General features: G+C 37.6%; 8 protein-coding genes and 1 long non-coding RNA gene across 11 annotated transcripts in view; 5 read left to right on the plus strand and 4 right to left on the minus strand.

The window, feature by feature from the left end:
• Positions 1–786, minus strand: part of LOC134822929 (activating molecule in BECN1-regulated autophagy protein 1A-like) — a 9339-nt gene extending 8553 nt beyond the window's left edge. Inside the window, exons 1-3 of the mRNA XM_063834206.1 lie at positions 616–786; positions 336–437; positions 1–139 (exon numbers count right to left, since the gene is read on the minus strand). The exon at positions 1–139 is cut by the window's left edge and continues 60 nt beyond it. Of these exons, the coding sequence (XP_063690276.1) occupies positions 1–139; positions 336–437; positions 616–740 (366 nt within the window). The 5' untranslated portion in view covers positions 741–786. The remainder of the gene's footprint in view (positions 140–335; positions 438–615) is intronic.
• A 21977-nt stretch (positions 787–22763) lies between these two features.
• LOC134822681 (inositol polyphosphate-5-phosphatase A-like) lies at positions 22764–70259 on the minus strand. 2 transcript variants are annotated; one of them, XM_063833874.1, is made up of 14 exons: positions 69510–70259; positions 68823–69216; positions 44903–44980; positions 37600–37742; positions 36253–36340; positions 35832–35927; positions 32179–32250; positions 28399–28451; positions 27859–27919; positions 27613–27668; positions 27138–27228; positions 26667–26831; positions 25982–26267; positions 22764–25848 (listed from the first exon to the last, which is right to left on the minus strand). In XM_063833874.1, the coding sequence occupies exons 3-14, from the start codon at positions 44957–44959 to the stop codon at positions 25736–25738; spliced, it is 1281 nt and encodes a 426-aa protein (XP_063689944.1). In that variant the 5' UTR covers positions 44960–44980; positions 68823–69216; positions 69510–70259; the 3' UTR covers positions 22764–25735. The 2 variants fall into 2 exon arrangements, with proteins under 2 accessions (XP_063689944.1, XP_063689943.1); XM_063833873.1 differs by lacking the exons at positions 68823–69216; positions 69510–70259 and having other exon boundaries at positions 44903–44991.
• A 5814-nt stretch (positions 70260–76073) lies between these two features.
• Positions 76074–76504, minus strand: LOC134822685 (uncharacterized). Its single transcript, XR_010161216.1, has 3 exons — positions 76386–76504; positions 76272–76330; positions 76074–76152 (listed from the first exon to the last, which is right to left on the minus strand). It is a non-coding gene; the product is annotated as an uncharacterized LOC134822685 (long non-coding RNA).
• Position 76505: 1 nt separating this feature from the next.
• LOC134822683 (origin recognition complex subunit 4-like) lies at positions 76506–78543 on the plus strand. The gene is made up of 2 exons (XM_063833875.1): positions 76506–77731; positions 78024–78543. Exons 1-2 carry the CDS (start codon positions 76724–76726, stop codon positions 78264–78266), a joined length of 1251 nt encoding a protein of 416 aa, XP_063689945.1. The 5' UTR covers positions 76506–76723; the 3' UTR covers positions 78267–78543.
• A 321-nt stretch (positions 78544–78864) lies between these two features.
• LOC134822684 (tyrosine-protein phosphatase non-receptor type 1-like) lies at positions 78865–80467 on the plus strand. Its single transcript, XM_063833876.1, has 2 exons — positions 78865–79233; positions 79388–80467. Exons 1-2 carry the CDS (start codon positions 78964–78966, stop codon positions 80027–80029), a joined length of 912 nt encoding a protein of 303 aa, XP_063689946.1. The 5' UTR covers positions 78865–78963; the 3' UTR covers positions 80030–80467.
• A 121-nt stretch (positions 80468–80588) lies between these two features.
• Positions 80589–97218, plus strand: LOC134823376 (histone deacetylase 1-like). The gene is made up of 13 exons (XM_063834828.1): positions 80589–80773; positions 80953–81029; positions 81703–81818; positions 82605–82743; positions 82989–83164; positions 83367–83534; positions 83643–83783; positions 83925–84033; positions 84326–84456; positions 84703–84821; positions 84953–85006; positions 85132–85183; positions 96310–97218. Exons 1-13 carry the CDS (start codon positions 80615–80617, stop codon positions 96324–96326), a joined length of 1458 nt encoding a protein of 485 aa, XP_063690898.1. The 5' UTR covers positions 80589–80614; the 3' UTR covers positions 96327–97218.
• A 69-nt stretch (positions 97219–97287) lies between these two features.
• Positions 97288–101578, plus strand: LOC134823378 (BTB/POZ domain-containing protein KCTD4-like). Of its 2 annotated transcripts, XM_063834832.1 has the most exons (7): positions 97288–97508; positions 99597–99636; positions 99773–99893; positions 100101–100280; positions 100442–100604; positions 100782–100923; positions 101079–101578. In XM_063834832.1, exons 2-7 carry the CDS (start codon positions 99601–99603, stop codon positions 101223–101225), a joined length of 789 nt encoding a protein of 262 aa, XP_063690902.1. In that variant the 5' UTR covers positions 97288–97508; positions 99597–99600; the 3' UTR covers positions 101226–101578. The 2 variants fall into 2 exon arrangements, with proteins under 2 accessions (XP_063690902.1, XP_063690900.1); XM_063834830.1 differs by lacking the exon at positions 97288–97508 and having other exon boundaries at positions 97616–99636.
• Positions 98200–99147, minus strand: LOC134823265 (uncharacterized). The gene is made up of 4 exons (XM_063834664.1): positions 99141–99147; positions 98856–99005; positions 98726–98761; positions 98200–98564 (listed from the first exon to the last, which is right to left on the minus strand). Exons 1-4 carry the CDS (start codon positions 99145–99147, stop codon positions 98200–98202), a joined length of 558 nt encoding a protein of 185 aa, XP_063690734.1.
• Positions 101579–113192: 11614 nt separating the features above from the next.
• On the plus strand, positions 113193–120382 carry LOC134822698 (uncharacterized). Its single transcript, XM_063833894.1, has 12 exons — positions 113193–113413; positions 113645–113779; positions 114324–114746; positions 114959–115148; positions 115303–115421; positions 115630–115785; positions 116000–116145; positions 116360–116580; positions 118808–118947; positions 119065–119207; positions 119468–119661; positions 119902–120382. The coding sequence occupies exons 1-12, from the start codon at positions 113203–113205 to the stop codon at positions 120302–120304; spliced, it is 2481 nt and encodes an 826-aa protein (XP_063689964.1). The 5' UTR covers positions 113193–113202; the 3' UTR covers positions 120305–120382.
• Positions 120383–121896: the final 1514 nt, after the last annotated feature.

Here is a 121896-nt window from a genome sequence, read left to right on the forward strand (position 1 = left end):
GGACTGTAAGTTCCAAAGGAAGACCTGACCTGCCAAACACCCACTAGCTAGGATGTACCGGTTTTTGGGGTGGAACTGCAGGCTTATTGGAGATCTGACATGACCCCGCAACGTGTGGGTCAGACCAAACGGCTCGTAGCTGGTAAAATATTATTTTGTAAACAAATAGCAGTAAATGAAGCATTTAAATTGCTTGGATGCAAAGATGATATCTACATGATGCTATACAGAACAAATTCACTTTAGGAATAGCTAATGATTATTTTAGATTCATTTCTAACAAAATGTTGTTAAATACTTTATAACCAATATTCATGATATAATTGAAAACTCACAATAGTACTCTGATAGTATGGTCTGCATGAGTTGATGCTACTAATGTTCCGTCATGGGAGAAAGCAACAGCAAACACTGACTTAGTTTGGATATCGTGTAGCCTGAGGAGGATCAGCATTATATGCCAGTATAAAATATAGATAGACATCAAAAATATACATAGGCATCAAAAAATTCATGGGGGAAAAACAAAACGAATCTATTTTTTGATGATTTCTAGACAACACAAAGTTGATAATCCAGAACCGAAACGGCATTGAGATTGCAATGAAAACTTACTTCACTGATGTGTAAGATGATTTCTTGAGGGTGAAAAATTTGTCCTCAACAAGACCACCAATAAGTTTATGTTCTTTTGGTGTAAACTTTCCGTTGAGTTGTCGATTATAAATAGCTTTTATCATGACACTAGTCCGGTGTTTTGAGGTTAACTGTTAATTGACTTGATCTATTTGGTGTTTCGGGTTAAAAACTTATTATTGATAACCTTACGAATAAGGTTATCAATAAAAGGTTATTTGATTAAAGGTCAGAGTGTTATAAACTATAAAGTATACATAATGTTTGGGGATCAGCTTTTGGGTGAGCTTCAATTATAGGTCAAACAGCAAGGTTGTACAATGGTACAAGGTTGTAGCAATGCCATTCATAGTCAGAAAAAAATACAAAACAACAGGGTCTCCATTGTCACAAGACTGTCCCCTTGCTACCAAAAGAATTGTACAGTAAAACCACGATTTACCTTACATTTTGGAAAAGGAACACAATACAGTAAATCGAGCTTTTAATTCATGGGTCCCAGTTGGATAACATTGTTTCTTTCTGCACAGTACTAGTTCTCAATGAGGCGTAATCATTGTCAAGCACCCAATTAAAGAGTATTATCATATAATATAGTCTGACAAGCTTGCTAGACATCAGGGTCCTGTTTCACGGTATCAGGTGATAATAAGCTACAGAACCTGTTCCCAAATATTTTGGGGAAAGGGGAGAGGTATAGCAAATCAGGGTTTTAATGTAGTTCTACAAAGATTAAATGACCTTTTTAACAATTTTTAACTTGTTGTACTGAAAATTGCTATTTTCACCATTTTCTGTCAACTTTGGAGTCCCGTTGTGATCCAAGTTCATTTTGAAATCTTTTGAAACTTTGCATGCTATCAAAATATATATAAAACACCAACATGCACAAATTTACGGAAAGGTGAGAATTTTTCTCATTCGTGATTTCGAACAAATTTTGCTTTTCCACGACAGTTAAATGGCATTATATTTGAATTTAATGCCAACTTGAATGAGTATAAAGTTCATTTACAATTGTAATATATTAAGAAGAACTACCCGAAGGCAGTTGTACTCGGCAATAAAGATTCAATGAACATCAGCTAATTGGACACTAACTACCAACTATCCCGAAATACTATCCGAAAGCAACCCAAAGAGATTTTTACAGCATGTGATTGATGCAATTAATCGAAACTTATTACAATTCGTAAGCCGTGAATGAATGGGAGAAGTGAGCGACCGATTTCATTCTCTGTATCATTTTGCATTTGCAGGACGCGGACGGTTATTCAAATTAATATCATTTCCTTTTGTTTGTGAAAGACTGAGAGACACTGGCCTGGCAGCCGTCCACTCTACCCATGATAATGGTCAAATTGTCTATCGTTAGTTCAACATTATTACTTGATTAAACAGTATACATCTTTATATTACCGAAATTTTGAATGTAGCCCTATCCTTGAAAATGAAATAGTAACAATATGTCCAGTGTCCACATTGAAAATATTAGTTTAACTATACATTAAATATAGTCCGAATTTAGAAACTATAGAGTAATAAAACTCGATAAAGTTGAGCACAAATAACAAAATTAAAATGGTAGATCAGAGCATATTCCATAACTAATAGATTGCGAACATGCAGCTCATGCGGAGCAGGGTTCTTTGATCCGAACTTACGACTTTCACTTCATGTTTGGTTCAATTTCACGACTTTGGGAAACTTAAAGGAGCCGTAATTCTCCGTTAAACTACAGTTTATAGTGTTTGCAGTTTGATTCATCAGTTGGGTTGTAATTTAAAAGCTAATGTGACAAGGAGTGGAGCTGATCGCGTCACTCAATGTCACCTGAAGATCAGTTAAACGACTGGGAAGCTAAAAAGTATATGATCCTCATGCGATAGATCCTTGTGTTTGGCTTGTACTAGCCCTAATTGGGTACTTCGTCATCAGTCATGCATTAAGATACCCAGAAAACATTGCTGGCTGGCGGGCTAGCTGGAGGTGCTCTTTTTTACAGCCGGTTTGAGCTCGAGCGCGACATTAAGTACACTGGTTGCACGCCTGACGCAATTCATCAAATCAGAGCACAGGAATCTGCAAAGTTAAAGTTGCAAACTTTTATTTTATTCGGCCCAAAATAAGACTTTTCCGGATAACTCAAAATTTACGTTTTTCCAAATTGTGCTCCTGAGTCCTGGGGAGCTAACTTTAAATTTACAAAACGAACATTTTGCAAAAAACCGGAAGTCTCTATCTCTTTTACTTTCGGAGATAGGCCCCAGCCAGTAAGGTTTCCTGTGAGTATTATACTTTCTATTTTTGCTGTGAACAGCTGGTTTAATACGATGTGCTGGTTTAATAAGATGTGTCGTTTTCTCTCAATTGTTCCCATCAAGTATTCATTCACAAATAATCAATGATTTATTGTACGTTACGTTTGATTGATGTAATAAACCTAACGATGCAAGACACAATGTGACATAACGCTGAATAACGAATTATTTCACATCTCAATGGGGTTACTCAGTGGACAGTGTGTGAGTGGTAAGCCCGAGATTTTATACGCTAAGTATAAAAAAGGCGATAAAAAACGCTTTAATTTTATTTGTATATTACTGGTAACAGTAACACACTAATTATATACCTTTATCTTAATATCCACGAGACACAGTGCAAACGTTCCCTCATGAGCACAAGTCAGCTCCTATAGCTCTGAAAATTATACAAATTATACAAATTATGTAGACAATAGAACAGTTACTGTTTAATTATATACAAATTATAACTGGTAGTGAGGAGAATTAATCTTTGGAACAAATCCAGAACAGCTATAATCTAAGAAAAACGAGAAGATGTCAGTGACGTTGCCTGTAGAGCCAGGGAATGTTCATCTTCATAATTTTATGATAACCGAATTGAACTACGATAGAACTATAGAAGACAGTATAAAGTACCATCTAATTATATAACTGCAATATTAATGTTAAATTATAATTCAACATTATAATATTGCAGTTAGGGGTCGTTCACGGTCAGGCCATGATTACGTAATATTGCTGTCAGGAGGGGGGGGGGGGGGGGGGGGTTGGGTCTTAATTACAGTTGATTACGGAAGGGGGGAGGGGGGTAAAAATTGCTAAAATATTGATTACGTAATATGTGAACGAACCCTTATATAATTAAATGGTACTTTATACTGTCTTCTATAGTTCTATCTGGATTTGTTCTAAAGATTAGTCCTCACTACCAGTTCTATAGAACCATGGTAGCAAGGGCCGAGGACTAATCTATAGGCCAAATCCAGAAAAGCTGTAAGTATAGTCTAGGAACAGCAACACTTAACTGTAACGGGATTCAGTTGTCGTTTAGTCAAAGCAAGGTGATCATAGAAAGTGGCGTAACGTTGCACGCCCCTACCCCCTGGGCCCTGGCAGTGGTTGTTGATATATACCCCTGCCCTTATATTGAATTTATATATCTGATATTTACTGATATTGATACTTTAATTGAAGATTGACTATTCCAAGATATTTTATGATATACCTTACAAGACATATTTATGTGGATCATAATTAGCGGGGATCAAAATTATGGGGGAACGAAAATATGGGGATTTTTTTCAGAAATTCAGTAATTCAGTACGAAATTTCAGAAATTCAGTACAAAAATATGGGGATTTTTTCCCATTTTTTCCAAAAATCCCTGAATTTTGTACCATATAATAAATATATCTCGTAAGGTATTATGTATTCGTTATTTTATCTAACCAATGTTCACTTACAAGTAATAGTCTCCTGCTATTACATGATGAGATGTTTAGTGGTATGATGTGGAATGGTGGATAGCTGACAACTGCAACGCATCTTGAGTACAATGGACAAATGTCAACAGAGCTACGTCTAAGTTGGTACAGCTACTGCAGAGTGACATGGTTGGTGACTTTTGAGTTGTTGATTGAACAGTGGGACTCACTACCAAGGTTTTAGTTGTTAAACTATGTATGTTTTAGCAATTGGACTGAAGTGTTAGATCGGTGTGCATAAGAACACTGGTTAAATAGAGACAATTTTAGGATATTTTCTGTTAATGCTCGTAGATAGAGTAACATCAGTCTGTAATGATCGTGGTAATCCAGATAATGAGAGATCTGGTGGTGTAACACTTTGGTTAGACATTTATGATAGTGTAGAGGTAGTCTGCGGGAATAGTCAATAGGTATAATCGATCTGATGATTTGTATTGTTATCATTATATTTATCTTTACATGATGTTACAATAATATTGTGTTCATGTTTGAATGAATGTGTATAAGTTTTTCGATCCATGATAATTGATTAAAGTGGTTGTTTAATGAACCTGAACTCACCCAATTTAACACTGGCCACACTTTTGAGTGTTTAGTGATACAGATAAAGAGCAAATTTACTATACCAACTCTGGTAAATTATCTTAAGCTTAAATTATAATTATCATCAGTTCTTCAATCTATAGTTTACTCTATCAAAATGGTTTAGGTTACTACTACTACTGCCCACACCTCAAGTAATTATTTCTCTGGAATGACTATCATAATACGGCTAGTCATTGTCATTTTTATTGTTATTCGAATCGTAGGCACGAAAGAATGAGCTAGAACGTGTTGAAATATTACTGTATATTTCAATTTTATCATGCTTAATATGAAACAACTTTTAAAATTATGAGCGATGTACGTAAACTGAAACGTTTTGATGAACAATATTAAGGAAGATGAAGACTACAAAAGAATTTGAGAATATAATAAAAGTGTTAAGATTTGATGTTGGCAGATTGAGAGTTAGTCAAAAAGTTTTTGTTTTGGAGCCCTGACACTGCAAATCCAATGGGGCACGTAAGCGGACGCCCTGTGACGCTGACGAGACTGGAGACATCTCCTTATGGCCAGGAAACCTTCTCATTCTCGACATTTTCATTTCTCGACTCTGCCTGAATGTTTCTGTTTTATCTAACACTCCTGATCCTGTCCTACTCCGTGGAGCAGTCCTCGGCTCACGGTACCGCCACTGCTCTGAGCTTTGGCAACGATTTCCAGAGCTACATGATGCTGCAACTGGACATGGAACCGGTAAAGGAAGCCATTTCGGTCTGTTCATGGATCAACAAGAAAACAGCTGATAATGTTCATGATGCCTGGTTCACGTACAATGCACCTTCCAGGAATTATGAGATCTTAATTTCAGGCAGGATAAGGGGTTATGCTTACATGAACAAGAATGATATAGTTAACAGCCAGGCCGTTCCTTCAAATGAATGGCACCACGTCTGCATTACATGGGGCTATGAAACTAAGACCAGGGTACTATATTTTGATGGTGAGGCAATAGCACAGGAAGCATCTGGTGACGTAAAACTGACTGTGGGAGGAACAATCGCTATAGGACAGTACCACAAGACAGCAACAATGGAGGCTTCATTCAACAACCATCCATTTGGAGGTGAACTCCTAAAGCTGAATGTCTACAAAAGGCAACTGGAAGCTGGGGAAGTAGAAGAGATGTTCTCCTCAGGGATGTGCTCTGACTTTGAGGATTCTCTTATAGCAGATACTTTCCTGCGGTGGGAGACCATCCTATATGCTACTGAGAAGTACGGAACAATCACTGAAGTGCCGATTTCATGCCATTCAGTGGTGATCACTAAAATTTGCTCTACTTCACAGACTTTTATAATAAGGTTAGAAATGGTAATATTGTTGAAGTGCGTGACTAAAAAACTCAAAAATAACTCATAAACTGAAATTGATAATTCGATAAAGTAAAGTATTTAAGTATAATTTATGACATCACATCATCACACATGTCTACAAAATATCATAGCACTATGTGAAAAAATATATAATAAATATTTCCCCACCAACATTAATTATTTATCAAATACAATATTTAAAAAATGTTAATTATCAAAAACATTACCCTATTTTAAAAACTTCTTGTCATACGTTGTATGGTCAGGACGATAGTGAAACGACCGTGGGGGTCGCAACGTGATACAAAAAACTTCCCAGTGGAATAAAGATTTATAAAACGCTTCTTTGCCACATAAGGATGGAACCAAAGATAATTGTTATGTTTCTCTTTGACATAACTGGCCCCTTCAATTCTTACTAAAACTTCATTAGAAACATTCCAAAAAAAGCAATCATTTGTAATACTTTTAGCATATCTTTCGAAAGTGGAAAATTTTTAGCTGCCGGTATTCTAACTTACTAATCTTTTTGACACTTGCGACGATGATAAACCATTTTAAACATAAAACTGCGTTATAAATTACTGGTGAGGAGCACTACCCGAAGGCATTACTCGGCACTAACGCCTTAAAATCTTTAATTACAATCAAATATAAATATATGCACACAATGTATAAAGTATTAATAATGTATAAAATATGATTATGCTATTAGCAAATTTAAATAGTATTATTAAGAATTTTAAATAACTCTTATCTCTTGACATAAATTTAGAACAGCGACACAGGGTCTGAAGAATGCGCGGTGATATTTTTATCTTTTAAAAGTTGTAAATGACAGTGAAATTGCGCGGTGTCGATAGCATTGTAAAAAATGCTCGAAGATAGTCATATTTTGTTATGAGGTTAAAGTTTTGTTGCTCGTTATTATGATCAACGTATGTTGTACCAAATTATTTAAATTTCTAAAAGTACGAAATTTGAGTTGTCCCAGTCCTTGTCATCCGGTTTATGTGCTTGTGCAGTAAGCACATGCTTGTTGACTGTAGACTTGAATGAATTTAGGAATTTGTCTTGTAGGCAAGTGGTGACATATTTTATGTCCTTGTTAATAATGTTGACTGTTTGGTTATATAACTTAGGCCCAATGTAAGAAATGCTCTTGTCTGAATTACATAAACGGTTAAATGGTACTGCAAAGAACTCAGGTTCTCTTCTAGGTGCGTTTAAGTTTGAAACAGTGAACATTCTTATAATATTTGGTGGTGCAGTGTTAGAATAAACTTTGTGCATTAAGCATAATATACATTTAGCTATCACGTTCGGTAAAGCTAATACTTCTAGTTTATTGAAAATTTCCTTTGTGTGTGAAGGTGTGCTATTCAGATCTTTGTCATAAAAATAGCGGTGGTATTGGTTATCTGCAGCGCGAATGCCCTTTTTCTGGGCCGAGAAGACTCTTTTAACGGAGTTTAGCGATCTTGTTCCCCAAACTGTGCAGCAGTAGTACAAGCGAGACTGAACAAAGCTGTTGTATATCAACTTGAGTGCTTTGTTAGGTACTGAGCCTTTGAGTTTGTAGAGAATACCCGCATTTCTAGATACTTTAGTGGCTAAATGTCTAATGTGGTGGGCCCAATTTAGCTTAGTATCAATGATCACGCCAAGAAACTTTTCGTGATAACTTTGCTTTAGTCGCTCACCTCCCATGTAGATTTCTATATCCTTAGTTTTCTTATTTGTAAAGATCATATATTTAGTTTTGCTAGCATTTAATTTAAGCCCGTTATTAGTAGCCCAATCAATTATCAAAGTCAGAATCTCATTCACCAATGCATTAAGTTGTTCAAATGTATCTGTACTTATTATTAGGTTTGCGTCGTCAGCGAAATAAATATGTTTAGCTAAATTACTAATCTGAGGAAGGTCGTTGATGTAGATTATGAACAGAATTGGTCCGAGAATGGAGCCCTGTGGTACTCCGTAGTTAAGTTTGAGGTGAGAGGACTTGCAGTTGTTGACGCTCACGTATTGCTCTCTATCGGTTAGATATGAGTGAAACCAAGATAAAGCCAACCCCCGAACTCCATAGTGCTCAAGTTTTCTCAGAAGAATACTGCTGTCAACCATGTCAAAGGCCTTGCTGTAGTCCAATAGAAGCAGTGCTGTGACCTGCTTTTTTTCTAGTGCCCTGTGAATATGGTTTTGGGCTTCTAGTAAAGCATGTTCGCAGCTGTGCCCAGCCCGAAATCCGTATTGAGAGTCAAATAGGATTTTCTCTGTCTTTAAGTGATCTAATAGTCGCGCTTGCATAATTTTTTCAAAGATTTTTGAGAAACATGAGAGTAGTGAGATAGGTCGATAGTTTGAAACTTCAGCACGTGACCCACCTTTGTGAAGTGGAACAACTTTGGCGATTTTCAATTTATGCGGAAACTTCCCCTGATGTAGAGACGCAGAGACTAGGCAGCTAAGCACTGGTGCAAGTATATTGCTCACTTTTTTCAGGGGAAGTATACTCATATCAGAAGTCGACTTAATCTTCAAACCCTTAACTATTTCAATTATTTCTGATGCGGACGAATCTTCTAGATTCATGCTCCGCTGGCATTTGCTATCTTGAGTTTCTGTTACGATAGTCCTGCCCTCAGAGCATACGAGTCCATTTTCTCTCTTAAGAGTCTCAGCTATATTGCAGAAATAGTCATTGAAGCTATTCGCAATTTGCTGAGAATCTGTTATCTCGCTCCCATTATAGTTAATTTTGTTTATCTTAATTTTGCCTTTTTTCTTTCTGTTTAACAAGTTATTAACCATTTGCCATTGTTTTCTGCTGTCGCTAGAATATTTTGTAAAGTACGCGTTGTAATATTTGCTTTTGGCCTTATCCACGTGTTTATTCACAAATTTCTTCATTTTCTTGTACCTAATATCATTTTCAGTGGTCGGGTTTGTGACAAAATCTTCATAAAATTTATTTTTGCGATCACATGCGCACCGTAACCATTCTTGGATCCACGGCTTTGTGTTTTTACGGCGGCCTGGTTTACTCTTTTTTGCCTTAATTGGGAAATTTCGGTCGTATAGTTCACTATATTTTTTATCGAAAGCCTCAAATTTTTCATCTACAGAATCATAGTTATTAACCAAGTTCCAGTCTACCGCAGAAAGGTGAAGTACCTAATCAAGGGGGGTACCTAAATTCGTAAATTGTAACGTTTCGTATCCCAGGTTGTGAAGGATGACATTCTGAAGAAGATGAAGGACCAATTCGAAGTTCTCGAAGAATTTCTGGGCCACAAAATAGGCGACCCTCTCATCCACCATCTCAGAGATCACCACTAAACGAACAGTACAGCTAGAGGGGAATAATGTTTCGGAACTTTTTGTCTTAAAGCAACAGACAAGAATAGTTCCTTGACATTGAAACGTTGAATATCCATTGTTTCTCGGGCAAAAATTGTGAATTTCGGGAACTTTTATTTTTCAGCATGATTTTTAGCAAATAGTCTGAATTATTTTTCGGGAAACTTGATGGAAAATCCGCAAAATCTATGGGTCAACTACTGAAACTGTATTGTATACTATCTTAATCATTATCAGTCTTATGATCATCATCAGTCTTATGAGTCTCAGAAATTTGTTTTTGTTGGTTACAATTCTGTCCGTCCAATTTCCTATCTGCTTGTCCTTTTCTTTTTTCTTTATCAGTTGTGATACTCTAGTAGCAGGGTGTAGTTGAGTGTGCACTTCGATGTCCACGATTTCTGACAACACAGGGTTGTTTGTTAGGTCATCCTAAACCAAAATCGTTTAGGTGCGCAATTTGTATCGCTAGAGACAACCCTACAGGGCAAATTTTCTAAATTACCCTCAGTCGCATATACGGGATTTTTGTATTTCGGCTCCTAAAGGTCATAGCGACTTCATTTTTAGCGTAAAATTACCACAATGTCCACATTTATATACAACTTATTAATCAATGTATGGTCTAAAATTGTTTGTTTCCGAGATATCTGCAAAAAACTAATTTTAAGCTCAGGCGTAGGCACAAATTTCATCAAATTTGTATCTCAGCTTCTGAAAGTCTTAGAGGCTCAAATTTGGCTTAAAATGACCGCAATGCACATGTTTATATTGACACTATAAAGGTCATAAAGGCCCAAAATGCTTACTTTTGGACAAAATCCAGAAAAACTGATTTTCACTGGGGCGAATGAAAAAAATCTACTCTAGAAGCTAATTGAAATCGAGTATGCAGTTTGGTGTCTACAACGTTTCTAGAAACCAGATCCTTTTAAGGTCATTCTGGATCAGAATTGATGAGGTACGCAATTTCTATCAGTAGTTCCAAACCTAGGGGGGAAATTTCTAAATTACCCTCAGGCGCAAATATATAACTTTTGTATCTCGGCTTCTGAACGTTGTAGGGGCCTCTCTTTTAACTCAAACTAACTGCAAAGGCCACATTTACATACAAGCTATAAAGCAACATAGGGTTTAGTGCTTAGTTTTGGAAATATTCATTAAAAACTGTTTTAACTTTCGTGCATCCTAAAATAGTAACATCAAACATGTACTTAATTTTGGTATCCCAGGCTAAAAAAGTCTTACAGACACTTTACTTGCAGCACAGCAAAAAATAAAACAAATATCTAATAAAACAAATATTTATTTTTACGGCACAATCAAACAATATCAATAATAAATAAATCAGGGGAGGTTTGAAGAGGTTTCAAGTGCCGAAGTGCTTATCTTTAGGATTTGAGAGTGACCTGTGCTTGAAACCCCCTCAACCATCCACTACGTCAGTCGTCAATATACTTGTTATACAAATATAGAAAAATATAATAATCTAAAATTACTTATTGGTTTAGTTTGGTGACATAGGAGAGCCCAGTTGAGTTTTAGTTTAGGTTTAGGTTTTAAATCATAGTTTAAAAGGTTAGCCATGTTTCATGGCAGAGAGAGATATCATGTGTGCAGAGCCGTTCAGCATGAAGTTCAGCATGAACACATTCAGATAATATTTATGCAACACAAGTTTCAGAAGCTCCTTCCAGCTATCTTGTCTTATCCCCAAATGTATATAATATCTAATCATCTCTCTGGTTACTTCAAACTACTTCAATCCCCAAATTTATACATTAACATCTAACTATCTCGTTATAGCTACCACAAGTTGGGCTCTCTCCAGTACTGTTTGACTATTATGGCTAATCAACTTCAATCCCACCTCATGAAGTAATATCTACTTTTAGTTACCTTTAATTCTGCTACCTCTATGCCATGCCTATTCTACCCAGCTACCACCAACACGTTATAGTTGTAGCTCTTTCTAGCAACCTCTGAATGCTACCTCCTGCTCTATACAGGTACCATCAGTGGGCAGAAACCACCAATTCCAGCTCTTTTCACGTACTTCGGCTAAATCTATTTAGCTACTACTGCAAGGTTGCCTGGCCCCTCCAACTTCTGTTCTTTCTACTTTCTAGCAAACTTAACTTAAGCTACCTCTTGCTTTTTATAGCACCACCAGCAACAATTTATTCTGGCTCTTTCCGGCTGACTGAGCTGCATTCAACAATTTTCAGCTCATTAAGGTAGAGGAAACCTGCTATTTCTAGCAATCTCTGAATGCTACTTCCTGCTCTATCTAGCTCCCACCAACACCCACTAATTGTTGTTGAGCTACCACTAGCACCCTCAAATTCTAGCTGGAGCCTGGAGGTAGCCTAAATTAGATAAAAACAGATAGAATTTGAGAGTGATCAACCAACTGAATAAGGAAGGATGTAGCCCGAAGTAGCTAGAAGAAGCTAAAATTTGTGGGTACCGTTTGCTAGTGTTAGCTGGATACAGCAGAAAGTAGTCTGAGGTTGCTGGAATTAGTGCTAGAATTTGCAGGTTCTGGTGATAGCTGAACAGAGTAGGAGTAAGTCTGAGGTTGCTGGATAGGGCTAGAATTTACAGGTGCTAATAGTAGCATAACAACAACTATTGGATGTTGGTGGGAGCTAGATAGAGCAGGAAGTAGCATTCAGAGATTGCTACAAAGAGCTAGAGTGGAGATTCAGTTAAACAAAAATTCAGTTAAACAAAAATTCAATTTTATGCCATTTATTACAGAGTAAACAAGTTTACAATAAATCAATTTGATATTTAAAGGAATCCTAATTCAATGTGTAGTATGGTTGTCACTCTTTAAATAGATTAGATATAGGTTGACGGGGCAAAGGAGTGTTCGTGCTGTTCGCTATTGCTCACACCAAACGGCAACCTAGTAAAATTTTTGTATGGACACCGGTCTCCATCACGATACAAAATTAGGATTGTAGAATTTATTGTATAACTTTTAGTGCAGTGGAGGAAGCGGTGTGGTGCATTAATAGAGTGACAGCCTACTGATTTAGAGTTGTTTTTACGTGAGCATAATGGGTATATTTTTGGACCTAAAGGCTTTACTATGGCAACTTTAAAATTGGTTCTTTTAATCATTTATTAAATATCACTTAAAAATATATAAATCTGGAATCTGTTCACACTGTGAACCAGTCCTATAAAAATAAAATAAAAACCTCTTAAATCAAATATTTAAAACGTCTCAATAATGGAAATAGTCATACAATTAAGAAATTTACCAAATTCTTAATATCTACCTTAAGAGAAAAATACCTACCTAAGTCAATGTCTACCTGTAATACACTAAATATTAGGTTAAATACATAGGTGGTGGAGTCAGCACACATTTACCAAAATCAAAAATTTTTTAATAGGAGGAACCTGTGGGCCGAGAAGTGAGAACACTGGATTACATTTGTTGAAGGGGATTGTTTTCAAATGACAGCTGCATTATGTCATAATCGCTTGAAGTCCATGCTGAATCATTATAAGCATGTTGCAGCTTTAGAAGTGCCTTTTTCAGGCGACTTTTAGCAAGGCTAATCTTGTAGGAGTAGTCAAAAAGCTTAAGTTTAGGTGCAATTGTGCTCCAGATTTTTGTGGATCTTGATATGAAGTCATTAGATGGGAGTTGTGAAATGAGAGTGGTTAGAATGGAGTGGAGCAGAATTGAAGGAAACTAGAAGTAGATTCTACTACATGATGAGGTTGGATTGGAGTTGATTAGCTATAATAGCCAAACAGTACTGGAGAGAGCACAACTTATGTTAAGACCGGAATCCGGGCTTAATCCCGATCCCTAATCCCGGTCCCGGTCTTAATACCGGTCACGGCACTTTTTCCAGTCCCAGTCTCGGCCAAAAAAGTGGTCCCGGTCGAGCCTTGGCTTTAACGAGATGGAAGCAACAAGAGAGATCGTCAGATGTATAAATTTGGGGATAAGACAAGATAGCTGGAAGGAGCTTCTGAAACTGAATTGTGTTGCATAAATATTGATTGAAATAAATTTTCGTGCACATACAGAATGAATGGTTAATAATTTAATAAATATGTAGACCAAGCTCTGTGCACGGGATGCTTCCTGGAAGAATCCAGTTCTTTTAGCGGGGCACCCTACCTAAAGCCAAATTGAGATATAATAACCATATTCCTAGAGAAATAATCAGAAATCGAATACCAATCAAATAATATGATATATATGAGTAGTAACCATATTTACTATGCAAAATGCCCCAACCACATAGTGTAAATTTATATAGAGTTCAAATTCCATATCATCATTAAACCTCAATACCTAGTCAATATAATAGCCCAAGCAAAATGAAATAACTTCTTATATACCTTACTGTCATACTACAAATTAATTAAACATTTGAAATCTGTTGACCAGAGAATAAATTTCTAAGCCTAATGCAAGTGAAATAATTTAGATGCAATAATGAATGCCTAATGTGAGTATCATTTGTCAATGTCCTTGTAAAAAAGTCTGTACAAGAGATATGAGTAACTAATATAGAAGAAAAAACAGGAAGTTGTCGTCTGTTGTAAAATAAATAAAATATCTAGAATATAAATTAGAATATAAAATAACATTCAGTCAATGTGTCGTCAATAAACTGTACAATTATCAAATGTTAAAACTGGGTGATACAGTCACCAAAAAAAAATAATAAGTATGATAAGTTAATAAATTAAATGTGGTCTATAAAACTACCACTAAGTATAATAGGTCAATAAATTAAAAGTGGTTTATAAAACTACCACTGTGGGAACCCCTTCTCCAGTTAAAACATGTCAGTCATGTGCAAAATCAATCAGAATGGTAAGGTGGTAAAAAAGGGAATATCTTTTCGATACATCAATTATGTATGCCTCAGATTTAAAAGAATTAGAAGTTACTTAGTTATCGGCGACTATGATTGCAGTGTAAAATTTGTCATATGAATTGTCGACGGTATAATTAGGGTCTGTTGTTATAGATGATAGTAGCTGTTTCTTATACGAATCACTAAAGCTTTTAACATCGGGCAGATTTCGTAGATCTGTTGGAACATTATTCCAACATTTTGCCCCCAAGTATTGAAAGTTTTTATGTGATGTTGATCTATTGACATAAAGGTTGCAGCTTTCGCCGCTCCTACTACCTCCTGATATGTAACTAAATTTGTTCATAAAGTTTGTAGGACAATTGTCATGGATGATTCTAAACATATAATTTGACAGATGGAGTTGTCGTCTAAGATGGAGTGGTAACCATTTCATGTCTCTATAAACATTAAGGCTGCTCTCTGTTTTTGGAACGTTGAGAGCTATTTTGGCTACCTTTTTGTACAGAGTGTCAAGTTCAGCAAGTTTTGTCTTGCCAGCTCTACAATAGATCGTGTCTAAATAATCGAATTGTGGCAACATGAGTGCATTGGCAAACATTTTCCTATATTTAATGGGTAGCAGTGCTTTACTTCTATACATGGCACCAATTCTCTTCATGACCTTCCTAATAATATAATCTACATGGCTTTTGAAGTTTAATTTACTATCTAGAATGAGGCCAAGATATTTTGTCTCTTTGCACTCCTTGATTGTGAAAGTTACCTCATTACACTCAATGGTTATTTCATCATGTTGGTCAACAGAATCAAACAATAGGAATTCAGTCTTCTTTTCATTGAGTGATAATTTATTAACACTGAGCCATTTAAAGATTGTCATAAGTTCTATTTTCATGTTTATAAATGTGCTTCTGCAGGTTTGATCAAAGAATAGTGCACCATCATCTGCAAATAGAAAGGGCTTAGATAGGTTACAGGCATAAATGATGTCATTTATGAAGATACTAAATAATATAGGCCCAATGATGCTTCCTTGTGGTACACCACTCAGAACTTCTAAAAATGAGCTTAGATTGCCATTGATCCTAGTGCATTGATATCTACAAGATAAGAAGTTCTTAAACCAGGTTAAAGCAATGCCACCAATTCCATAATATGCCAATTTTTGAAGCAATATTTCATGATTCACTGTGTCAAAGGCCTTCTTAAGATCAAGAAAGATGATTCCTGGTTTATAAGACTTAGATTTACTCATATATATTTCGTCCATCAGATCGTACATCAGATAAGTTGTGGAGTGATTTTTCCGAAAGCCATATTGATGCCGGATGAAAAGTTTGTTCTCTTCCATGTAATCAGTGAGTTGCTTGCCGACAAAGTATTCTATAAGTTTTCCTACAAGTGGAAGGATGGATATTGGCCTGTAATTATTAGGATCATCTTTCATTCCTGCCTTATGGATGGGAGTTACTCTAGCTTTTTTACAAAGGGTTGGTACAACACCTGTGTTAAGGCTCAGATTGACAATGTGGGTCAGTGGCTCAACTATGTGTGGTACAGCTTGCTTAAGTAAAAATAGAGGCACATTGTCATATGAGGCCTTGTCATTCTTGAGCGTTTCGACATACATTAGGATATCAGTTTCATTTATTTCTTGGAATCTATCAAATGAGATATTAGAAGTTCTAGGAGGTAAAAAATCAGTAAAACTAACTCTTTCAATATTGGGGGCCTGATTTTGTAATCTTGATCCAACATTTGCAAAATGAAAGTTAAATAGCTCAGGATCATTCTCATTGATAGTTTGACAATTAGTTGTACCAGGGGTCATATTTGATGCCAGTTTGATAGTTTTCCATATCCCTTTCTGATCATTCTTGGCACTTTTAACTTGTAGATCATCGATTACATTAGCCTTTTTGCAGGTTTTAGCTAATTTATTTCTAATATTTCTCTGAATCTTGTAGCAATCCCAGGCCTCATTACACTTTATACATTTGCTACATGTACCACATTTATTGCAATTTCCATTGTCTCTCTTATCCTTCTTTTTACGGAATTTCTTTAGAAGAAAATGTGTATGATTAATGGCATATAAAAGTTCAGTAGAAGGTTTATGTATGAACTTTTCATGCCTTTCTATGGTCTTGCAAGGGAAGAAGGTTGCATATGCCTGTTCAATATGATGACAAAGGCCAGCTGTGATAGCTTCAACATCTGTACTTTCCAATAGTGGACTGTAATCAGAACAGGTGTCTAGATAGTCTAAGAATTGTTTAACATTACGTTTACAATGATTTCTAATTTCAACCTTCTCAAATTTAGGAGCTATAGGTACTTTACAATCTATCTCACACATAATAGCTTGATGATCTCCAATACGTTCATCAAGAACAGAAGATTGGACAAAATCTGCATAACAGTTAGTGAATATTACATCAATAGTAGTCTGGGTAACATTGTCTCCACGTTTAGCAACTCTAGTTATCCCTTGAATGGTTTGAACTAGATTGTAACATCTCAAGGTCATATCTAATTTTTTGTACTGGGTGGATGAGATATTATTCTGGTCAATGTTTATATCCCCAATCCAGATAACCTTTTTCCCATTCAATTTTTTCATGCAAAAATGAATGTATTCAATAAAGTTATCAACACTGCAATAATTTCCAGAGCGATAGAAGCAGCAAACATTGATCTTGCTATTCTTAAGCTTCACCCATAATGCTTCAATGTTATCAAGCTTACTATCCATAACTAATTCTGTGTAAGCTAGTTTTTTGTTTATCATTAAGCCACAACCACCCCTAGAACTTTTTGGCCTGTCGCATCGCATAAGGTTGAAGGAGGAAGGAATATTTATGGTGTCTGTGTCAATAGTATCATTAAGATTCATCTCATTTAGGGAAAGTATGTCTAATTTATGATCTCTAATAAGTTGGGAAAGTTCATTACTTTTAGCTAAATTGAGAAGCCCTCCTTGAATGTTACAATGACCAATGCAGAGGTTGTGAAATATTATCTGAATGTGTTCATGCTGAACAGTTTGCTGTGCTGCAAGTAAAGTGTCTGTAAGACTTTTTTAGCCCGGGATACCAAAATTAAGTACATGTTTGATGTTACTATTTTAGGATGCACGAAAGTTAAAACAGTTTTTAATGAATATCTCCAAAACTAAGCACTAAACCCTATGTTGCTTTATATCTTGTATGTAAATGTGGCCTTTGCAGTTAGTTTGAGCTAAAAGAGAGGCCCCTACAACGTTCAGAAGCCGAGATACAAAAGTTATATATTTGCGCCTGAGGGTAATTTAGAAATTCCCCCCTAGGGTTGCATTGGAACTACTGATAGAAATTGTGTACCTTATCAATTCTGATCCAGAATGACCATACAAAGGACCTGGTTTCTAGAAGAGTTGTAGACACCAAACTGCATACTCGATTTCAATTAGCTTCTAGAGTAGATTTTTCACTCGCTCCAGTGAAAATCAGTTTTTATGGATTTTGTCCAAAAGTAAGCATTTTGGGCCTTTATGACCTTTATAGTGTCAATACAAACATGTGCATTGCGGTCAATTTAAGCCAAATTTTGAGCCTCTAAGACTTTCAGAAGCTGAGATACAAATTTGATGAAATTTGTGCCTACGCCTGAGCTTAAAATTAGTTTTTTGCAGATATCTCGGAAACAAACAATTTTAGACCATACATTGATTAATAAGTTGTATATAAATGCGGACATTGCAGTAATTTTAAGCTAAAAATGAAGTCTCTATGACCTTCAGCAGCCGAAATACGAAAATCCCGTATATGCGACTGAGGGTAATTTAGAAAATTTGCCATGTAGGGTTGTCTCTAGCGATACAAATTGCGCACCTAAACGATTTTGGTTTAGGATGACCTAACAAACAACCCTTTGTTGTCAGAAATCGTGGACATCGAATTGCACACTCAACTACACACTGCTACTAGAGTATGACGGAATTGTAATGAACAAAATCCTTATAATTATTTATGATATGTTTGATTTCTTGTTAATGTTTGTCATTCAAATTTGGTAGACGGCCCCAACGTTAATGTGGCTCTTGCTATGTGTTGGTTCAGCCGAATTAATTATTATATAATCAAGTTTATTTTTCTCGTTAGTTGTCATCCGGCCAAACATTAAGCAACTTATATTGCAGTACCATTTATCATTTAGTATATCAAAATATGTCATTGTAATTTTGCATGGCTTAAATGTAACGCTTGATTTATATATATATAATGATTAATTGAATTTTCAAATAAAAATACTGGACATGAGATGACGAAGTATCTTAAGCAGCACTTTTAATTATACCTCCACTTAGAACTTGATTAGTCACGAACAATAGAATCATTATAAATCATTACAATAAAACATCTTGATCAATAAATGCCTAGCAGCACCAGACAGCGGCCGTGTACCTTTTTCGACTCCACGGAGTCCCTGATGGACTTTTGTTAATAATTTGACCGCAACCTTTCTTTCTCGAAACATAAATCCTACTGTACTTCATTACAGTATTAAGATAATATAAAGCAAATCATGTGAATATTTGTATCACGTTGCGACCCCCACGGTCGTTTTCACTATGTGACGATACAGGGGGAGCCGCGCACTTCGTGCGCGGCGGGTCATACAACGTATGACAAGTGAATATATGACTACGAAATAGATCTATAGATTTGTCCATAATATTTAATACCGTATTGATGGTTTTGAATTTTGTATATTGAATTTTAATGTGAAGCGTTTACTCTTCCCCCTCGGCAATTAATTAGAAAGTTAGATGAATGACAATAATTGCCAAATGACGTAGTAGATATAAATGTTCAATATTGTAGAGTGATTTCAAGAGTAGTGGTCCACAGGGGTCCGAAAAAGCCGTACAGGCACTTGGGTCCTTATCCTTGTCACTAGTCCCAATTGGATTCACTTAACACAAAACATGAACGTTTACAATTTAGACGTACACATTGGCACGATATTTATTAGAAAGCAAACAGTATAAAATAATACGTGCGTGCGCGGCTTGAGCCGCGCCGCATAACAATTTATGCGTTTAGGGGCTGGAGTACGCTTACCTGAGGACCCCAGGCTTTAATGTTGTTAAACAACAACCGAATAGAGGTTAGGCGGAATGACAGGCTGAGCGCGGCCCAGTAAGAGTACGCGTGTTTACTGATTAATGAAATGTTGCATTGTAAATATTTAAAGTTGACGATATATTATATGATTTAATAGTAAATTTTTCAAAGCTGGCTTTGGACTTCGGTAAAATTATAACTTATTTATTTAAAAGAAAAAACCACGAATAGTTTTAAATTTACATAGTCGTATAACTATAATCAAGTTAATCCTGTTTTCAAGAATGCGCGGCTTTGGCGGCCAGTTATTGACTTGTACATAAAATTGAATTTTAAATAGAAATGTGAATGTATTAAAATTTAAAACTTTCAAAACGGAGGCTTATAAATATTATTATATTATGATTGTAAAATAAAGGATAAAATTTTAAATTTGTTTCACTAATGCATTAAAAATTAGAAATGTATGTGTTTCATTTTGTTATTCACAGTATACGATCAATTAAATAACCAATCAAGTAAGGGGTCGTTCACATGTTACGTAATCAGCCGAGGGGATGAGGTTTCCAAAAAGAGGGGGTTTGTAGCGCGATGCATTACTTGGCCGCGCCGCGCATCTTCTCGCAACCACCTTCCGCCGCGCAAACTATCATTTTTACTTCGCGTCGAACAGATCGTTGTTGCTTTGCTCTATCCAGAGCCCTTGCGCTTGCAGTAGCGCGCGCCCGCCTCACGACTTGACTTGTGAAACAAGCGCGCCCACAGTGGCGCGAAAGCACATGGTTAGGTGAATTGTTGCTCTAACCAGAGCCCTCTCGCTTGCAGTATCGCGCGACCGCCGTACGCGTAGACACAGTAGTACGCATAGACACATGGCTATGTGAAAGATCGTTGCTTTGTTAATTCACAGAGCAACGATCTGGAAGGGTTAAGTAAAACAAAATTTAAGTAAAACAAAATATAAATTTTATTGCCGTTACAATGAATACCCAGGAAACCTTACCGTTAGAGGCCTAACTTCGGAAGTAAAAGAGATAGAAACGTTTGGTTTTCAACAAAATGTCCGTCTCGTAAAACTAAAGTAGGCTCCCCAGGAGCCAAATTCAAAACAATGCAAATGTAGATTTTGAATTATCGCGAAAAGTCATATTTTAGGCCTTATAAAACTGCGCAGCTTTAACTTTGCAGATTTTTGTTCTCTGATTGGCTGAATCGTTTCACGTGGTACGCGGTACAATTGCATTCTTGGAATAATTGAAGCGTGCAAATGCAATGAACTAACGAGCGCGCGCGGAGTTCAACAAGCTTTGAAAAGGCGATCATTCTGTAGTAATATCGCTAGCCGGTAAGGTCTGCTGGGTAATGATATTATAATAAATATAAGTAGACATCCGATAATAAACTTGTTAGACGTCCAGTACAACCCAAGCTGTCGGCCGACTAACAAAATAAAAAAGCTAGTATGTTCAGTATTGTTCATAGTTTCTCAAATGAGCATACTTAGACAACGGTGAACGGAAATAGCTTTAATTCTGTGTCATCTTAGAAACTTTACATCATTTTTGAGATACAAAAATAAATATACATCAATTTACATCGTCAATCAATAGATCGGCGAAATGCACCACTGGCATGGGCGGGCGGCCTCGCCTTACCTGGTGACCTCTGGCTATCATGTTCATAAACATAGAGATTAGGCGGAATGACAGGCTGAGCGCGGCCCAGTAAGCCTCGCCGAGCTGCGAAGGATTGACATCGTGAATCAAATCTTTTACTAAAATGACTACGCTAGTGTAATTTTGGTACTATAGCTGATAGCATTAGCTATGTGTAAAACTGATTATAGAAGGGGGAGGGGTTGTCGCGCTCACTAAATCGCTCGCCCAAACTTTTCTCATTTAACTGTTAATGCGCATTTTCGCATTGGATAAATCGCAAAATTAAGTAAAACAAAATTAAGTAAAACAAAATTTAAATTTTATTGCCATATTACAATGAATAATAATATCATAATAAATATACTTAAACTTAAACATCTGATAATAAACTCATGAATATTGGATATGCTTACGAAATGTAAAATAATTAGCTGTCAGGCGGTTTTATTCATTATGTTTATGATCATAATAGCCTGATGTCCCCAGGTATAGTAGTAAGGCCACGCTCATGATTAGCAAAAGATTGAAATCGTAAATCAAACGTCAAATAAGCGCAAAATAAATTGTTAGTTGTCAGTGTCCATTTAATTGTTAAAGGGTGATACTCGTAAAATAGTTGTTTCAAATATTAGGACCGCGTCGACGAGTCCAACTCAGCGCGGGTCTTGGTAGGTTATAAACATACACCATACAATTGACAATGTCCATTGTCAATAGCAAATAGACTAAGCCGGAATGACAGGCTGAGCGCGGCCCAGTAAGCGCTACTTTGAAGCTTTTGTGCCTAAAATTTCGAAAAGAAATAAAAGCTGCGTGCGCTACTTCGAAGAAAGTTAGACTAGTATTATCAATTATCTGTCAAAGAATAAATAAATTATAAAACTAATTTATACATATCAAATTGTATGTGTTTCCGGTGGAAATATAGCGCGCGCTTATATTTAATACGTTATATTTTTGCGTTTTGACAACTTCTGTTGTAGGCTTATAAACTATTATTATCAAGACATGCGTAGAGTTGGACTTGGACGGTATTGGAACAACTTCTTTACGAGTATCACCCGTGGTAATTAACAACTTTTGGTACCAATTGGTTTATGGTTTATACTTTATAATTATATCCTCCAGATCCAGTCTAGTCTTAACCTTAAATTTAATTGCATTGGAAATGTGGACATAACTCACAGTAGCTCTGATACGTCGGATTAGAACCTGTAAGACAGGCCTCCAGCTCGCCATTTTTGAGATTGAAGCAAATCGAGGATTTCAAAGTGTGCAGGATCAAGGATTTTCAGGTTGACAAAACACCAGTGGAAAATATTTTCGTAGGCTTTTCCATTTCCAATGTGTACTGACATGTAAATAATTTTGAAACTGATTATTTGAACAATTCTAATAGTGACAATGAAAACACCAGATTTTAAACTTATACTTATAAACTAAATATCATTATTACGAGTCGAATGCACATATCATATATCAGTAGTATGATACTTGTTTCAGACACGGGTCACCAAGCTTCCGGTCAAAATTAAAAGATAAACAACCAAAATGACATGGCATACAATTACAATTGTCCAGAAAACATCAGACTTAATAAAAGAATGCACCTTTTGTTCGCCAAGTAACCTTTAATACTATCATCACGTTCTAATTGCCAGACTATATATTCGGAGATACCTAGAAACAAATATTATAAACAGCCCAAGTACATTACATATACATAATATTATCTCGACTACATTGTAATTCATTCCATACTCTACCAATAAACTCACTTGCTATAATGAGTGGTAATCTAAATATAATTCCTCATATTACTAAATATTTGCTAGAATATTCTATAATAAAACCTGAAGAGTTGACCAATTCGCTTTCAAGAGATTAAGATAAATTTAATTTTGAGCCAGAGAATAATTATTGTGGATCATCCAATTAAAATTTTCACATGATATACACAAATTAACGAATTCGGATCGTTTTCTCGTAAACTTTGTGACTTTTAACATAAATTCTGGATCAAATTTCATTCAAATATTCCACAATTAACTTAAAAAGATATTGAAATGGATGGAATCTAAGGCAAAAGTTAATGCCTATTAAGGTGATAACCTAAACGAAGCCAGTTGATAACATACTAATGAACGCAAGATATTTTAAACAATTTACATGATGCGACATAGTTATAACATAGTTACTTAAATATCGTTGTTCACACAAATCAAATATACAAAAAAGTAGTCCAAAATTTCATATAACTCTCAAATGTTAACAACACAAATAGTATAATTAATAACAGAAAATTGCGGGCACAGGGTCAACGTTTTGATAAATATAGTTTCATTGTTTTAATAGCGCTTCAAGAAAGTACCAACTGCAATGCTGGCGGGCACAGTCCAAGTTTTATACTAAGATGTTAGCTATCTAGGGTTTCCAAAAACATTACCGAATGAAATGTTTTCTTGATGTGTAGTGTAGTAGTAAGATTCAAAATCACGGATTTTCAAGTGGATAGACATTTTGAAATTTTTGAGAGAATGTATCATATTGTGCTTAAAGATAAACGGTTTGACTCCTGTGCTACAACACTGATGCCAAGGCAACAAAAAGAGTTATACTCAAAGATAACCATATATGGTAGCAAGCGGGACCATATTTGGTATCAGGCATGCCGCATGACCATATTTGGAAAGAAACGCTGCGCTCATCTGGCATCATCAGAGTTGCATAATATATGAAGACTTCAGTTTCTATAATACAAATACAATAACTATTACAACACTTACTATCAAATCTCACTACTCAGACTAGATAAAACCTCAGAATACTCGAATAAAACTACAATTGTTATAATTACATAATTATAATTATACAACTTTAATCGCATAATTATATAATTATAATTATACAACTATATAAATTTATACTGTCTATTAACGTCGTTTGAAAACCTCCAATATAATATATCAACTATGTAATATGTTTCAAATCGTATCCGACTAATTTTGCACTCAGTATAAGAAAAGGTCAATACATCATATCGATGTTATTGATTGCGAAAGCTCAGGTAATAACAAAGACCTTTAAGTTTCAGATCAATAATTTAGACCATAAATTCCCATGGGACAGAAATTAACAATAGACAATTTCATTTTTAAATCGATTAAATGAATACTTTTAGCAATAAGAGTATCTGCTAATAAACTTCAAATCCCTTGACCAAATCATCTTTTTGGTTTATTGGCGTTAATCATGAAATTTTTCAAACAGATATAATATCTTAACGCAGTGAACGTATAAGCAATAAAAATTAAATTTTCAGTGATACCTCAGTCAGCTAAAGCTAAAACAAATGCAGATCAAAAAACACGTGACGTGAATGATAACCCCGTTTGAAGCGAACAAGTGACGATCACAAAAATTGACACAGTATGCCACATAAAGGCGTTCAGAACGAATTGTCCAAATACTTTCCAATACGACAGTATTAAGATAAAATTTGTCCGACTCCCTCAGCCTTAGATGCTCAATATTAACGCACTTTTAGACTGTGCTATAGTACAAACGTACAACATAATTCTCGTTCCGATAAAGCACCAAGGTCAAGGTTTGTATTCCAACATTGCTGGGGGTCGCGTCATTTTGCCATTGATGGCGGAGATATATCTCGTCATTTTCGCCACGAATGGCGAAAAGATTGCTAAATTTTGTCATATCTATATACATTTTCACCTTTAGGGGTCGTTCACATATTACGTAATCGTTTTTTCGTTTTGACCGATTTTTACACATAATTATTATTTTAAAATACGCCCCCTCCTTCCCTCTCAGTGATTACGTAATATGTGAATGAACCCTAAACGGCAAATATGGCTACTTAATTTTTGTATTTATTGCCAAAAATGTCGAAAAAAAACTGCAGAATTATCTCTTTCACCACCCCCATTGCTGTTATCTAGTTGGAGTCGGACCCTGTTTAAAATAAATCGATTGCCCACATTAAAATGATTCCCACATATTTGTGCTAAACGTTGCCACATAATCGAGATGCATACCCGAGGAACATGAACAGTTAATTAACTTATTTTAATATATCCGGAGAGGGGTGGGCAATTCTAACTTATCATATTTAGAAACCTTACTTCAAATAAACAGCTGTCAGACGTTTTTCTACAATCAGTATAAAAATAGACAAATCCGAACTTAATTTCCCTTAAAAATCGAAAATATTCTCACTTTTAACTTCATCAACAGTTATTTGTGAAATATATTATAGATACGACCGTCATTAGAGCATTATAATGGGTGCAGTCGCAAACATTAAAAATTCCAAGATCCCAGGCCTAGGCTTGGTCAGGCCTGCAACCCAGGAAACCATGCTTTGTAAGTGCTAATTTTCCATGGCACTGGTTTCACTCATGGCACTGTCTATGTTCTGGTGCACTTGTTGAAAGGAGTTCTGTAAATCGTCTAAGATTGATGAGGATGTGCCGTTCTGGGGTTCTGAACAAAAATATCAAGATTTAGTATTGAAGATTACCGTATAAGATTTTTTAGTAACATGATATATTCAAATACACTGCAGAATTACTGAAACTGTAAATTAAGTGGAGAATGATCGCAGTCAGCATTTTACCTTCCTCATTGATCCTGAGAGTAAAGACCAGGAATACAGGCTTGTGGTCCCCCACACACCCATCCGGTGACAAACTGTTGTAAACCGGCTCAACAGGCGAGTCTTTAACCGCCTTCATCCCAGCTGGGGACGCAAATATTCGGTCACACCACGAGGGACATCGTGTTCCCAGGAACTGGTTTCCACAAGATAGGTCCTCACTGTAAGGGTAGCTGGGAGGGAAACGGACCGGCAGCTCGTGCAGATCCCCCACAAATGTGTGGTACTCGTGGTCAAACTTTCGGAACTGAGAGTAATACGTGATTCAGAGATATTCAAACGAGGGCAGATAAGCTCATGCTACTACCATATATCCATATATCGTCATCAGCGCTTCTACTACTACCATATATGGTCATCAGAACCGTGTTTCGCCTCCCCAGTGTAGCCATGTGATCAATATTATCTGGTCTTATTTTACATACTAACATTGGAGGATAGGAATAGCTTCATATCAAGTTATGTTATGAAATAACTAGCTGGTGTATTAAGTTGAAAACTAGCGGCCGCCCAAGAAAAAACAAACCTAATCGTTATTAATAAAGTAAAAAGACAGGCTAGAAAAACTACAAACTTTAAAAAAAATATACCAATCCATCGAAATATATTTTAAAATCTGTCATAAGTATTGGATGATGGTACAAACCTCTTTAGCTGCCTTCATGGTAAATCGTCCCATATCGTAGTAATCAAACTTTTTGACCTCAAGCTTCAGAATGGTTTGCCGATCCATGGCTCTGAGGAAATCTATAGTTTTGAGATCGCCGCTGTCAGTGAACGTTTGCGATTGCGTGGTTCCGCCGCATAAATACTGAGTAGAGATATTGTTTGTTAGGATTACTGATTACTGAATGGGTACATTCAAGCATAAGCACTGCAACGGATGTAATTAAAGCTAAACAACATAAAGAGTAGCGTAGGAGATAAAAAGTGGTTTGGGACAGGCGGGAAGGTTTGACATAGCTTGGTTTAAGGTTAAGTGTGGAATATTTGGAGTTTTGTATTAAGGTTTGGGTTTATTGTTGAGGGTTGAATTAGGATACGAGTAAGCTTTGACTTGTGATGGGGTTATCTTGGGAATTTTATTTTTAATTACAATAAGGATTTTGTCACAAACCTCAATAACATCCTTCGTATTGAGCCTAAAGTTGAAGTCCCCGAACATATACATGGGGTTCTTGTGCAGGTCAGGATAGTCCGTCTTCAGCCTGGAAGGATATGATTTAAGCTTTAAAACCGACTAGAACGGGCTCATTTACAGGGCTTGTCATTTTATTGGGATATATGTTGACATATTTCTAGTCACATCACAGTTAAACCCCTGCAATACCCAGCATATTCCTACATTTTTCCTTTCACCGCGGAGCATGCTATTTCGGGTGTGGACGCCAGTATCTGATGTGAACATGTTGTGTATTCCTATGTATCCGAGGTCACACTTGAAGTGTGACCTGATAAGCTCATCACCCTTTATAGAAATGTCCAATATTTTGTGGCCAATCAATAAGTTCTCTCGCAATGTAATGAAAGCTAGTATCCCAAAATCAATATTTATTAACTATAATTCTCAGAATTGACAAGTAGTATCTTACTTGTTGAGAACATATTTTAAAGCATTCCGCCGCTTTTCAGAGTAAAATTCAGGAGACTGAAAATATAGGCGTTAAAAAGCGGAATCAGACAACCAAATTCACAGTGTGCATTGACAGGGCCAATTATGGAGGCGGAAAAGTGACGCGCATTGCTGAACAGTGCAGCTGTGTAGGAATGATCAATTAGTGGAATCACGAAAATAGAAGTTAAAAAACCGGGAGCGATGGTTATAAATGAATACTCACATCTTTGGCGGTGAAATTGCTTGCATCGTGAAATAAGTGGATGTTCAATAGATCGATCGGTCTGAAAAGATAATTATTTCTTTAAATTCATGAAGATGATCGCACAAGTCCCCGTGCGCGCGTTTTCTAAATGCCGAGCAGAGCATTCGAATCAGTAGTTTTGATAATACGTTAAACATGTCGCGCGTTACATTCAACGATGCGATGATGCGGCCTAAATAATATCGTATTGTGTCGCGTTTCTTAGGTACACAAAGATAAATGTTAAAGCATGTGTACCGCTTACATTATGTCTATACACGGATTAAAACAGCCAAAAACTAGGATCACAGAAATCCTTGCAGTAAGACAAAAGGAAAGCTAAGGAAATAACGCTGGAGATAAAAATAGAACGCGCCAATATTGACATTATGTTTTTAAATATTGAGCAGATGCCAGATCAGAGAGGGGATCAGAGAGGGGATCAGAGAGGGGATCAGAGAGGGGATCAGGGAGCTAGGGAGGGAAAGGTAGGAGGGAGGCCGAGGTGGAGGAACTCACTTGCTTCCAATGAGATATCGGCTATGTAAGTATCCTTTCCTGGAGTATCGTTCCTGAAATAAATCTAGAATTACAAGTTGTAAGACATTATTATTGTAACTAAATTATTAAAACAATTGTTCCACTTTATTAACTACTGTAACTCACCATTACTGCAGAATACCGATAGTTTTACAGTGCGACGGGCCGCATTGCTGACAATCAAACATCAAACAACGACCAATGATTTTGACATCATAATTTAGTAAATTTACTCCTACTGCTTTTTATAGATTTAAGTTAAAAGTTAACGAGTGGTCGCATCTTTGTAACAGTCAAAGAAGTATAAAATAACCCGACATATCTATATCTAAAACGACGTGCGATTGATTGACAATGTTATGTCACGTTCAGTAACTAAAAGTACCCAAGAATTTCATGGTTTGTATAAATAAGTCGCCAAAAATATGCATACAATCGTCTTGATCATATTCAGACTTAAACCCTGTAAATAAATACTACTTTATCGTTACTATTTACAACAGGCATGGCACAGGCTATAATTATAGAATATTGGAAGTTCTACATTCGTTTGATTGCTTTGACAGCTTTATACAGATTCATAGACAGAGCATTGACCTTGCAACAGCAATTTGACTGAATCAATGTACTGTCAGCGCGGCGGCAATGTACGACTATTTAATATGATTGAATACAATATAATGTTTGAATATATGTAAATTTGCATTTTCGTACTTGATCGATAATCTTTGTCAAACCATTACAATGTTATACTCTAATTAGGCTAAATGCTGCGGTGTAAGGGATAATTGAAATAATACCCTATTTTATCCATCTTAATTGCAAAGTCAGGAAATTATTGAAGTGCGAACTCGGGGGCTCATTTTATTGTAGTAGCCTTAGAGGGAAGAGGTAAAAATTATTTTCTATCGTCTTTTGGGAATCGTAGGAACTAAAATAGCAGGAAATCGTGTAGTGGTGAAAGCCCTAATATTTGGGATTGATAGGCCAATGTCGATACCACCCAACCCTTGCCGCCCCCCCCCCCCCCCCCCCTCTTCTCCAATCCTTGTGGCCTTCTAACAAACTAGCAGAAACCCGTCTAAACCTAAAGTAGTGACAAGAGACAACGATAACTATTTATCTTGACACCACTTGGGTGTCCAAAGTTCGGTACCTTTAATTTCTTCATACTGGTCAAAAGGCCGTATTCGACCCAGTCAAAAGTCAAAAAAGTTTCAATGGTATATCTCTCACGCTTTTCGCGGAAAGTCGTGTTAAAGATGATGACGTAGTGTCAGTGAAATGGCAACGTCCGACAATGGCGTTTCTCTTGTCGCTAATATACTATATATATCGTTTCGCTTTTATTATATAGTAAGATATTCAGGAGGTCATTACATCGGACAAAATCAAATCATTTTAATGATATATCTCAGTGTTTAATAACGATTTGAAGACACAGCCATGTTCGGAGATGACCTTCAAAGAATTGCCCCACATATTTGTCGTCAAAATACGCTAGATTTTGATTGAATTCTGTGAAATTTGCGATTTTTACCGCTCGTATGACGTCAAAGTGCAATTAGTTGCCAAGCAACGACACCCCTGTTGTCAAGTCAAATTGTGTTCATATATATAATGATATATATTGGTGGTTTTACGAGGTCAGGTAATTTGAAGTCTCGAACACATTGGGAACACAGCTTGTTCTCTCAGCCAGGTCTTCACTAATAAATCAATATAATAGAGTAACAAATTTACTGATATGGCCAGGTCAGTAAGTTGAGACTTGTGGTTATGGTGAGTGGTTATGGTGAAATCAGTTTGATTTCCAGTGTTCTTGATTGTTCTAGAAGTCCAGCCCAAAGTTCAGTACAAGCTGGTAATTTGCAGGCGTTATGTGGAGTGAGCTATGTGCCCATCTTTGGAGAACCCGGTGGATGTCCTTGCTGTACGGCAGTGTTAAACAAGGAACTGAAACCGAGGGGTTCCGTTCAGGCCCTTTACACTTTGTTTCTGTCTGGTTCTAATGTACCGTCACAATAGTGACTTTAATATATAATATCATATCTACACTTGACCACACTTCTCTCAAAAGTTTGCCAACTTGGCTCCCACCACTTCAGAACAGAGACAAACGATTGATGTTTGTCTTTAGTGTAAGCCTGAATCGGCTGCCAAGTAAACAATAGCTGATGAGTTGATCTATGTACACCGAGGCCAGAGGGCCGGGGGGGGGGGGGGGGGGGTTAACAAACCAACACCCATTTTACAGACTAAAGGCCTGCATTTCTGTATCAGAGACAGAAAGGCTGAATTTGGGACATGAAATGTTTCCTAGTGAGAGAATTTACCTAAGAATTGAGATCATGAAGTACAAGTCACTCACAAACTCCCTAGCTGTCCTTCATAACTGTACCTAAAAGTCAGTCCTTTTCTAGTCGAATCATAGAGTCCCCGTAATTAACTTAGGAACTCCTAGCTTGGAACAAAAAAAACGTTCAGAATCAGGAAATATTTTTGTTGAGAAACACTGCACATCAATTGTTGAGCAATCAGAGCAAACGTATTATACCTTAGATTACACTTTAGATGGTTCATCTTAAGTTCATAAAAAGAATTTAATCATTATCATTGACTAAATATCCAGTACCACGGCAGTAGTTGCGTGGGAAATCTTGTCTTATATACCGACAGTGCCGTGCGAGATACCGACACTCGACAGTGCCGTGCGAGATACCGACAGTGCCGTGTGAGATACCGACAGTGCCGTGCGAGATACCGACAGTGCCGTGTGAGATACCGACAGTGCCGTGCGAGATACCGACAGAGCCGTGTGAGATACCGACAGTGCCGTGTGAGATACCGACAGTGCCGTACGAGATACCGACAGTGCCGTGTGAGATACCGACAGTGCCGTGCGAGATACCGACAGTGCCGTGTGAGATACCGACAGTGCCGTGTGAGATACCGACAGTGCCGTGCGAGATATGTAAGAAATTTCAGAAATTTCTGCCCAGAATTTTAATTGAATTACATTATGAAACGCTCTGTATAACATCTCTCAAACAGGAGTAAACACGGTCGTGTGTAAATAGCCCACGTGATCAGAGACACCTTAAACTACACGTAATTGCCAGGTTACCATGGTAATACGTACACTATCCAGACGTATTTTAACGTATTTTAATACGTGTCTGCAGAAAACTTTGCTGATTTGGGGAGTAGAGCTTAAAACTTCTTAAATTGTGACAATGGAATGCTTGTTACAATTACAAGCGTCAGTTCCGTGACATGTTTAATTTTTCTGTGTTAAGCACGTAACTCAAACATAGCCAAGTGAACCGAATCTGTTTACGGTTTTAACTCAAACATGTTACTTTTTGTTCGTCTAATTTGTGATTTGCGCTTGAATAATGCGAGGATGATAAAATGTGTTAAAGAGCCGCTAACGGAGACGACTGGTTAGTACGCCAGGCAAGCTCACATTATATCATTATTTTACAAAAAATTACTTTGTCAGCCACGAGCTTGCACATTGTGCAAGTGCATTATTTTGGTGTACAGACTATTGTACAGACTACTGCACAGACTCTTGCACAGACTCGCGACAAGATATCTAGGAAATATCTAATGAACCAAATATGAAGACGCAAAAAAGGTTTATAAAATTCAAACATCATAATGTATATAATAGATCGTTACCCAGCAAGGAAAATGAAAGTGAAAGTGAACTTAGCTTAGGGAAGTAGAAAGTGAAAGTGAAAGTGAACTTACCTCAGGAAAGTAGGACTTAGGATATTTTATCCTCAGTAAGCAGGTACTCTCTCTAAAATCTTGAAAAAACACCTGAAATGGAAGTCATATCATTCATTTAGTTGTCACATCAATTAAAGTCTCAGAAATACTGTTCTTTAGGAATAACATCTCACTTTACAAGAATATAACATAATAAACTTCCCGTCCAAAAGAGGACTTAAAGCTTTAAAGATATATTATCATAGCATTGTATTACAATGCAATATATTTGTAGTGTACAAGATAATTATGATTAAGCGTTTTGTTTGATACTAAGTACACGGTACAGCCTATAATTATGACAATAGTTCCTTGAAAGGCTTGTGTTGGCGTAACGCCAACATTTTAAATCACATAATAATAATATTTAAATGTTAAACAACAATTAAAAACAAAGAGAAATCATTGAAGTATGACTGTCAAATGACCTCTACTCTAACATCTGATTAGCTAAACGTGATCACATGACTTTTACCCAGCTTCTGATTGGCTAAGAGAGAGTCTGCACGTACTTATATATATATATATATAAGGCCCCGTGACACCCTGGACATTGCGCTTTGGCGCAAAAAAGATGCCTGCTTAAGCTCAAAAGATGCATTTCTACGCTAAAATTTCTTAAAAAACCCGAGTCGTGAACGTGCATCTTTCGATTCTTTACTCGCATCTTTTGGAGTTAGTCTTAACGCCAAAAGATGCGCTTTAAACCGAAAGCTAGAATCGTAATTCGTGTCGTTAACTCAAAAAGATGCGGTTTAAGAAATATTTTGAAAATTTTAAAACGCGTCGCTAAATCGCATCTTTTGGAGTTAAGCTTAACGCCAAAAGATGCGGTTTTACAAATATTTTGAAAATTTTATAATGCGTCGCTAAAACGCATCTTTTTGAGTTAAGCTTAACTCTGAAAGATGCGATTTAAGGGGAGTTTATCTTGATTAAAAACGCCACTAAAAAGTTAAAACTGAAATCTTACCTGACAACACAGATTATAATAGTACCATTTTAACTCTCGTGCAAGTTTACTCCTCTACTGCACTGATTTTTATTGAACTTCCAATGTTCCAAGAACTGTCCAGAAGATAAATCAGTCAAAAGCAAATGCCTAAATAGCTAAATTACAAACCTCATCCACGCCCCCGAATGAATTGTAGCAACATATAGTCTAGTCGGGAGTTTTCCATATCAGCACAGTAGTGTACACTACCCAATTGTATTTGTACACTGTACAGACAGTTCTAATTAAATGCAGAAGAGTTGTTCCCACTTCCCAATTACAATCATGACCAACTCGAAATTGAGGATTGTATGCGGTACTAATTTCTGTAAAATAAGCACGGTTCATGTCTTGCAAAAATATAGTCATCAAAATTTTTGTCCACACAACACAGCAGTGGCGTGCATCCTAGAGCGCCAGCATTGAAGCCGACGATCGCATGTTCAACTCTGCGTACTGGCATGTTAATTTTTTGCTCAGATCACTCTGAGCAAAATCATTTTTCATGATAAATATAACATAAACAAAACTGACATGGGCCTTGCTAGATAACTCGAGCAGTGGTAATTTGCCGATGAATTTTAGCAAGCTAGTGAATAAGTAGATAGTGTATTAAAGATAAAAAGATAGCATAGTGATACTTACTAATAGGAAGGGATCAAGTAAAGGTAAATAGTCTCTCAATCATATCTAATACAACTAGCACGTTTCCTTGATTTTTGTAGGGGATTTGTAGGGGATTTGACCCCTGTAGGGGATTTATGTTCCGGGGTATTTGTAACAGGTTTAGGGGTTTAAATAGTTAGTTCCTGTCCCAACCCATCAGAAAAAATCAAGTTTTGACCTCCCAACCCACTCAGGCCAATCCCAGGGGCCACGCCCATCCCAAAATAGCTGAAATCCAGGTCAAATCAAGTTTTAAAATGTTTACCCCTGTAGGGGATTTATGTTCCGGGGTATTTGTAACAGGTTTAGGGGTTTAAATAGTTAGTTCCTGTCCCAAACCATCAGAAAAATCAAGTTTCAACCCCCCAACCCACTCAGGCCACTCCCAGGGGCCACGCCCATCCCAAAATAGCTGAAATCCAGGTTAAATCAAGATTACTATCTTTGTATCTTTAATACACTATCTACTTATTCACTAGCTTGCTAAAATTCATCGGCAAATTACCGCTGCTCGAGTTACCTAGCAAGGCCCATGTCAGTTTTGTTTATGTTATATTTATCATGAAAAATGATTTTGCTCAGAGTGATCTGAGCAAAAAAATTAACTTGTCAGCACGCAGAGTTGAACATGCGATCGTCGGCTTCAATGCTGGCGCTCTAGGATGCACGCCACTGCTGTGTTATGTGGACAAAAATTTTGATGAGTATATTTTTGCAAGACATGAACCGTGCTTATTTTACAGAAATTAGTACCGCATACAATCCTCAATTTCGAGTTGGTCATGATTGTAATTGGGAAGTGGGAACAACTCTTCTGCATTTAATTAGAACTGTCTGTACAGTGTACAAATACAATTGGGTAAAGACGAAATTCACGACTAGCTAAAAAGGACTATCTGAAAATTGAATCCGGAAAATCACTTGCCAGTTACAAAGAGGCTAGGCTTCGATTAGATAACCGATTCCAGTAATCAGTATCAGTAACCAGTGCAGACTGCAGAAGAAAAGAAGATATTTATCGCACTCCACTCTTTCTGCTGTTCTTACTGTGTTTCATCTCTGTTTCAGTGTCATTAACCGCTGCTGGTTCTATCCTGAATGCTTGTTAAACCGGGGACCTGTATAAATATATAAGTTACAGTTATTTTTTAAAGTTACAAATATCAGCTGATTTGCAAAATGCAGCAATTCAAGAATTCGGAAGAAGAATTTTGAAATTTCGCGCGAAAGTATTTCCCAAATCGCATCTTTTGGGGTTAAGGTTAACTCAAAAAGATGCCATTTGAAAACGCATTTTAAGATTTTACGACTTTATCCGTCAAACGGCATCTTTTGGCGTTAAGCTTAGCGCCAAAAGATGCAATTTGGGGATAAATCTCGATTATTTCAAGTCAAAATTATTTGACACGACGTCAAATCGCATCTTTTGGAGTTAAGCTTAACGCCAAAAGATGCGAATTACGAAAAAATGTCCATGCTGTCACGGGGCCTTATATATAACCTACATTTGCACCTCCACCAGCTCTCTTGTTCAATTGACCTAGCCAACGCCCCTCTTTATATACAGCTCCAGTAATAATAACGTTAGTCGTTGTACACTACGTATATTATTATAGTGCAGATCTAATGTATTAGCCGCTTTATTATTAGCTGATGCTTAGATTGTGCTCAGGCTCAATGTTTTATATACGGTGAGGGATGAGTTTAATTGAGCTTTAAATAAGGGTTGTTTTACATGGAGCACATTCTCTATGAGGTGTAGAGTAAAAATCTATAGAATTACTATAATAAGACTTTAATAAGCTATGCCTAATATATATCTATATATATGAATAATACAAATCCGATATATAGTAATCGTTCATTTATTTAGTGCGCTTATAAGCTTATTGACAACAGTCTTCCAACCGCGGTGAACAACCCCTAAAATGTGCAACAAGTAATCTTACAGAAGGTAAATGAAAATACTTACTTGTCGGTCAGTAACAGGGCTATATGCTCGGTCAACAAAATCCCAACTATGTATCGTTGGTAGAGAATTGTGGAACATGTACAATGTTCCCAGTGCCTGAAATCAAAAAATATCACTAAAGCAATGTTCACACTCCACAGGGATTAAAGGTTATGGAAAGTAGCAATAGCTACATTTCAGCTACATTCTACAATTGAGTTGTGCGATCAGAATTATACATCACGGCATTTTACTTCACAATATTGGACATAAAATGTAACCCTAACTCGTAGCGCGACACAAATTTTGGGACTGTACTTGTACTTTATACATTGTACATGACATAAAATATAAATTATGTTGTCAGTTCTACATACTGTAAACTTCAACTATACAATGCACGTGATTCATCGTACACGCATATTAACTGTCAAGGAATTACCGTGAAGAGAGATATATCATCACTATCATTGTCCAGATGTATTCTCCCTCTGTCAAAGTTCTCCAATACTTTCAGCGCCAGAAACTTCCTGAAACAACCCATCCGTAAGTGAAAGTGAAAGGTGTAACTCTGTGAAGATTCGTTACCATGAGATGAAATATGTGCTGATGAGATCGTATCCGTTATTCCCCAGAGACTTGCAGGTGATTATATGATGTGTTGCGTCACCTTGAGTACCGTGCTTTGAAACAGTTTTAAGTTTCACGTAAACAATGCCACATACTTTATACTAGTACTCAGCAGTGAAAGTGAATGTGAAGTATTTATGATACTATATAAAGAATAACATTAACATATAAGTGAAACAACTATTGTACCTGTTGTAGTTAACCATATATAATAAATAATTAACATTGGAAGTGAAAGTGAAACAGCCAGGGCACTATAAATAGAAGCCCGTCAATACACTTTTATGTTAATTCCACATTTATCTCAGGATTGTACTAATTATTTATCTACACGGTACACTTGTACAGAGAACAAGGACCAAGTAGGCACTTATTCAAATTTAGAGGCTGGTAAATTAGTCCCAGTTATTGTGCGTACTGTGGACGCTGGAGTATAATAGTGGGGTATAATGTGGGGTATTATACGATAGGGGATGCAAGCTGTAGAACGTAAGATGTAAGATGCAAAGTGTTAGATGAAAGAAGTATGATGTAAGAAAAAAAGAGAAGTAATATGATGTAAGAGATCATATAGTGCAAGATGTTAGCTGTAATGAAATAAATAACATAAGGTTGTAGCAGCCGGTGTGACTACTATCAGTGTGATACAGTGTAACATTAATTGTAGACCGTACAGTGTTTTCAAATGTCATTACAATAAACACCCAGCCCGACTTGGTGTGCTGTGAATGTTTGCTACACACTCATAAAGTGCACTATTTCAACGCCTCCAACTCCAAATTCCACAACTAGTTGGTGTGTGTGTGTGTGTGTGTGTGTGTGTGTGTGTGTGTGTGTGTGTGTGTGTTGTGTGTGTGTGTGTGTGTGTGTGTGTGTGTGTGTGTGTGTGTGTGTGTGTGTGTGTGTGTGTGTGTGTGTGTGTGTGTGTGTGTGTGTGTGTGTGTGTGTGTGTGTGTGTGTGTGTGTGTGTAAAACGTTTAACTCAGCAAAGATTAAGGAATGTCGACTTATAATAAATAAATATAACCAAAATTAAAAGCACAAAAAATTTTACAGATCTATGTCATAATGTAGTAATGACATATTTTGTTTCTTGAGAATGCGTCGAAAATTGAATTAGAAACTTACGAAGTTACGAAAAGCAAAAGTAGAAACTTACTCGACGAAAGACTCCAAGAGAGGATGGGAGACGTTAAAGTCCTTGCCCCCAACCTCCTGACAGTGAATACAGACTATCTTCGGCTTGTACTTGCTGACCACTGATGTTATGGAGGCTAGCCATGCTTCGATCATCTCATGACCCTGCGGGGACATGTTGTTAGTGAAAGTGAAAGAGAAACTGTCAACTCACTAAATAAACAATCCCACATTTCAGTCACATTACTCGATTCTCAAAAGTCATGATTATCGCTTTTTTATTGTGGCAATTCTTAAAGTGGAAACTGGAAATGTTATTATTTATCCATGCTATTTTTATTAATAATATTAATTCATATCAATATCATTATTCCGGTTTCTACTTTTTTCGAATCTCATATTCCTGGATTTTGAAATTCTGTACCTTTAATGTTTGTATCAACGTATATTAATAGTTTCTTGTAACTTTAAATTTTGAACATACAAAGTTATTAAATCACGGTTAAACTTGGCAGTTAAAGTTAATCATTATCTTTTGTAGGATAATAGATAACATTATTAATTGTTGAAGCGTGTACGTAAACGATATTAATTGCACCACCATTAATTATCAATATATTATCGATAAATATTCGTTCTATTTGAATCTTATGCAATTGTATTCACAGTTTTCAGGGTCGTGTGTGACAAAGAATGCCACAACGCGATATTAATGAGCTTATCAAAGTAATCACTCAATTAATTGCATTATATCTGACGTGATTAAATCCCGTTCCGGTCACGTGCCGTCAAAAGATTAACTAAAAGTTACACAATTCTCCAGAGTGCAATCCCAGAGCTAGAGGTTATTACATTATCAACATGAAACACTTAAACCTTTATTGCATTAAAGGTCACGTGTCCCGGGAAATGCTGCGTTATTGGCTGTTGTACTGAGGGCCCCGAGACATTAATGAACGAGTTATTGCATTATTTCGTTATTAAGTTAGTGCACTTTAACAGACACTTACCGGTGTGTAATATATAATTGAGCCGGGCTCAAAGGCTTGGTTTTATTAGCTGACGCGTGGGAATGCAGATTGCAGATATGTAAAGCACACACAAGAATGTATATTATGTGATGCAATTTAGCGATCTGGCATTCTTTTCAAAACAGATAATACGACGTGAATAAATTGTTGCGTTCACTATTGAAGGGAAATGATAACCTATGACCGATCTTACAATGTACTGGTTTTTTAAGCGTGACTTGAATACTAATCAATCTAAGACTCAAGTACTGAAGATCAAACTATAATGTCCATTTTGATAATATAAAGAAGCTCAGTGTATCAATTAATTGCTTCTTCCACTTAATCACTGTGGCATTAATACCATTCTTATTTCAAACCAATCTGTCGGCCCTATCCGCAGCGATAAGTTTACCAGGCCCTATCTCATAGCTCTATTTACAGTTCCTCACAGTGAAACGTTTAACCAGGCCCCGTTTACCCAGCCCCACTCTAACTCCAGGATCATTAGAGCACACACTGTTCACAGAAAGAGAGAGAGCTGTAATAGAGAGATACACTAAACACAGTTTAATGACAATGGTTGCAGGAAGTGAGGCTGGGTGTGAAACAAGAATCTCTCTCTCTCTCTCTCTCTCTCTCTCTCTCTCTCTCTCTCTATCTCTTTCTCTCTCTCTCTCTCTCTCTCTCTCTCTCTCTCTCTCTCTCTCTCTCTCTCTCTCTCTCTCTCTCTCTCTCTCTCTCTCTCTCTCTCTCTCTCTCTCTCTCTCTCTCTCTCTCTCTCTCTCTCTCTCTCTCTCTCTCTCTCTCTCTCTCTCTCTCTCTCTCTCTCTCTCACTCCGCATCTAGTGAGAGAGTTAATGAGGGTAATGATCCACACACACTCTCGCTCACACTTTAACGGATGTATAAACACGCTCTCTCTCTCTCTCTCTCTCTCTCTCTCTCTCTCTCTCTCTCTCTCTCTCTCTCTCTCTCTCTCTCTCTCTCTCTCATCTCTCTCTCTCTCTCTCTCTCTCTCTCTCTCTCTCTCTCTCTCTCTCTCTCTCTCTCTCTCTCTCTCTCTCTCTCTCTCTCTCTCTCTCTCTCTCTCTCTCTCTCTCTCTCTCTCTCTCTCTCTCTCACTCCGCATCTAGTGAGAGAGTTAATGAGGGTAATGATCCACACACACTCTCGCTCACACTTTAACGGATGTATAAACACGCTCTTCTTCCACAGCATTATAGACACATTTACACGGGCGAGAGTTTGTGACGTCAGAGATCCAGGCGGTCCAGGGAATTATTGGGAGCCTGCTGTGGTTGTTTGGATCTGGGTTTACATTACAATTTTAATGGAAACACGGACTTTAAAGTGGGGGTTTGATTTGAAATTGTAATTGAAAAGTAATCAGATATGCGAAGTAAGTTCACAAGTTAATCAAGAGCTAAAAAACGTTACTTGTTGTTATGTAGCTATGATTGTTTGAGGTGAGATATTAAGGAGGGAACTTATTGTATTAGGTCCAGAGTCAGGGTAAATGTGGCAAGGTGCTTGATTCACATGTAGTTCCACAGTGATGGATAGGGAAAAGGAGTGTTCCCGGTTATTGGGATGTCTTTTAGAACTTTTTAATGTGTATATCTTTTTTTGTAAGTGTATCTTAGTTTATATTATGTGCTGTATATTCCAAGCCATCCTGACTTTAACTGAAAGACCAGTTTCTGTCAGACTATACCACAGCCATGAAAATATGGCCACTAAATGTCGACCTTTTAGAGAAATTCTATCGAAATTTCGAGCTTTTAGCAGCCAGCTTTTCGCGGCCGTGCTAGAATCTGACTCCCGACACACGCAAGACTTGACCACACTCAAGCCTCCAAACAGGCTTGAATTCCTCGAGACGATCACAGAAATCACACAGGTCACAAAGATCACATCAGCAGTCTTTAACTCTGCCAGGCACACGTTTATCTCTCAAGCAATAGTCACCTGTTAAGTTCACCTGTCTGTCCAGACAGACGGAGTTACTGTGACTAAATCAAGCCTAATTCCTCCCGCTAAACCCACAGTATTACACTATTACTGCAATTGATCCATCACATTTCTTGGAAGTACAACTTCCTGTCAGACAAACAGCCAGCCATCACTTATTAGTTAATATACAGCTATTATGAGGTTTTGTTCAGCATTATTTCAGTTTCCATATGTTTCCGTTCCAGTTAAACCTTACACTTCTCTTCACCTCCCTCCTGCCATGCAACCTCCTTACATTTGCTGACCCTACCGAAGTTAGAGGCGCCACTAAGCTTGCAATAACTAAACGGCTACACCCAGTCCAAGATCCACAGTTGGTTGTACACAGTTAGTCTTTGTAAGCCACATTCCATAGAACCGGCAGCTTCTCTCCATAACAAAGCCGAGTGTTTTGCAGTACGTGAAACGCTGGATCTGCTCCATGTTCAACACCCCAGCTGTAATAACCTCCCATATACCCTAGCTAGAGAGAGAGAGAGAGAGAGAGAGAGAGAGAGAGAGAGAGAGAGAGAGAGAGAGAGAGAGAGAGAGAGAGAGAGAGAGAGAGAGAGAGAGAGAGAGAGAGAGAGAGAGAGAGAGATAGAGAGATAGAGATAGAGAGATGGAGAGATAGAGAGAGATAGAGAGAGAGAGAGAGAGAGAGAGAGAGAGAGATATATATATAGAGAGAGAGAGAGAGAGAGAGAGAGAGAGAGAGAGAGAGAGAGAGAGAGAGAGAGAGAGAGAGAGAGAGAGAGAGAGAGAGAGAGAGAGAGAGAGAGAGAGAGAGAGAGAGAGAGAGAGAGAGAGAGAGAGAGAGAGAGAGAGAGAGAGAGAGAGAGAGAGTGAGCGAGAGAGAGAGTGAGCAAGAGAGAGAGAGTGAGCGAGAGAGAGAGAGAGAGAGAGAGAGAGAGAGCACTGAGCAGGCAATCTCTTTTGTGGGTATCAGGCATGTAAAACAAAGGGGAAATGAATCCTAGCTCAGTCTGTGTAATTAGATGATGATCAGAGTAATTCGGTGCACACACGTATTCTACACACGTGCAGTTGCAGTTGAATTATTGAATACCACACATCTTACATACCTGCCGTTACTGTTAAATTACACGTATTTTACAAATTTGCTGATACTTTTAAGTTTCATGTATTTTACACACTGTGTCGTCAGATTACACGTATTTTACACACGTGCTCCTAATAAATGGTACGTATTTTATACATGTGTTTATGTACTATATACGTGTGTAGTTACACTAAATTGTGACTACCAGTTATTCTGTGTTAGTCATGTGGCTAAACAAACAAATAAACAATTTTATGATAACAAAGTGCTCTTTCAAATATTTGAAAAGCAAAATGGTGGTAAATTAATCCCAATCCCACATCTCTTTTCGTCAATCACAAAACCCAATACATGTAACAATGGAGATTTGTTATTTTAACATAGTCTATACTAAGTAAGATCGGTTAGTATTCAATAAAATTCCCACATTTTAAAACCCGGCACTAATCTTACACTTTTCTTTTTCTTCTTTTTCCTCCCCTGAACAACAGATCTTAGTATTACAACTCGACACGTTACAACCCATTATACGGTACACACCACATTTTACAGTTCATCTCTTGCAATTTCATGAGGCTCTCACACATTTAACATTTTAACTGGTGCTCTGTATTTTAGACATTGTACAGGAGTGTCAGTGCACTGCGACAAACTTCACTTCACACTTTCACAGTGCTTCACTGATTTATTCTGCGCAGTGATTTACTGCACAGTCAACAGTGACTTACTGCACAGTGATTTACTGCACAGTCAACAGTGACTTACTGCACAGTGATTTACTGCACAGTGCTTCACTGCACAGTGCTTCAATGATTTGCCCTGCACAGTACTAAATTGTATTGTATAATATCACACATTTGCCGTGAAAGGAATCTGAATAAACATCTCATGAAGTGGAAAACAATCACACAAAAAAGTGTGATTTAATTTTCGGTCATCTCAACCACCAGCTTTAATATGTCTACTATACACTACATTGTATTGTCACCCCATAGTCTGTTATACATATATTACATCCCATACCACATTACAGTATTACACTATACTCGACACCACTCTGTACACCATAACATTGCTTTAAATAATGCAGAGAGAGAAAGAGAGAGAGAGAGAGAGAGAGAGAGAGAGAGAGAGAGAGAGAGAGAGAGAGAGAGAGAGAGAGAGAGAGAGAGAGAGAGAGAGAGAGAGAGAGAGAGAGAGAGAGAGAGAGAGAGAGAGAGAGAGAGAGAGAGAGAGAGAGAGAGAGAGAGAGAGAGAGAGAGAGAGAGAGAGAGAGAGAGAGAGAGAGAGAGAGAGAGAGAGAGAGAGAGAGAGAGAGAGAGAGAGAGAGAGAGAGAGAGAGAGAGAGAGAGAGAGAGAGAGAGAGAGAGAGAGAGAGAGAGAGAGAGAGAATGAGAGAATGAGAGAGAGAGAGAGAGAGAGAGAGAGAGAGAGAGAGAGAGAGAGAGAGAGAGAGAGAGAGAGAGAGAGAGAGAGAGTGTGTACAATATCCCCCACATAAACTGGAGTAGAAAGACTAATGTCTTATGAATTTCATTAACAGGTTTACGTTATAAAGTGGGCCCATTGTCGAGGGGGAAGGTGTGGTCCCTCTCTCTCTCCCTCCCTCATATGGTACACGCAGTCTAACCCTCCTGTAAATAATAAAACAGTACATTGACACGAATTTTCTGCTCACATTGAACGCGTGTAACTCCCACGATAGAAGCAGAGAGGTGGTCCTTTATGTGGTATATTTATGTGTTAGCCCCCACCCACTCCATCCTCTCCGTTATTTACAGGCAGTAGTGAATAATATTGTGTGAGAGCTATTCAGTGGAAATAATCAACTTTACAACTTTACAACGCCTCAACACTGTACTAAGTACTGAAGTTTAACTTTATCTGTTTTACATGTGTGTACCACGTGCAATTTGAAACGCCCAGTAGCATTTCCTAACTCACTAGGCTTCACCACAATGTAAATAAGGACAAAAGAACTTTTAAATGCTGTGGAGAGAGAACTTTACATCTTCTTCAAGAAGTTAAGAGGGAATGAAACGGGTCACAATGAATTTCAGTGTAAACGATTGAAATTATCATATTCTAATTCAAAGCTTATTATCATTATATAATATTTAATATATATACTATAATATAAACAACCCAAAATGTTGTATTATTACAAGCTCATTATAATCTATGTAAGGAAGGGGGTGACTGATTAATAAGGGCAAAGTAAAGTGCCACAAAAGCTGGCAGTGTTTACCAATCAGCTTTCAGCAATAAATATCAATTTAATGTGACAACCAGCAATAAAGTATCGTGATCAATCATTTTTTAAGTGATTGCGTAATATGATGTAAGTTACTCGAGTAATTATGATTTATCTATCCAACATATCAGCATTTAATTTTCACGAATGTTGTCGAAGTTTAAATTTAATTAGGATCAATCTTACTACTTTACTATATTTAAAGCGAGACGATATATATGGATATATGGATCCGTGCCATTTTACTGACACCACGGCATCAACTTTAACGCGACTTTCCGCAAAAACCGTAAAAGATATGCAACTGAAACTTTTTTGACTGGGTCAAATGCTTTAATGGCCTTCAAATCAGCATGAAAAAATAAAAAATTGGCCAAGGAATAAGAATTTAAGTGCCCAAAATTTGGACTCCCAAGTGGTGTCAAAAACGCGAATTAAATAGGTAATAATTATTTTAGTCTCTCAGTCTCTCAGTCTTGACACCACTTTAGGGTTAGACGGGTTCCTGCTAGTTACACTAACGAATTGGATTGACCATATAATTACTGGATATTGTGTAAAATGTAACCTTAGTAATAGTTTTTGCTCAGAACATTCGCAATGGTTTTTCATCGAGATAATGACAATAAGAAATGACACTTAACTGATGAAGAATAAAGGAGGCCAGTTGAACAGAAAACTCTTTATATAATTGGAGAGCTCAGAGTTAGCATTTCAGAGATTCACCATAAATGGATTTTCACTAATTGTGCGCTGTTAACACACCTTTTAAACACACCTTTTAAACACACAGGCCAAGTTTGCACTACAAAAGGGTATAACTATAAACTACACTGTGATGCTGCGATAAAGGAATTTGGGTTGTAACCACGTGTTTTAAGGCATGGTGTTCGAATCAAATGGCGTCGAACCCTGACCTGCCCTAGTTCATGTTAAAAACATAATAAATAACATAAAAAAGCTTTTAAATACATAAATATGTAGCAAGCAACTTCAGACTTACCTCCTCAAACATGGAGCCCACATTGCTGGTCAGCAGCAACACAGGCACGTTAAGCATTTCCCTTTTTACATCCTGCAACTGAGAAGATTTTTTTAGACTCACATTATTATACATTATTATACATTATGTGAATTATGTGATAAATTACATGTTATCAGACATCAAGGCTTACAAATTGTGAAAATCATTCGATCAGCAATAATAAAAATGAAATAAGCATAACATTTTAGAATTTTATATCTATTTATTTGTAGTTGTACTATTATAACCACCACATTATCTAATTTACATGCAGTAAGGTTAGTCAACAGTTTGAACCAAACTATCTTAACTTATACCAACAAAATTGTCTATAATATTACAGTTTAAAACTTTAGGTCACGTGTACGCGTTATTAAATTTTACAACTCTTTTTTAACATACTGACAGGTTCTCTGTCCAGTATTAACTACAGTATATTATAAATGTATTATTATATATACAGATAAATGTCTCTATATCAGGCTTCTCGGGGAAAACGAAATATACACAGAAGAAAAATAGTACAGTTAAGAGAGATTCCCAGCATCTGTAGCCAAATAAAATGCCAAGTAAATACCTAACCCATTGGTGTGTTGTGTTGTATTACCATGGATTACAGCTTGATAAGTACTTGCATCAACATGAAATGCAATGTGAGCTCCGTTAAATGATATGTATTGCACAAATTGGCCATACACAGACTACAGATTCTATTGGGGAATAAAATGAGCTCATTATAAATAGAGCTTCAGGGTATAGAGAGGTAAAATTACTTTATATTCAACATATTATACACTATTGCCTCCCCCATTTGGATACATAGCCAATGCATCTATACTATAATTCTGAAGATTATCTCTGTACGACCGCCCACGCGCAAATTAGGTAAACAAATATAAGTTGAATAGTATCCATGGTAACGAGGGTTATATGCGCATGAGCACGTGCAAAGATTTGCGAGCAACATTTTGATCGGTTTTGACGTAATTGCATTGTGTTTAGTGCCAACTACATTTTAATCAGCTGTATCTTTGGTTGTGACAGATATTTTTTGATGCGATAAAAACTGACTACCAAAGAATACTACTACTACTAGCTTCATCCTGTACGCAGTACAGTAAAAGCTATCTAAAATCATTTGTACAGCTAGAGCTGTTACTGGAAGTGGAAACTTCGAAAATAGGTTTTTCACCCAGTAAGGTTTCCTGGGTGAATAATGAAAATCTATTGTGAAACAAGTTAAGTCAAATTGTACTTAGGACTGTTGTACATTGCTCATGTGTAAAGTTACGTGTGTTAAATAAAAAAAGCTATCATTTAAAATGCCTATAATTAGAGGACGTCATGCATTGCTATGTGCGCCGCGCGGGTTTTCATCATTCAGGATACAAGGATACACCTAACCATGAACCATGTGCTTTAGCGCCGCTGCGCGCGCTTGTTTCACAAGTAAGGGAGGCGGGCGCGTGCCACTGCAAGCGCAAGGGCTCTGGATAGAGGAAATACAAGGATTTAAGGATACACTGATACAAAGATACAAGGATACATGGATACAAGGATACAAGGATACAAGGATACAAGGATACAAGGATACAAGGATACAAGGATACAAGGATAAAAAAGTGATAATTCCTTTATTGAGTAAAGCGCCTAAGCAGCAAAAGAGGTATAAATAAATTCTTTTAACATACTCTGTTCTGCCAATCAGTTCTGACTGTTGATATAATTATTTAAATTTGATTCTCAAAAATGATGTAAAGTTTTTAATATGACATAGAATTAAAGCTATTTCCGTACAGCCTAAGTATGCTCGTTTGAAAAACTATGAACATGCTAGCTTTCTTTATTTTGTTAGTCGTCCGACATCTTGGGTTGTACTGGACATAAAATTGATGACATAAAATTAAAGCTATTCCCGTTCACCGTTGTCTAAGTATGCTCATTTGAGAAACTATGAACATACTAGCTTTTTTATTTTGTTAGTCGTCCGACATCTTGGGTTGTACTGGACCTAACAAGTTTATTATCGGATGTCTATTTATATTTATTATGATATCATTATTCATTGTAATGGCAATAAAATTTAAATATTGTTTTACTTAAATTTTGATTTACTTAATAGTTGTAATTCATTCATGAGTTGTAATTCATGAGTACTCATTCATGAGTAGAGTAAATTGTTGCTATGCAGGGCTACGACCTTGGACCTGGAAAATTTGGCATCGTCATTCGTCAATCGATGCCTATAACGTTTAAAATATTGGTTGTTTTGAAATAAAGTTTAGTTTGTTTGGCGGCCAGCTACAAACTTTAAATATTAAAATTGCAATAGTTGGAGGGTCAATTTTTCCCGATACGAAGTGACGCAAAAATAATTGATAATATAATTCAATAACATTGCTCATACAGAAAAGTTTTTTGGTCCCATTATATATTAACAGTTAACGTTTTTTGGTAATTGGTATAAAGGTCGTGCTAATTTAAAAAAAAAGAAAAAAAGGGGGGACCCCCAACCCATGTAGCTGAGACACCTCACAGCAAGTAGACCAAGTAGACTTTCCCCATCCCAAAGCTACCTAGCTATGCATTCTGATGATGAATCCACGATTCTTGCCAACTAAAAAATTGTCACAATCTCCATTGGTGCAACTAGAACTGTGCTTTTTGAGTCCAAACAAGACAGAGACCAAGATCCTGTAAAGCTTGATGTGAAGTCTAACTCACTTTACACCATGACAAGGTCTTCACAAAATTGGTACCGCCACGGTGTGCCAAAATTATCTGATGATACCTCAACAGAGGAGAGATTTTCGATCACCTTCAGATCTCTCAGCCAGTCTCGACGAAGCATCGTTTTAATCGGTGATTCGAATACCAAAGATGTCAACTTTGGGGATGGTACAGGTAAAGTTGGTCATTCCTTCCCTGGTAAACGAGTAAAGGCTGCCCGTGTCAAAGACATCAATCCGCACCTGTGTGCTGGATTCTCCAACGCTTTCCTTATGTGTGGCACCAACGATCTACGCTGCGAAAACGTAAAAAATGTCTCAGATATTCACGAGGCAGTGTCAACACTGAAGAATAAACTAACGGAAATACGTCAATTGTGTCCACTTACTAACATTTTTGTTGTACCTGTTTTACCATCAAGAATCCATGAAATGAATAAAAATATAATGCTCTACAACAACTTGGTACAGGAGATGATAAAGAACTGTTTTCCTAATATTTGGTTTCAGGGTATGTATGGTTTTTTAGATAACAATAAGCTATTATCTGTTAAGTTCACTAGGGGTAACGACATGATTCACTTAGGAAGTAGAGGTTTAGCTAAGTTTGTAAGCCACATGAAAAACTGTGTGTTTCTGAAGGAAAAGGCGTCTAGGGAGTCAGCACAGAGGGTTGGATCCACTGGTCCAACCTAACCGACACATTACTATGATCATGAAATTAATTAAGGAGGTCTGTGAGCCATGCTCAAGGCCCATCAACATTGGGCAGCCCCTACTAGAATGTGAAGCCTGTCGGACAGCTATTCATACTAAATGTTTTAAAGTAGCAGGTTTCTGCCCCACCAATGGTCTATGGGTATGTAAGGTTTGTTCACTGAACGTGATACCACGCTACAACCCCTTCTCTGGGATGATTAGTGATGGTGGTGATAAATTCTACGATGATGAAGGTGGATGTGATGACGAAACTATTCAAAAAATTTCGAATGTTCTAGACCAATGTCAGAGCTACTTGATTGAAATAAATTTTCGTGCACATACAGAATGAATGGTTAATAATTTAATATATATGTAGACCAAGGTCTGTGCACGGGATGCTTCCTGGAAGAATCCAGTTCTTTTAGCGGGGCACCCTACCTAAAGCCAAATTGAGATATAATAATCATATTCCTAAGAAATAATCAGAAATCGAATACCAATCAAATAATAAGATATATAGGAGTAGTAACCATATTTACTATGCAAAATGCCCCAACCACATAGTGTAAATTTATATAGAATTCAAATTCCATATCATCATTAAACCTCAATACCTAGTCAATATAATAGCCCAAGCAAAATTAAATAACTTCTTATATACCTTACTGTCATACTACAAATTAATTAAACATTTGAAATCTGTTGACCAGAGAATAAATTCTAAGCCTAATGCAAGTGAAACAATTTAGATGCAATAATGAATGCCTAATGTGAGTATCATTTGTCAATGTCCTTGTAAAAAAGTCTGTACAAGAGATATGAGTAACTAATATAGAAGAAAAAACAGGAAGTTGTCGTCTGTTGTAAAATAAATAAAATATCTAGAATATAAATTAGAATATAAAATAACATTCAGTCAATGTGTCGTCAATAAACTGTACAATTATCAAATGTTAAAACTGGGTGATACAGTCACCAAAAATAAATAGTTAAGTTAATAAATTAAATGTGGTCTATAAAACTACCACTAAGTATAATAGGTCAATAAATTAAAAGTGGTTTATAAAACTACCACTGTGGGAACCCCACAGCTGATCTTAATAGGGTAGTCAAGGAGCTTCAAAACTCATGTAACCTTTCATCCACACACTCAAAATTCACATCCTACTTTGTCAACTTAGATGGTAACAAAACCAACTTCGATTGTCTTAACGTTGAACTCAAACGAATTGAACTAAATTTCTCTGTAATTGGTATCGCTGAAACAAACACAGATGAACCTCTTAAAGAACTATACAGAATACCGCAATACAACAGTTTTTATCAGGTCACTCAGGAAAACAAGCTGAAAGGGACTGGTGTTGCCCTCTATGTAGCAAATCACCTTAATGCAGAAGTCATAGAAAATTTTGGCTACTGCACGCCTGATAGTGAATCAATCTTTGTTAAGATCACTCAATCATCCAGCAAGCTCACACTCATCTCAGGGGTCATCTATCGCCCTCCAAATGGTGACATTCATAATTTCCTTAAGTCATTTGATCACATATGTAAACTCCTCCCTAAATCTGGTGTACGTATAATGGGGGACTTTAATGTTGACCTTCTTAAAGTGAATGGTGACGCTGGTCATGGCAACAATAAGAAAACCGTGGAGATCCCTGATAAAATTGCTGCACTTGTCCTGAAAATCAATGAGGAGTTCTGTGCAGAAGGAAACCCTGTAATGAATAGCGTGTTGATCAACCGCTATGAAGAAGGCGAGGGTTATCTGCCTGAACATTCAGACAATGAACCGGTGATACATCCAGAGTCTAGCATATTGACTCTTTCCATTGGAGGTGAATGCAAAGTCCTCTTCACTGAAATGAACAACCCAGTTCACACGCACAAGTGTACTCCAAGATCAGTTTACAGGATGACCAGAAGGAGTCAGGCTCACTACAAGCACTCTATCCAGAAGGGGTCAGTCACTGGTGCAGTACGATATAGTTTCACCTTCAGATCAATAGATGGAAAGAATCGTGCCAGTACTTGTATCTTCTCTGATTCAAATGGAGCAGGTATGAAATTTGGAGAGGATCACAAAAGGAGCTTTGGTAAGTGGCTGCCTGGTCGGAATGTTTGGACTCCTACAATAGATGACATTAACCCATATCTTGCATGTGGATACAAGAACATTGTTATTATGTGTGGTATAAATGATGTTAGAAGACCATCTGTTAAATCTCAGCGTGAAATTTTTGCTATATTTAGTCATCTAGAATTCAAGATTGAGCAAATTCAAGAGGCCAATCCAACTGCCCAAGTATTTCTTTGTCCTCTTTTACCAACTAGAAATGCTGATTTAAATAGGAAAGTTCTTTACTTTATAGAACTTATTCGTCGTGAGCTACTCCCCAAAAACTTTGGTGTCCAGTTCGTTGATGGCTTTGATGACTTCCTTGACAATAACACTGGCTTACTTTGCCTAACCTTGTCCAGGGAGTTTGACAGATATGGCCGAACGGATTACCTGCACCTTAATTGGAAGGGAGTGGCCAAACTTGCTACTTTAATCCGTAATACTGTCCTTGTTAGGATGCATGGAGGGACTGATAGGAGGAAGAGGGGGAGGAGGGACGGTAGAGCTGGTTCAACACTTTATTCTGATGCCGCCAGAGAACAGCCTCGTGTTGAAGGCTATCAGCCTCCAACATGAATGTTCTTAAAAAAGAGGTCTGTGCCCACTGTTTAAAAAGTATTTACTTAGGTCAATCTATAATTGAATGCTATCACTGTAATTGTCCCATTCACTCTAGATGTTTTAACACCAGTGACAAACAAAATAAAAAAGTTGACTTGTACTGCAATAATTGTCTCCACCTAGCAGTAAACCGTTATAACCCATTTAAGCTTCTGAATGATGACAATGATGACAACACTGATGCAGATGATGTAATACGTAAAATCTCTGATGTACTTGAAAGCTGTGACTCATATTCTGTAAAAGACATAAACCGCACCTTTGCTAACGAATTACAAGTGCAAAACTCACTAATATTTCAAAATCTTGATGGCAACAATTCAAACTTTGACTCGCTGGCAATTGAAATAGCTAGGTTTACTAACAAATTCTCTGTAATTGGTCTTGCTGAAACGAATGTAGGCCCTGAAATGAAAAACTTGTACGAACTCACAGGCTATGAGAGCTTCTATCAAGATACCTTCGACTCGAAAGTAAAAGGCTCAGGAGTAGCTCTATATGTCCTGAACTCCTTCAATGCTGTCAAAAATAACAACCTTTCCCAAGTGACAGAAAATCTAGAAACCCTCTTTGTAACTATAGGTAGTCTAGGAAACTCTACTTCTATAGGAGTAATATACCGCCCTCCAAGTGGCAATGCTGAGCAAGCTCTCCAAGAATTGTCGTCAATACTTGATAAAGCACCAAAACATACACACATTGCAGGTGATTTTAACATTAATCTCCATAGTAACCACAGTAGCATTATTGCACAGTATGAAGATGTCCTATTTAGTAGAGGCTTCTTTCCATTGATATCATTAGCAACTCATGAAAAGCCTGGATGTAATGCCTCGTGCATCGACAACATCATTACAAATGACCTAGACTCTGTTACTGCCTCTGGAGTCATAACTGATCACATATCTCATCACCTCCCTATATTTACAATATTTGACTGGGAAATTAGCAAGACCAAAAATATTCACAAGCACACCCAATACTATGACTATTGTAAATCAAACACTGATAAATTTGCTGAAGTCTTGGGTAACAAACTAGACAATGAACCAATTATAGATTTTACTAACTTTCATGATATCTTTAAAAACAGCATTGACGAAACCTGCAAACTAGCTGTACCCAAAACCACTAAGCGCACTATGCAGAACAACCCATGGATTACTGGCGGGATTATAGCCTCAGTAAACCACTGCCATGGGCTGTATGATGACTGGGCGAAAGTCAGGAAAGTTAAGTGTAAACAAGGCGAAACTGACACAAAAGGGGGCACATGCGTGTGTTCTATCTGCTGTAATAAAAGAAACCGTTATGATGACTACAAAGAATATAGAAAGGCTCTAAAAAAGGTTCGTAAAAAAGCTGTATCTGAATATTATTCTGACAAGTTTCTTGAAACTCAGGGAAATTCCAAGAAAACCTGGGAACTGATAAATAAAATTCGTGGCAAACAGAAACGTGATATCAGACCTATATTTACCATAGACAATGAAAAGATAACTGATCGCAGAGTTATAGCTAATGAATTCAATAAGTATTTTGTATCCCTAGCACCTAACCTTAATGCAGCCTACACAGAACTAGGAGAGATACAAATAAATCAGCTTCCAAGTTTCTGTGACTTCTTACCTAAATCGAATACAGCTAATATATATCTACATGACTGCTCACCTGAGGAGGTGGCTAAGATCATATCGGAACTTAAGAATGGCAAGGCTAGCGACATACCAGTACATATAGTAAAGGCAGTATCAGGCAAAATTAGCCCACTACTATCGGTATTGTACAACGAATGTATGCAACAGGGATTTTTTCCAGACGACCTAAAAGTAGGTAAAATAAGTCCAATATATAAGAAAGAAAATGCTGAGCTTCTTGAAAATTACAGGCCTATCTCAACCTTAGCAATATTCGGTAAAATACTTGAAAAAATCATATTCTCCAGGCTTTACAGTTTCTTCCAGTCGCAAGGATTATTATATGAAAATCAATATGGCTTTAGAAAAAATCACTCGACAAGCCATGCACTCAACTTTTCTGTCGACTACATTGAAAAATCTTTAAGAGATAAAAATCACGTACTAGGCATCTTCATTGATTTAAGTAAAGCTTTTGACACAATCTGTCATGATAAACTGCTTAAAAAACTGAATGATTATGGAATTCGAGGGACTGCAAATAAATTGATAGCCAGTTACCTTTCTAATAGACAGCAATATGTTTCAGTACTTGGAGAAGAATCCGAAAAACTGTCTGTAATATTTGGTGTTCCTCAGGGGTCAGTATTAGGTCCCTTGCTTTTCATTATCTACATCAATGAAATATATAGAGTATCAGACCTAGGTAAGTTTATACTTTTTGCCGATGACACCAACATATTTGTTGTAGATAAATGTATAAAAACACTTTACTGCAAAGCTAATAAAATTCTTAAACTTGTTCATCAGTATATGAAGAGTAACTTGCTGCATATCAACATAAAGAAATGTTGCTATATCCACTTTAAGCCGAACTGTAGAAATGAACCAGATTCAAACACCAATGAATTAGAACTGACACTAAATAATATAGTAATTAAAAAGGTGGAGGAAACTAAGTTTCTTGGAGTCATTATTGACCAAAAACTGAACTGGGATGCTCACTTAAGAGCGTTAAACCGTAAATTGAAATGTGAGATAGGTAGACTATGTGGAATTAGACGCTGTGTACCTAAAAAACTATATAAGGACCTGTACCACACCCTTTTTGAATCACACCTATGTTATGGAATATCTGTTTGGGGAGGTGTATCAAATAATAAACTAGAAGCCATATTTAAAACACAAAAGAAATGCATAAGAATTCTCTTTGGTGATAATGATGCATACTTCAATAAGTTCAAAACATGTGCCAGAGTAAGGCCTATCACTAGGGATAAGACCGGTAAAGTTATCAAGCAGATGTTAGGCAAAGATTTCTTTGAACTAGAACACAGTAAACCAATCTGTAACGAGTATAACTTCCTGACTGTCCACAATCTTCATAAGTTGCACTGTTTACTGGAAATGTTCAAAATTAATAAGTTCCAATCACCAATCTCAATGTTCTCTTTATTCAACAGGTCACCAAGACGAGACAACTACTTCATCCCACCCACTCCATCCTCACTATTCATCTATCAATCAACTAGTATTTGGAATCACTGCCGTAAGTCAACAAGTGAAATAGACTTCTCCACTCCCATCAGTATATTCAAGAATAATCTTAAGAAATCTTTGTTAGAACTACAGTCTAAATATGACCGACAACTTTGGTGCAGTTACAACTTTGATGCAAATGAATTATCATTGAAATAGGTTGATTTAGTAAACATAATCACATGAGTAAACCACGGTGTTATTGCAAAAAACCATGACAAGGGTATCAGACCTATATTGATCTAAGAGACGACACAAAACGAATCATCATACAACAAATTTTAAAATCCTGCGGCACAGGATCCTGTTGTTTTCCTACTCTACCTCTCCCAAACCCCTCTCTCCTTCTCCTCTCTTCAGGTTTATTCTTCAATTTTTTTAAATTAGATAGCAGATGTATTTTCTTTTAAATGAAGTAATGGCATTATACATTGATTGGTATCGTATGTATGTTGTGTATAGTGTTTGCTGACTGGGTATATGCTATATATTTTGAGGCTCACGACGTCTCGTCCCATGGGTGGAGTTGTAGGCTGAGTATGTGTTCTCCTTACTTCGTATGGGGAAACATTGACAGGTTTGCCTTAGCCTTTGGGACGAGTGTTTGCCCACCGGGGATCCAAAAATATGATTATCATGGACATTACTTTAACACATAAACTAATCAAACGACTTGAATGATTCCAGAAAATTTTACTAACTGCATTTAGCTAGTTTATAGTAAATACACACGATCGCAGAATAGAGGAGCACAATTGGGTTCTTTGTTCTGCGACTGTGTTTCCTCGGTGGGCCGACAGGTTTTTTGTTGTGTAGTAGTGCTGGGGAAAAAAAAAAAACGCTTTAACTTTCAATGAGAGTACAAATTTTTAATTCTTGACCTTAGTGCCACAGTTTCTGTGGTAAAAACAAATTTATAGTTAAACGTTATATAATGTAGAAGGGCATGATTTACTCACATCACTAAGCATCTGGATGGATAATTAGCACACAAGGATAAACTGACCTTTAAACATGACCACCAACTATACCACGTAACCATAGCTCCGAAATAAATATATTGCTCTACATAGAAACATCTGGCCTGATCCTATCACATTGTGGTCCCCAGGGGTTCGGTAAAGCCCTTACAGGCAACTGGGTCCTTTTACCAGCCACAATAAAATTGGTCATGCCAGTACTGTCATAAACTGTAACCAACTATTTAAAAATTAGACATCTTTAGCTAAATTTTAAATTTTAAGTCATAGAGCAATCTTCTTAATTTTAAAATTTTTAAGAATTATATTTTACCCTAACTATGATGTGGTGGCATTTCATACTTAACTAAATTTCAACTTTGAAAGTAAATAGATTATTAGTGACAACAAATTATAGTTTAAGACATCCATTCTGCATTGTGTTTCCAATATTAGAATTTATGATATGTATTGATTGAATAATTGGTAATAAATTTAACTTTTGTTTTATTAAAAACTTTTGTTTTATTAACTATACTCTTTTTGAAGAATGCTTATTTAGAAATGGTTTCGCTCCTGTTATTTCGATACCTACACATGAGAGACCAAATTGCAAACCATCTTGTATTGACAACATCCTCACAAATGACCCTGGTAACTGTGTTCTCTCAGGTTGTATAACAGATAGAATTGGTGAACATGCTCCAACATTTGAATTCACTGACATCGAATTCGAGGTTGGTCCAAAAAGTGAAAAACATGTCCAGTACTACGACTTCAGCAATGCCAACCTTAATAAATTCCTAACCCTACTGAACACTGACCTCTCAAAGCTCCACACTTCTCATGAATTCTCGGATTTTACTAAATTATTTGATCATGTACTTGATTCAACATGCAAACTTGTAAAGCCAAAAACTACTAAACGGAATCCTATCAATAACCCCTGGATAACAGATAGTATTTCATCAGCCGTTGAAAAAAAAACATGAATTAAAAGATGCCTGGATTACATCTAAAACTAAGGCAAACCCTGATGGAAACCAGGATCTCGAGCAAACCTTCAAGGTATACCGAAGGATCCTCAAATCTGTAATTAACACTGCAAAAAATACTTACTCTTGCAACCAAATCATAGAAAATAAGCACGACCGTAAGAAGACATGGCAAATCATTAATGAACTCAGAGGGAAGTGTAAAAAGAGTATCAAACCCTCATTTATAATCGACAACAGAAAAATAACAGATAGAAGGGTTATTGCAAACGAGTTCAACAAATACTTTAACTCCATTGCCTCCACTCTAAATGAATCAATAGCTGACCTGCCTATACAGGCTTCTGAATTTTCAACATTTGAAGACTACCTCCTGCCATCCAACAACAACTCTATATTTCTAACTGACTGTTCACATACTGAGCTCATGGAAATAATTTCCAAGTTGGAAAATGGCAAATCTAGTGATATCCCAATCCGTGTGATCAAAAAGTCAGCTCATCTAATCTGCCCTGTTTTAGCCCAACATTTCAACAAACTGATGATGAGCGGGGTATTTCCCGATGTATTGAAAGTTGGGAAAGTTACTCCTATATCTAAGAAAGGAAACGAAGAGGATGTAGGAAACTACAGACCTGTCTCTACTCTGCCCATATTTGGTAAGATATTTGAAAAGGTGATATACAGCCGTATCTATAGTTTCGCTTTGTCACAAAATATCCTTGATGAAAACCAATTTGGCTTCCGCAAGTCCCATTCTACTAGCCATGCTGTTAACTACTCTGTTAGGATTATTGAAGAGAGCATAAAAAAACGAAACCATGTTCTAGGAATATTTATAGATTTGAGTAAAGCATTTGATACAATCGACCATAGTACACTCCTAACAAAACTAGATAGGTATGGAATAAGAGGCAATGCAAACTGTCTCATTAAAAGCTACTTATCAAATAGAACACAGTACACAGAAGTCCTCAATGAAAAATCCGAAAACCTCATCATTAAATATGGAGTTCCACAAGGCTCTGTTTTGGGACCGCTCCTTTTTCTTCTATACATAAATGATATTTCCAATTCCTCAGATTTAGGAACTTTCATACTATTTGCCGACGACACCAACATTTTTATTAATGGCAAAACTGTAGAAGAAGCTTATGAGAAAAGCAACAAATTGCTAAGCTGTATAAAAAAGTATATGATCCTTAACAAACTACACATCAACATGTCAAAGTGCTGTTATTGGTTATATGCATTTTAAACCAAAGGCTAGTAACCCAGTAAAATTTCCAGATTCGCTTCAACTCCATATTGATGGCTTTCCGATTAAAAAAACCAAAGCAACAAAGTTTCTTGGAGTTGTTATTGATGAACAGCTTTCCTGGGGGCCTCATATAACAGCACTTAAACGAAAGTTAAACTATGCCTCTGCCACCTTAAATAGAATTAGGGACTCTGTACCGAAGGAACTCCATAAAGACCTATACCACACACTATTTGAATCCCACCTTACATATTGTATCTCAGTTTGGGGTGATGCAGCACTCTTTAGGACAGCAAGTATTTGGTTGTCTCAGAAGCACTGCGTACGGGTCCTCTTTGGTGATAAAGAGGTTGCTCTATCCAGAGCCCTTGCGCTTGCAGTAGCGCGCGCCCGCCTCACTTTTCTTGACTTGTGAAACAAGCGCGCCCGCAGTGGCGCGAAAGCACATGGTTAGGTGAAATAAAGAGGCATACCTAAACAAGTTCCTAACATGTGCAAGAACAAGAGAGTTTGACAGCCAGGCACTTGACCATACATTCTTCTAACTAGAGCACTGTAAACCACTTTTCAAGCAACAAAACATCCTGGCTTTCAAAAATTTATATACATATCACACTTTTATGGAAGTTTTTAAAATACTGAAATTAAGATGCCCAGCATCACTGCAACAGCATTATCAGCCATCTTCTAGAAAGGATTTGATTGAAATAAATTTTCGTGCACATACAGAATGAATGGTTAATAATGTAATATATATTATGTAGACCAAGGTCTGTGCACGGGATGCTTCCTGGAAGAATCCAGTTCTTTTAGCGGAGCACCCTCCCTAAAGCCAAATTGAGATATAATAATCATATTCCTAAGAAATAATCAGAAATCGAATACCAATCAAATAATATGATATATAGGAGTAGTAACCATATTTACTATGCAAAATGCCCCAACCACATAGTGTAAATTTATATAGAATTCAAATTCCATATCATCATTAAACCTCAATAGTCAATATAATAGCCCAAGCAAAATTAAATAACTTCTTATATACCTTACTGTCATACTACAAATTGATTAAACATTTGAAATCTGTTAACCAGAGAATAAATTTCTAAACCTAATGCAAGTGAAATAATTTTGATGCAATAATGAATGCCTAATGTGAGTATCATCTGTCAATGTCCTTGTAAAACAGTCTGTACAAGAGATATGAGTAACTAATATAGAAGAAAAAACAGGAAGTTGTCGTCTGTTGAAAAATAAATAAAATATCTAGAATATAAATTAGAATATAAAATAACATTCAGTCAATGTGTCGTCAATAAACTGTACAATTATCAAATGTTAAAACTGGGTGATACAGTCACCAAAAATAAATACTAAGTATGATAAGTTAATAAATTAAATGTGGTCTATAAAACTACCACTAGGTATAATAAGTCAATAAATTAAAAGTGGTTTATAAAACTACCACTGTGCGAATCCCTTCTCCAGTTAAAACATGTCAGTCATGTGCAAAATCAATCAGAATGGTAAGGTGGTCAAAAAGGGAATATCCTTTCGACATAAATTATATATGCCTCAGATTTAAGAGAATTAGAAGATGCTTAGTTATCGTCGACTATGATTGCAGTGTAAAATTTGTCATATGAATTGTCGACGGTGTAATTAGGGTCTGTTGTTATAGATGAGAGTAGCTGTTTCTTATACGAATCACTTAAGTTTTTAACATCGGGCAGATTTCGTAGATCTGTTGGAACATTATTCCAACATTTTGCCCCCAAGTATTGAAAGTTTTTATGTGATGTTGATCTATTAACATATAGGTTGCAGCTTTCGCCGCTCCTACTACCTCCTGATATGTAACTAAATTTGTTCATAAAGTTTGTAGGACAATTGTCATGGATGATTCTAAACATATAATTTGACAGATGGAGTTGTCGTCTAAGATGGAGTGGTAACCATTTCATGTCTCTATAAACATTAAGGCTGCTCTCTGTTTGTGGAACGTTGAGAGCTATTTTGGCTACCCTTTTGTACAGAGTGTCAAGTTCAGCAAGTTTTGTCTTGCCAGCTCTACAATAGATCGTGTCTAAATAATCGAATTGTGGCAACATGAGTGCATTGGCAAACATTTTCCTATATTTAATGGGTAGAAGTGCTTTGCTTCTATACATGGCACCAATTCTCTTCATGACCTTCCTAATAATATAATCTACATGGCTTTTGAAGTTTAATTTACTATCTAGAATGAGGCCAAGATATTTTGTCTCTTTGCACTCCTTGATTGTGAAAGTTACCTCATTACATTCAATGGTTAATTCATCATGTTGATCAACAGAATCAAACAATAGGAATTCAGTCTTCTTTTCATTGAGTGATAATTTATTAACACTGAGCCATTTAAAGATTGTCATAAGTTCTATTTTCATGTTTATAAATGTGCTTCTGCAGGTTTGATCAAAGAATATGTAAGCAGTCATCGCTTGCTTCAGATTCGTAGATTATTTGTAGTAATTTAGGTTACGAACAACAAAAACGAAAGTAATAATGATGGTAAAAAGGGTAAGAAACAAAATGATTAACAATTCAATTACTTACAAAATACACTTCCTAATTACTCTGACTTATACCGCCCTACATCTAAGTTGTAAAACACACGCCCTTACTCTACGTTCACCTATCACGGTTAACCATCGTTAACCGTCTCTAACGGAGTCTTACCCTTAAACTACACTTACATAACACTTTCAGTCCTCGCTGACCGTCCTTATATCAGGCCCAAATCCACTATAGTTAATTCTCTCCACTCTCTCTACGCTTAAGCCAGACTGCTCATGTCCTCCGCACAGTTCACTAACTACAGTCTACGATAATGCTCTCTCCAGGACCCTAAAGTAACAGGTCCTGGCTCCAAAGTAACCTACATCAATGGCCCTCGAATCGGGCAAACTCAATCTCCCTCTGCCAGGTCCAGTCCCCAGATATAAATACTGCCGCGTCCGTGGTTTTTCGCCCGACCTCTCTAACCAGACTCACGTGCCCCTGCTCACAACTTTGGCAGCTGGTCTTATCTCCCACTAAAGCTTCATTGTCCCGAGTCCAGGTGTTACGACTATTCATCTTTTATCCAAAGCTTCCTGTCTGATGACCTCTCTTAGAACTCACATCTTTTAGGAGCTATCTTCATCTACACAAAGGCTTTACGTCTGAGGTTTCCTAAATTCATTGTCTCTCCTCTAGAGGGTGATATATTTCTCGTCTGCCCAGGTGAGGTTCCACCCATTATCGCCATTGTCTTCTCTTTCCCTAACTTTCCCTAACCACAGACCAGAACTGGATGTTCCACTTCCACTGCCTTATTACACAATACTGCCTTATTACACAATACTATATAAAATCTATTAAATAATCACTGCTTACAAATAGTGCACCATCATCTGCAAATAGAAAGGGCTTAGATCGGTTACAGGCATAAATGATGTCATTTATGAAGATACTAAATAATATAGGCCCAATGATGCTTCCTTGTGGTACACCACTCAGAACTTCTAAAAATGAGCTTATTTTGCCATTGATCCTTGTGCATTGATATCTATTACATAATATGCCAATTTTTGAAGCAATATTTCATGATTCACTGTGTCAAAGGCCTTCTTAAGATCAAGAAAGATGATTCCTGGCTTATAAGACTTAGATTTACTCATATATATTTCGTCCATCAGATCGTACATCAAATAAGTTGTGGAGTGATTTTTCCGAAAGCCATATTGATGCCGGATGAAAAGTTTGTTCTCTTCCATGTAATCAGTGAGTTGCTTGCCGACAAAGTATTCTATAAGTTTTCCTATAAGTGGAAGGATGGATATTGGCCTGTAATTATTAGGATCATCTTTCATTCCTGCCTTATGGATGGGAGTTACTCTAGCTTTTTTACAAAGGGTTGGTACAACACCTGTATTAAGGCTCAAATTGACAATATGGGTCAGTGGTTCAACTATGTGTGGTACAGCTTGCTTAAGTAAAAATAGAGGCACATCGTCATATGAGGCCTTGTCATTCTTGAGCGTTTCGACATACATTAGGATATCAGTTTCATTTATTTCTTGGAATCTATCAAATGAGATGTTAGAAGTTCTAGGAGATAAGAAGTTATTTAATTTTGCTTGGGCTATTATATTGACTATTGAGGTTTAATGATGATATGGAAGTTGAATTATATATAAATTTACACTATGTGGTTGGGGCATTTTGCATAGTAAATATGGTTACTACTCCTATATATCATATTATTTGATTGGTATTCGATTTCTGATTATTTCTCTAGGAATATGATTATTATATCTCAATTTGGCTTTAGGTAGGGTGCCCCGCTAAAAGAACTGGATTCTTCCAGGAAGCATCCCGTGCACAGACCTTGGTCTACATATATATTAAACTATTAACCATTCATGCTGTATGTGCACGAAAATTTATTTCAATCTAGGAGGTAAAAAATCAGTAAAACTAACTCTTTCAATATTGGGGGCCTGATTTTGTAATCTTGATCCAACATTTGCAAAATGAAAGTTAAATAGCTCAGGATCATTCTCATTGATAGTTTGACAATTAGTTGTACCAGGGGTCATATGTGATGCCAGTTTGATAGTTTTCCATATCCCTTTAAGATCATTCTTGGCACTTTTAACTTGTAGATCATCGATTACATTAGCCTTTTTGCAGGTTTTAGCTAATTTATTTCTAATATTTCTCTGAATCTTGTAGCAATCCCAGGCCTCATTACACTTTATACATTTGCTACATGTACCACATTTATTGCAATTTCCATTGTCTCTCTTATCCTTCTTTTTACGGAATTTCTTTAGAAGAAAATGTGTATGATTAATGGCATTTAAAAGTTCAGTAGAAGGTTTATGTATGAACTTTTCATGCCTTTCTATGGTCTTGCAAGGGAAGAAGGTTGCATATGCCTGTTCAATATGATGACAAAGGCCAGCAGTGATAGCTTCAACATCTGTACTTTCCAATAAGTGGACTGTAATCAGAACAGGTACCTAGATAGTCTAAGAATTGTTTAACATTACGTTTACAATGATTTCTAATTTCAACCTTTTCTAATTTAGGAGCTATAGGTACTTTACAATCTACTTCACACATAATAGCTTGATGATCCCCAATACGTTCATCAAGAACAGAAGATTGAACAAAATCTGCATAACAGTTAGTGAATATTACATCAATAGTAGTCTGGGTAAAATTGTCTCCACGTTTAGCAACTCTAGTTATCCCTTGAATGGTTTGAACTAGATTGTAACATCTCAAGGTCATATCTAATTTTTTGTACTGGGTGGATGAGATATTATTCTGGTCAATGTTTATATCCCCAATCCAGATAACCTTTTTCCCATTCAATTTTTTCATGCAAAAATGAATGTACTCAATAAAGTTATCAACACTGCAATAATTTCCAGAGCGATAGAAGCAGCAAACATTGATCTTGCTATTCTTAAGCTTCACCCATAATGCTTCAATGTTATCAAGCTTACTATCCATAACTAATTCTGTGTAAGCTAGTTTTTTGTTTATCATTAAGCCACAACAGGCCTCCCCCAGCCTCGGATCTTAGGATTAGATTTGCAAAAATTCCTGAGACACAGGTGCAAAAGTTAAGACAGCAGAATAATCCTAAGACAAAATTTAAGAAATCCCGAGACAGCGAAAAAACCTGAGACAAAATTTAAGAAATCCCGAGAAAGCGAAAAAACCTAAGACAAAATTTAGGAATCCTGAGACGCGCGAAAAAACCTGAGACAAAATTTAAGAAATCCCGGGACAGCGAAAAATCCTGAGACAAAACTTAAGAAAACCTGAGACAGCGAAAAATCCTGAGACAAAATTTAAGAAAACCTGAGACAGCGAAAAATTTTTAGATACAATTTATACAATAGCCACAAGAATATACATGGATATTACATCTTTTAATTTCTTGCAAAGAATATAATAAATACAATATTACTAGGTATAGTAGGAATGTCAATAAGTCAATAGAATTTGTCTGAAACCTCTATGTGCCTGCTAATGAAGTGAGTATCCCAGATCATATCTTTACAGGTAGGACTGTATAATGGGGGCCCGATGTTATAGCGGACATCATCTCCCCCCCCCCCCCCCCCCCCCTTACCCCTTCTTACCCCCAGTTCCATAGCTGATATTATGCCAAATTATTGGACGGAGATCGTCAACTAATATTTATTCGGATATTTCTCCGGTTTGCAGTTCTATAACCTTATCCGGAGACCATCTACGGTAATTTTGTTGATTCTAACAGAGCAAAGTGCAAAGAAACTGCCACAAACTGCTACAATCTCCGAGAAATCTACTTATTGAGTTATTGACTAGCTTGCTAAAATTCATCGGCAAATTACCGCTGCTCGAGTTACCTAGCCAGGCCCATTTCAGTTTTGAGTACTGGAGTCGGTTATCTAGTCAAAGCCTAGCTTTTTTGTAACTTGCAAGTGCTTTTGCGGATTCGATTTTCAAATAGTCGTGGATTTCGGCAAATAGTCGTGGATTTCGGCGATATTTTCAGATTATTCTTCAATGTCCTCAAACCTGAGCACTGGGACTACTTAAATTTTTGCTACTATCTGAATGATTTGCTCAAGCTACTGGCTCGCTAGGTTCAAAGGTTTATTTCCTATTTATCATGAAAAAAAAAATTATGCTGGGTAAAAGTTTACACGGTGTTCACCCAGGTTTGAACTCCCGACCACGCGCAGAGCTAGCCAATCGCCTAGCCGCTAATATAAGCTACTCTGGTGATGTACTCACGAAATTTTTGATGTACTTATTTATTCACCCCTTCTTACCCCCAGTTCCATAGCGGATATTATGCCAAATTATTGGACGGAGATCGTCAACTAATATTTCTTCGGATATTTCTCCGGTTTGCAGTTCCATAACCTTATCCTCTTTTCAGAGTTTCAAGACCATTCTCACACATTCTCATATACCTGGATTGACGAGTAAACCAGTACAGTAGGGAGTAAAACGAAAGATTAGTTGTCGTTTTAGCATATTAGAAAGTAAACTTTGTAATAATAAATTAGTTACGAAGCACACTGTACATCCAAAATAAATGAAGTAATAAGCGATAAATAGTTATTGCTCAATTGAGGTGAAGTTAAGTGTGTTTATTTCTCCACGGGCAGGTTCATCAGAGCTTTCCAAAGGTAGGTTTTAACCAGCCATCTCATTTCTGGAATTTTTTGTAGCTTTTAATCAGATTAACCCCCCCAGTTCCATAGCGGATATTATGCCAAATTATTAGACAGAGGTCCATTTCTACGGTGATGATTCTCCGGCTCCGTCTACTGTATTATACGGAGATGAAGCTCTCCGGGAATTTCTCGGAGATTGTAGCAGTTTGTGGCAATTTCTTTGCACTTTGCTCTGTGAGAATCAACAAAATTACCGTAGATGGTCTCAGGATAAGGTTATGGAACTGCAAACCGGAGAAATATCCGAAGAAATATTAGTTGACGATCTCCGTCCAATAATTTGGCATAATATCCGCTATGGAACTGGGGTAAGAAGGGGTAAATATATATTTACATCAAAAATTTCGTGAGTACATCACCGGAGTAGCTTAGCGGCTAGGCGATCGGCTAGCTCTGCGCGAGGTCGGGAGTCCAAACCTGCGTGAACACCGTGTAAACTTTTACCCAGCACAATTTTTTTTTTCATGATAAATAGGAAATAAACCTTTGAACCTAGCGAGCCAGTAGCTTGAGCAAATCATTCAGATAGTAGCAAAAACTTAAGTAGTCCCAGTGCTCAGGTTTGAGGACATTGAAGAATAATCTGAAAATATCGCCGAAATCCACGACTATTTGCCGAAATCCACGACTATTTGAAAATCGAATCCGCAAAAGCACTTGCAAGTTACAAAAAAGCTAGGCTTTGACTAGATAACCGACTCCAGTACTCAAAACTGAAATGGGCCTGGCTAGGTAACTCGAGCAGCGGTAATTTGACGATGAATTTTAGCAAGCTAGTCAATAAATAGATTTCTCGGAGATTGTAGCAGTTTGCGGCAGTTTCTTTGCACTTTGCTCTGTGAGAATCAACAAAATTACCGTAGATGGTTTCCGGATAAGGTTATGGAACTGCAAACCGGAGAAATATCCGAAGAAATATTAGTTGACGATCTCCGTCCAATAATTTGGCATAATATCCGCTATGGAACTGGGGGTAAGAAGGGGTAAGGGGGGGGGGGGGATGATGTCCGCTATAACATCGGGCCCCCATTATACAGTCCTACCTGTAAAGATATGATCTGGGATACTCACTTCATTAGCAGGCACATAGAGATTTCAAACAAATTCTATTCACTTATTGACATTCCTACTATACCTAGTAATATTGTATTTATTATATTCTTTGCAAGAAATTAAAAGATGTAATATCCATGTATATTCTTGTGGTTATTGTATAAATTGTATCTAAAGATTTTTCGCTTTCTCAGGTTTTCTTAAATTTTGTCTCAGGATTTTTCGCTGTCTCAGGTTTTCTTAAATTTTGTCTCAGGATTTTTCCCTGTCTCGGGATTTCTTAAATTTTGTCTCAGGTTTTTTCGCGCGTCTCAGGATTCTTAAATTTTGTCTTAGGTTTTTTCGCTGTCTCGGGATTTCTTAAATTTTGTCTCAGGTTTTTTCGCTGTCTCGGGATTTCTTAAATTTTGTCTCAGGATTTTTCGCTGTCTCAGGATTTCTTAAATTTTGTCTTAGGATTTTTCGCTGTCTTGGGTTTCCTTAAATTTTGTCTCAGGATTATCTGCTGTCTTAGGTTTCCTTAAATTTTGTCTTAAGACTTTTCGCTGTCTTAGCTTATTTTGACATCTCAGGTTCGCTTAAATTTTGTCTCAGCTTTTTTTGCAGTCTTAGCTTTTCTTAAGCAGTTTGTCTTAGGAATTTTTGCCAATCCAATCCTAAGATCCGAGGCTGGGGGAGGCCTCACAACCACCCCTAGAACTGTTTGGCCTGTCGCATCGCATAAGGTTGAAGGAGGAAGGAATATTTATGGTGTCTGTGTCAATAGTATCATTAAGATTCATCTCATTTAGGGAAAGTATGTCTAATTTATGATCTCTAATAAGTTGGGAAAGTTCATTACTTTTAGCTAAATTAAGAAGCCCTCCTTGAATGTTACAATGACCAATGCAGAGGTTTGTGAAACCTATCAGCTGCATTATTAAAATTTGTCATCTTGTGAATCTTATTAATTCACAATGGAATGAATAAAAGTTGTAAAGTTGTGTTTAAACTAAAAAACAGAATAAAAGCAGGTTGTATTTGTCTGGATGTCGTACTGTAAAAATAAAACTGATGGTAGGAGTGTTATGTCAGTATTCAGCAGTATTCTAATGGTGTGCATGATACTTCAAGTGCCTTGCTAATTTAACTATGCCATAATCATTGAGATGGACATTATCCTCTCCATAACTACTAAAAAATGACGATTTTCTAAAGCCTTTCTTATCACTAAACAAGAAACGATTTGTCTCGGTTGAGAGCAGTTTTACATAGGTGTATTTCTTTGCAGATTTGATATACATCCATTGATATCTGTTATAACCTTGTTTCTGGAGAAACTCTCCCGAGGTAATAAGTTAACAATTTTAATATCAGCTCCAGGTGCCCACTTGTGAAGGAAAAGTACAAGTTTTTCAATACAATTGTTTGTAAAGTCAAGAGCTCTAGCATCACCAGAAAAACTATCAGGGCACAGAAGTTTAGTCCTCATGTTGCGAGGGCTGTTCAGGATAGAGTCCACGTCATTTGTACCACACATAAGTACAATGCTTTTCACATTATTGGTATTAAGAGTGTCTTTTCTTACATCTGATCGAAACCGTTCATTGATTGCATTGGCTGTGGCACCAGGGTAGCTGAATACATGTGCCTCATGTTGTTTGGACGATAGCTTTTCTCCCTCTAATTTGGAGAACATACTAGAGCTAATGTAGACACACAAAGATTTACCAGAATGTTCTATCGATCTAGTCTTAGGGGCCGAGGGTTCAGTGTTCTTAACTTGACTGGAAACATCAGACAGAGTAGATAAGGTTGCGCTGCCATCAATTAGGCGCAGAGTAATGCTTATTCTCATGGTTTCAGACTTGTCCTGGATGAGGCTGTGTTCAAAGCTGGTCTGGGATTGTCTGGTCATATTCATTATGTCACCATGGGAGAGGGTGAGGTCAGCAATATGAGCTCTAAGTTTGGATCTGAAGCTTAGGACTCTAGTAGCCCCTAAAGAGATGGTGGAGATCATGGAGCCTGGTGAAATTGACCTCTCGTCATCCGAGTGAAAGGGAATTCCTTGCTGACCATTTCTATACTTGGTAATCATAGCACTATTGAATTTCAACTTTGGGAACTGTGAGCGTAAGCGTTCTAAAATAGACTTTAGGTAGGGATTGTCTGCTACTGGCCTTGTGTTATGAAAGCCTCCATTGTAAGCGTAGGGAAAGTCCCCATAATATGCAACTGTCCTATTCTCAAACTCATGAGTATAGTGGGTTTCTATATCTAACTTGGCAGTGTCAACAAACTGAAAAACTCCTCGACTCAAGTCTTGGTATGGAATGATAGAGTTGGTCACACCATTGACACCATTTACAGAGTGTTTGGGATTTTCCGAATTGATAATTTCTGCTGAATGTTCACTGTCTTCTGCTAATTTGGATAGCTCTTGGGTTAACTCAGAAACAAGATGCGAGGATGAGCTATTACTGAGGGGAACTTTGATAGAATGTTCACAGTGATCAGGTACCTGGGGCAACACAGGGACAAGTGAACTATTGCTGAGGGGAACTTTGAGTGCACTGTCACTTTCTGATAATTGTTTATAGAGAATAGAAATTTGCCGACGAAGACGATCATTCTCTCTTAATAGAGTTAAACAATTTGAACATTTATCAGTAGGACGAGAGCCATTACTGAGGAATTTAACAGCATTCCCTCGATATCTCAGATTGTAATCTCTTGAGCCAAGTTCTGGTATTCTAGACATAGTTTATCACAAAAAGATGCTACTGTTCGAAATTTAGTTAATGATTACAGTACCTTTGTAGCACTCCGGAGGATAAGGATAAGTGATGTCTGATAATCTTTAGGTGATAGATGGGAGTAAACTGCTTTAAAAATCGATGTCTGATAGTCCTTAGGATGTCTTTAAGATAACTTTATCATGCAACAACCATTTACATTGACATACAACCTGTAATGGTCGTTACATTTATCGAGGCATTAGTTCCAATTCCCACTGGGGGTCCTCAAATTATTTGTTATATAGTAGTGTTGAAAGTATTAAAACTCTCATTGAAAGTATTAAAACTCTCATTTCACCACTCTCATTTCACAACTCCCATCTAATGACTTCATATCAAGATCCACAAAAATCTGGAGCACAATTGCACCTAAACTTAAGCTTTTTGACTACTCCTACAAGATTAGCCTTGCTAAAAGTCGCCTGAAAAAGGCACTTCTAAAGCTGCAACATGCTTATAATGATTCAGCATGGACTTCAAGCGATTATGACATAATGCAGCTGTCATTTGAAAACAATCCCCTTCAACAAATGTAATCCAGTGTTCTCACTTCTCGGCCCACAGGTTCCTCCTATTAAAAAATTTTTGATTTTGGTAAATGTGTGCTGACTCCACCACCTATAAAATAAATAAATAAATAAATAAAGTCAATTTTTACAGCACAGCAATATATATCTAAATATCAGATCCTCTGTAATCATAATGTATAAAAAAAGGAGCTTTTCTCTGTGCTGAAGGATGAATCAAGGCAGATCATGGTTCTGTTAGCAGGCCACCCTAGTTATGGACAATACATATATATAAAATAATTAAATTATAATTTTAAAATTGTGTCAAGATTGAACTAAAACATAACTCAGGGTAAAATAGACGTATTCCCTTCGTCAAATTAACTATTTACAATACTAAACCTATGTATTTAACCTAATATTTAGTGTATTACAGGTAGACATTGACTTAGGTAGGTATTTTTCTCTTAAGGTAAATATTAAGAATTTGGTAAATTTCTTAATTGTATGACTATTTCCATTATTGAGACGTTTTAAATATTTGATTTAAGAGGTTTTTATTTTATTTTTATAGGACTGGTTCACAGTGTGAACAGATTCCAGATTTATATATTTTTAAGTGATATTTAATAAACGATTAAAAGAACCAATTTTAAAGTTGCCATAGTAAAGCCTTTAGGTCCAAAAATATACCCATTATGCTCACGTAAAAACAACTCTAAATCAGTAGGCTGTCACTCTATTAATGCACCACACCGCTTCCTCCACTGCACTAAAAGTTATACAATAAATTCTACAATCCTAATTTTGTATCGTGATGGAGACCGGTGTCCATACAAAAATTTTACTAGGTTGCCGTTTGGTGTGAGCAATAGCGAACAGCACGAACACTCCTTTGCCCCGTCAACCTATATCTAATCTATTTAAAGAGTGACAACCATACTACACATTGAATTAGGATTCCTTTAAATATCAAATTGATTTATTGTAAACTTGTTTACTCTGTAATAAATGGCATAAAATTGAATTTTTGTTTAACTGAATTTTTGTTTAACTGAAAGTGGCTCTTGCTTGTGATCAGTGCATCAACTACCCGTCGTGCTAATTACATATATAAAACATATTTTTGTGTGCTTTAATTTATACTTAAGTAATAATAATAAATTATTCAAACAATATACACATTATGTCACAATGATCCTATATAAAAAGAAAAAACTAAACCCTTCAACAACTCAAAGTTTTGAAAATCAACCTTGGCCTTGCGGCTCCAAGTTCAAATCTAAACTGTCTATATTGATACTAAATACAATCTTCGTTTGATATACTGTATGGGTCAACTATTGAAACATGAAATGACGAAGTATCTTGAGCAGCACTTTATACCTCCACTTAGAACTTGATTAGTCACGAACAATAGAATCATTATAAATCAATACAATAAATATATTTTCTAAATAAAATGTTTCAAACAGTATACACATATACTGATACAATAAAACATGTTGATCAATAAATGCCTAGCAGCACCAGACAGCGGCCGTGTACCTTTTTCGACTCCACGGAGTCCCTGATAGACTTCTGTTTACTTTTGTTAATAATTTGACCAACCTTTCTTTCTCGAAACATATATCCTACTGTACTTTATTATAGTATTAAGATAAAGCAAATGTGAAGAATTGAAGATATTACTACGAAATAGATTTATACCAAATCACAAATTGTTCATGATATTTACTAACCGTGTCGATGGTTTTGGATTTTGTATGTTGTATTTTAATGTGTAGCGTTTACTCTTCCCCTCGGCACGACAGTTAGATTTATGATAATAATTGCCAAGTGGTCCACATGGGTCCGAAAAAGCCGTACAGGCACTTGGGTCCTTATCCTTGTCACTAGTCTCAATTGGATTCAGTTTACACAAACATGAACATTTAAAATTTAGACGCACACATTGACACGATATTTATTAGAAAGCAAACAGTATAAAATAATACGTGCGTGCGCGGTTTGAGCCGCGCTGCATATGGCATAACAATTGTTGCGTGTGCCGTGTAGGGGCTGGAGTTGCTCTAACCAGAGCCCTTTCGCTTGCAGTAGCGCGCGACTGCCGAACGCGTATACACATGGCTATGTGAAGGGCTGGAGTACGCTTGTTTATAGATTAATGAAATGTTGCATTGTAAATATTTAAAGTTGACGATATATTATGATGTAATAGTAAAATTTACAAAGCTGGCTTTGGGCTCAGTTAAAATTATTATTTATTTATTTTTAAAAACCACGGATAGTTTTAAATTTACGCTGTCGTATAACTATAAACAAGTTAATCCTATTTTCAAGAATGCGCGGCTTTGGCGGCCAGTTATTGACTTATACATAAAATTTTCACATAGCCATGTGTATACGCGTACTGCGTGACGCGCTTGTTTCACAAGCGAGAGGGCTCTGGTTAGAGCAACATAAAATTGAATTTTAAATAGAAATGTGAATATATTAAAATTTAAAACTTTTAAAACGGAGGCCTATAAATATTATTATATTATAATTGTAAAATAAAGGATAAAATTTTTAATTTGTTTCACTAAAATTTGTTTCACTATATAGCACAAGTGGTTTGGAACAGAAGGCCATTTTCAGTTTTGAGAGTCTAGTCTTCATTGTTCATAATTCGAATCTCTTAGTGCATAATGTAACTAAAAATAAATTGTACAACTTCGTTTCGTGTCTCCTTTTATCCTGAAATTTCCTTACAAGATGAGATTTACAATATTTATTATTTATGCCCCCAAGGTTAAAAAACACAACTGATCGACACAGAATGATGCAGCTAATCAAATCCATCAGGTTCTTCTAGGGACTATACACAACTTTTCAACACCGGTTTCCCTCTCTAATGGGCATACAATTGCTTTGTATTATATTTCATTTCAATCAAGTGATGCAATTGGCAGAGCACAACAAACAGGTAACGGAAATTGTCCACTGCTACCAATATTATATGTGAAATATTTGATCGACAATGCGAACGATGCGAACGATGCAAACGATGCGAACAATGCGAACGATGCAAACGATGCGAACGATGCGAACAATACAAACGATGCGAACGATGCGAACGATGCAAACAGTGTGAACAATGCAAACGATGCAAACAATGCGAACGATGCAAACGATGCGAACGATCGACGATGCGAACAATTGACGATGCGAACGATCGACGATGCGAACGATCGACGATGCGAAGCAAGAATGTTAGTTCGTGTTGCGCGTCGAAGCGGCTAAGTCCTCCAAATGAAATATCAACAATCAAATATATGCACACCTACTCCATCATAGGGGCAGATATCAGTTAAACAAAACAGTTAAACAAAAATTTCAATTTTATGCCATTTATTACAGAGTAAACAAGTTTACAATAAATCAATTTGATATTTAAAGGAATCCTAATTCAATGTGTAGTATGGTTGTCACTCTTTAAATAGATTAGATATAGGTTGACGGGGCAAAGGAGTGTGCGTGCTGTTTGCTATTGCTCACACCAAACGGCAACCTAGTAAATGTTATGTATGGACACCGGTCTCCATCACGATACAAAATTAGTATTGTAGAATTTATTGTATAACTATTAGTGCAGTGGAGGTAGCAGTGTGGCCTACTGATTTAGATTTGTGACAGCCTACTGATTTAGATTTGTTTTTAAGTGAGCATAATGGGTATATTTTTGGATCTAAAGGCTTTAGTGTGGCAACTTTTAAATTGGTTCTTTTAATCATTTATTAAATATCAGTTTAAAAATACATAAATCTGGAATCTGTTCACACTGTGAACAAGTCCTATACAATTTCAAAACCCCCCTTAAATTAAATATTAAAAACGTCTCAATAATGGATTATGGAAATATTCATACAATTAAGAAATTTACCAAATTCTTAATACAGGTGGCCCAAAAGTGACTACCCACACGCAACCTCTTAATAACTCACATAATTCGTCTCCAAATTGCACCAAAATTTCAGAGATTATAGATATGGGTCAAACTTAGATTTCCTGAAAGTTTCGTAAGCCACGCCCAATTACAGTGGGCGTGGCGTGACATTTTCTCTTTTTCACTATTAATAATAAAACAAAAGTTTTTAATAAAACAAAAGTTAAATTTATTACCAATTATTCAATCAATACATATCATAAATTCTAATATTGTCACCATAAAATGAGAACGCTTTAAGCTTGATAATTTAAAACCTTTCCCGAAGTTTCAAGTTCATTGTTCAAAATTTGGCTGAGTTATGACCATTTCAAAATCCATCAGATACGTGATCCGAGCACTCAGTCAGTGATCTCTGCACTCAATCAGTGATCTCGTCACCCAATCTGATCAAGAGTAAGGCGTTAGCATGTATTAATGAGGTTCATTAGGCTTTACCTAACATACTGAGGAGATGACGACCTGATCATGACTGATTGGATACCGAAAATGGATACCAACTAATCAAAATTCCCTCACAAAAACAATTAAATAATTTCAATAAAGATGTTCAAATTGTCGTCCCCCAGCTGCAATCACCTTGCAGCACCGCTTCTTTACACTCCGACAAGCGTTCATAGCAAACGTTGGGTCCATATTATGGATGATGTCGATCAGGTGGTGCTTTAGCTGCGGGATGTCTGCAATATCCCGGCAAAATTACAATGACACATTTTTATATACTAATTGATAAATGGTACTGCAATATAAGTTGCTTAATGTTTGGCCGGATGACAACTAACTAAAAAGAAAAATAAAAGTTTGATTACATAATAATCAATTCGGCTGAACCAACACATAGCAAGAGCCACATTAACGTTGTGTCCCAAAACGAATATTAAGTGCTGTCCGGAATGAGGTTAAACGAGATGAACCAAATGTGGGTTCTTTAATGAACCTGATTGGTATGGTTGAACCTAGATTTGCTTGGTGTTTTAAAGTTGGAATTTTTGTGACATCCCTCTTCCCTTATCGAAAGTTTTTTAAATTTTTTAAAATTTTTTTATACCCATCGTCCTACTGGTTGTTCATGGCTGTCTAGATGTTTGATATTTTTCTTCAAATTATTGAGTGCTGTATTATTACTATAACCACTGATGGTTTATTCAATTTAGTTATGTACATGTCTCGACGACTGCTTTCCAGCACAATTCAGTCGGTCAGAGTTCTTCCTCCACTTCACGTCAGCAGGTGCAATAAGAATCCTGAGGATTTTTTACAAGCATATGTATCTGAACAAGTTACTGAGGTTAGGAACTCAAATTCACTCTGTGCTGTAATCAGATTTTTAAGCCACAGTCCAGGTTCTGAGGTCTCAGAGTCATTGAATGATGTACTGCACAAGGCTTGTCAAAATTCCACTGGCAAGTTGTTTGGAGTGGCATCTTTGGTGACAGTTGATATTGAGCAGGCTGAAGCAGAGGTTAAAAAGTACGCTGATTCCCAATATGTTAAAGGATTTGGTATTGATTGTACAGCACTGGCTCATCAGTCTGAGGATTACAAAAGATTGTACTATTTGTTTCAACTTTGTGATGCTGCCGACCGTCCAGTATTTCTGCACTGTGGAGAGGATACGCCATTAAAAAGTTCCTCCATAACGGCTCAAGCAGTATGTCAGATCATAAATGACGGAATTTTAGATTTCTATCCAGGATTGATGATCATTGTCAATTCAAGTATCATCCCATTAGTAATAGAATCATTAGCAGGAAATAATCCTGCTAATTCTTTGCAGAAGCAAAATACGGAGCATTACCTTAACAACAACCTTTTGTGTGTTTCAAATTGCTCAGATGTGAGCTATCTCAACTACCTAATTCAAACATTCGGTGATAACAGGGTCCTCTACAGTTACTCAGACAATGCCAATTCAACTGGGGATGCATTATTAGAGTCAGCCCCCACCTTTAGCCAACTTACTGTGCAAAAAATTATGGCATCTAATGCAATGAGGTTGTTTGGGATTTCTGATAAAGAAAAGCTCTGGAATGTTAATATGGAAAACGTTACCGTCCTTAATAATTTGCGGTGTGTTCAGTTGTTGTCTTCAAAACTAAGGGACAAGACTACTGATGCTAAAGAGTTCATGCTTAATGCAGATCGCCTCATGACAGTGCTGGCCGAAGAGGCACTGTCAATGGTCCCTGGTGTCAAGCAGCAGGACATAGAAACTCCAACTGGTATATTCAAAGGTCTAGAGGATACTCTTGGTGAGAAGCTTTGTGTTGTATCTATAGTGAGGTCTGGTGATATTTTGCTTGAAGCAGTTAGGAAATTGTCGCCTGGAATTAGAGTTGGAAAAATTCTGATTCAAAGAGATGAAGAAAGTGAGGATAAGAGAGCGGTATTGTACTACAAAAAGCTCCCCAAGGATATATCTGACTGTTATGTGTTGCTAGTTGATCCAATGTTAGCTACTGGAGGAAGCTTGATTTGTGCAACTGATGTATTAGTTGATAATGGTGTTAAACCTGCTAACATATTGTTTGTTAACTTATTTTCAGTGGAAGAAGGTCTGGAGAATGTTCAAAACAAATTTCCAGATATGAAAATTCTTACCTTAAGCATTGATGATTACATGAATGATGACAAATATATAGTTCCTGGTGTTGGTGATTTTGGTGATCGTTATTATGGAACTACAGAATAAAGTTTTGATATTTAACTTTTTTTCAGTAAAGAAGGTAACTTGAGGTATATATGTACATATATAATAGTGAATTACTATTCAAGAGAACTGTCAATTTCAAGGCAAATTTTGTGGTTTTCTAGTCATCTACAGTCCAGTCGTGCGGATTTTCTCTATGTTGGTTATGAAGTAGAGCTTGCTTAAATTCATTTTTAACAAGGCTTTTTTAGCAGAATAGTCTGATATTTTGAATTTTGTCGTTTCAGAGAGAAGTTGACTTAGAAATGAAATTTTGTGATGGATTACTGTACTTACTAAGCATTGGTGAAGAGCACTTACGTTTTAAGATTTTAGAAGTTAATAATCCATTCACAACAAAGTCAAACCTCTTTACACATTGAATTAGGATTCCTTTAAATATCAAATTGATTTATTGTAAACTTGTTTACTCTGTAATAAATGGCATGAAATTGAAATTTTTGTTCAACTGAAATTTTTGTTTAACTGACTAACTATGCCTCAATAAATTTTAGTACGGGTTTCATGTTTTAATTAATATTCCCTCTCGAACTTTATTTATCATGTTTTTTCCATTCATGATCAGTAATATCTTCCTTACCTGTGAGGCCGCGTCTGGTAAATAAGTTTTTACTTTTCTAACACTATCTTAGTACTTTGAGTTAATTAATTTATTAAAGTTCATTTCTGAAGATTTTTAAGTGATTTGATACTGTCTTTGTGTGATCATATAATATCATAAAATAAGAGTCAACCTTGACCTTTTACTTCAAGTCCTTAAAAATGTCGAAATGAATAAAATACATTTGTGTTGTTAATTGTGAACCGTCTTAGATTCAGTATAATTATGTTTCACCTACTCAGTATGCTGATTATATGAAATATTTTCATTTTAACAACTTACTTATGAGTGATATTTTACAGCCCCAGGATTAAACTATGGTCAAATGGGACGCTGGAAGTCTCAAGTCGATCATATTTAAAGAATTGCACTCCAGCTCCTGTGTACCAAAGGGCACAGAGAAAATACAACATCAACTCTATGATTTGTTGCTGAACACAGTGGATAGAGGCGAAGGGAATTCTGTGCTTTTTGTCGGGCCCAGAGGAACCGGAAAGTCAGCACTAGTTAACTACACTATTGATAAAGTTAAGAGTGCTTGTAAAAATGATTTTATACTGGTTTATCTAAATGGTTTTGTTTGTATTGATGACCAACAAGCTCTCAAAGAAATCGCTAAGGAACTCTGCCCTAAAAGTGAGCTGGCCGATTTGAACCTTAATTCATTTGCTTCAACAATGACATTCCTGTTGGAAACTCTGAATTCTGGCGACAAGGGACGACAATCTGTGATATTTGTGTTGGATGAGTTTGATTTGTTCACACAGCATCATAATCAACATCTACTGTACAACCTCTTTGATCTCTCTCAGTCTAAATCAACACCGTTAGCAGTCGTTGGTCTAACAAGCCGGCAGGATGTTATGGAGCTCATGGAAAAACGGGTGAAATCAAGATTTTCTCACAGACAGTTCTTTATCTTTGGTCCTCCAACATTTGAAGAATATATTGCCATTGCACATGAGATTCTGTGCCCTGACTCATTATCCTTACCATCCTGGTCTACCCATGTAAAGGAAGTGTTAAATAGTACTGACAATAAAATAAAAACTTACTTGGAGCGAGTCTACAACTTCAACAGAAGTGTGAAACTTCTAAAAAACTGTCTAACCTGGGTTGCAGTTGACATTGACTCATCTTCTCCTAAAATAAATGTCGATTTATTTGAAGAGAAATTGATTGAAGTTTTCAAGGACTCCAAAGCAGTCTTGATCAGAAGTCTGAGCAAACTGGAGTGTTGTATCTTGATTGCCATGGCTAGGTTATCAACCAAACATGCTAATCAACCTTTCAATCTGGAGATGGTTCTTTTCGAATACAAAGAGGTTAGTGATTTTACTTTGGCTATCGAACTTTATATAATAATTATAAGAAAATTTTGATAGGTTGATTAGGTGAACTCTTACACAGGTTGTGAATAATTCTGGCTGCTTTAGTTGGTGTTTTTGCTATTGTAGTGGGAAACGTCTCAGAGCAGAGTCGCTTTAGCAATCATTATGGATACTTGATATTATTATCTTGAACTGTTTAGCTGTTGTACATTGTAAAAACTAAAAAATGATGGCTAAGATTAAACATTATACTGTTAATCTTGAGTTTAAGCCGAACCTTTTTCAGTTTGTTACATTCGAAGGAGGAAAGATAGATGCAATTCCAAATCACGATCTTGCTGTGCAGGCCTTGGAGAAGATGATAAAGTCTCAACTAGTTAGAACATTGTCAAGTCGTCAATCTAAAGTTCAGAAAGACTATAAATTAATGTATTTGAACATTGATATCATGGACTTAACAAATATTCTTAAAACTTGCAATTTGCAAAGTAATGTTCAGAAATGGGCACAATCTGTCTTGACATTCTAAATTCTTAGATGTGGAAGTGCAGTTTTATCAAAATATAATGTTGTTTTTAATTGTTTTTATTTATAATTTTATGGCATTATTGTGTTGCAATCTTTTATCTTTAGATCTTTTTGATATACTGATAACTCTAATACTATTATATAAAAATTCAATGATAATTACAATTTACAAAGTGATAATTAAAGTCTGTCATTGTTTCCTAAAATCATACTTGACCAGACCGCAATTCTGATAATTATTTGTTGTGTAGATTGAAGAACTAGTATATTTTCCTTAAGTGCTATATACTATTTTTAAATGACCATCTCTTTGTGGTAGTTCATAGAAGCTTTAGTCAGCCCTTGTCACAAGTCACAACTGAATATTTTATAAATTGGTAAAATTGTTTAAAATGAATCTAATTTCATGGATTTCAATCTATGGGTATTCAAGAAGGAATAGACTAGTTCTTCAATCTACTCCAAACTGAATCTTTAAATTTGAGATAAGTTTGAAGCTATTCATTAAATAGGATACAGTTGTCGTAAAACTTCCATAAACTTTATCTTAGTTACAATGATATTGTGATATCAATTTCGTAAAAAAATTACAAATGCCTAGCTTTCTAGTTTCCTGCGATGCCACGTTACCACGTTACCATCCTTCAAATAAATGTTAACAAATTATAATTAAGTTTTAAATATCCGGCACTACACTTATGAACGGAATTATGAATATGGGCCTGCCCAAGCTGTTTGAAATGTTAGAGAGAGACTCAGAGTGGGTCAATTATTACTACGATGTGGAAAACAAATTCCCTCACTTATCAGCTTCAATCGGCAAGAAACCACAAAACATGCCCAAGAACCGGTATTGCAATGTGTGGCCTTGGAACCACAGTAGAGTTGTGCTAGGGAGGTCACCTGATTATATCAACGCTTCTCACATCAAATCGCCGATTGTTAATCATCAATACATTGCCTCTCAGGTAAGATATCTGAAACTGTTTTTATATATTTGTTAGTGAAAATGTTGAAAGTGTTAAAATATTTTGTGTACTTTTTTTGCTACAAGAATTAGAATCATGGATATCAAGTGGTGACTTTAATAAAATGAAAACTCACTTTATCATAATATCCCAGGAGCCACTTTCTGGTAGAAATGAATCAACAAAGGATGACTTCTGGAGAATGGTCTGGGAACAGAACTGTTCAGTTATCATCATGTTGAACGACCCTTCTGAGAATAACTCTTACAATAGTGCCAAGTATTATCCTTACTTCCCTACTGGCCAGCAAGATTACACTGAGTACACTGGTAAGGAGGGGATAAAGGTCTCTCTCCTGTCCCGGGAGATCAAAAATTGTTATTTCTACAGCAAATTAGAGTTGAGTCTCGAAGGTAAACCTCCTCGGGAAATTCACCATCTTCAATATAAAGGGTGGGGGGACTACGAGGTACCTGATTCGGCAGCTACTGAATTCTTTGAATTCCTGAAGGAGGCACGGGATTTGTTCGAGAGCTATCCGGGCCCACCTATAGTCCACTGTTCCGCCGGTGTTGGTCGCACTGGAACATTTATTCTAGCAGATGTTATCTTGGAGATAGCAAAGGAAAGGAAGAGTCTGAATGTAGATGTTAAAGAAGTGCTAGAGAAACTGAGGGAGCAGCGAATGTGGCTCGTACAGACTCCAGACCAGATTAGGTTTTGTTTTATGGCAATTGTTGAAGGGGTAAAGAAGCTGGATCTCACTGAATTCGCTGAAGATAGAGTTAATGTTTGAATTGTTTTCATGCTATAATTAGTTTTGATTTTTATTGTAATGCACTTTTTCTTTATTTGGGTGAAAGTTTAAAGATTTAGTGACGGTGATCATTTGAACTGTCGTTTATGATAAGTTTGTGACGTGTCCTATGTGTTTGGTGAGATTCAGACGATATATTTTGACTTAGTTTTTATGTCTGTTTTGTTGAATTTGTTTAATATTTTGGTGGGGTTATTTTTGTAAATATCGTAGCTCTGACTCAGTATTTAGTTCTTTTAGTTATTAGTGTTGCATTGTTTCATAATTCGGAATTGTTTTTCTGTTTTGGAATTAAACTATGGAGTACTACGTGCTGTTTCTTGATCATGATTATATAAATGATATTATGTAACTTAGAAATGGAATTAGACATTTAAAATTGTAGTGACTAATCGTTGAACCAAATGCTATTCAACTAATTGTAGTGTGAACTTTAATATATCAATTTCAATTCCTGAGATAACACTTTTTGGACTAACTATAATTTCTACTTATTTTCAACTAATTACAACTAATTCATTCAAATAACTTCATAATAATAACAATTACTCATTTTAGCTGAAAATGACAGCTGGTGGAAACAAGAAGCGGGTATGTTACTATTACGACGGTGATGTTGGTAACTACTACTACGGTCCTAATCATCCAATGAAACCACACCGTATCAGAATGACCCACAACCTTCTCCTAAACTATGGACTCTACAGAAAAATGGAGATTTACGTAAGAGTTTAAAAAAATCAAAAACAAAATTAAATCTTCCAAGTCAGGTCGCTGCTCTGATAAATAAAATTTGTAATCAAGAGAACTGAGGATTCTAAGAAGAATGAATTTACAGCATCGTATTAATTAATTGATTAAACACTTGAATTCTTCGTTTGATTTGACGGCCATTGTTTCAGAGACCACATAAGGCGTCCATGGAGGAAATGACGAAGTACCATGCTGATGAATACATCAAGTTCTTACGCAACATTCGGTATGAAACAATCTAACGGTATCAAACTTTATATCATTGACATTACTAAGAGTACTTCCACTTTCAATTTTATATAGGATGTCAGAATAAAGAGCATCTCCAATGATTGATATCGGTACTTCCACTTCCACAATAATGCATTGTGTATCTTAAAAGATCTCCAGATATTATTGTCACCCAGTGGGCCACTGTAACTTGTAAAATATACTTTTATCTGAACTGGGTAACCATATAAAGGGAAGTTATTTCGTTTTGAATAACTCGAGACGTAATTATGTTCTTCAAGAAGTCACTTAACGCAGTACCAACTGTCTTGAAATTAAGAGTTGACTCTTAACTCTTAACTTCTAATTCCCACCATACTGACTAGACTATGACTTTTATTACTATTAGCTCCGGACTTCCTTTTTTAAATATTGGTGGTTGTGATGTAAATAATTTATGGCATGTTGAAAATCTTAGATATATATATATTGTGTCAGTTGCAGTGGCGTAACGAAGGGCCCCGCTGACCCCGCTATGCGGGGGGGGGGGGGGGGGGCTCAAACAACGTTACGCCACTGGTCAGTTGGATTGTGGAATGTGGTTACCAGAACTGTTAAAAGTAAATTGTTGTTCAATGAAACGTTCTTTTGGTGTTAATAGGCACAATTATATAATGAACCTTGGACAGGCCTGATAACAGTGGAGAATACAGCAAACAAATGCAGAAGTTCAATGTCGGAGACGATTGCCCAGTGTTTGAAGGATTGTACGAGTTTTGTCAGCTATCAGCCGGCGGTTCTGTAGGTAATGAGAAACACTGTACACTGTACAGCTGTACTTCGGTTTACATTTTACCTTACAACGTTTACATTGTGGCACCAAATATCGTCCTATAACTTAGACTTCGTGTGTTAGACAAAGAACCTACGTTTTAATGTTTTGCTATTTTGAACTTTGAAGTACTAAATGGATTTTCCGCCTGTAGCCTTCATGAAATTGCTATCTATAGAGTCTTCTATCAGCAACTCCTCATTTCGAAGAAGAAATCATTTTGACAGTGATTAAATTCGTGGACAAGCTGTTCGTATTGACAATGTGAAAATATTTATCGAATTGTAATGCAGTATTATATGCCAATTTTACATACTGTATCATAATTCGATAAATATTTTGGTTAAATTAGAATTGATCTTTACGCTGATCTGTGACAACTTAAGTACAGTTTATAAAATACAGTCAATAGCGATATTCTCAGATAATGCTTTCAGTTTTTTACTTCCTTAAAAAATTCTCTTCGGACCTGTTGATTAAAACCGAACCAGTTGGCTCCCTCTCTCTCTCTCTAGATACTCTCCATTGATGTCATATTGTCAAATGTATGCCGCAGTTACTTAGCGATTGCGTGCTAAACATTATAATAACTCAGGCTAACAAGTTACTTACATCATGATATTCACCAGTACCAACTTATTTTAAGGTTGAGGAATATAACGTATTCAAATATTCCGCTTGCTCCAAACCCACCGTACCCTTTTTCATTTAAAAAACGATCAAATAATACATACAATTATTAAATGGAGACTGTTACAGCTGGAGCGATGAAGTTGAACAAGCAGCACACCGATATAGCAGTTAATTGGGCGGGCGGGCTGCACCACGCTAAAAAGTCAGAAGCGTCAGGGTTCTGCTACGTAAACGACATAGTACTATCCATCCTGGAACTTCTCAAGTAAGTTATCCTTATCTTCTGTGTAAGGTTTTAGTAGACTAATGATTGGGCACAAACTGATCAATCTTTTAAGTGTTGCCAGATTTGCTAAGACACTTTCTTAGATTCTGAGAGTTGTATGCGATTAAAAAAAGTTGATTTTGTAATCGAATTTGCCCAGTCACAATATGAACTATACCACATTAAGATTAAAACGGGCTTTTCGATTGGTAATTAAAAAGTTAGTTAATTAATTAAATTATTAGGTATCACAAGAGAGTATTGTACGTTGATATAGACATTCACCACGGAGACGGAGTCGAAGAAGCTTTCTACACGACTGACAGAGTAATGACAGTGTCGTTCCACAAATACGGGGAATACTTCCCGGGAACTGGGGATATCAGGGACATTGGAGCTAGTCTTGGCAAACATCACTCAGGTTAGAATATTGGAGCTTCAAGAAATCACTGAATATTACACCCCTTAATCTTCATCTCAGTTCTGCAAATCCAACACAACTGTAGCTTCAGACGGTTTTACAAGCCAGCCTTAATAGTGTACTCCTTATTAATTTTAACGGTTTCTAATTGCTACTGATGAATAAATGTCCAGCTTTCCTTATGATCAATCCCCCTCTTCAGTTAACTTCCCACTACGGGATGGCATGGACGATGAGTCGTACCAGAGTATCTTCCAACCTGTAATGGGCAAGGTTATGGAGGTTTATAGACCAGAAGCAGTTGTTCTGCAATGTGGGGCTGACAGTTTAGCTGGTGACAGGCTCGGCTGCTTCAATCTAACTCTTAAAGGTAACTCCTCAAAATCAGGTCAAGAAAGTAAACCTTGCAAAAATCAGAAGATTATTATATATAAATAACACCATGTACATTCTGAGGAGCTAACATAAAACCTGCCAGGGCATGCTAAATGTGTGGAGTATATGAAGAGGTTCAACCTACCTTTGCTGCTGTTGGGCGGGGGTGGTTACACTATACGTAACGTAGCGAGGTGCTGGACTCTTGAGACCGCGTACGCTCTTGGCATCGACATCAGCAATGGTTAGTTGCACTGCTCATAATATTTACTTGAAGTTTGTGTATTCGTTAGGTTTATTTAAAACATATATATTCTGCAGCTGATTCATCTGCTGATAAGTATTACTGATAGTGTACTGCAGTAACCTTATGATTTTATTCCAGATCTACCGTACAACGATTACTTTGAGTACTTTGGACCTGATTTCAAGCTAAATATTCAGCCCAGCAACATGACTAATCAAAACACCCCGGAGTATATGGATAAGATGAAGTTAGTTTCCACAATTTCTATAATATTCTACCAATGATTTTATATATATCGATTATATAGATATATAATAGATATGTTAAGAAAGCTGTCAATCGAAATTTGTTCTTATTTCTAAATAATTACAACTTAAAACTGAAACCCCTTTCTTATCCGTTAACTTTGTAGGAACAATTGTCACATTATGATTTTTGAAGGTGAAATTGTTTCAGAAACATCCAGTTTACAACCATGTGAATTACATGGTTTTCATTAATTTCCCTTGAGGTAAGATTCTCACATGTCCATTCCTCAGAGCTAAAGTATTTGAGAATCTGAAGTATTTGGGAGGTCCTCCCAGCGTTCAGATGCAAGATATTCCCACTGATGCGATGCCTGAGAGAGAAGTAGACGAGGACAAAAGGAACAAGGATGTTCGAATTTCAAGTGAGTCTATTTATAGATCGTGTGTACTCACTACTCTTTTATGTAATTTTGTTGGTAATTTTGATAAAACGTCTCTTTCAATGTTATGACCACGCGGCAGCCTTCACTTTGTTCTTTGTATTGAATTTATTATTGTAATGAAATATTATGGGGGAAGTTAGAAACCGTCGCACTGTACAACAACCAGCCTCAAACAGAAATACAGAATTCTAATCATTTTGTAAACCAAACTCTTTAATTCCCCAGTACGGGACCGTGATAACCGGATCACTTGTGACGAAGAATTCAGCGACAGTGAGGATGAAGGAAACGATGCAGGGGCCAGAAAAGATAATCACAATTACAAACACAGCACCAAACGTCCTGTAAGTTATTTTTGTCATGCAAGTTCGAGTATTTTCATCACGCGCCAGAAAAATTAGTGGATGACCTAATTGTCTGCTTCTCAAAATTCTGTGCTGTTTTTTCCTTCCTTAACATATTTTTTCCATTTCAGAGGATGAACCCGATGAGTATGACACATATGGTCGCCAATGAAACTAATGAGAAGGTATTTTTCTCATATTTCAATACTTAAATTCTATAATCTTATTAGCAGAATATTACCCCAGTAGAATTGTGTAAAATCTTTAAATAGATATCTTTTTGAAGCTATATTAATATCTCTTTTCACAGGCAGTAACCCCCAACCAAGCTGGTGCAAGATCACAAAGTCAGACCAATCAAGGTTAGAATATAATGCTATTGCAAGCACTCTTCTTTGCATTATGTGAGCTTTTGAGCATTTCCAGCTATTGAAATGATCAAACAAAAGCTAGTTATTTTGAGAAATTGGCGCGATACTGAGTATGGAACGGAGAGCACGTTTCCTTGATTTTTGTAGTGGATTTGTAGTGCTTTTCACCCCTGTAGTGCTTTTATGTTCCGGGGTAGGTGGGACATGTTTTAGTTTAAAAATGGGTTCTGCCTGTCCCAAACCATCATAAAAATCAAGTTTCGACCTCTCAACCCACTCGGGCCACTCCCAGGGGCCACGCCCATCCCAAAATGACCGAAATCCAGCTAAATCCAGACTTTAAAATCTTTACCCCTGTAGTGCTTTTATGTTCCGGGGTAGGTGGGACATGTTTTAGTTTAAAAATGGGTTCTGCCTGTCCCAAACCATCATAAAAATCAAGTTTCGACCTCTCAACCCACTCGGGCCACTCCCAGGGGCCACGCCCATCCCAAAATGACCGAAATCCAGCTAAATCCAGACTTTAAAATCTTTACCCCTGTAGTGCTTTTATGTTCCGGGGTAGGTGGGACATGTTTTAGTTTAAAAATGGGTTCTGCCTGTCCCAAACCATCATAAAAATCAAGTTTCGACCTCTCAACCCACTCGGGCCACTCCCAGGGGCCACGCCCATCCCAAAATGACCGAAATCCAGCTAAATCCAGACTTTAAAATCTTTACCCCTGTAGTGCTTTTATGTTCCGGGGTAGGTGGGACATGTTTTAGTTTAAAAATGGGTTCTGCCTGTCCCAAACCATCATAAAAATCAAGTTTCGACCTCTCAACCCACTCGGGCCACTCCCAGGGGCCACGCCCATCCCAAAATGACCGAAATCCAGCTAAATCCAGACTTTAAAATCTTTACCCCTGTAGTGCTTTTATGTTCCGGGGTAGGTGGGACATGTTTTAGTTTAAAAATGGGTTCTGCCTGTCCCAAACCATCATAAAAATCAAGTTTCGACCTCTCAACCCACTCGGGCCACTCCCAGGGGCCACGCCCATCCCAAAATGACCGAAATCCAGCTAAATCCAGACTTTAAAATCTTTACCCCTGTAGTGCTTTTATGTTCCGGGGTAGGTGGGACATGTTTTAGTTTAAAAATGGGTTCTGCCTGTCCCAAACCATCATAAAAATCAAGTTTCGACCTCTCAACCCACTCGGGCCACTCCCAGGGGCCACGCCCATCCCAAAATGACCGAAATCCAGCTAAATCCAGACTTTAAAATCTTTACCCCTGTAGTGCTTTTATGTTCCGGGGTAGGTGGGACATGTTTTAGTTTAAAAATGGGTTCTGCCTGTCCCAAACCATCATAAAAATCAAGTTTCGACCTCTCAACCCACTCGGGCCACTCCCAGGGGCCACGCCCATCCCAAAATGACCGAAATCCAGCTAAATCCAGACTTTAAAATCTTTACCCCTGTAGTGCTTTTATGTTCCGGGGTAGGTGGGACATGTTTTAGTTTAAAAATGGGTTCTGCCTGTCCCAAACCATCATAAAAATCAAGTTTCGACCTCTCAACCCACTCGGGCCACTCCCAGGGGCCACGCCCATCCCAAAATGACCGAAATCCAGCTAAATCCAGACTTTAAAATCTTTACCCCTGTAGTGCTTTTATGTTCCGGGGTAGGTGGGACATGTTTTAGTTTAAAAATGGGTTCTGCCTGTCCCAAACCATCATAAAAATCAAGTTTCGACCTCTCAACCCACTCGGGCCACTCCCAGGGGCCACGCCCATCCCAAAATGACCGAAATCCAGCTAAATCCAGACTTTAAAATCTTTACCCCTGTAGTGCTTTTATGTTCCGGGGTAGGTGGGACATGTTTTAGTTTAAAAATGGGTTCTGCCTGTCCCAAACCATCATAAAAATCAAGTTTCGACCTCTCAACCCACTCGGGCCACTCCCAGGGGCCACGCCCATCCCAAAATGACCGAAATCCAGCTAAATCCAGACTTTAAAATCTTTACCCCTGTAGTGCTTTTATGTTCCGGGGTAGGTGGGACATGTTTTAGTTTAAAAATGGGTTCTGCCTGTCCCAAACCATCATAAAAATCAAGTTTCGACCTCTCAACCCACTCGGGCCACTCCCAGGGGCCACGCCCATCCCAAAATGACCGAAATCCAGCTAAAATCCAGACTTTAAAATCTTTACCCCTGTAGTGCTTTTATGTTCCGGGGTAGGTGGGACATGTTTTAGTTTAAAAATGGGTTCTGCCTGTCCCAAACCATCATAAAAATCAAGTTTCGACCTCTCAACCCACTCGGGCCACTCCCAGGGGCCACGCCCATCCCAAAATGACCGAAATCCAGCTAAATCCAGACTTTAAAATCTTTACCCCTGTAGTGCTTTTATGTTCCGGGGTAGGTGGGACATGTTTTAGTTTAAAAATGGGTTCTGCCTGTCCCAAACCATCATAAAAATCAAGTTTCGACCTCTCAACCCACTCGGGCCACTCCCAGGGGCCACGCCCATCCCAAAATGACCGAAATCCAGCTAAATCCAGACTTTAAAATCTTTACCCCTGTAGTGCTTTTATGTTCCGGGGTAGGTGGGACATGTTTTAGTTTAAAAATGGGTTCTGCCTGTCCCAAACCATCATAAAAATCAAGTTTCGACCTCTCAACCCACTCGGGCCACTCCCAGGGGCCACGCCCATCCCAAAATGACCGAAATCCAGCTAAAATCCAGACTTTAAAATCTTTACCCCTGTAGTGCTTTTATGTTCCGGGGTAGGTGGGACATGTTTTAGTTTAAAAATGGGTTCTGCCTGTCCCAAACCATCATAAAAATCAAGTTTCGACCTCTCAACCCACTCGGGCCACTCCCAGGGGCCACGCCCATCCCAAAATGACCGAAATCCAGCTAAATCCAGACTTTAAAATCTTTACCCCTGTAGTGCTTTTATGTTCCGGGGTAGGTGGGACATGTTTTAGTTTAAAAATGGGTTCTGCCTGTCCCAAACCATCATAAAAATCAAGTTTCGACCTCTCAACCCACTCGGGCCACTCCCAGGGGCCACGCCCATCCCAAAATGACCGAAATCCAGCTAAATCCAGACTTTAAAATCTTTACCCCTGTAGTGCTTTTATGTTCCGGGGTAGGTGGGACATGTTTTAGTTTAAAAATGGGTTCTGCCTGTCCCAAACCATCATAAAAATCAAGTTTCGACCTCTCAACCCACTCGGGCCACTCCCAGGGGCCACGCCCATCCCAAAATGACCGAAATCCAGCTAAATCCAGACTTTAAAATCTTTACCCCTGTAGTGCTTTTATGTTCCGGGGTAGGTGGGACATGTTTTAGTTTAAAAATGGGTTCTGCCTGTCCCAAACCATCATAAAAATCAAGTTTCGACCTCTCAACCCACTCGGGCCACTCCCAGGGGCCACGCCCATCCCAAAATGACCGAAATCCAGCTAAATCCAGACTTTAAAATCTTTACCCCTGTAGTGCTTTTATGTTCCGGGGTAGGTGGGACATGTTTTAGTTTAAAAATGGGTTCTGCCTGTCCCAAACCATCATAAAAATCAAGTTTCGACCTCTCAACCCACTCGGGCCACTCCCAGGGGCCACGCCCATCCCAAAATGACCGAAATCCAGCTAAATCCAGACTTTAAAATCTTTACCCCTGTAGTGCTTTTATGTTCCGGGGTAGGTGGGACATGTTTTAGTTTAAAAATGGGTTCTGCCTGTCCCAAACCATCATAAAAATCAAGTTTCGACCTCTCAACCCACTCGGGCCACTCCCAGGGGCCACGCCCATCCCAAAATTACTGAAATCCAGGTTTTATGTTCCGGGGTAAAATCAAATCCAGACAGAATGAGAATCTTAACACCTGGAAGGGATTTATGTTCCGGGGTATTCTTTTTGGTATGACTTACTAACACCACTCATTCGAGGAATAGATTCATTTTCATTTTTTCAAGAATATTCATTTTCATTTTTTTTATGAAGGTTCATGATCGCATTTATTCGATAGTTTTGATAATCAGATCGAGCCAAATTTTATAGGATCGTATTTGGCCATTCAAATTACGTTTGATCTGAAAAAATGAGGGTTGTAGCTTCTCAGATGACCGAGATACGAGGCATGACGAGTTTATCCATTACGTGTGATCAGGTGATTCGATTACCTGTTCAGGTGATTAGATGGCCCCGTCAAATTGCAAGGGAACCCAATTAAGGTGACCTATCACATAATCACCCTATCAATTTTGTTAACGAGATACATTAAATGCTTGATAACTTCGTCATTTCAAATACGTTTGGGCTCAATTTTTCAGATCAGATGCAACAATTAATTATCTGCAGTAATCTGAAATAAATGGGCGTCTAGCATGTCCGGAAAGAACAATATAGGTGATTTAATATTATATGGGCGTAGTCTTTCAGAGGTACGTATCGAGAATGACTCGGACCGAAAATTTTCTAAGTCACAATTTTTCAAAGTTTTTCTGGAAACTACTTTTGTTCATGTTTCATGCTATCCTGATCATTCTGAGCCAAAAATATTTTTTTCGGTTTTCGAAGTTCGATATACGATTTTGGACTCGAGGGTCCCCTTTGTAATGCGATCTCGGAAGGCAGGCCTCCCGTTCGCAATACGAGCTCGGAAGCGGTAGCTCTGCTTTTAGAGGTACGTATCGAGAATGACTCGGACCGAAAATTTTCTAAGTCAAAATTTTTCAAAGTTTTTCTGGAAACTACTTTTGTTCATGTTTCATGCTATCCTGATCATTCTGAGCCAAAAATATTTTTTTCGGTTTTCGAAGTTCGATATACGATTTTGGACTCAAGAGTCCCCTTTGTAATGCGATCTCGGAAGGCAGGCCTCCCCTTCGCAATACGAGCTCGGAAGCGGTAGCTCTGCTTTTAGAGGTACGTATCAAGAATGACTCGGACCGAAAAGTCAAAATTTTTCAAAGTTTTTCAAAGTTTTTCTGGAAACTACTTTTGTTCATGTTTCATGCTACCCTGATCATTCTGAGCCGAAAATATATTTTTCGGTTTTTTGAAGTACCTACATTCGGAAGGTTGTGGATGTGAGTGGGTTGAGAGGTTGTGGAATATTGTGGATGTGAGTGGGTTGAGAGGTCGAAACTTGATTTTTATGATGGTTTGGGACAGGTAGAACCCATTTTTAAACTAAAACATGTCCCACCTACCCCGGAACATAAAAGCACTACAGGGGTAAAGATTTTAAAGTCTGGATTTTAGCTGGATTTCGGTAATTTTGGGATGGGCGTGGCCCCTGGGAGTGGCCTGAGTGGGTTGAGAGGTCGAAACTTGATTTTTATGATGGTTTGGGACAGGTAGAACCCATTTTTAAACTAAAACATGTCCCACCTACCCCGGAACATAAAAGCACTACAGGGGTAAAGATTTTAAAGTCTGGATTTTAGCTGGATTTCGGTAATTTTGGGATGGGCGTGGCCCCTGGGAGTGGCCTGAGTGGGTTGAGAGGTCGAAACTTGATTTTTATGATGGTTTGGGACAGGTAGAACCCATTTTTAAACTAAAACATGTCCCACCTACCCCGGAACATAAAAGCACTACAGGGGTAAAGATTTTAAAGTCTGGATTTTAGCTGGATTTCGGTAATTTTGGGATGGGCGTGGCCCCTGGGAGTGGCCTGAGTGGGTTGAGAGGTCGAAACTTGATTTTTATGATGGTTTGGGACAGGTAGAACCCATTTTTAAACTAAAACATGTCCCACCTACCCCGGAACATAAAAGCACTACAGGGGTAAAGATTTTAAAGTCTGGATTTTAGCTGGATTTCGGTAATTTTGGGATGGGCGTGGCCCCTGGGAGTGGCCTGAGTGGGTTGAGAGGTCGAAACTTGATTTTTATGATGGTTTGGGACAGGTAGAACCCATTTTTAAACTAAAACATGTCCCACCTACCCCGGAACATAAAAGCACTACAGGGGTAAAGATTTTAAAGTCTGGATTTTAGCTGGATTTCGGTAATTTTGGGATGGGCGTGGCCCCTGGGAGTGGCCTGAGTGGGTTGAGAGGTCGAAACTTGATTTTTATGATGGTTTGGGACAGGTAGAACCCATTTTTAAACTAAAACATGTCCCACCTACCCCGGAACATAAAAGCACTACAGGGGTAAAGATTTTAAAGTCTGGATTTTAGCTGGATTTCGGTAATTTTGGGATGGGCGTGGCCCCTGGGAGTGGCCTGAGTGGGTTGAGAGGTCGAAACTTGATTTTTATGATGGTTTGGGACAGGTAGAACCCATTTTTAAACTAAAACATGTCCCACCTACCCCGGAACATAAAAGCACTACAGGGGTAAAGATTTTAAAGTCTGGATTTTAGCTGGATTTCGGTAATTTTGGGATGGGCGTGGCCCCTGGGAGTGGCCTGAGTGGGTTGAGAGGTCGAAACTTGATTTTTATGATGGTTTGGGACAGGTAGAACCCATTTTTAAACTAAAACATGTCCCACCTACCCCGGAACATAAAAGCACTACAGGGGTAAAGATTTTAAAGTCTGGATTTTAGCTGGATTTCGGTAATTTTGGGATGGGCGTGGCCCCTGGGAGTGGCCTGAGTGGGTTGAGAGGTCGAAACTTGATTTTTATGATGGTTTGGGACAGGTAGAACCCATTTTTAAACTAAAACATGTCCCACCTACCCCGGAACATAAAAGCACTACAGGGGTAAAGATTTTAAAGTCTGGATTTTAGCTGGATTTCGGTAATTTTGGGATGGGCGTGGCCCCTGGGAGTGGCCTGAGTGGGTTGAGAGGTCGAAACTTGATTTTTATGATGGTTTGGGACAGGTAGAACCCATTTTTAAACTAAAACATGTCCCACCTACCCCGGAACATAAAAGCACTACAGGGGTAAAGATTTTAAAGTCTGGATTTTAGCTGGATTTCGGTAATTTTGGGATGGGCGTGGCCCCTGGGAGTGGCCTGAGTGGGTTGAGAGGTCGAAACTTGATTTTTATGATGGTTTGGGACAGGTAGAACCCATTTTTAAACTAAAACATGTCCCACCTACCCCGGAACATAAAAGCACTACAGGGGTAAAGATTTTAAAGTCTGGATTTTAGCTGGATTTCGGTAATTTTGGGATGGGCGTGGCCCCTGGGAGTGGCCTGAGTGGGTTGAGAGGTCGAAACTTGATTTTTATGATGGTTTGGGACAGGTAGAACCCATTTTTAAACTAAAACATGTCCCACCTACCCCGGAACATAAAAGCACTACAGGGGTAAAGATTTTAAAGTCTGGATTTTAGCTGGATTTCGGTCATTTTGGGATGGGCGTGGCCCCTGGGAGTGGCCCTGAGTGGGTTGAGAGGTCGAAACTTGATTTTTATGATGGTTTGGGACAGGTAGAACCCATTTTTAAACTAAAACATGTCCCACCTACCCCGGAACATAAAAGCACTACAGGGGTAAAGATTTTAAAGTCTGGATTTTAGCTGGATTTCGGTAATTTTGGGATGGGCGTGGCCCCTGGGAGTGGCCTGAGTGGGTTGAGAGGTCGAAACTTGATTTTTATGATGGTTTGGGACAGGTAGAACCCATTTTTAAACTAAAACATGTCCCACCTACCCCGGAACATAAAAGCACTACAGGGGTAAAGATTTTAAAGTCTGGATTTTAGCTGGATTTCGGTAATTTTGGGATGGGCGTGGCCCCTGGGAGTGGCCTGAGTGGGTTGAGAGGTCGAAACTTGATTTTTATGATGGTTTGGGACAGGTAGAACCCATTTTTAAACTAAAACATGTCCCACCTACCCCGGAACATAAAAGCACTACAGGGGTAAAGATTTTAAAGTCTGGATTTTAGCTGGATTTCGGTCATTTTGGGATGGGCGTGGCCCCTGGGAGTGGCCTGAGTGGGTTGAGAGGTCGAAACTTGATTTTTATGATGGTTTGGGACAGGAAGAACTCATTTTTAAACTAAAACATGTCCCACCTACCCCGGAACATAAAAGCACTACAGGGGTAAAGATTTTAAAGTCTGGATTTTAGCTGGATTTCGGTAATTTTGGGATGGGCGTGGCCCCTGGGAGTGGCCTGAGTGGGTTGAGAGGTCGAAACTTGATTTTTATGATGGTTTGGGACAGGTAGAACCCATTTTTAAACTAAAACATGTCCCACCTACCCCGGAACATAAAAGCACTACAGGGGTAAAGATTTTAAAGTCTGGATTTTAGCTGGATTTCGGTAATTTTGGGATGGGCGTGGCCCCTGGGAGTGGCCTGAGTGGGTTGAGAGGTCGAAACTTGATTTTTATGATGGTTTGGGACAGGTAGAACCCATTTTTAAACTAAAACATGTCCCACCTACCCCGGAACATAAAAGCACTACAGGGGTAAAGATTTTAAAGTCTGGATTTTAGCTGGATTTCGGTCATTTTGGGATGGGCGTGGCCCCTGGGAGTGGCCTGAGTGGGTTGAGAGGTCGAAACTTGATTTTTATGATGGTTTGGGACAGGTAGAACCCATTTTTAAACTAAAACATGTCCCACCTACCCCGGAACATAAAAGCACTACAGGGGTAAAGATTTTAAAGTCTGGATTTTAGCTGGATTTCGGTAATTTTGGGATGGGCGTGGCCCCTGGGAGTGGCCTGAGTGGGTTGAGAGGTCGAAACTTGATTTTTATGATGGTTTGGGACAGGTAGAACCCATTTTTAAACTAAAACATGTCCCACCTACCCCGGAACATAAAAGCACTACAGGGGTAAAGATTTTAAAGTCTGGATTTTAGCTGGATTTCGGTAATTTTGGGATGGGCGTGGCCCCTGGGAGTGGCCTGAGTGGGTTGAGAGGTCGAAACTTGATTTTTATGATGGTTTGGGACAGGTAGAACCCATTTTTAAACTAAAACATGTCCCACCTACCCCGGAACATAAAAGCACTACAGGGGTAAAGATTTTAAAGTCTGGATTTTAGCTGGATTTCGGTAATTTTGGGATGGGCGTGGCCCCTGGGAGTGGCCTGAGTGGGTTGAGAGGTCGAAACTTGATTTTTATGATGGTTTGGGACAGGTAGAACCCATTTTTAAACTAAAACATGTCCCACCTACCCCGGAACATAAAAGCACTACAGGGGTAAAGATTTTAAAGTCTGGATTTTAGCTGGATTTCGGTAATTTTGGGATGGGCGTGGCCCCTGGGAGTGGCCTGAGTGGGTTGAGAGGTCGAAACTTGATTTTTATGATGGTTTGGGACAGGTAGAACCCATTTTTAAACTAAAACATGTCCCACCTACCCCGGAACATAAAAGCACTACAGGGGTAAAGATTTTAAAGTCTGGATTTTAGCTGGATTTCGGTAATTTTGGGATGGGCGTGGCCCCTGGGAGTGGCCTGAGTGGGTTGAGAGGTCGAAACTTGATTTTTATGATGGTTTGGGACAGGTAGAACCCATTTTTAAACTAAAACATGTCCCACCTACCCCGGAACATAAAAGCACTACAGGGGTAAAGATTTTAAAGTCTGGATTTTAGCTGGATTTCGGTAATTTTGGGATGGGCGTGGCCCCTGGGAGTGGCCTGAGTGGGTTGAGAGGTCGAAACTTGATTTTTATGATGGTTTGGGACAGGTAGAACCCATTTTTAAACTAAAACATGTCCCACCTACCCCGGAACATAAAAGCACTACAGGGGTAAAGATTTTAAAGTCTGGATTTTAGCTGGATTTCGGTAATTTTGGGATGGGCGTGGCCCCTGGGAGTGGCCTGAGTGGGTTGAGAGGTCGAAACTTGATTTTTATGATGGTTTGGGACAGGTAGAACCCATTTTTAAACTAAAACATGTCCCACCTACCCCGGAACATAAAAGCACTACAGGGGTAAAGATTTTAAAGTCTGGATTTTAGCTGGATTTCGGTAATTTTGGGATGGGCGTGGCCCCTGGGAGTGGCCTGAGTGGGTTGAGAGGTCGAAACTTGATTTTTATGATGGTTTGGGACAGGTAGAACCCATTTTTAAACTAAAACATGTCCCACCTACCCCGGAACATAAAAGCACTACAGGGGTAAAGATTTTAAAGTCTGGATTTTAGCTGGATTTCGGTAATTTTGGGATGGGCGTGGCCCCTGGGAGTGGCCTGAGTGGGTTGAGAGGTCGAAACTTGATTTTTATGATGGTTTGGGACAGGCAGAACCCATTTTTAAACTAAAACATGTCCCACCTACCCCGGAACATAAAAGCACTACAGGGGTAAAGATTTTAAAGTCTGGATTTTAGCTGGATTTCGGTAATTTTGGGATGGGCGTGGCCCCTGGGAGTGGCCTGAGTGGGTTGAGAGGTCGAAACTTGATTTTTATGATGGTTTGGGACAGGTAGAACCCATTTTAAAACTAAAACATGTCCCACCTACCCCGGAACATAAAAGCACTACAGGGGTAAAGATTCTCGATCTGGATTTTACCAGGATTTCAGTCATTTTTGGATTGGCCAACTCTGTGAGTGGCTTGAGTGGTTCAAGAGCTTAAAACTTGGTCTTTGTGATCGTTAGGGATATGTACTACCTATTTAACCACCAAACATATTTCAAATACTCAGCAACACAAATCCCCTTCAGGGCCCAGGGGTAAAGATTCTCATTCTGGATTTTTAGGGATTTGTCACAGATTTCAAGCTATTTGGGATGGGCGGCCTGAGTGGGGTGGATGTGTTACTTAGATTTTCATATCTTATAAGTGTCTTTAAAAGTATAAGTACGAGCAGTTTATTGAGACTTCTGACTGCTACCGTCGTACTACGACTCTACGACTCGTAGATTCTACAATGATAAATATTGTTAAGTACGTGCGGCGCGCAAAATCCACTACAAAATCCACTACAAAATTCAGGGAAACGTCTTCTGATGGAACGCGCGCTGTCATTTTATCAATAAGAAAGAAGTAAAATTCGCGCGCACGCGAGTAACTTTTGATGATTTGTAGAATGGACAGGATATTAATTGTTGACATGAGTCCAAACAAACGGGCTTGCACACAAATGCAAGCACGTTTACTAAGAAATTTATTGCGTTTACTGAGAAATTTATTGCAAAAAAACAGCGTGTTTAAAAGCTCAATTTCCCGCTTATTAAAGTTTCCCATCAGGAACTAAAGAATCATGACCTTGAAGCATGAAAGAGCTGGACGACATTAAGTCAGACAACGTCAAGCTGAAGCAGAAGTCTGCCAACCTCATCAAAATGAACAGACATTAACCTCAGCTTACTTTCGATTTATCATATTATAAGTTTTATTTGCTACACGCAGCGTCGTAAAGGTCTTCTCACGTATTATTTTCACTGAGTGTTTCAGGATAGATCTAAATTTATTGTCCATCAGTCAAGATCATAACCAAATTATCAAGGTCGTAAAACTAACGCCCGATTTCAATAATCTGCTTTTGACGAAACTTCATACCGTTGAATAGCTAATTAAGATTATTTTATGATAATATGTTAGATAATAGATAATATGTTCATTTTGTTCTGAAGTCATTGTTTTGACACGCATGACTTCACGCCTGATAACTGGACAGTGCCGCGTCGGTGAGATGTGACTATTAAATTTGCTGTCTGTCTTAATGTATAACTTGACGTATTGGTTGATATTATATACCGTCCCAGTGCGCCTTATTATATCTAGTATGTTACCATTGCTATTAAGGTTCATGTCGCTCTGCCCTAGAACGTCGTGCTCTAGTGTTCTTTATCTTTACTCTAATTCTACTGGGGTATGAGGGTCTGGGCACACCGTCCTGGGGCCGAACGACGATTACCCTATCTTGTGGCAGTTTCCAGACGATTATTTACCATATATTACAAAATTCGTGATCTTTATTTGCATGTAGAATTTGACGCCAGGGTTCGAATTAACGCTTTAATGGACTCTTTGTTGACTGTAATATACAGTGATTCAAAATTTTTGTACGGATTATTTTCTCCTTAGTTGAAGCTACATTCAGTCTTACGTGTTGAATGTCATATATTTGATATTATTCTAATCAATTCATTTTAATTGTGCGTATCGCTTATTCCTCATTATTAAGATCAATAATAATCTATGAGAGATACGTTGTAATAAGAAGATAAAATAGATACATGAAAAACGTAGATTCAAATATTTGCAGTCGATATGTTTACTATTACATACTTTCTTGTGGTTACAATTAGATGAGATAATGACATAAACCTTCTTCTACAGAATGACTTTTGTGTTTTGTAGCTTAACGATGACGTGACAGGAAAGTAACATGACGGGATAATTCCTTAAATTCCTGCAAGTTCCATCCATTTTTAGCTACCAAGGTTCGTTGAGAAAATAAATTTCACTCCTCGCCACCTTCTCCCCCGTTTTTATCTTTGCCCTTCTTTTTACTTTTGTCCTTTTTAGCTGTACCCTCATCCTTTTTCTCATCTCCGCCCTCTTTCTTATCTTCTTCATCTAATTGGAGTTCCCTCCCTAGAGGTCTCACTGAGTTCCGTTTAGCAAATTTCATGTATCTAACATACTCGTTAAAGTTCACGTGGTCAGCCTTCATGCAGTCTGAGTTCTTGATAAACTTTCTTATCTCCTGCTCCGTGAGATACGTATCTGTAGCACACATAGCTTGAATCATCATCTCCTTCGAAATTAGCCCCTCCCGCTCAATGTCTAGTTTTTGAAAGTCTGGGAAGTGATTGTAGTCAAACTTGAGTCTGGTAGTAGCTGTGGTGACAGTTTCTGTTTTAGGATTTGTAACTCTGACTCGATAAAGTCCTAGGTGAGTGTGCCGCACTTCTTTAATTGATAGTCCTATTTTCTGTTTGTTTTTTACTCGCACTGACCCTGTAAGTTTACTTTTGATTATCTTTTGTTTTGCATAGTTTGAGGTTATGACCAGTTTCTCCCAAAGTGTATGTGTCACTGAATGAGTTGTTGGCAATGTATATCCTCATTTCATTCAACATCACATCTGATCATGAAAACCCATTCTTTTCTACAATCGTACATACTTTTCTACAATCCGGCCTTTTTCATGAACGTGCTAAACTCGTGATACTCCACAACCCCGTCCCCATTCTCATCGCTCTCTTTGATCATCATGTCAACATCCTCCTCATCGAGGCCAGGATTAGCTTTCCTCAGAGCTTTCGCTAACTCCTCGTTTGTGATCTCTCCACTTTTGTCTTTGTCTATTTCATTGAACATCGCTTTTATCTTCTTCTCTCGTTTTGGATCCTCTACGATAAGCTCAGTTGTTGCTGAGTCCTTCTCAGCTTCAGGATCTTTTGTGATGGTTATTGTGTATTGTCCGCCGTCTTTAGGCCCAAATTTGGCGAATGTTAGAGTAATCGTGCTTCCTTCTGAGATGGTTAGTTTTCCTGCGGAGTGAATGTGAAAATCTTCGCTTGTTGGTGGGAGAAACTGGTCATGTGAATTCTGTGCAAACTTCCTGCTCTACGCCTACGGTAAATCTAGTTGCTAGTGACAAAAACAAAAACATTGAAATGTGCAATCATAATCTATTAAAAGCATAACTTACCAAAAGGCTTCTTGACGTCCGCCCCGAAAATCTTTTCTGAAATAACATAAATTAAACTCTTTCCTCCATCCAATAATAATTTCTTCAAGAAACAAAAGTGAACTTCACGAAAATGATAGTGATCTCTCACCTTCTTTATCTTTCCCTTTCACTATGATAACTCTACTCCATTCCACCTGTTCCTCGGTCACATCATATTTACAATGTGCTACTATTTCCACCGCTGTGCCCGGTACAGCATACGTCTCCTTTGGAATTCTGATTGGCCGCCCTATAAGTCCTGTGATAAAAATTATAGCCATATTACATTACTTCACATTCTCCTGGTAAATTATCCAGATATAATATACAGACTGCACTAGTTTTTGCCAGAGTTGATCTATAATTTTTATAGGAACAAAATCTTTTCTAATACCCAACATATCCGGTGGAATGCTATGTAAATGCTCCTTGTTATCTAAATGCACTTACCGACACCTTCGGCGAAAATGCACGGGCATATTTTAGCGCATAGTCCCTGGGAGAGGTACCGAATTACGTGACATAAAAAACTAATTGAAAATGTATGAGATCACAACTCCTAAAATTAAACAAGCAATTTTGAAACTTAAGTGTCAGTTTTTGATCTCTTACCCCCATTTCAGTGCTCCTGCTTCACGACATGGCTCTTGAAACTAAACACAGTATACAACGCTAAAAAGTCTTCCTTTAAGTAACAATACTACATATAATATACCAGCATGTGGTTTAAAAATAGCAAACTAATCATGATATCATATCAGTATAAGCTTACTACGATACTAATTGAGAACTTGTTAAACAGAAATATATTAATGGTTTTCAGAACTTTATCGTGGGGAAAATATTTTAGGACAATGGCTGACACGATAGTTCGGCTAAATGTTGGAGGGGTGAGTAATGGTTTAAAAAATATGTTCTAGCTGACAACATTTTAATTTTATCGAACAGTGAACAGTCCTTGTATATGATGTAAGATTACAACATTTAACTTTAAGTTGACTAAAGATTTTCAACGACTAATTCCAGAGAATATTTGAAACAACGGAGACCACTCTGCGATTTGATGGTGTTGATAACTTTTTTACTGCTTTGCTAAGTGACCGAACTCCTTCCCTCAAAGATAGTACTGGAGCGTACTTCATAGACAGTGAGTCTTGTTTCACTTTTAATTTCGATTATACCTAGTGATGGGATAGCTGCCATACAATACCTTGCGGGACTGGGGACCTGTTCATATATTAGATGCAGCGCCTTTCTGGTTTCCGTTCAGATGAACTTTTAATTCCTTTCAAAGGTTACAACAATCTGTAGCCTATAACAGAGATTAAACCATAGTTTCACTTTCACTTTTCAGGAGATCCGGATTATTTCACCGTGATACTCCGGTTCCTCCGGACCCGTAAACTGGACGTTTCAAACGGACTACAACTGACCGCCCTGTATGACGAGGCGTTGTTCTACTCTCTCGACGCTGTAGCTGAGGTCATCATGATAAAGGTCACCACTCCAGAACTGTCCGGGACTGGGGATGTTGGTTAGTTATCTTGTTTTATAACTTCTTTACTCTTCTTTTCAGTTGCTACTTTCCGTTATTTTACCTTCACAGTTCACTTCCTCCCGCACTTTACATTTTTAGACAGTGTCATCAAAATATAACAATTACTTCTCAATTTTATTGAGTTAATAATGTTTCAGTAGGGCCGAGGCTAAATGGAGCATACGTTAACAGCGACAATACAAAAGCTATCGTGTTTACTTGTTGTGGAGATAACGACGAAACTGAGAAACGGATAATATTAGTCGAGGACTCTTCCAAGGACGCCGTACCTGTTCAAGTGGACGCTTTCTCTCAAGCTAAGGTAGATTTCTACGATCTCGTTATCAGTCAGCTGGCTTGAAAGAAGGTTCAGACTTCATGGTTCTACCGTTTATTATTATGAGAACTAAGAAGATAGGGGTATGAGAACTGGGAAGCAGTTTACCTTTATAGATTTAATTTGATTAATTATGATGTTTAAAATTAATAACCCTACCGGGTAGCGAGAGCGGCGACAAGTTTGCCTTCTTTATGGGATGAGTACAATAAGGTGGACTACGCCGCTTTCTTCTACAAATACATAAAAAGAGGCAAATTCCTAATCCGACAGGAGGGAGGCAACACTTTTCTATCACTCATCGTAAGTTCTTGGTGCAAATATCTCATTTTTGTTGATCTGGAATTTAAAGAATGTTCTTTTGCGATCAATGATAATTTTCCAGTGTTAGATCAGTAAGTTAACCAGATGAGTAGAGATGATACAACATTTTTCTGATTACGTTAATCTTAATTCAGGTACCTGGAGGAGAACAGCTGACCCAAAACAAGATGGCTATTTTAGCATGTGGAGGAGGGGAACTTCTCTTCTTTGCATCTGCAGCAGAGAGCTCCTTCGCCAGGTTCAAGTTCAGATCTTTCAGCGAAAACGGAGATGGTACTTGATACGGTCTGGTTCACGGTTGGGATTGGAAAGATTAGATTTAATTAATGACTGGTTTTAGATTTTACCGGCTGATTTTAACTTGCTAAGTGATTGGAGATTTTTTTCACTGTATGTTAATGAGAATTTTCCAGTCATGTAAGATTACTTCAGTTCTTAATATTATTGAAAACCTCAGTTTTGTAGTGTATCCGAAATTTCATTAGAGTAGTCAGTCCTCAGTTACACGCTCTTTTTCTGCAGCAAGCCAGAAGTGACTTTCAGATATAAATGAGTTCTGACTGTAATTAGTTTATTGATTTTTAATTGATTTTGTGGTCAATTCCTATTGGACACTTTATGAAGGTCGAACAGCGGGAGATGTATTTTTTGGTATGTTTTGATCATTGCATAACTTATTTTAAATCATTTTAGATCATTTTACAATCTTAACTTTTAAGGTATTTTATGTTGTTAAATGGCCACAGATCAGTCAAATATCATGCTTCAAGGTCAAGATCAGTTTATAATAATAATAATAATAAGTAGGAATTTATACATCGCTTTATAGCCATAAAGAACTCAAAACCCAAAGATTCAGTTCAAACCATCTAAAGCGACTCATGAGTAACATGTACATAAGAACTTATTTTTATGAAGTATGGATTTTATGAGAAAGGTAATACATGATACTTATACAAATACGTTTTCAAAGAGATGAGTTTTTAGTTTCTTTTTAAATAAGACGATATCGGTTAGTGTTCTCAATTGATAAGGAAGCTTATTCCAAACAGAGGGTCCGCAGTAGCTGAAACTTCTCTCGGTTTTACTATAGTTTGAAATAGGAGGAACATTTAGGAGGAAATAGTCTTCTTCAGTTCTTAGTACACGTACAGGTTGACTTTTGATGTCAATACATTTGATGATATACTCCGGCGCTATGTTGTTAACGCATTTGAACACGGTTAGAGCAATCTTATACTCTATTCGTTGTCGTATCGGAAGAAAATGGGCTTTTTTCAGGAATGGAGTGACACTGTCCCATTTTTTGATAGCTTTCCAACCAAACAAGAATCGAACACAGGAATTTTGTACCTTCTGGAGTTTCTTTATTAGAAGATCAGGTAAACCGTATAAGAGTCCATTGCAGTAGTCTAGTTTTGAAAAGATCAAGCAGTGAATGAGCTGTCTTTTTAGATCATAGTTAAGCTTTGAGCCTATAACTCGAAGGTTTCTCAGATGGATGTTGCAGCAACTGATAATTGAATTTATTTGGTCTTCAAATGTTAGGAATTGATCAAATAGGACACCTAAACTTTTCACTGTGCGGGATGCATCCACAGGGTCAGCTGCATTGTCAAGTTGTATTGAATCGACTGGACATGAAGAGTAACTGTTCTTGGTCTGTACTACAAGAGCTTCTGTTTTGTTTTGGTTCAGTTTGAGTTTATTTTGGGTCATCCAGGTCTTAATATCTTCAAAACAATTTGTTATTCTCTCTTCGATTGTTGAGAGATCTCGAAATAGTGGGTTAAACTCAATGTACAGTTGAGTGTCATCTGCGTACATGTGGATGTTAAATCCATGTCTCTTTGCGATCTGATTGAGCTCCTTTGTGTAAAGTATAAACAGAATTGGACCTAGAATTGAACCTTGCGGGACTCCAATTCTAAGGAAGCATCTCTTTGATCTTGATTTATCAATAGTTACTGTGAAGGATCTGTTATTAAGGTATGATGTAAACCATTCGAGAACAGTACCTTCAAAACCAAAGTCCTTTTTTAGTTTTTTTAGGAGCAAGTGATGATTTACAGTATCAAAAGCAGCACTGAGGTCCAAAAGGAGGAGGATAACCTTACTTTTCATGTCACTGATACAAAGAAGATCATTGTAGATGGTAAGGGTCGCAGTTTCGCAGCTATGATTTGACCTATAACCACTTTGATGCTCAGCATGAAGATTGTGGTAGTCAAGATGTTTGGTCATCTGTTTCTGGACGCTCTTTTCAATGAGTTTCGAGAGGAAAGGTAAGTTACTAATCGGTCTATAGTTGTTGAAGCTATTGACATCTCCTTTATCATCTTTGATGGCTGGTCTGACAAGAGCACTCTTTAGGACTGACGGAAATTTTCCAGTGACAAGTGAGTCATTGATAATAAATGACACAATTGGTTTAACTTCATTAAAACACTGCATTAGAAGTTTTAGAGGGATGGGATCCTCTTCACATTCTTTTTTGTTAAGGTCAGAAAGAATCTTTTTGAGATCATTGTCGCTTATGGTTTCAAATTGGCTCCAGGCTTCACCTTGAAATGGTTCAGAGTGGTCAAGAAGAATGTCAGCTGCAGTATCATTGTTAATGGCAGAGTAAATCTTTTCCACTTTATCATTGAAAAACTCTTTCATCTCCTCACATAGAGTTTCAGCAGGTTTGTTATTAGGCTTCAAGTTTTTAGATATGTCCCGATCCATCAGCTGATTGACTATTTTGTAGGTATCTTTTTTATTGTCCTCACAGCTTTGCAGACGATTTTCATAGTATAGCTGTCTAGTGGTGTTTATAACTGCCTCGGCATGCTTAACAGCTTTTTTATAGTCTAATTTTGAATCTGCAGTTTTAAGTCTCCTGTTGTCACGTTCAGCTTTTCTTCGTTTCCTTCTGGCAGTTTGACATTTTGTGTCCACCCACTTGCTTTGATCAGGATTAATGCTAAAACAGATAAGGGGAGCATGTTTATCAAGAATTCTGCGAAGTTCTTTGTTATAGAGTTCCGTGGCAGAGTTGCAGTCAATAAACTTGTTGGGGTCATTTATGTCAGATAGCAACAGATCCTCCTTAAAAAGATTTATGTCTATATCTGATATCTTTCTGCCCACCATATCTTCTTTGTTGCTTCCTTTGTGGTGAGGAAAGGCAATAGAGAAATTTACGAAGTAGTGATCTGATGTTGTTACTGTTTTAGCTACATCTATATCTTTTATGTTCAACATATCACACGCATTGCTTCTAGTAAGAACAAGGTCTAAGATTCCACCCCCAATGTGTGTTGAACTGGAAATATGCTGGATGAGGCCATAGTTTGATATGAGATGGATAAAATTTATCGTATCAGGATCAGTGAGGTCTTCGACATGGATATTGAAGTCTCCAGCAATGATCAGTCTACCTGGAAGGTGAGTTAGACTGTCAAGATATTCATCAAATTCCCGTAAAAAGTCTGTCATTTTGGACATTTTAGCCGTACAAGATCGATAGACACAGCAGAAACGAAGAAGGTCATTGGAACTTGACTTCAGCACACTCTCAACATGTTCAAAGGATTTATGGGTCTTTGTAGGGCGTTTATTGAAGCTAAGATCTTTCTTAAAGGCAATAGCGACACCACCTCCTCTACCAGCTCTAGATTGGTGAACAATATTATAGCCTAGGTCTTTAATTTCCGCTATTTTTGACGTATCTCCCTTACGTAGCCAAGTTTCTGTCAGGAAACAGGCATTGATATTGGAGTCAGACAGTTGCTCAAATACTTGTGCAGTTTTATTACATAGTGACCTCGTGTTAAACAGTCCGACATTTAGGTTGAGAAGCGTAGTCTTCACATGTTTTTTGAGTACTCTGTTCTTTGTCTAAGACTCTCTTTCTCCAGCATTATTATGGGACAGTTTTCAGCACCAGAGTGATGGGTGTTACAAGATTCTCTGTATGATTCATAGGTGGAGTGTGAGCAGTTGGTGCATCTGTGACTTCTTCTGACCTCTTTGTAGGGACAAGCCCGTGTTATGTGTGATGCACTACAATACATGCAAATAACATCAGTTTCGTTGCACTGAGATGAAATGTGTCCCAGTTTCTGACATCGGAAGCACTGCTTAAGATCAAATCTATCAACTACTTTACATCTGGAATTTCCTATGTAAATGGACTGATTGTTTAACAGGAAATGCCTTATGTCAGGAGACACTTTAATCCCAACAGTAGTGTAGTCTCTTCCATAATTGACATACACAACTTTAAATGTTCTATCATGCTTAGTCACCAAATCTTTAACATATTGATTCTTTTCCAGAAGCTTCAATTCCATAAAGGTTTTAACCTTTTCTCGAAATTCAGGAACTGATAGATTTTCAGAGACAATGTGGGAGATTAAGTTGTTTGGGATATTCGTAACTGTGACTTTCGGGAACATTTTCTTTGCATCATTAACAGTGATTTTGGACGAAGTTACAGCTGATGAGTTTGCGAGGGCTATTTTCCCATCCTCTCTATCTTTTTCTGAAGGGAAGGAGATAACAATTTTGCCTGTCTTTGGTTTAGGGGTCAAGAAGATCACGGGTATTGTACCAAGGGCTTTACTAGCTAGCTTCCCTGCTTCCTCAAGATTAGTATTACTAGCTTCTACATTGAGGACGATAACATGATTATCAGGAGAATTATTATGGATATTGCCAGAGGGAAGTTTTTGCATAGGAGTTTCCTTCTTGGTTAGTTCTATGTAGTTGTCAGTAGCAGTACTAGTGGAGCTATCTATAGCCGATTCAGGAGACAACGCAGCACTGTAGCTCTTTGAAGATGAAAGTGAACTGGTAGTCTTCATTGGGGAAGCAATTAAAGAACTAGGTGTTTGCAGGGCTAGGGCTGATGCACTACTAGGGGTAGATGATGCACTACTAGGGGTGCTGGATCTTCGTGTAAGATTTGGTACTTCTGTGAGCAAAGAATCTATGTGTGATTTAAGTTTGATGGAAATAAGTTCTTCTACACTTGACAGTAAACTTACTTTAAAATTGCTCAAAGTTTCAATCAATGCCTTCTCATCTCCATTGCTTGAAGTTGTATCAGTAGTGGTAGTAGTCCCACTTTCAGTGCTAGCCACACTTTCAGTGCTAGCCACACTCTTGGTGCTAGCCACACTCTTGGTGCTGTCCATGCTTGTATTGCAGGTTGAGTCCGCAGTTTTAACAGCAGTTTTTGCAAGGAGAGCTTTCTTACAGTTAGGACATGTCCAGCCAAAGTCACCATATCTTTGAGAATATGTATTACCGTGTTTGTGAATTACTGGCAAAATATTCGTCAGGAAAGTCCGTGAACAAATAGACGTGGGCATAAGTGTGCCAGCCTTATCCTTACAACATGCGTGGAAAACGTCTTTACATATCTGACAAGAAATGGACTCATAGGCCATGTTATCACTTTTACACCGACAACACAGCCCTTTGAGATTAAACTTGGGGACTGTTTTTGGGTTAATGGCACTTTTCTTTAGGGGGGCTTTAGAATCTTTAGAAAAATCTTTAGAAAAATCTTTAGAAACATCTTTAGAAACATCTTTAGAAACATCTTTAGAAACATCTTTAGAAACATCTTTAGAAACATCTTTAATCTTTAGTATAGGTTTTTTTATTTTAACAGTACCTTTTTCTGAGGGCTTCTTTATCTTTTTCTCTGCTTCTTCACTGCTGGGCGTTTGGCCTGCAGCCTTGTCATTTTTCATAGCTCAATAAATGTATTTAATTGTAGTTGTGAAAATAGTTTATGTAAAAATGTATAAAATCAGCGATAATGCGATATATGTAGTTGTATTTCTTGTAGGTTTATAACCTACCAAGACGCGTGCCGAGTTGGACTCGTCGACGATCTTGAAACAAATATTTTACGAGTATCACCCGTTAATGTATTTCTTGAATATGTTTGTCAAAATTCATTTAAAATTCGATTAATAACAAAACATTACACATTAGCAAAATCTTTCATTTCTTCAAACACACGATAGAAACTCAGTGTCCTATAAGTATATTTATAAAATCTGCTGTTCAAATATCGCGACATCAAACATGGAAGTTTAAGTAAGATTCTGGTGGGAAGGTGAAGCATAATTGTTATGAATGGTGACAGCGACGCGATCTACACTGTCACGTGACAAAACAAATAATGTTAACCTTCCTATCAATATCCAGATTTTGAAGCACAAAGGCATTTCAAAAGACAATCTGAATCACAAGCTCAATTTTTATGCTAGTCTGATTGAGTGATTGTATCATGTATTAGTATTACTCTCTGATATTTGGGACACGCACCAAGCTCGTAATTATCTACATTTGTACCTTTGTAGTTGTACGTTCGCGTTGACGGAAGTCTATAAGTATAAGTATAAAGTGGAATTGTTTAATTTAAGTTAGAAATAGATTTTGCTTTATCTTCGACCTAGTAAAGGACGAAATATGTAATTTAAATCAAATATTCATCTAGAATCTAAATATCATTTCGAACACCTAAAAGACGATTTTTTGCCCTTTTATCGTATTACTATTTCGACCTTAAACAATTTTCGAGCTCGAACACAAGGGTTTTTGTAAAATTTTTTAACAAAAATTGTTTTTCAAATATCTAAATTTTGTACTACTACTAAACGTTTTGTCTTTCCTTAACGGGTGATACTCGTAAAATATTTGTCCAACTCGGCGCGCGTCCTGGTACTGGTAGGTTATAAACGGAAACCTACAAGCCTTTCCAAGCTGAAAACAATCCAGTAAAAATATTTCTGACATTCAAAAGTTTTCAAAGTTTTCATATGTTTTCTATCCCGATTTCGAAGCCCCCACCTCACCCTCGATATACGATCTTGGAGTCGAAGTTCCCCCTTTGTAATGCGATCTCGGAGGGCAGGCCTCCCGCCCTCCCCTAGGCCCGGCCTATGCAACACGAGTTCGGGAGCGGGGAGACTGCCTTTCAATATGTACGTATCGAGAATGACTCGGGCCGAAAATTTTCCAAGTCAAAAATTTAAAAAGTTTTCCTGGAAACTACTTTGTTCCACAATTCATGTCACCCTAAACTGATCATTATGAGCCGAAAATATCTTTTTGGTGTTTCAATTTTTTATGTTTTCTGGTCGTTGATTACGTAATCAAAATTTTAATTTTTTACCGATTTTCGAAATACCAATTGCAATTGGACAATTTTCGTTAATTACGGAGGGAGGGGGGGGGGCAAAAATGTGAACGACCCCTAATTAATGACCCCTAATCAACGACCAAAACCCCCTCCCCCCGTAATCAACCGTAAACATTTGGAAACCCCCTCCCCCTCGACCCCTTATTAAAAAAACGGATGATGATTAATCACTCTAGTACACTCGACTGTCACGTGACTTTTTAAACACGTTCTCTTGATGGCCCTGAATGACTAATCCGAAATCCTAGCCCTCTGATCTGATCCCAACCCTAACCCTAACCCAATTTTTAACAAAAGCATATGCTGAAACCCTACCCGGACCCCTAACGAGAAATTAGACCAACTTCCTTGTATGGTCATATCACGTGATCGAGACAGTTTTTCGCCAATATCTCGCTAGGGGAGCATTTTAACCCTATGTCATGGGGGTGATTCGGAATCAGCGTGCGAAATTAAAATACATCGATCCAACTTGGGCTCAACTATCGGGGGCCCTTTTAGAAAAATCTTTAAGATCGACCGTAGAGTGATTTAGCACGCTCGTAAAAAACTGAATGTAAATCTTTGGTGAGTGCAGATAAGGCAACCTCCACCATACCAACCTCATGATCATAATCATCACCTGATTTGTCTCCCAAAAGAGATGGATTCATGATCTAATAAACTAATTACTTATTCATATTACGTGTGTGGTTTATTACTTAAGGAAGTAGAATTTATTGAATTTAATAACTTTAAGGCTAAGTTTGTCTTTTCCGTAGATTAAGAACCTTCCAGATTAAACTGTAAGTGTAAGATAAAATGACATCATAACTTGAAAACACTTTGTTCGCAACTCTTTTCCAGTTTCAGTTTGCTCCACTTTTAATTTTCTTTTATTAAAATTATGGCCTTTGAATCAAGGAAAATTCACTACTTCAACTTTATCCGTTAACTAGAACTTTTACAAAATTTGAAGTACCATTTCGAGTACGGGTAGCATACGCTAATTTCTGGTTACCTCACACAATATGATAAATCAAATTAACATAGCATATTCAATAATTCTTTATTCTTATTGAGATACATATTTTCGACGGTTAACCATTATAACAGCTTTTTCAGCTGTAAGGGGTCGTTCACATATTACGTAATAATTTTTTGGAACATTTTTACCCCCCCCCCCCCACTCCGTAATCAGTTTTACACATAGCTTAAGCTATTGTGTCAAAATTACACTATATATAAGCGTAATCATTCGGAAATCCCCCCTCAGCTGATTACGTAATATGTGAACGACCCCTAACGTTTGGTAACGTTTACTTTGATTAACAAAATTCATTGTCTAACTTTTATAGGCTCAGTTTGACGTTCAGCTAGCGTCATGACATGCCGTTACGTCATCCAAAGTTGGAGGGGGATTGTTTTCAAACAATCCCCCTCCAACTGTTTAAGTGATGCATCGTTCGTGTTCTTAAATGCGGTGGATCAGGGGTGTATTATAGGTCTGTCCGATATATTTGGACGGTAACTGTGAGCAGGATATCTCGTAGATGTACGGAGCACCCAATGATTACGAAATTAAATACATAATACATTTACAATACAAGTCCTGCACTTCAAATTTGTTATCGCACGGAAGTTGGGCAGTATCCAGATAGCCCGACATCTTATGGACAGTGTACTGTTATGCGGTCATATGATGTCATAAGATGTGTTTTACGATGTTCCTGTACAAAGGAAACACGATATAACTATGAGGTATTACTCTTGAAAGTAGAATAAAGATTGTAAAAGTAACATAGAATATAGCAGAACTGCTCGAACATCACCCTCTAAATAATTACAAAACGGCACTTATATATGGAATGACACGTGACGAGTGATTTATGACCATGAGACATGAAACTACTATCTAAATGGTTGTGAAGTCGTGGTGAAGTGAACACGTGACATTGACGAGTGATAATTGTTATGAATCTCTAAGGTGAAATGGAATGTGCTGACTTTGTGCATATGAAGTGAATTGGTGCTAAAAGTGGAATGTGAGTGCTTGTTATTAGATGTGAGAATAATGTGCAGTGGAGCATGATGTGATGTGATTTGTGAATATTAATACCTATAAAATTAAAACATTTAAAACAAATAACAAAATATACTCTTTAAAAGGCAACACAACAAGATGTTTGTGGACAACTGTCGATGAGATGTCCGTAACTGTCCATGGGCATAAGACGTGTCGAGCTATATGTATACTGCCGCCGCCGGTAGTTGAACTACTAGTACTGGTTCTTAATTTAAAAAAGGCTTATTAGGAGTGCATGGTTTCTTATGAGTTGTTGGCATTCAGGCTTCAGCCAATGACGCTCCTTACATGTTAATCTTAGAAGTTCGGCTTTCATATTACTTTAAACACTGAAATTACTGCGATCACTCCTATAATACTAGTCAAATGCATAATTTTTCTTGTGTTCGTGTTAAATTGTTTCTGGATGGAAAAACGCAACGTATTGACCGTGTCGTTTGTTCCAGCTGTTCAAAGTACGTACCAACAACTCCAAGTTTTTAACGATTTCCTTTAATTATTAACGAAATATGGCATTTTTGACACATTCTACAAATTGAGACGATTCTGACCATTTTAATGCCCAAGATGAGCGCTTAACTCCAACCAAAAGCTGAGATATCTTGAAATAAGTGTGATAATTGTTAGTCGCGAGACTGTATAGTAAAATCGGATTTTGGCGATTTCTCAAAAACTAAGTCTCTTAAGTTCATGCCTGAGGTCTCTATCTCAATCAGAAGCTGAGATAATTTATAGTGGGGGTCGCGTTATGGGTGCGGTCAAAAAGGGCGTGATACTCGATTAATAAGTGTTATTTACTAATACTAAATAACACTTATTAATCGAGTAAAAATAACTTATTTAGGGTCATATAAATCGGATAACATCGAGAAACTTCGTAGACGTCCCAATATGTGCGGGACTTTTGTCAGTTCCACGATAATAGACTACTGGATATATATTTTAATACACCCCCTCCCCCCACGAAGAAAATCATTCCTACACACCTGTCCAGACTCTTTAGCTGTCGAAGATCCCTGGTTGCAAGGCTTGCTAAAAGTAAATAACGATCAGCTCTTCCAACGCCCAGTTAGTCTAATTATGACTCCCAAGCACCATCTCGTCGTTAGGACGATTTACTTTGCTGTCTGGTGCATGTCGATCTGATCAAGCGTCATTTCAATGATGGGCACATCTGTAGTCTGTACAATTTCAAGTATCATCGTTCAATTCCGATTCCTCCACATCACGACAATCAAATCTGGGAATGTGAAGTAGCCATTTGCTCATATAATCTGGCTAGTTATGAACGAAATGAGATCTTTACCTGCATTTCAAAGTAGAGGGCTGAACATTTTTTTGGCCTTCTTCAAGGTCTTTAGAACCATCACTTACTGTCTTAGTGACAGTGAGTGATGGTGAAGGCGGTTCTCCTCCGAGAAAATGTGTACAATTCTTGTTTAGTTTGTACTATTCTTATATGTGTTTTATTGTCCAAAATTGTCTTGCTTAGCCTCATCGAGTTGGTAACACTATCATAGAATTACTGTAAGTAATAGCTATTCTACAGTGCACACAGTCATACATAAAATTTCAATAATCTACATTTATTATTAATGTAAACATAGTTAATAATCATTTGCCCTTTCTATTCGATTGTTTATTTTAGCAAATTTTCCGATCACTTTATTGTTCACGTGATAAATCAAACGCCACTGATCGAGAGAGTCACCGCACTTTATGGCTGGAACTTATACCAGGATAGCACATACTTTGCTGACCTTATACTCTATAGTTCACAACATCTAACAACGCTTCAGAGTTTTGTTATTTTAGCGGAAATTCCAGTTTCTTAGTTGAAATTATTTTTAAAAGAGTAGGAAGTTACAAACTTATAGTTATATTCTTATTGAGGGCTCCCTCGCACGCTGCATTTAGCCTAGAAGTCATGACAACGACATTACTTTGCAAAGTTTAAAAGCTACGATCGTTTATTTAGCCCAAAATCAAACTTTTCGGTTTAATTCAGAATCTAAGTTGTCCCAAATTTGGCTCCTGGGGAGCTAACTATAAATTTACGAGCATGAAATTTTGTTGAAAACCGGAAGGTTCTATTTATTTTACTTTTGGAGATATTCCCCAGCCGGTAGGGTTTGCTGGGTCGCGATAATTTAGGCCAAAAATCGCGTCGAAATTTTTTCAAAGGTTTTCTGGAAACTACTTACTTTTGTTCATTACATGTTCTTACATGTTTCAAGCTACCGGCCTGATAATTATGAGCTTCTGAAGTCCGTACATACATTCGGAAGGCTGTGGATGTGATTGGTTCCACTTCCATGGGGGTACTTATATAAAACTTATAAAGAACTTAATATTTGGCACTCAGATTTAAAGGAGAATGCGTAAATTTGGTTCTCAGATTTAAAGGAAATTGCGCAATTTGTCGTGGAGAATTGAAATAATTGCGATTTGTCGCGAGGATCTGAAAAAATCGCGGTTTGTTGCGACAAACGTCAAAAATCGCGATTTGTCGCGGAGAATGGAAAAAATCGCGATTCCGCACGTGCCGCGATTTCCTTTTATTGTCCTTGTAATAAATAAATAAATGCTAACAGTTGAAGATTTCTATAAATGATCCAACCAATTCCCGGAATAAATTTGTAGGTTATAACCTACCAGGACGCGCGCCGAGTTGGACTCGTCGACGGTCCTGGAACAAATATTTTACGAGTATCACCCGTTAAGAATAAATCAATTTCTGCTGACTTAAAGTTAACTGTTTTACACTAGTTTTATTATAATTCGGTGGATCAACCCCTGCTCTTTCTCTCGGCAATTATTGTTTAGTATTAGTACTAGTAGTAGTACTAGTAGTAGTACAACTACAAAGGAAGCCAGAAACTAGAGCTGTAGTGTTATGACTTATGACCCAATCATGTATTCAGTTCATAATTAAAAGAACACACCCTAACAACCATCTCCTCTACCAGCCTGTTTAGGTGAGATGTCGGAGATGGATCACTTCAACGCTCCACCCTATCCAGAGGGGGACCCACCAGCCCGTGTCACGTGGAAGGGAGCTATAATCAAGGACAAGAGCTTGTGGTTCAAGGCTGGGTCTGGCCCTATCAGGGTGAAGTTAAACCCGGTGGTTACTATACTGAGTGCGCTTCTAATCATTGCGTTTATTTTGTGGTGTATCTTAGCACCTGATCGTAAGTATAGTATATGGTTAAAAAACACTTAATTCACGCCTTGTTATTTTCAGTATCGATAATAAATGTTGAATATTTAAGATGATCTTTTGATGGACTCTACCCTCTTTTAACAAACCGTTTCCTACTTTTAACTTTTAACTTTTATATCAAATCATTTAATTTAGGTGCATATATATAACTAAATAACATATTTGTTGAATAAACTGATATGAGCATCCCTATTTTCAGATGCGTTGACTTCGTTCAAATCGGCTAAAACTTGGATAACCAGCACTTTTACGTGGCTGTATGTTGGGTCTCAGGACATTTGGACTATCGTCATCATTGCTATCTACTTCAGCAAGTATGGGGATATGAAGTTAGGTATGTGTATTGAGGTCCGGTATCTGTAATGCTTTATTGTACGATTGACTGTGGTACTGGTACACTGAAATATTTTTGGCATGATCAATCAATGCTAAAATACCATGCATTATCATTTTGATTTATCACCGAATTTAAAGTAAATTGTTAGGGGTGGAAGAACTGAATAGAATTATATTCGTGGGTGCAGAAAAAAAAACTGCTAGTTACAATTCTTTTGAAGTTATCCGCTGCAGTAACTTTTAAGATTCACGTACTCAAGTTCGACAACTTAAGTTCGCCAGAAATCACCCCTGACGAATTTCGGCACGTGTCGAACTAGAGCCAAGGTAGCGTACTCTAGTTCGACAAACAGTTTCTGCTTGTGATCCAATGGCTATTGCCGGGTCTTTATCATAGGGTTCAAATTTCAATGGCAGGTGCACGAGATCAGAAATTTCAAAACGTGCACATAGTCCATTCAAAGGTCCATCTCTACACAGTACACAGTACACATGATTATTAAGAGACGCATTTGAAAAGCAACTAACAGCTGTCTCCCCAGGACAAGACGACGAGGAACCAGAATATAACGATGCTACTTGGTTCACTATGTTGTACGCCAGTGGTGTGGGGGTGGGCCTCTTCTTCTACGGAGTTGCTGAGCCAATCTGGCACTACCAGGGACCCAACCGATACACCAAGGATATATACATGCCTGACAACGAAGTGGCTCAGTGGGCCATGAACCTGACCCTTTTCCATTGGGGGATACACGGATGGGTCGTTTACGCCATGGTCGCTATTATTCTAGCATTCCTGACCTTCAGAAAGGGAATGCCCATGACGATGAAATCATGTTTTTACCCACTGATTGGAGATAGGATTTACGGATGGTTGGGTGATGTTATTGACATCTTCTCCGTACTAACCACTCTTTTTGGTGTGTGTCCTTCACTGGTTCTCGGAACTATGCAGATAAACAAGGGTAAGTATGTAATTCTGATAAAATTCTGCATTAAAAGCTTTTATGTTACATTGTTCAAATTTACGCGACAATTCCCGTCAAATATGGACAAATTTGAGTAAACAACACTGTTCGTGCCCAGGACCATGATGAGCGATGCGGATGACGTACCACTTAACGTCATTATCAAAGGGCTGTTTGTGTACTGCGAGGTTAATTAAAATATCCTGCAGGACTAAACTATCTGAATGAAGACATCGCTGTCAGCATTACTAACCAGGTCATCATCATCTGGTGCATCACCTTCATTGCAACTGTTTCCGTGGCAACGGGTGTTGGTGTAGGTATCAGACGTTTGTCAGAGGTGTGTTTCACTCTGGGGTTGGTGATCATGATGATGGTGCTTTTCCTGGACGACACCTGGTTTGTCCTTATTTTGAGGAATCTCCTTAATGTTATGAGTTTATTGTGAAAACAATTGTCTCGTGGCATGTTATACATCTTCCGCATAGTAAGAGACAGCTGTAACTTGCTTTTCAATATTTTAGATAGATGAGCTTATGACCAATTTTCCTAGGTTTATACTGAACCTCTTCTGTCAAAATGTCGGGTTCTACTTTCAATGGCTAATACAGCTTGGATTCCACTGTGACGCATTCGAACTAAGTACCAAATCATTTGGCGCCCGTGACCGAGGTTAAATAAATGCTATCGCTTGTATTTGATTATCAAAATTTTAGTAAACCTAATGTTAACTGTTCTCCTACTTTATCAAGGATATATACATGATCATACTTTCACAAATATCGAATGTCAAAGTTCACATACCCAGAGCTTGAACGAACATTACCGGTACAGGAAAAAGAAAGGAAAAATAATCCAGCACTAATCAAACCATACTCAGGTCGAATGTATGATGACGGAGAAGGAGACGGGCCCCAGGGCTGGATGGACTCGTGGACCATCTTCTACTGGGGATGGTGGATCGCCTACTCGCCATTTGTTGGAATGTTCATTGCTAAGATATCTCGAGGAAGGACCATCAGACAATTCATCATCGGTATGTTGTTATGAGGTGGCTAGCTCCTGCGTGTTCATAATATAATAGAGACCGAGCTGATTATAAAGACACTTTTGTTTAATACTTCTAAACAACCTTCTCAATTTAAAGTACCTTACAGACCTAAAATTTCCATTTTTTGTCTCATGTTAGAAACGAATATTTTAATCATTTAGTGTATCAAACTGTAAAATATTTATGTACCACCCAACAGGAACTATGTCAGCTCCTATGATCTACACCTTTATGTGGCTCACTATATTTGGAGGAGCGGGCATCCGAACCGAGCGACTCGCTGCAGGCCAAGGACTCTGCTGCACATCTTGGAATTCTACTGTTTTGGGATGGAGTAATGACATGGTTAGTAATTGGGATTGGAATTTTGTATTATTACTTTGCCGCCACGATTCATTTGCATATGTAGCAATACATTTGCTCCGTTTGAAAATGTTTGAAATAAAATCGAATGTGATGGTGTACTGATCACTTGGCTAATATGTTGGAAAATATCACCGTGAAGATTCTACCATATAAAAGTATTAAACATAGCTGGTAGTAACTATCACTTTTACAGATACTAACGGAAACAAACAATTGGCCCATTACAAAAGCCGGATTGAAATTATGTAAAGGAGATGAGGGCGAATCAGCTGCGTGTAAAGATTGCGGCTGGAAGTTGCTTGATACCTTCATCAAATCTAGAGCAGATGGCACCCTCCCTACAGTAGAAGAGATTGTGGGTTACATTAATGATAACGATAGATGGCTTGGGAAGTACAAATCAGCAACAGACAAGTCAGTTTAATCAAGTTGCAACATTATTTTGCCACTGACGTCTGGCGTTTATAAACTTCTTATAGTTATATATAATAAATAAGTACAACTGGTTTTCTTCTCTTATAGAAAAAGGGCTCTACTAGCTGTAGCTAGGAGCATGAAATATCGGTACAAAGCAAACTATGCAATTGTCAAACTATAAGTTTCATGTTTGAAAAGCAATCTTCAGTGACATAATTAACATAAAAATGGCAAACATAATACAACACAGTGCTCCTTTATCAAATTTTATAATTAACAATTAACAATTACTCAATACTACTAAACCTATATAAATAACTACAAATCCTAATAACTAATAAATACTAACTAAATATGTCTAACTAAGAATTTCCTAGAGTGCCTACATTTAGAAATAATTTCTGATCTTTTATTAATAATGCCTGGGGTTTTAAGTATGTATAGTTTCTCGTCTAAACAGAGGCCACAATGCCCCGCTCCAGCCTTATATTTCTTCGATTTAGTAATAATCTTCCAGTCTATGCTATATTCAATCATCTTCTCCTTGAGGTCCCATATCAATTTTGATAACTCGGTACTCAGTCTGTGCTTAGAATTCTTAAAACTTTGTCGATGATTGTACCACCGTGTCTTAAAACTGTTTTCAGTCAATCCAATATAGGCCGTTTCCTTGTTAGATGCCGTTTTAACGGTTGCTTGGTATACTATGCATTTGGCCAGACATTGTCCTTTGAGGGGGCACTTCGAGGCGTCTCTGCAATTACACTCTTTTTCTGGAGCTTTTTTCTTTTCAGATTGTTTCTCTAGGACTGATTTGTTGTGCCCTTTGAGTATCCTTCCCAAACTGGGCATGCAGCAATAGCTTATTTTCACGGTATTCCTATTGATGATTTTATGTAACGGTAGGTTTTTCGGGAAATGCTTATCGATAAGAGCGAAGAACTTTCTTCCGATGTTGGTTGAAACGTTTGCACTGAATGGGGGATTGTACCATAGGATGTTCCTCTTCCGCGATCTCTTTCTCTTTTTAGGCGGTGGTGTTTTATAATCGATGGTGTGACTATATCCGCTATCTCTAAGTGCCTTCTCATAATCGCTTTTGGCTTCATTTAGGCATGTCTTGTTGCTGGATATGCTTATCAATCGTGATTCTATCATTGAGGGTAAGTTCTTTGAGGATACTCAAAGGGCACAACAAATCAGTCCTAGAGAAACAATCTGAAAAGAAAAAAGCTCCAGAAAAAGAGTGTAATTGCAGAGACGCCTCGAAGTGCCCCCTCAAAGGACAATGTCTGGCCAAATGCATAGTATACCAAGCAACCGTTAAAACGGCATCTAACAAGGAAACGGCCTATATTGGATTGACTGAAAACAGTTTTAAGACACGGTGGTACAATCATCGACAAAGTTTTAAGAATTCTAAGCACAGACTGAGTACCGAGTTATCAAAATTGATATGGGACCTCAAGGAGAAGATGATTGAATATAGCATAGACTGGAAGATTATTACTAAATCGAAGAAATATAAGGCTGGAGCGGGGCATTGTGGCCTCTGTTTAGACGAGAAACTATACATACTTAAAACCCCAGGCATTATTAACAAAAGATCAGAAATTATTTCTAAATGTAGGCACTCTAGGAAATTCTTAGTTAGACATATTTAGTTAGTATTTATTAGTTATTAGGATTTGTAGTTATTTATATAGGTTTAGTAGTATTGAGTAATTGTTAATTGTTAATTATAAAATTTGATAAAGGAGCACTGTGTTGTATTATGTTTGCCATTTTTATGTTAATTATGTCACTGAAGATTGCTTTTCAAACATGAAACTTATAGTTTGACAATTGCATAGTTTGCTTTGTACCGATAATAAATAAGTATATAAATTTGAAAATACATATCTTGTTTTTATGAAGGTACTTACACAGGTAATTCAGACATTCGTGACAGGGAATATAATTAACAATTAATGCTAATTACAATCAATTTATCAATACCTTACGAGACATATTTATATGGTACGAAATTTGGGGATTTTTGGAAAAAATGGGAAAAAATCCCCATATTTTCGTACTGAATTTCTGAAATTTTGTACTGAATTACTGTATTTCTGAAAAAAAATCCCCATATTTTCGTTCCCCCATAATTTTGATCCCCGCTAATTATGATCCACATAAATCTGTCTTGTAAGGTAGTTACTAAAGAAATATAATTGCTCAACAGGTCAGTTTCTAGACTGTCGTGTATGGCGAGTGAGGAGATGTTGTTTGCACAAATGTCTACATACGGTGATATGGGGCCCTTCCTTTGCGTCATATCTCTCGTTGCTATCGTACTTTACTTCGTAACCAGCTCGGATTCAGGTATTTCAGAATTACTCAAATCTACGTTTTTTAAGGGATGAATTGTTAATGGCTGGAAAAACTTCAATTAAGGATATCATAGACAACAAATTTCTTTTAATTCCTCTACAATCCCAGGTAGCTTGGTAATAGACATAATGTCGGCAAATGGTGATCAAGACCCGCCCATTCCTCAGCGTATATTTTGGGCGCTGGTAGAGGGCGCCACCGCCACTGCCTTGCTGGTAGCCGGGGGGTCTGATGCTATATACGCTCTGCAGGTAATTAGTAGTTCTATAGACTTTAATGGTAACAGTAATAGCGTTAGGTTAGAGGTTAACATTTAACAGTTTAGGTTAGATCAAGGAGTTACGGTTCAGATTAGCACAAGAAATAAAGCGATGTCCCGAGTCAAAACTCGGGGATCAACTATCAAATTTTTTGAGATGACATGTCGAATCGCGAATCAAAAATTTCGTATAGCCTCAAAACGTTTGATAATTTTCCGAAAATACGAAAACTAAAGTTGAAACGATTTCAGACTGCGAGTGTAGCGGCAGGACTACCTTACACGTTCGTTTTATGTTTTGTTTGCATCGCAACATGGCGAGGACTGGCTATGGAGGTTGGAGACCTAAACCCGTACGGTCCTGACTTTGCAGTGTCTCTGGTGGACCCTTTCTGTACCCTGCAACCCAAACTTTGGTGTGGAGTCATCAGGAACTTGTTCTTAACGTAAGTGTGTTCGAACTTCGAGTGGGTTTTTTAACCGCTGTAGTTAAATCTCTGAAGATTATCAAATCTCATTTTTGGTTCATGAACTATACTTTTACAGTTCTGTTCAAGATATTAACGAGTTACTCATTGTGATCTGTAATCGTTATGACTATCATGTTCTAGGCAAGATGATATTATGACATGCTTACGATTTTGTGTAAGCACAATTTCCAAATAGTTTGAACGTTTTCTGTTCAGGCCAGTTTCACTGTACGAAGTCCTGAGACGCCACAAGCTGGGTGCTGTAGGACCAGCTGTAATGGCGGGACTGTGTTGGGCTGGCTGGGTAGTTCTTATAATATTAGAGATTGTCAACATCAACGTCCCAGACATGCATCTGGGTGGAATATATTCTCTTGGATGGGTGTTCTTTTTAGGATTTGTTACAATCATTACTGCTACCAGGGCTAATATTCGTAGCCACTATGGTATCAATGGAAACCCGCTCGAGGATTTCTTTGCAGCGTTGTTTGTGTATCCGTGTGTGATGGTTCAACTGGAAACAGTGAGCGAAGAGAACGGAATTGCCCCCTTGATGCCTGACAATAGGGATTCTCATCTCTCCACCATCAATGTCATTAACAACAAGAATCACGATTAATCTTAAGTTATGGGCTGGGAAGCACGACCGCCGCCATTATCACAGGGCTGGGAAGCACGACCGCCGCCATTATCACAGTGCTGGTAAGCACTACCGCCGCCATTATACTCACTAGTGAGCTATACTAGTTACCCCATATACTATTATAACCCATTACTGTTTTTCAGGCATTAAGACTCACCGAAAGTAGTTCAGCAGGCATATTTTAAGTTCAAAACATTCTAATTCAATGTCAAAGATGACAGGAATAATAAATGGTTACGTGGAGGTTTTTTTAGAAATTTACGCAAAATAGTAAATACGCGCCAGCACTGTTATTATACGAAATTCGGTAAAAAACCCAAAATCGCCATATTCAGGTGCCTTAAAAAATGTTAAAATTGAGTTAGAGATCTGAAATTTTGCAGGGCGTCTAGATGTTTACCAAATCGACTGTAAAAAAGTTTCAAGTTTCAGGAGTATCGACAAGTGGGTTTTCTGGAACCCCTGTTTTACAACAGATTGTCGTGAAGTATAACTATATATGAATATATATATATAGCGGAGAATAAAAATCAGCTAATTGGACACTAACTACCACTCTTATCCCGAAATACTACTACTAGGTATCGACCCGAAAACAACCCAAAAAGATTTTTACAGCATGTGATTGATGCAATTAGTATCGAAACTTTTGTTTGGGGAAAGAGAGACACTGGCACTGGCAGCTGTCCACTCTACCGGACTACCCATGATTATGGGTTTTGGTCAAATTATAAATGATTCATTTTGTATCCGTAGATTAACTTTTTGCTTTTGTCATACGTCGTAAGACCCGCCGCGCACGGCTCCCCCTGTATCGTAGAAACTTTACTATAGTGAAACGACAATGGGGGTCACAACGTGATACAAATTAACTTTGGGTCGAAAAAACCGGTTGCACTTGCATGTCGTACATATTTAGACAATAAAAGACAATGTTTTGTAACATTACTATTATAAGTATACTGGACTTTATTTCTACCTAGAACACAAATATGTAATAACTACGTGTCTTTTTTAGTTGAAAGATTTTCTGTACGAGATTGACTCAAGGTTTCATAATTGAACCGTTTAGTTATGCACTATTTAAATTAATATAATTTTGCATGTAATGTGAATATACAACAAGTTATTGTAAGTTTCGGGTCTTATAATTATATTATTTATTAATGCTTTTCATGCAAACAAGTGAAAACGAATCTTTTATGTCATGTATCCAGGGTTTGGACTGGAATTGCCCGCTTAAAAAACTTCCATCGCGTTACATTACATAATTTTTTCAATAAATGTAACAGAATCATACCAACAATGAACAACTCATCGATGCTTTTATATTTTAAAGGTTCCTATATTTTGAACGTTTTAATAATTCAAAAAATATTGTACGAACATTGACGAATGTTACTCGTCTAAATTTCTTCGAAGTAGCGCGCGCCGCTTTCTTCTCGAAACTTGATTCACGATGTCAATCCTTCGCATCTCGCCGATCTGCATACATTTGTGGTTGCGAGAAGCATTATTTGATGCGGGCCAGATCATTAACATGAATGGTCAATACGAACATCACCCGT

This window comes from Bolinopsis microptera, chromosome 11 (genome assembly GCF_026151205.1).
Source record: "Bolinopsis microptera isolate Bmic1 chromosome 11, MBARI_Bmic_1.0, whole genome shotgun sequence".
Classification (NCBI taxonomy): domain Eukaryota; kingdom Metazoa; phylum Ctenophora; class Tentaculata; order Lobata; family Bolinopsidae; genus Bolinopsis; species Bolinopsis microptera.

What these genes read in the sequence shown, in the direction of transcription:
- LOC134823376 (XM_063834828.1), top strand. Translation starts at nt 80,615, where the DNA reads ATGACAGCTGGTGGAAACAAGAAGCGGGTATGTTACTATTACGACGGT. An exon ending in AAGTTCTTACGCAACATTCG is followed by an intron (nt 81,030 to 81,702) that starts GTATGAAACAAT and finishes AACCTTGGACAG; the next exon opens with GCCTGATAACAGTGGAGAAT. An exon ending in TCTTGGCAAACATCACTCAG is followed by an intron (nt 83,165 to 83,366) that starts GTTAGAATATTG and finishes CCCCCTCTTCAG; the next exon opens with TTAACTTCCCACTACGGGAT.
- LOC134822681 (XM_063833874.1), bottom strand. Translation starts at nt 44,959, where the DNA reads ATGCTTAACGTGCCTGTGTTGCTGCTGACCAGCAATGTGGGCTCCATG. An exon ending in ATACGAAGGATGTTATTGAG is followed by an intron (nt 26,832 to 27,137) that starts GTTTGTGACAAA and finishes ATCTCTACTCAG; the next exon opens with TATTTATGCGGCGGAACCAC. An exon ending in TCTCAGGATCAATGAGGAAG is followed by an intron (nt 25,849 to 25,981) that starts GTAAAATGCTGA and finishes ATTTTTGTTCAG; the next exon opens with AACCCCAGAACGGCACATCC.
- LOC134822698 (XM_063833894.1), top strand. Translation starts at nt 113,203, where the DNA reads ATGTCGGAGATGGATCACTTCAACGCTCCACCCTATCCAGAGGGGGAC. An exon ending in TGGGATGGAGTAATGACATG is followed by an intron (nt 116,146 to 116,359) that starts GTTAGTAATTGG and finishes TCACTTTTACAG; the next exon opens with ATACTAACGGAAACAAACAA. An exon ending in ATGCTATATACGCTCTGCAG is followed by an intron (nt 119,208 to 119,467) that starts GTAATTAGTAGT and finishes AAACGATTTCAG; the next exon opens with ACTGCGAGTGTAGCGGCAGG.
- LOC134823265 (XM_063834664.1), bottom strand. An exon ending in GAAAGGGAAAGATAAAGAAG is followed by an intron (nt 98,762 to 98,855) that starts GTGAGAGATCAC and finishes ATGTTATTTCAG; the next exon opens with AAAAGATTTTCGGGGCGGAC. An exon ending in GGACGTCAAGAAGCCTTTTG is followed by an intron (nt 98,565 to 98,725) that starts GTAAGTTATGCT and finishes TTCACTCCGCAG; the next exon opens with GAAAACTAACCATCTCAGAA.
- LOC134822683 (XM_063833875.1), top strand. Translation starts at nt 76,724, where the DNA reads ATGGTCAAATGGGACGCTGGAAGTCTCAAGTCGATCATATTTAAAGAA. An exon ending in TTCTTTTCGAATACAAAGAG is followed by an intron (nt 77,732 to 78,023) that starts GTTAGTGATTTT and finishes AACCTTTTTCAG; the next exon opens with TTTGTTACATTCGAAGGAGG.
- LOC134822684 (XM_063833876.1), top strand. Translation starts at nt 78,964, where the DNA reads ATGAACGGAATTATGAATATGGGCCTGCCCAAGCTGTTTGAAATGTTA. An exon ending in ATCAATACATTGCCTCTCAG is followed by an intron (nt 79,234 to 79,387) that starts GTAAGATATCTG and finishes ATAATATCCCAG; the next exon opens with GAGCCACTTTCTGGTAGAAA.
- LOC134823378 (XM_063834830.1), top strand. Translation starts at nt 99,466, where the DNA reads ATGTGGTTTAAAAATAGCAAACTAATCATGATATCATATCAGTATAAG. An exon ending in TTCGGCTAAATGTTGGAGGG is followed by an intron (nt 99,637 to 99,772) that starts GTGAGTAATGGT and finishes GACTAATTCCAG; the next exon opens with AGAATATTTGAAACAACGGA. An exon ending in GACGCTTTCTCTCAAGCTAA is followed by an intron (nt 100,605 to 100,781) that starts GGTAGATTTCTA and finishes ATAACCCTACCG; the next exon opens with GGTAGCGAGAGCGGCGACAA.